This window comes from Cannabis sativa, chromosome 5 (assembly GCF_029168945.1).
Source record: "Cannabis sativa cultivar Pink pepper isolate KNU-18-1 chromosome 5, ASM2916894v1, whole genome shotgun sequence".
In the NCBI taxonomy this organism is placed as follows: Eukaryota; Viridiplantae; Streptophyta; class Magnoliopsida; order Rosales; family Cannabaceae; genus Cannabis; species Cannabis sativa.
Window position 1 is genome coordinate 74,336,679 of NC_083605.1, and position 144,179 is coordinate 74,480,857.

The 144,179-nt window shown below is 30.3% G+C and overlaps 15 protein-coding genes, 1 long non-coding RNA gene and 3 other non-coding genes across 20 annotated transcripts in view; 6 read left to right on the forward strand and 13 right to left on the reverse strand.

The window, feature by feature from the left end:
• LOC115716164 (uncharacterized) overlaps positions 1 to 681 on the forward strand; it is a 1,073-nt gene extending 392 nt beyond the window's left edge. The window contains exon 1 of the mRNA XM_030644910.2: positions 1 to 681. This exon is cut by the window's left edge and continues 392 nt beyond it. Coding sequence (XP_030500770.2) covers positions 1 to 499 — 499 coding nt within the window. The 3' untranslated portion in view covers positions 500 to 681.
• An 11,502-nt stretch (positions 682 to 12,183) lies between these two features.
• LOC115718116 (probable membrane-associated kinase regulator 2) lies at positions 12,184 to 14,611 on the reverse strand. Its single transcript, XM_030647077.2, has 2 exons — positions 12,824 to 14,611; positions 12,184 to 12,705 (listed from the first exon to the last, which is right to left on the reverse strand). The coding sequence occupies exons 1-2, from the start codon at positions 14,142 to 14,144 to the stop codon at positions 12,656 to 12,658; spliced, it is 1,371 nt and encodes a 456-aa protein (XP_030502937.2). The 5' UTR covers positions 14,145 to 14,611; the 3' UTR covers positions 12,184 to 12,655.
• A 19,941-nt stretch (positions 14,612 to 34,552) lies between these two features.
• On the forward strand, positions 34,553 to 36,563 carry LOC115716161 (reticulon-like protein B4). Its single transcript, XM_030644906.2, has 5 exons — positions 34,553 to 34,919; positions 35,391 to 35,571; positions 35,657 to 35,798; positions 35,889 to 35,958; positions 36,061 to 36,563. Exons 1-5 carry the CDS (start codon positions 34,709 to 34,711, stop codon positions 36,231 to 36,233), a joined length of 777 nt encoding a protein of 258 aa, XP_030500766.2. The 5' UTR covers positions 34,553 to 34,708; the 3' UTR covers positions 36,234 to 36,563.
• Positions 36,564 to 38,581: 2,018 nt separating this feature from the next.
• LOC115716140 (ribosome biogenesis ATPase RIX7) lies at positions 38,582 to 46,348 on the reverse strand. Of its 2 annotated transcripts, none has more exons than XM_061116094.1 (16): positions 45,529 to 46,348; positions 44,362 to 44,483; positions 44,195 to 44,283; positions 44,060 to 44,095; positions 43,883 to 43,976; positions 43,731 to 43,782; positions 42,886 to 42,983; positions 42,725 to 42,792; positions 42,146 to 42,642; positions 41,978 to 42,065; positions 41,321 to 41,470; positions 40,658 to 41,226; positions 39,677 to 39,815; positions 39,526 to 39,594; positions 39,080 to 39,220; positions 38,582 to 38,987 (listed from the first exon to the last, which is right to left on the reverse strand). In XM_061116094.1, the coding sequence occupies exons 1-16, from the start codon at positions 45,753 to 45,755 to the stop codon at positions 38,874 to 38,876; spliced, it is 2,553 nt and encodes an 850-aa protein (XP_060972077.1). In that variant the 5' UTR covers positions 45,756 to 46,348; the 3' UTR covers positions 38,582 to 38,873. The 2 variants fall into 2 exon arrangements, with proteins under 2 accessions (XP_060972077.1, XP_060972076.1); XM_061116093.1 differs by having other exon boundaries at positions 41,309 to 41,470; positions 45,529 to 46,338.
• Positions 46,349 to 51,716: 5,368 nt separating this feature from the next.
• On the forward strand, positions 51,717 to 51,800 carry TRNAL-CAA (transfer RNA leucine (anticodon CAA)). Its single transcript has one exon. It is a non-coding gene; the product is annotated as a tRNA-Leu (tRNA).
• An 861-nt stretch (positions 51,801 to 52,661) lies between these two features.
• Positions 52,662 to 56,254, reverse strand: LOC115716154 (uncharacterized). Its single transcript, XM_030644894.2, has 4 exons — positions 55,367 to 56,254; positions 54,933 to 55,124; positions 53,941 to 54,012; positions 52,662 to 53,759 (listed from the first exon to the last, which is right to left on the reverse strand). The coding sequence occupies exons 1-4, from the start codon at positions 55,517 to 55,519 to the stop codon at positions 53,091 to 53,093; spliced, it is 1,086 nt and encodes a 361-aa protein (XP_030500754.1). The 5' UTR covers positions 55,520 to 56,254; the 3' UTR covers positions 52,662 to 53,090.
• A 59-nt stretch (positions 56,255 to 56,313) lies between these two features.
• On the reverse strand, positions 56,314 to 61,562 carry LOC115716143 (potassium transporter 3). The gene is made up of 9 exons (XM_030644881.2): positions 61,394 to 61,562; positions 60,522 to 60,768; positions 60,184 to 60,423; positions 60,041 to 60,091; positions 59,379 to 59,639; positions 59,235 to 59,287; positions 58,314 to 58,428; positions 57,790 to 58,044; positions 56,314 to 57,708 (listed from the first exon to the last, which is right to left on the reverse strand). Exons 1-9 carry the CDS (start codon positions 61,394 to 61,396, stop codon positions 56,606 to 56,608), a joined length of 2,328 nt encoding a protein of 775 aa, XP_030500741.2. The 5' UTR covers positions 61,397 to 61,562; the 3' UTR covers positions 56,314 to 56,605.
• A 5,323-nt stretch (positions 61,563 to 66,885) lies between these two features.
• LOC133038512 (uncharacterized) lies at positions 66,886 to 67,905 on the reverse strand. The gene is made up of 3 exons (XM_061116682.1): positions 67,495 to 67,905; positions 67,099 to 67,394; positions 66,886 to 66,907 (listed from the first exon to the last, which is right to left on the reverse strand). The coding sequence occupies exons 1-3, from the start codon at positions 67,903 to 67,905 to the stop codon at positions 66,886 to 66,888; spliced, it is 729 nt and encodes a 242-aa protein (XP_060972665.1).
• Positions 67,906 to 69,142: 1,237 nt separating this feature from the next.
• On the reverse strand, positions 69,143 to 73,101 carry LOC115716149 (calcium-dependent protein kinase 1). Its single transcript, XM_030644889.2, has 8 exons — positions 72,194 to 73,101; positions 71,880 to 72,023; positions 71,489 to 71,641; positions 70,583 to 70,698; positions 70,335 to 70,502; positions 69,944 to 70,071; positions 69,663 to 69,762; positions 69,143 to 69,571 (listed from the first exon to the last, which is right to left on the reverse strand). The coding sequence occupies exons 1-8, from the start codon at positions 72,906 to 72,908 to the stop codon at positions 69,488 to 69,490; spliced, it is 1,608 nt and encodes a 535-aa protein (XP_030500749.1). The 5' UTR covers positions 72,909 to 73,101; the 3' UTR covers positions 69,143 to 69,487.
• A 4,381-nt stretch (positions 73,102 to 77,482) lies between these two features.
• TRNAG-UCC (transfer RNA glycine (anticodon UCC)) lies at positions 77,483 to 77,554 on the reverse strand. Its single transcript has one exon. It is a non-coding gene; the product is annotated as a tRNA-Gly (tRNA).
• Positions 77,555 to 91,537: 13,983 nt separating this feature from the next.
• LOC133038514 (uncharacterized) lies at positions 91,538 to 92,335 on the reverse strand (the record flags this gene model as incomplete). The annotated part of the gene is made up of 1 exon (XM_061116683.1): positions 91,538 to 92,335. A coding segment is annotated over exon 1 (798 nt), but the record flags the coding sequence as incomplete, so codon positions are not given.
• Positions 92,336 to 92,388: 53 nt separating this feature from the next.
• LOC133038515 (uncharacterized) lies at positions 92,389 to 96,422 on the reverse strand. The gene has a single exon (XM_061116684.1). It carries the CDS (start codon positions 93,991 to 93,993, stop codon positions 92,389 to 92,391), a length of 1,605 nt encoding a protein of 534 aa, XP_060972667.1. The 5' UTR covers positions 93,994 to 96,422.
• LOC133038626 (small nucleolar RNA R71) lies at positions 93,404 to 93,510 on the forward strand. The gene has a single exon (XR_009688126.1). It is a non-coding gene; the product is annotated as a small nucleolar RNA R71 (small nucleolar RNA).
• Positions 96,423 to 100,764: 4,342 nt separating the features above from the next.
• LOC115718118 (aluminum-activated malate transporter 5) lies at positions 100,765 to 105,702 on the forward strand. Its single transcript, XM_030647078.2, has 5 exons — positions 100,765 to 101,462; positions 102,035 to 102,445; positions 102,567 to 102,706; positions 103,540 to 103,686; positions 104,809 to 105,702. The coding sequence occupies exons 1-5, from the start codon at positions 101,108 to 101,110 to the stop codon at positions 105,469 to 105,471; spliced, it is 1,716 nt and encodes a 571-aa protein (XP_030502938.2). The 5' UTR covers positions 100,765 to 101,107; the 3' UTR covers positions 105,472 to 105,702.
• Positions 105,703 to 106,119: 417 nt separating this feature from the next.
• Positions 106,120 to 110,812, reverse strand: LOC115716147 (uncharacterized). The gene is made up of 2 exons (XM_030644886.2): positions 110,536 to 110,812; positions 106,120 to 108,773 (listed from the first exon to the last, which is right to left on the reverse strand). Exon 2 carries the CDS (start codon positions 108,500 to 108,502, stop codon positions 106,511 to 106,513), a length of 1,992 nt encoding a protein of 663 aa, XP_030500746.2. The 5' UTR covers positions 108,503 to 108,773; positions 110,536 to 110,812; the 3' UTR covers positions 106,120 to 106,510.
• Positions 110,813 to 124,928: 14,116 nt separating this feature from the next.
• On the forward strand, positions 124,929 to 129,691 carry LOC115716151 (uncharacterized). Its single transcript, XM_030644890.2, has 10 exons — positions 124,929 to 125,189; positions 126,316 to 126,421; positions 126,606 to 126,705; positions 127,299 to 127,442; positions 127,797 to 127,855; positions 127,954 to 128,021; positions 128,094 to 128,148; positions 128,312 to 128,479; positions 128,586 to 129,185; positions 129,282 to 129,691. Exons 1-10 carry the CDS (start codon positions 125,182 to 125,184, stop codon positions 129,495 to 129,497), a joined length of 1,524 nt encoding a protein of 507 aa, XP_030500750.2. The 5' UTR covers positions 124,929 to 125,181; the 3' UTR covers positions 129,498 to 129,691.
• Positions 129,692 to 131,694: 2,003 nt separating this feature from the next.
• LOC115716166 (disease resistance response protein 206) lies at positions 131,695 to 132,663 on the reverse strand. Its single transcript, XM_030644912.2, has one exon. The coding sequence runs from the start codon at positions 132,436 to 132,438 to the stop codon at positions 131,845 to 131,847; it is 594 nt and encodes a 197-aa protein (XP_030500772.1). The 5' UTR covers positions 132,439 to 132,663; the 3' UTR covers positions 131,695 to 131,844.
• Positions 132,664 to 134,819: 2,156 nt separating this feature from the next.
• Positions 134,820 to 138,929, reverse strand: LOC115718119 (uncharacterized). Its single transcript, XM_030647079.2, has one exon. It carries the CDS (start codon positions 138,927 to 138,929, stop codon positions 134,820 to 134,822), a length of 4,110 nt encoding a protein of 1,369 aa, XP_030502939.1.
• Positions 138,930 to 143,410: 4,481 nt separating this feature from the next.
• Positions 143,411 to 144,179, reverse strand: part of LOC115716180 (uncharacterized) — a 1,776-nt gene continuing 1,007 nt past the window's right edge. The window contains exon 2 of the long non-coding RNA XR_004011536.2: positions 143,411 to 144,179. This exon is cut by the window's right edge and continues 98 nt beyond it. This is a non-coding gene — a long non-coding RNA (uncharacterized LOC115716180).

Genomic DNA, 144,179 nt, shown 5'->3' on the forward strand with positions numbered 1-144,179 from the left:
GATCCTCGCTTTCACCGTATTCGACGTCAAAGGTCCGATCATCAAGATGATCTCCGTCACCGGCGATCCACGTCAGCTGGCGAATTTAGCTGCCGTAGTAGCCGGATCGTCGAATCTGACGTTAATCGCCGATATGTCGGTGAAAAACCCTAACGTTGCGTCGTTTAGGTTTGGGAATACGACAACGGCCGTCTATTACGGCGGCGCTGAGGTCGGGGAGGGGAGGAATCCTGGGGGAATCGCTAGGGCTAGACGGACGATGAGGATGAATCTGACGGTGGATGTTTCTCCGGCGAAACTTGTGGCGGCGCCGGGGTTTTTGGCGGAGTATGGAGAGAAATCGTTGACGATGAAAAGCTTTACTAAAATCGATGGGAGAGTTAAGATTTTGAATATGGTTAAGAAAAAAGTTGTGGTTAGATTGAATTGTACTGTAACGTACAACCTCTCAAGCAATGTGATTCAACGACAGAGTTGTATACGACGTGTTAATCTTTAAAACGACAACGTTTTAATTCCACTTCACTACTAAGTTGTAATTGTAAAAAATAGGGTAAATATACTGTTTTAGATTCTATGTTTTACCAAAATTATGGATCGGATTATCTGTTTTGTTAAATGATAAAATAGACTTTATATCTTCAAAAATAATAAAGTTAGGACCCCGAGATTAATTTTTGATAATTTTTTTTCTAAGTATAATTAATTTGAAGACAATTCTTAATACGAACCGATACAAAAAATTTAAATAATTTTTTCATATCAATTTTTGATCGGATTTATTTGGGTCATTTATTTATTTGTCTAAAACAATGTGTGCATTATTATTTCATTTGGGTCTAAAAAAATATGTGCATCATATTAAATATGTAAAAATTTAAAATGGGACATGTGTGTTTGAATTTTTTTAACAATTTAGGAATAAGTATTTTTTTAGAAGAAAACTCCCAAAATTCCACCTAAAGAGCAATAGTTCTTAAAAAAGAAAAAGAGAGATATCATTAAATTTCACGAGATCATTGTATTGTTTTCATAATTTACAAAAAGATCTCTAGCTTAAATAAAGTGCTAAAAAAAATAAACTTAAATGATGTAATACAAAACACTAATAATTAATGGGAAAATTTTCATAAATATATGATCCTTTTTCAAAAAAAAAAGAAGATATTTTATAGGGAATTTGAATTAAAAAAGGGAAAAGCTATATGGTTAACTTAAGAAGGTAACTGGTTACACGCTAAGGAGTAATTGGTTACTTTAAACTATTTTTCTAACTTTCTTTTGAATTATTCTGACAAAATAATTTGTTGAAAGGAAAAAAAAAATCATATTTTTTTACTCACATTGTATTCAAACTCATGAAATATGTAATTTTCAAGTAATTAATCTATGTTGGAGTTTTTTCAACATTTATAATTGATCACTACAAAAATGGCAAAATGTTGGCCATAACTTTGGGAGATGACTAAGATTTGCCACCAAATTTAAATATGAGATTTTTAAATGGGTATTTTTATTTATGACAAAGAAAGCACCATAAAGGGGCAAAAAAAAAAATATATTAAGGTGGCTTAATTTCAGTTAATAGTGTATTAAAAAGGTCTCACAAAGAGAGGCTAATATGGAATTGGATAGTCCAAAAGAGAATAAACTTTTTAGGTTTCTAATTATATGATTATCACCAGAAATTATGGGATATTTGTTGGTGATAAATATTGACTACTTTAATTGAGATTTGAAATGGATATGATTATATATTCATTATCACACTCTAAAGGAGTTCAGTAATTTGGTACTGTAATTTCTAACAATATCCAAAAGTAAATTATTCTAGAAATAATTACATAAGACACCATTTTTTGTAAAATAATTTTATTTTTACGTTTAAAAAATATTTTTTTTATATATTTTTATGGTTTTCTAAAAAATAATACGAAAACAACATAAAATCAACAAGAAAACTACATCAAAATAATAACAAAAAAATAACATACAGATAACAAAAAATCAATAACAAATTAACAAGATTGCAACATAAAAAGACCGTATTTTCTGTAAATAAAATCAAAAAAATCGTAAAAATGTTTAAAATTCTGCGAAACTATATTTTTGTAATTTTTTTGTTGTTTTTATATTTTTGTGAAATAATCCCATTATTCTAATATGTAAAACATCTTTTTTTCTTTTTGTTTTTTAAGGAGAAAATTCTTGCCACAAAAGATGGTTCCCTAATATAGTGAAACTCACACTCAAACAATAAGAACAAATTTCTTTACAAGTATAAATTTCATGAAGCCTAGCTTTGATCTTGTGGGATCCCAATATAAAAATGTGATAGTTTTATAAAATATAACATAAAATGGTATTTTTCAAAATTTGGAGACCTGTGCTCATAGAATAATTGATATTTTTGAAAGAAAGCAAAAAAATAGGTCTGACTTAGGGACTGACCTACTACTTAAAACTGGTCTCTATTTTAGGTTGTTTTCCATTGAATTGCTCCTAAAATATTCAATCTAATCAATCTGCACGATTCAATTTGATCTAATTCACAAAATGTGAATATCTGCACTTGTATAAATTAGATTGGACTGGAAAATAAAAAATATACACTTGTGTAGATTAAATGTAAGCGCTAACCCTATGAGAAATCCTGAAGACTGTAGTCGGAGTGAACATGATAGTCATTCGGGAATTCCCTTCCGGACTCAACTAGCATTCCACAAGACTCGGGATGAACAAGTTAGTTGTCTAGGAACAATATCCAGGAGACACCTAACTTTCCAAGAACAATTTTTAGATACCTTTTCATTTGGAGGAACTATATCACATATCCAAAATAAGAAATCTCCACTTAATACAAATCGGGTGTACTATGAGTAAAAAGTGTATGTTGGATTGGACGAGACCCCTAATTTTTCAATCAATAAACAAAAGTTATAGTTTTTGCTGGGTCTCCCTTTACTTATTATTGAACTTACTTGTTTTGTAATGGTATCTATATTTACTAAGAGATTCTTGACATTTCATAAGTTAGTATTAGGCTGTTTTTCCTTTCTTTAAAGAATTTGGCAAATTTGTTATCCAACTTTTTTGAGTCTCTGTAATTTGTGTTTATTTATTAATAAATTAAAGTGAAGGTAATAAAATAGAATGTAATAGAAAGTAAATAATTTTTATTTTATTTTTTTGTTTGGTTCATTTTAAAGTATTGAATTGTGATTCTAATGGAATGACTTTTCTATTATTTTAGTAGAATGATAATTTTATTTTAAAATAAAAAAAAAATCATTTCAATGCAAGATGAAAAAAATTTAATAATTTTTTTCTTAATTTTTAATTTACTTTAAATTTAATTTTATTCTATTTATATTCCTTTTCTCATTCATCACATTAAATTTTTATGTTTTTATTCATTTCTAACTGAACCCACTTAATTGTACATTGTTAAAACATAACATTCTCAAACAACACGTGTAAGTATCCTACATTATCATTTTGTTTTGAAATGGAACTATTTGGACTTGTAAAGTGGGCTCTCTCTCAATAATAGGTGCGGCCCAGGCCCATATTCAACATATATGCTCTCTATATGGCTGGAGAATTTTACTTCCACTTTTATTTTTTTGGATATACTATATATTGATTATTTATAATAAAGTAATTACTTGCTGCAACTAATAATAAATAAATAAATAATCATAATGTGCACATGAGTTCATTGAATCTAATTCTAACTTTATATTACATAATTGAGATTAGAGAACTTACCAAACAATATTATGAGTGTTTACAAATTATTTTATGCCTTAAAAATATATATTATTAATATCATTTTACAATTTTATTTGTTTCAGTATCAATAAGTTAATTAACATTTGACAAATCTTTAAAAAAAAAATTATCAAATATTGAATTACTAAACTAGGCTTATTTAATAACTTTTTAAAAATACTAGATACTTATTCTATTAAATTATGAATATTAAAAACTAATTTGACTAAAATAATGTTGAATAATGGTGTTTTTATATTAAATTGTCAAATACAAAATACTATTTTGGTTATATTAAAAGATAAATGAGAAAATAATAAAACACTATATAGGAAATCAATGATCTTATTATTCTATTGTATTCAACAATCAACATTAAAAAAAATTATAAATTAAAAAAATAAAACATTCATTATTTTAATGCACTATTATTTCTTTTCATTGAAAAATGTTCAACATACAACTATGACATTATTGTATAAATTAAAAACACACACATATATATATATACCATAACTGCACAACTAACTTAGAAATAATATTTTGGAAAGAAAAAATGGAATTAATTTATAGTTTTTCAATAAACAAAGAAGAAAAAGAAAAAGGAATAGTAAAAATATGACAAAACAGAAAAAAGAAAAACTAAATTTTCAATTAAAATCTATTCTTGTAATTGCTAGCCTATTTTCATTGGGCTTTCTTTAACAAAACCCAATGACCCGTGACTAAATTTTCTTCTCTTTTGAGAGACAACTTTAATTTAGTTTTTCTTTTTCTTTGTTATATATTCTTCTTTTTTTACACTTATAATAATGGGATTAAGGAGGAAACACAAAAGAAAAAAACAGCATCACTTTAGAAAAGTACAATGCAATCTACCCTCTTAATGCATATATATAATAATTCCATTAAAGTAATAGTAGACACTAATAATATTTATACACATATAAAAATCTATCAATTGCCTTAACTCAAGTATTGTTATTAAGTATATTAAAATGATATTTATAAATAATTAATAATTTTTCATAATAATTAATAAAAATATGTAAAATTTAATATTTAATTTTACCAATAATTAATAATATAACAACTTATAGTAGTGTTAAAGTACTACTAATTAATATCCATAATCTTAACTTTAATAATTGGTCAAATTGCTTCTAGGTCTAATCTACACAATACACACACTTTTCAAACAAAAAGAAAACTTAATTATTTAGTTTAATGGTAATACATAGTTACATTCTACATAATTACTATAAAAAAAAATTACTTTTAGTACAAAAATTTTATGACTAAAAGTAAAAAAAATTGTGACTAATTATAAATTATCATTTCGATATTATAATTAAAATATTTGTACTTAAATGTATTAGTCATAAAAATCACAATTTGTTGTGATTAAATATATTTTTAGTCACAATATTTGTTGTGACTAAAACTAAATTAGTGATAATTTGTATCTAAATATTATATTTTAGTAACAACTAACATTTTATTATAACTAAAAATCACATTTAATACCTAAAAATTTATATTGTAACTAAAAGATTCTCACTAAATATATATTTTTTTAGTATATACAGTGTAAATGTATACACAATTGATATAAATATATAAACATACATTATAATTTACAATATATATATATATATATATATATATATATATATATGACACATAAGTGTTTAGCAAAATCTTTCTCTTTGGCTTTCGTTTTTCAACATGTTGAAATTTTGCATTAGCTTGGGATTAATTCCTTTGGCAATAATTATAAACTTTATTGACTTGGTAATAGCCCTATATTTATATATAATAAGCTACTAAAAAAGATAAATATGCTATATATAAATATATTAATCATTAGTCAAAAGAAAAATTAATCATTGGGGCCACTTGTAGCATCTAGGATTATCCGAATATAATTTATATCATTGTTATCCTAATAATAATTAATAATTTATATAATACATATATATATATATGGATTGGACTCATAATAATTTCTTTAATTTAATTTCCATTCCAAAATTTTATTCACATATACATACATATACAAAAATTCAAATCAACCTTGGTTGTATATTAAGGATATGTAATTAATGATATTAATTATTAACTCAGTCCAATTTCTTTTGTATCATAATAATTGAGGTGCATGAACTATACTTTCTTTTTCTCTTAGGTTTTTGCTAAGAACCAATTTTCTCTTATTAAAAATTATATCTTTTCTCCAAACATACAGGTTTTTTTTTGGTTTTATTCTGTCACAATATGATTGGTTCAATTCAATAAATTATTATATATAAACAAAATTCAAAATATATATGAATATACATTTTATCATATATTTAACATATTTCCCACTATACATTTCTCAAAGATCTCATACTTTGGATTATATAATATAATTAAGTTAATAAGTCCAAAATTTTGGTGTATATATATATATATATATATATATATACATATATATGGGTGGTTTACAGAATCTTGGACTTATTAATGATCACTTTTTTACTCACACGTTGTCTCAGGTTTTTTAATTGGGATTAATTAATTTAGTTCATATGTCTTATCTCTCTAAATATTTATATTATATATATTTTTGCATATATTATATATTAATTAAGGATTATCTTCAATAGTGTATATAGACAGAACAATATCACATGCATTTCTGACCCAAATGACTACAAATAAATATATAATATATAGGTCGAATTCGTTCACACCAAATATGTATATATTTGATTTTTTTTTTTTCTTTTGAAAATGAATATAAATATCTAGAATTATTTAAGGTCTTTCTTAGTTGAACATTATAGTATTATACATACAATATGAAAGGACCAACACGAACTCGTAACTGATCAGTGTCATGTGCTATATATATATAATTAATTTAGTAACTAGTAATAAAAAATAATTAAGTATTTGTCAAAAAGATAATAAAAATAAATAAATAATAATAAAAACGTGAGAGGCATAAGAGAGAGGAGTGTATGTGTACATGTGGTGGTGGTTGACATATATAATAAGAGTTAAAGAGTGTTACTGCTACAAACTACAAACTCTACTGATCATTCACATGCATATATATAAATATCATATATATATATAACATTTTGACTTATATTATTAGGTATAGGTATCAGTTCTATGAAGCCCCACGTATCATGTATGAATATATATATATATATATATATTTATATATAACAGATGTAAGAATAGTGGTAGATTGGTGTGGGAAGTTTGTCTATTTGTCAATTTGTCATGATCATTATTTCACAAAATGATATGCAAAATTTGCATGTCATGATTTCACAATTATTTCATAAAATAATTGAAAGTATTTACTTACACAATCTCCAATCACAATTTGTGATTAATTAATATTTAATATTACACTAATTAATTTCAAAATATGTGATCTGAAATTTTATTTTTAACACTATAAATAATTTAATTTTTTTTGAAAATTTATAACAGTACTACAAAATGACGAATTACAAGTAATTAATAGTTTTATAGTAATTATTATTATTATTATCTGTGTTTCTAGATAGCAAATAATTAAGTAGGCCACAATGAAAACTCAGTACGGAAACAAAACACAAAACTCATTCAATGGGTTCGTAATAGGGGTGGGCATCCAATCCAATCCAACCTTTTTTTCCTCATCCGATCCAATCCAATTAGTAATTGGATTTGGAAAATCATCATCCGATCTAATCCAATTAGACCTAAAATCCAATCCAATCCAATCCAATTACTAATTGGATTGGATCGGTTTTTTAATTGGATATCCAATTACACACCTAAATTTCAATATTAACTTAAAAATATAAAAAAAAAAATACGTAAAAAAATAAGTATTACTTTTTATTTAAGTTTAATATTTCATAAATATACTATTCTTACAAGTGTATTGTAGCTAAAAGTTTTAAATAATTAAAACAATAACATTTCTAAGTAATAAAATAGAACAAAATATCATAAAAATAAATACACTAAACAATCAAGTGTTACAAATTTAACATACAAAAAAATCTAATAAAAATATAATAAATATTTATTGTATTTTTCAATATTTTTTATTATATAAATAATTTTTTAATATATATAAATGTAATTGGATTGGATCGGTTTTTAATTGGATTTTGAGATTGACATCCAATAACCGATCCAATCCAATTAGAATCCAACTTTTAACATCCAATCCAATCCAATTGTAATTGGATATCCAACTTTTTGTAATTGGATTGGATTGGATCGGTTCGGTTCAATTGGATTGGATTGGATGATGCCCACCCCTAGTTCGTAAGGATCAGTTACGCAGCTCCCCCATCAAAAATGGACAAATGCATATACATTAACAATATTAGAGAAATAATAAACAACACTAACATTGGAGAGAAATTAAAGAATATATTTTTTTTATACATTAACAATGTATATACACGCGGGGAAAAGTCATTTTTGTTAGCACTTTTTATTTTATGATGGCAAAAGTTCTAATACCAACATTGATTTATCAACTTTCTTTTGTCAACACATCACAAGTAAATTTTATTTTACTAGCGCAATACTAACTTTTTGTGCTGGCAAAAGTGACATTTCTCGTAGTGTGATCCATTTAAGTATTGGGTTACATATAGTTTGTAATAACTTTTAGAGAGTATCACTAGTCAATCGTAAAATGATATATTTAAAGTAGAGATATTAGACACCACAGGTACCTAGTTTAAATATTTATGTACTCTCATTTTTATTATGGCATATGCACACTTATTTGGTTTGCATTAATGCTATTAATCTTCTCTCATTAAATTCGTGATAATAAATTTACAAATCGATCAAAATTATTAGTTGTTATTTACCAAAGGTATTTAATTGACCACGAGCTAGAGCAAGAATGCATTGAATCAATGAAAAATAACACATCACCATGAGAGAGTTCTCATAAATAAGAGGATAATTACTATTCATATACCATTTTTTAATTTTTTTTTTCAAATTTATAATTTGGATTGTTCTAATAATTTTTATATAGGTTGATATATAAATTTTAGTCACAATTTAAATTATTCCGTTAATTGTTATATATATTTATGTAAAAATACAAAAAAAAATTATTTTAAAGTATAAAAATAAAAATAAAAACTCTTAAATGAAATAATGTGAAGAAGCATTTAATTAACCATATCTTACTTTAGGGTTAGGGTTAGGATATTGGGATATTTGCATAAGGCACTATTTTTTGTAAAAAAAATTACATTTTTACGTTTACATAATTTTTTTTTTTTTTACAATTTTTCATAAAAACAACAAGAAAATTATATGAAAATAATATCAAAACAACAATAAAAAATAATATATAAATAACAAAAAATCAACAACAAATTAATAAGAGTACAATATAAAAAGACTGTATTTAAATTTCTGTAAATAAAATCAAAACAATTGTAAAAATATTTAAAATTTTCATAAGTATGTTGTGGACATAAATTATTAATTAATAACCATCTAACATTCGTAAATTTTTGTTGTTTTTATATATTTATGAAATAATTCCTAGGATATTTACGTGAATGTATTTATAACTACACTCAATACGTTGAGGCATTAAAAGAAAGTAATTGATAACAACTACTACATACAAATTCCAAACAAAATGATCAATTGTACTCATATCAAAATGAATATTCTTATCCCACATTTTACTTTTCACATTTTTGCATATATATGTATAATACTATATGTAGGTATGTTGTGTTCTAAGATATAGATCGGTTAGTTTTCAAAGTTGTATGTTTTTAACTGATAACGCGTTATTTAATTATTTTTTTCAGTGAAAAAAATACTACTTAAAATAATATTTGTCACTCTGTTAAATTTTAGATGTTAACTGAACTAGTATGTGTCATTTCGTGATCGGTCAAGATCATAAATGAAAAATTAATTTCAAAATTGTGACTAGACTAATCACAAAATCACACATGCTCTTAGTAAACCCGAAGTTTACTAGTACTAGAGCTAATTAACAATTTATTATTATTGTTATTATTTTGTAATTGTTATCAACTGTTATAAATATAGAACATTAAAAGGTGATAATAATATAAATATTTTTTATTGAAATATTTTTACTAATAAATTATGTTCGACTAAGTGAATAATTTGTGTAAATTATAAATCGAGTTCAACTTAGCATGTTTTGTAACAAAATTGTAACATTTCCATCTCTAATATATCTATATTAAAATTCCATAGTTTAAAGAGAAGAGATAAGAGTTAAAAGTTTTTTGATATTTGACCAAAAAAGATAAGAAAGCGAGACATAGGCAGTCAGTCAGTATGACAGAAGAGACATAAGAACATCTCCAATATGTTATATATCTACACATCATCCAAATATATAATATTTTATTTTATTTTCTTCTACATTATTTTTGGCATCTTTACTTCTAAAACACTCTAATAGTATAATACTTTTTAAAAATGTTATAATTATAATCTCACACATTATTACATATATATAATTCTTTTTTCTTTATGAAATTATTATATAACATATATTGTACTTTTAATTTTTTATTGTATTAAAAAAACATTGCAGCAATGCCATTGTGTGACATTCTTTTATCTGTAATGGTGTAACATCCCTATATTTTGTCACATAAGTTTTCCACTTCATCAGGCATTCTCTAAAATATTACTATTGGAGATACTCTAAGGCTTATTTGGCTGAGTTTAGGCTTCCGCTTTTAGTTTCTCAAAAAACTGAAATTTTTTTTTGAAAAAATTATTAAAATTGACTCTCGTTAAAAGAACTTTTTAAAGTTAATAGAAAAAATTTACTAATTACAAAAAAGATATAAGATTTATTTAACTGAGTTTAGGATTCCGCTTTTAGTTTCTCCAAAAACTAAAAACTCTTTTCAAAAAAACTATTAAAGTTAGCTTTTGTTAAAAGAACTATTTAAAGTTAACAGATAAAATTTTCTAGTTATCCAATCAAATTATTTTTTAGGAAAAATGCTCCAGGACGTTCATAGTGGCAAGCACTCTTGTGAGGTGTAATATCGCTATTAGTATAATTCAATATCGAGACTCACTTATTTTACTTTAATAAATATAGACTTTTTTATTTTTACACTTCAAAACAATTTTTTTTTTTTTTGCATTTTTACAGAATTCTACATAGAAACTACTATTGCAACTAGCGCTACAACTTAAATTGTAAGAAACCCAAACCGTAAATTTAAAAAATAAAAAATAAAAAAATAGTATATGAGATAATTCCCCCAATAAATATTATAAAAAATTATTAATTAATTATAAAATGACACTTTATTATAATATTAAACACTGTAGTATCTTTTAGCAATGCTCATATTTTAGAGCTCATTAACACCAAAATAACTTAAAAAAGCAAAACCAAGCAGTCCATAAAGCAACAAGGGCTTTGTAGGAGTAAGCAGTAGCAGAAGGAGACAAACTAAATCTATTCTATTCTCAAATCAAACCCAATTTTTTGTTTTTACACTTAAAATAACAACAAGCATCAACATCAACCCAAACCCTAATAAACTTTCACCATTTCCAATTCCCCCCCACTCATTCTGAATTTTAGACCTATATATAAATCAAATAGAAACAAAACCCTGAAACAGAGAGAGATAATTAGAAATAAAAATATACATTTTAGACAAATTATACAAAGTATGATTCACCCATGTATCTTTTATTTGTGTCAATATTTAGAAAAAAAAAAATTACTCTAATTTTATGATCATTTACGTTATAGTTACTTAAAATATTTGATAAAATTTAAAAAAATTTAACATGCTAAAAATAAGATCCAAACAATTTTTCACATGCTTATAAAATAAAAATCTCGAGTTTAATAAATGGTTTGAACTCTATTTTCGATAGTTTAATTTTTTTGAATATCTTAAATAACTATAATGTAGATTACTAAAAAAAATTAGACTACAAAATTTTAAGAGTCTCCTTTTTTGAGGGAGTTCTTGTATAAACATTTTATAGTAAATTAGGGACACAATTTTACTATCTTTTTACTTATGTGTGTGTTTTTATTTTAGGCGTGCAAATATTCCCACTCTCTTCTCTAATCAGTCCCATTAACTTTACTTTGGTCTTTAACAAAAAAGAAAAACCCTTTTTTTACTGTTTAGGTCTCTCTTAACTTTTCCCACTTTCTCTGACCAAAACAAAAAATAAAGACTCAATTTTTAAAGCCCTCTATGTCTGATGACTCGGAGATCCATGAAACAAAAAACATTTAATTAATTATTCAATTAATCCAATGTAATTAATTACTAATTATAATCAAACCCACTTTGATGGGAAGCTTAACTTAAGAAAAAAAAAATACAATTTTTAATTAAAAGGAATAATCACATTACACAATGTAACAACAACATTTGATGAAACATTACAGTGGCATTTTGGTAATTTTAACTACTGATTACAAAGAAATTAGAGATCATAGGTACAAACAAAGATCTGATTTTTCTTTCACTTTCATGGAAAGTTCATCATCACTACAAAACCCCTCCACTTTTTATCTCTGAAATTTCATAACAAAAAAAAAACATTTACAGATGAAGATACTACCAACATACTAGAACTAATTCATACATATATATATTTATATCTCTTTATAGACTATATAAGAACTTATTGAACCCATTTTCCTCTCTAAGAACAAAAAGTAATTAAAGTAGCTTTGACTTGATTTGACCAACAAGAACAATTGAGAAAGCTTTGTTCTTAGTCCAAAACCAAAACTCCCGCCACTAAAAATGGCCTCTTTATAAGATTGAATCACAACCGTTGATTGAACTTTTCATTTAGATGGGTCACTAGCACACCGTGATAGAAGATTAGACTCTGAATCTAAAACATAATTTAAAAACAAAAAGAAAAAAAACATTAAATTATAGTGAAAAAACAAATCTTTGATTTTTAAAAATCTAATCTTTAATTAATTAAGAACACAATTCATAATTATTACCTCTTGCTGCATTGAATGATCTCTTGCAATGAAGAATAGCGCTTTGGATACCATCTTGCTGTTGAAGAAGAGAATCATCTCTTCTTTTAGCCGCCGCCGCCTGAGCCGCCGTACCGGAAGGAGCAACGGCGGCCGTCGAAGAAGCCGACCGACTTTTACCCAAATGCTTACAGACCACTCTAAGTCCGGCCGGAAAGTTCAGAGACTTGTTAACATTGTTCGCCGGGATTTCTGATGAAGCCGCCGATTCCGGCGGCGGCGGAGGTGGCGGTGGCTCCACCGTTTGAGTACTCTTCTTCTCAACAGTCTCTGTCGTGTTCGGCGGCGAAACGGGTTTAGCCACCGAACTATTCAGACTAACCTGACCGGAAAGTTTCAACCTTTCGCCGTATCGTTTCGAAACGCGAACGTAAAGTGGTTTCACCATTTTTAAATACTTCTGTACGACTTCTTTAGCGAAACGTTTCTCGTCTGTTGAAACAGAAGGCGTTTCGTTTTCGTTGCTCTGTTTTTGAGACTTGTTCGAAACTGATCTTGAGCTGAACAGAGATACAATAGGAACTTCTTCGACCTTTAATTTAACAGTGAAGAACTGATTCTTTTGGGATTTTTGTTGTTGTTGTTGTTGGGTTTTTTCCGGCGTTTCTTTTTCCTTCTGTGACGTTTCTTTTGTGATCTGCTCTGTTTTCTCAACCCCATTGTTGTTTGCTAAAGCATTTGATTTAGATTTTTTGAGACCCAACATAAAGACTCGAAATTTAGTTGCTGATTTAAGCAACGAAACTGGAAACTGAGCTTGTTGTTGTGTTGGCTTCATCAAGTTATTATTATTATCATTAGCCTTAGCTTCTTCTTCTGATGAAGAAGAAGAAGAAGAAGACTCAATGGGGACTAGCTTACCTTTAAAGAACAAATCATCAGAAGGTGAAAGAGCTAGATTAGTGTCCGTACGATCATTGCTCGAACCAGATGAGAGTGTGAACTTAAACTCTCTCTCTTCTTCATCATCATCGTCATCATCATTAATGGCTTCTTCTTCTTCTTCTCTGTTTTGGGTATTAATCTCTTCTTCTTCTTCTTCAGCTTCGTCTTCTTCGTTGACCGCGAACTCCAAGTCAAAGAAAGGACCATCATCATCACCACCACCACCACCAATGTCATCATCATCATCGTCATCGTCGCCGTCTATTTCCGCCGTGTTTTTACCGACGGCGGTAACAATCGTAGCAACTGTAGAAATGGGCCTGTTCTGAACAACATCACCGCCGTTACCACCGCCGCCGGCTCCTCTCCAATACTTAAGTAAACTGAAAGCTTCCATTGTTGGGAGAGCCAGTTATACAAAAATGGTGAAGAAATTTCAAACCTTTAAAAAGCCTTTCTTTTTTTAAAAAAAAATTAAAAATTAAAAGAAAAATAAAAAAACAAGTACAGAAAGAAAGAGAGAAAGAGAAAATAGATTAATAATAGATAACAGAACAGAAGGGTGTTCATTCAACAATGGTAGTAGTAGTAGTAGTAGTATTAGGTGATGAGAGAGAAGTAGGTAAAAAAGTAAAAATAAAGGTGAGAAGTTTAGGGAAGGTTAAATGGAGTGACAGAGTTGCAGAGAGGAAGGGGTTTGTCTGGTAATGGTAATGGGGTACGTGGGTTGCAGAGAGTCATGTGAAGAGACAGTCCTGTTGCGTCAGAACTTGGAAGACGATGACAGATTAATAAGAGAACCAAAGGAAAGAGAAGGAGTTAGAGAGAGAAAGTAGTGAAGAGAGAGAGAGAGAATAAGAAAGAATAATGCTTTTTACTTGTACGACCGCCGTGCACTTTGAAAAATGTTGGCCGGTCAGTTTCAACAATCTTCCTCTGTTTCCAACTTTATTTTGTTTACTCTGTTCCCTACCCTCCCCTTCCTCCACGTCTTCACTTGGATTTTTTCTTTTTAAAAAAATAAAAAAAGAAATGATATTTATTAGGGGTCTTTTCAATATTATACCTAAAATTAATTTTATTTATAAAAATACCTTTAAGAAAATTATTTGCACAAATACCGATTGCCACGTCAGCATAATTACCGAAATATAAAATAATTACCGAAAATTGAAAAAAAATAAAAAAATCTCGCTTCCAGAAATTTTAGTGTTTTGCAAATTTTAAAAAAAGCAACCTTTTGGTTGCTTTTGATGTAAATAATATATCAATTAGTTACTTTTTATTAGAAAAAAATTAATTCAAGATAATTTTTTTCTCATACACATTTGGTTGCTTATTTTGATCAGACAACTTTAAAATTAATATATATAATAATTTTCATATTGTAACTAATTCTATTATGTTTTAGATACTATTTGGTAACTTTATAAGTTTTTTTATTAACAGATTAAATTCTTTTTATTAAATAAATTTATTATTAGTATACTATATTTTAACTTTTAAATACAAAATAATAAAAGACTTTAAGTTAAGTTATGATGTTACTTGATATGTTAAAGTTTATTAAATTTTAAATTTTATTACTTTTTGTTACAAAATATAAAAAAGGAACAAAAAAGTTTCTTTTAACACATACTAAAATGTAAGAGAGATATCTAAATGTTAGAGGAAAAATAAAAAAAATTAAGAGAAATAATAAATTTAGAGAAAAAGAATAATAAAAAAAATAATAATAAATGAAGAAGATTTTTTCAAAAAAACAAATTAATAAATAAATGAAGAAGATAATAATGTCAGAAAAAGAAGAAGTAAACAAAAAGGAAAAAAAAGGGTAAAAAGATAAATATTGGAGGAGACTTATAATTTCTTGTTTAGATTTTAAATTATAGTGTGTTATTTTGTTGTTTAAGAAACCTTAGTCTAACTTTTAATTTTAGTCATTTTTTTTTGTAGCAGAAAAATATATGCTTCTAACATGTCAAAATGATCACTTTAAAAAATAGATTATAATAGTGTAATTTTTGTGTCCAAATAATAAATTGCGTGGCTGAAAAAACTTTTGAAATAAAAAAAAATAAAGAAAGTGAGAATAATAACAATTTGTGTCGTTTATTCACATAATTTTTTTTTTTAAAAAAAAAAATCTGATTGTATATCAACTAGGAGAGTCAATAAAATGTAAAAGAAAAACATATGGTTAATTTTTAATTTTAGTAGGCGTGTAGCGGTATTGAAAACAATAAAATGGTCTAAGAAAATTTCATAAATACAATTCACGTTGATACATATAATTATTTTTTTCTAAAACTACTAATTAGATTAAAAAACAAAAAAAATGTAAAATAATAAAAAAAAAAAAAGAATAGACTGTAAAAAAAAAAAATATTTGATCAACCTAGTTTACTGTTATTTTGAAAAAATAAGACTTTAATTAAAAAAAAAAAAAGCTACCGTCTAGAAAAAGAAAAAAAAAAAGCTAGCATGTAGGCAGAGTTTAAGAGAGAGAAGCAATAAATATACATTGGTATACCTATAAAAAAGAAATGCCTAAATTGTGAGTATTAAAATAGGTAAGGGTAAATTCTTAAATAATTTAATAATAATAGTTATTGGTGCAAATATTTCTATTTATTATTGGATGATTGTACAATATATTCCTTTAAAAGGGATGTACTGATGAACCCTTGAATTGTTTCGGCATCCAGAAGAATTTTTTAGCCTAATTTTTTTTTTCATATTCATATACGTTATAGCTATTGAAGATAACTTATAAAATTTTGAGAAATTCAGAATAATTTACAATATAGAAAATAATGTTCAAACTGTGTATTTTACACGCGTATAAAATAAAATAGTGTACGTGACCATGAAAAAAAATTGACTAACTATAATGTTTGAAAACAATGTTTGAACGTATTTTTCGGCATATTAAACTTTTCCAAATTTCTTAAAATTTTGCAGGATGTCTTAAATAACTATAATGTACGTGACCATGAAAAAAATTGACTAAAAAATTATTTCGGATATTAAAATAAATAAGTGTGCATCAATTTATCTATTTTAAGAGGGTGCATTGTATAATTTTCCTATATTTTTTTTTTATCAATTTTTGTATTTTGGAAAGTTTATAAATTCATTTTTTTAAGACCATACATTATGTAATTATTTAAAATTATTGTGAAGTTTTTTTTAAAAAAGCTCTAAATAAATAGTTTACATTGGTTAAAGTAAACTTGAACAAATATTGTTGAAAAGAAATGTCATCCTTCCTCTTTAGTATGACTCTGAGGTTGGCTGTAAAATGGCTTTCACTTGACTTGGCCTTACAATCAAATCTAAACTTTCAACAGTCACAATGATGATCATAATTTATATCAATAACAAATCTATGAATGTTGAAACAAGACACAAATTTGTGTAAGTTGCTATAGCTAGTACCTAGTGAAAATTCATAGTAGTAGAGTCTAGTTACTAGTGACTAGTGAGTAGTTAGGATAAAAAAGGCAAAGAAAAAACTATCAAAACTATGGTTAATTAAAGAAAGGTCCTTTAATTTCTAATCTATGATGGAGACTCTAACCCTCTAAAATTACCCTCATTTTCACTTTTGATTTTTGTACACAGATATGTCATATATTTTTTATTAAGAAAATTTTATTTACACTTCAAAATTTTTAAAAAATACTATATTTTAATCATTTTTATTTTATATAAAATTTATATCTATAATTGTATTATATTTTTTTAATTTTTTTCTTCCAATTCATATATTTTAAAAATATACCTATCAAATAAAAATAAATTATATTTTAAATATTATGACAAAAAAATTAAATGAAATTTTCTTATAAAAAAATAAAAAATATATACATGAGTTAGAAAAAATTATGAAAATAAAATTAAAATAAATATTGAAATTAACATAAAATAGTGTGAGGAAAAAATTTAAAAAAAAACTATTGAGAGTAACTTTTAAAAATTATTTAAGTTTATATTTTTTTTAATAATAAGGTGTAATTATAATTTTACAGGCTGCAAATAGGATTCTTCTTTTTATTATTTTTTTTTTTGAAGAATTTTTTTTATTATTATTATTATTAAAGAATTACTAAAATATATTATTAATGTCTAAAATATTTTTTAGTATCTTATCGATATTGATGTGATTAAATAACGAATCTTATATTATTTAAGAAAATATTTTTAAATAAAATCATTAATTAATTGTACTTTTATCATTAAATAAAATCATTATATTATTTAAATATTTTTAAATATTTGACATACCCAATAATTATACTTTTATTATTATTATTATTATTGAAACGTAGGCACTCTTTGAAAGATTTTTGTACACAAATTAAGAAGACAATTCTTCTTCCTTTTAAATACAATTTATTTCTTTTCTAAAAATAGTCTATATTTCTGATTTTATGTCACGTGGCGCACATGCAAGTTGGTTTTGGGTATCATAGAAAAAAGCTTTGACATTAAAATCTGATGAGAAATCTAAGCCGTTGATCATGATTTGTGGTCCTAGATTGAATTCGTGCCTTTTTTTCCGTTTTGGGACCGATTGGGAACTTAACATCTCAACTCCTCTCTTTGGATGGTTAACTATGAAAAAGAGAAGTAGTCTTGTTTCATCAAATTCAAATCATTTGTTTTGATAGCAACCGTCTGATCTGTGGACCATTTTAAGTGGTCAGTAATCATAAATTTTATTTAAAAAATGGTACTAGTATCTTAAAAATTAGACAAATTTTTTTTTTTTCAAATTCATGTACGTTATAACTATTTAAGGTAACCTACAAAATTTTAAGAAATTTCGAATAATTTCCAATATAGAAAACAATGTTCAAACAACATATTTTACACGCGTATAAAATAAAATAATCACGCGTGCAATACACTGTTTGAACGTAGTTTTCGTCGTGTTAAACTTTTCTAAATTTCTTAAAATTTTGCAGGATGTCTTAAATAACAATAACGTACATGACCATGAGAAAAATTTTGACTAAAAATTATTTCGGGTGCTAAAACAGTTAAGGGTGCATCAATGTATCCATTTTAAGGGGGTGCATTGTAGAATTTCCCTAAATTTTATATATTTTAATTTAATAATGCACCCCCTTAAAAGGGATGTATTGATGCACCCTCTACTTATTTCGGCATCTAAAAAAAATTTTAATCTAATTTTTTTTTTCATATCCATGTACGTTATAGCTATTTAAGATATCCTACAAAATTTTGAGAAATTCGGAATAATTTACAGTATAGAAAACAATGTTCAAACAGTCTATTTTACACGCGTATAAAATAAAATAGTCACGCGTGCAACACACTGCTTGAACGCAATTTTCAGCGTGTTAAACTTTGCCGAATTTCTTAAAATTTTACAGGATTTCTTAAATAACCATAATTTACATGACCATGAAAAGAATTTTGACTAAAAAATTATTTCAGATACTAAAACAGATAGAGATGTATCGATATACCCCTTTTAAGGGGGTACATTATAGAATTTCCCAATAATAATTATAAGAATGTATATCAGGTGAGTTTTATTGAATTTGGGATTTTGAGTTTGTGTGTATAGAATTAGTAATCCAAACTTGCTCGTTTGTGTGACCGAATTTTCGAGTTTCGGGTGCAGATGTTTGTCAGATTCAAGTTGAACTGAATCCAAGTTGGGCTGACCTTTTTTTTTTTAATATTATTTTTTATACATTTTTTCATAAAAAAACACAAAGAATGAATGAAAAGAAAGAAAATAAAAGAAGAAGAAAAGAAAAATGATATATCATTGTTTAGATATTTTTTTTAAGTTTATGTTTTTAGAACATGTATAATTTTGTTAAAGAATATATATACATATATACGTTTCGGGTGGTTTCGAGTATTCTATTTTTTTTTTATTTAGAAATAATGAAACTCGAACTCGGCCTAATAGTTAACCAAGTGTAACGTGAACCCGACTTTTAACTTTTGAAACTCGATTATTTTGGGTTTTTCGGGTTTCAAGTTGGGTGGGTGGGTTTTCGAGTCCAAATGTTCAGCCCTAAATAATTATATAAGACCATTAATCATTCGCGAAACACTAACTCGTGATGGTATTAGACTATTTATACAATCTGCAATCAGTGGTTTTAAACCTTAACTAATCTAAACTAAACCATTTGAAATCAAACTAAGTGAATTTAATGTTAATAGATGGTCAATTTGAACTGTTCATAAGTCTTTAGTTTGATCACAATTTTAGGATGTTTTTATAGTAGTTTATATGCATAATATGTTTTTTTATATATTGAATATTAATATTTGGTAAGAGTGTTAGGTATAGTATTATATATTTTAAATATCTTATTTTTATTGTTATTTATTTATTATTAAATTTAATGTGTAAAAGAATATAGTAAAACAAATCAAAATAATTACGAAATAAAAATTATAATTTTAAATTAAACTAATCTCTTTTTAAGTAGATTGGTTTGAATATTTAATTAGTCTAATTCGGTTTTAAATTTTAAAAAATTTGTATTACTTGCTTAGTAAAAAAAAATTAAAATTCGAATCAAACCAATTGATTATTAATTTTGACAAAAATTATCGTAATTGATCCTAAAATACTAACCTTAAATATAAATCTGTTTAATTACACGTAGGACCCTATATAGTGATTCAAGGTCAATAACTCACTGTGTATTAAGTATATTATATATTTCAATAAAAATAAAAATGTCAATGAGAATTGAAAACTAAAATATAATTTCTTTAGCTAATATTAGACCACCTAGGGCTCGTTTGGAACGCCGTATTAGGTCGTATTGTATTGTATTATATTGAATTGGATTATATATCATATTTTTGTATAATACTATGTTAAACTTTAATTTATACTAAAATATTATATATTTAGGTGTCCATAAAAGTTAATACCACATATAGTTTTAAATAAAAATATTGCATAAAATACAATTAAATATAATACAATACAATACAATACGACCTAATACGACGTTCCAAACGAGTCCCTAGAGTCTATAATAATTGATAATTGTGTTTCCATTGCAGGCCTGCCATGTATCCAAACTCACTCCATGTTTTATGGATTGAGCATTGTGGTGTTTTTCTAGCAATTCCTGTTGAAAATGCTCTTATGATTAGTTAGCCGAGCATTGTTTTAGGGTACTAAGGTGTCTAACACGACTATGAAGTGATGTTTTATAATTGATTAGCGGTTTTCTATTATTTTTATTAAAGTGAAATATGTAGGACCTGAATTGCACCAATAGACTCAAATAGAGACCCAATTGTCTCGGAGCGGGACTGGCCCATCGATTTGGGGCCCGATCCGATCCGCGAAAAAGCCCCAGTTTGTCATTCCTAAAAAGAGTGTTAGGCATTATAATTGTCCTCGAGTATTTCTCTTAGTTAGTGATATTCTTTATAAGAGTTATTGTCTTAAATTATGTGAGACTCGATACTTAATTACACTAACAATAATATGATACCAAAAAGAATACTGAACACGTGTGATTTCTTTTACCATTTTCTTATGATTTTGTTGATTTCTATTCTTCCATTTTTTTTAAAAAAGACAAACAAGAAACCCTAAAAAAAACCTTTTAATTATGTAAATGATTGGAGTTTAATTAAGGACGAATGACTCGTAGTAGCTACTAGCTAGAGTACAAGTACTAGTACTATGGTTTTCTTTCTTCCTAATTATTATTTGGCTTAAATACCAAAAGATATACTAGATCATCATCTTCAATATTTTTATCATATATATAGTGAATTTTTTGAATAATTTTTTCCTGAGAAAATTGATTTGTTTGCTTAAAACAATTAACATTTATTTGATGGATACAAATGTGAGAATTCTCTTAATTAACTCTATCAAATTGAGAGAGTTCGATAGAGTTTGGTTAACTCTATCGAATTGAAAAAAATAAGTACATCGAAGAGAAACTTAATCGATGTAAAAGCATCGTGATCAACAAGAATTTGGCATGCATTATTAGGCTATGATACACTATGCATATGACCACTTATCGCATAAATTTAATCATCAAAGTTATCATATAATAATCAATATAATTATTAATTTTTAATAAAGAAACAAAAATAATGAATTTGATAATTTTTTTTTTTTTTTTTGGAAATGAAATAATTCCATTAAGAGTCACAAAGCCAAAAAAAGTTGAGTACAAAAAAACTTAAAAAATTAAACAACTATATCCGTAAGAAGGCCCGACCACCAGACACGTGATTCATCTAGACCAAGAGTCCTTGGCTCTTAGCTAAAGAATGAGCAATAAGATTCTTACACCTTTTACAATGAGATAAAGAAATACTAGTAAAAGATTTCCAAACTTGAGCAATATCATTAAGTATAATACTAAACTTATTGAAATGAGTGTCATGACTATTAACTGCAAGAAACAAGCAATTCAAAAAAGTAGTGACAGACGTATAACCTAGTTGTAGGCAAAGGGAGAGACCGTGAGCAAAGCCTTGGCCTCCGCCACGTGAGGCTCAAGAGACCCCATACTCAAAAATACACTAGAGAAGAAAACATGCCCATTAGGACTAGACGCCACAACCTCCATCCCCACTTTGCAATCATCAATACGAATCCCAGCATTCACAAATAAGTTCACATCACTTAAAACTAGATCTGTTTTCGTGGGCATACCCATCGTCCCCTGCACAAAAATCATGAGACAAAAGTCGACCCACGTTAGCCTTCTGATATCTCCAAAGGTAATTATTTGCCCAAGAACTGATCATATCATTAGCAAGAAGTTTGTCGTCATGAACAAAAGTATTACGCTTTTGCCAAATTCTCCAACTAAGGGTAATGAACTCCTCCAATTCTTGTTTACTTAAAATATCCATACAACCAAGCAATAATTCATAAAAAGAAGAAGCATTCTTTATGGAGTTGAGCCCTTTTAGGGTCTACCCTAACCAAATAGACTTAAGCGAAGGAAAAAGCCAAAGAGTATGAATAGTAATTTAATTATCTTAGAAATGGATAGGGCAAACCTTAGACACTTTTATACTATGGCGAATCAAATTAGCATAAGCCGGTAGAAAATTCAGACTTACCTTGCTTCTAAACAAAATTTTTTATCTTTGCCGGAAGGTTAAGACGCCAAAGAATCTTCCACCAGCAAGACGTCCCCGTAGAGCTTACAAATTGACCCCACCCTAAACTCGAAACTGTGCTACAATAACCACTCTTCACCGAACAAATCTCGTTATTTGAAAAGTGCCAAATAAGCTTATCCTATCAAGGAATCACCGAACATGAAATAGACAGAATAACACTAGCTTCAACCGCATCAAACAACCCTTGAATTAAAAAGGCGTTCCAACATACAGCAGGATAAATATTTTACTATAGTATTGATGTAATTTTTTTGGATTATACTTGAGTTGGATTTGTTTGAGAACTCCAGTTCAACTTTTTGAGATCTGCATTTTATGGATCTGAAAATTGAAGCCAAGGCATTAGTTTTATGCAAATTAAACTGGATTTTCGGTTGAATTTTTGTTTCGTAGTAGTTTTTCTACACTTTTTTTTATGAATTCAAAACAACCACCGTTTTGATTGATTCTGGTCGTCTTCTGAGGTTAAGTCGTCGAAATTAATCGTGGTTCTCTTTCTGGTTAAATTTTCGTTTCGGTTGTGTTGGGTTGTTGCGTAGTTACGTGATGGTTGCCCATGAAGCATGGATCCTAGGTTGAAGGTGTGTGTAAGTGGTATTTGTGTAATTTTTTTTTATTTAGGCTGTATATTTGTTTATTTAGCCAACTGGAAGTATTTTTTAAATATTATTTTTTTTTTTGTTAAAACTTAAAAAAGCCCATTTATTTTTATCGTTAAATGATTAATAATTAGTTTAGTTTTTTTTATCCCAAAACTTTGACCTGCACAAAATTATGTCCATTTTTATTCAAACTTAAAATTTTCTTTTAATTCTAAAAAAATTGTTGAAAAATTAAATTAAAATATTTAAGATTCATTCTTTTTTTAAAAAATAAATTTACTTAATAAATCTAAATTTACAAACAAAAAAACAGATTCATAGTTCATCTGTTTTTCTTTTTTCACCTTTTAATATTATAATATATTTTATTTTATTAATTTTAAAAAATATCATTTTTTTTTAATAAGTGCTCAATTTTTTTTTCTTATGACTTATTATACTTCAGGGTGAGATATAAACCCATATATATATAAATATTAAAACAAAAATTAGTGATACATATAGAAGAAAAACTATTTGCTCTTTCTAGTTGAGAGAAGAATTCAAAAGTTATATTGAAAAATATCTTTTCCCATTATTAATTTGGACCAAGAAATTTTCCCATTATTAGTTTATTATATGTAACCTAACCTAACATGAAATATCTTTTTCTCTTTATTTTAATTATAAAAATCATACAAAAAGAAAATAAAAGGAAGCCCTTCTCAAGATTTTTGAAAGTATATAGAACAAGACAAAACTAGGTACTCCCCAAAAGGAGAAATCTCAAATTATAGTTGTGAATAAATAATATTAAGAATTCTATGGAGGAACACCACATATCTTTCACACTTTTTTTCTTATAATAAAATATCACTTTTTTTTCTTCAATAAAATATAGTGCAAGTTTGGTTTATTTTCCCATGTAGTTGTTACTTGCATATATGATTTGTCCTTTTATTAATTGATTATTATTAGTTGCAATATTTTGATGAGACCCAACAACATAACTCACACCCTCATGAAAATGGACTCCACAAAATTACAATATAAGTATTTATTTATATAATATTTAAAATATTGTCAAGAGAAAAATATCATGATGATAATCACAGCTTTGGCATTTTTTGACCAAATTTCTTTTTTCAAGGATAACCCATATAAAAGTTTTGGTCCCCAATCATTATTCTTGTTTATTTTAGATAACAAAATATGTAAGAGTCCCCATCTCATACATCTAAGTACTGATTGTGATCCAAAGTGTTTCACTAGAAGTTAATTTGGACCCAAAAGGAAAAGTTTTTCTTTATATACAAAATAATTACACATGATAATACTCATGAAATTTGTTTTGTTGGAACATATATTATAATATAATGAATGTTGAGGAGAGATCTATAGTACTATCTAAAAGTTGGTAAAGAGGAAGAACAGCCTTTGGCAATCCTATCCAAAGTTTATGATTTGAGATTATTAATGTCCCACTCACCACAAATAATTAGTGTGTGAGATATTATTTTTATCACAAACTAAGCTTAGGGGTCCCAATAAGTGACATGAAAAGGTTTTGTTTTCAGATCGGCCTAGCAATATTCAAGAGGTCTTTTCTTTTATCACACAAAAAAAAAAAAAAAACCAAAATGGGTTTCTATGGTGTATATGATTGATTAAGATTATTGCATTGCATTAGATGGAATTAATTTGGATTGAGATTGAGATAAATTTAATGTGTTAATTTATGTTTTGTATAGTATTGACTTTTATAAGGTGGAGGGGTAAAATTTTCAATTAGATTTTAGCCCAATTGAATAAGCCCATAATTTATTAGCTATTAAGAGAACAACAAATTTGATGTAACGATTTCGCTTCAAGTCAGCACGAGTCTTTTCACTATACTTTGTCTTCATTTGCACGCTTCCTGAGAAAATTTCTCCGAAGATTACCCATCCCAAGATTGCTCCAGACTAATCACGCTTAACTTTGAGTCCTTAAGTGATGAACTATCGAAAAGAATATGCATCTATGGGTAGTACCCATCAATTCATTTAAGCATTCTTTAACTGCGTAGACCTATACCTATACAGTTTTAAAATAATCACACACAACCTTCCTCAAATAATATAGAATTACACAGCTTACTGCTCTTTTCCTCTACAGATCACGAGATTCTGATTGTCACACTCAAAATAGATAATAATATTTGTTGTATGTACAACCAATCATACAAGCTTAATTAATTATGGGTTGTACAACCCGACCCACATCGCTTCCATTAGCCGTAAATTGACAAATAATAAGGCCCACAAGATGGTAAGCCCAAAAGGATGAGGGCTCATATTAACCCACGTGGTCAGCCAACGAAAAATAAGTTGGACAGCCCATCGGGACTAAGTCCAACCCCACAATGGTCACTGATTCACATACATGACCCGTGGAATACCATTTCAAGACTTGAGGATTAATCAGGGCCGGCTCTGGGAGTAGGCGAGCTAGGCGTGTGGCTTGGGTCCCCAACTGATCAAGCCCCGAATCATTAAAAAAATTATTAATATACAGATAAAATATTAAATAAGATGAAAATAAAACAAATATTATTTGATGTAGTGGTAAAAGGTATAACTTTAGGGAAACTTACAAAAATACTAGAATTTGAGTTAATTTTTACAAAAATACTGTCGCACGGAATTTTTTTTCAAAAATACTGTGTTTTTATAAAACACCAGTAAAACACAAAGCAGAACAACTCAAAACAACAGTAGAATACTAGTAAAACACCATTAGAACACCAGTGAAAACTTAACACAGTATACTGCAGTATGAAACTTATAAAAAATACAGTAAAAAAGTAAAAAAATACCGCCTGACAGTATTTTTGTAAAAGAATAGCAAAAGTTAGTATACCATGTAAATTTCCCAAACTTTAAGCTAAAAGGTCACGGATCAATCTCTAATCTCTATTTTTTTTGTTTTTTAATGTGTAGCTATGAAAGATTGAATTTTAATAATTTTTTAAAGCTTTACCATTATACTAAAGCATTAGAAATATCATTTTAATAATAATTCAATTACATATATAGAGATCTTGAAATTTGATTTTTTCTTAGGCCCTGTATACTTTAAGATCGGCGCTGGGATTAATATGTATTCAATTATATGTAAACTAGGGAAGTAAGCCGCGCTTCGCGCGGTGTTGCCTAACTTTTATAATTTTTATATATAAATATTGTATTTATATGAAGTGATATAATTTAAAATATAACATTTTAACGTGTATATTATAAACAAACTAATATAGTGTTGAACTAAAAATATAGTTTACTATTTTAAAATATATAGAAAAGTAAAAATTTTGTGACAAATATTATCGATTTATTTTGTGACAAAGGTTACCTCATTTTCTTTAGTGCTTTCTTTTATATTTATATATATAGATATAGATATTGATTTATTTGTTAAAAATTAATTTTTTTTTATTTTAAATATTTTGCAAAAATTGAAAAATGTAAAAATATGTGTAAATAAATAATATCTATCACTCACATATATTTGATGAAAAATATATATAACTTAAAAGTTTAACATTTACAATAGTCTCATATCGAGGTATATATAAAACATATATATTTAAAGTGTCTTATTATTCTAATAAATATTATATATTAATAAATCAATATAATTTTAATTATTGAAATAAAATTAAAATAAAGAATTATAAGAAAATATTTTTTAATATAAAAAATAATTAAATTAATTTTTTTTATAATCATTTTAAACTTGAAAAAGATTGAAAATACAAAAATGTATTTTTCATTCACTTTAAAAAAAATTGCAACTTATTGGGCAACATTAAGTTCATCAATCACCCATAAAAAAAAATTAGACAAAGAAAAGTAACGTAGTAAGAATATTATTTATAACCTTCAGATATTAAACCTAAACAATCTTTAAACAATGTGGGATTTTTAGTTTGCACATATGATTTGGTTTTCAAATAAAATAGACAAATGTTACCTCATTTTCTTTAGTGCTTTCTTTTATATTTATATCTATAGATATTGATTTATTTGTTAAAAACTAATTTTTTTTATTTTAAATATTTTGCAAAAATTGAAAAATGTAAAAATATGTGTAAATAAATAATATCTATCACTTACATATATTTGATGAAAAATATATATAACTTAAAAGTTTAACATTTACAATAGTCTCGTATAGAGGTATATATAAAAATATATATTTAAAGTGTCTTATTATTCTAATAAATATTATACATTAATAAATCAATATAGTTTTAATTATTGAAATAAAATTAAAATAAAGAATTATAAGAAAATAATTTTTAATATAAAAAATAATTAAATTAATTTTTTTATAATCATTTTAAACTTGAAAAAGATTAAAAAATACAAAAATGTATTTTGCATTCACTTTAAAAAAAAATTGTAACTTATTGGGCAACATTAAGTTCACCAATCACCCATAAAAAAAAATTTAGACAAAGAAAAGTAACGTAGTAAGAATATTATTTATAACCTGCAGATATTAAACCTAAACAATCTTTAAACAATGTGGGACTTTTAGTTTGCACATATGATTTGGTTTTCAAACAAAATAGGAAAATGTGTTAAGAAATGGAAAAAATGGAAAGAAAAAATTATAAGAGGACACATAATCTGATATGTATTTTGCATTCACTTTAAAAAAAAATTGCAACTTCTTGGGCAACATTAAGTTCATCAATCACCCATAAAAATTGGGCAACATTAAGTTCATCAATCACCCATAAAAAAAAAAAATTAGACAAAGGAAAGTAACGTAGTAAGAATATTATTTATAACATATAGATATTAAACCTAAATAATCTTTAAACAATGTGGGACTTTTAGTTTGCACATATGATTTGGTTTTCAAACAAAATAAGAAAATGTGTTAAAAAATAGGAAAAATGGAAAGAAAAAATTAAAAGAGGACACATAGACACTCTTTGTGCTTTCCTTTATATTAATATATTGATAGTGTAATAATAGGATAAGAACTGCCTCCTGAAATAGGTTTGGAGGCAAGAATGAGGTGAGGATTAATATGCACTCAAACTAACATGGTGAGATGAATCTTTTGTTGATGGAATACATTTTTGATTGACTCCTACCACCTTTTCTAAGCTCATTTCAAACCTCTTGTTGTGTCTATCTTCACATCTTCAACTTACTTTTTCTTTTGCAACGAAATGTAGTGCACAAGTTTAGGAATTGTTTCCCATATATCAAAACTAATCAGTTTGGGCTTAGAATCTAAAAATGTTGGACCACAATATAAATGTGTGTCCAATAATGTAGCAAAATAGTTAGTATAATTTGGGAATTACTTCTTTTTTTTATTATTATTATGCATTAATTAAATAAAATAATTTTAATTGATACTTTTTTTTTTTTTTTTTTTTTTATAATAAAGTACTACATATAAGCAAACATAAAACTTAAAATTATAGTCTTTAAGGCACATAATGGAGATATGACTTATAAAATTAAGTATAAATTAAAAAATATAAAAATTAAATAAAAAATAAAATAGTTTGTGATGTGTTAGAAACTTAGAATCACAATCATCATTATAGAGATTTCAATCTTGACTATTTCTCGTGATAGTATTCATTGTAGCAATATTAATTTTTTTAAAAGTTGTTTGAGAAATTTTAAATCCTAAAACCTAAATTCTAAACAACTGTTATTGTACATGTTTTTATATTTACGCGGAAATAAACAACGATTTTGAACTATGTTTTAAATTATATAAAACAACAAAATTTTAAATATTTTTATAATTTTTAAGATTTTATTTATAAAAAATATGTTCTATTGATGATTTCATGTTATTTTTATGTTATACTCTTGTTATTTTATTTTTTATCTTGTTGTTGGTTTTTCTTCATTTATAATATTATTTTTATATTGTTTTGATATTATTGTTTTGTTAGTTAATAAAACACCCTAAAATTATAAAGGGAGATTTATACCTTATACTGAGTTTTTCTATTTTATTTCTTTTTTATTGTTACACGACAATTATTATATTTTTACTGTGTATATTGTTTTTTTTTTCGATTTTGTTCAAACCTATTTAATTTAATGATTGATGACTTTTATGTCATTTTCATGTCAAGTTTTTTATTTAATTTACTGATTGTTTTTTATTTTATTTTTCTTAAATTTAAATTTTAAGTCCAACATGTGGTCCTATTTTTAAAAATTTATATGTGTTTAGGTGATTGATGACTTATCTCACTTTTTGACAATTTTTTTTTACTTAAATTTGAAAAAGTGAAATACTCACCCATGTGATCTCCATTAATTAGAAGGCTTTACATATGTTTTTTTAATTCTCTCTCTATCTCTTTTTGTGGGTTGGTGTCTATTAAATTTTTTTTGAGATTGGTGTCTTAAATAAAGAAAATTTCTTGAGATTAGTGTCTAAGATAAAGACCACCAACCAAGGACTTCTCCTCACTCTTCACTATTTCAAAAATTTACAAAGCTCACTCCTTTTATTCATTTTTTTTTTTACTTGGGTTTTGAGAGAGAAAATCAAAATATATATATAGAGAGAAAGTTTTTGTGGGTGTGCTTTAGAGAGAGAGAGAGAAAAAAAAAACTTGAAACAAGAGCAGGCTCATGAAGAAGTGTGGAGGCTCTCTTGGTGAAGAAAGTCCATCTCCTGAGAATATCTTCAAGAAGAACAATACAGAAGAAGAAGAAACAGCAGACGACTCAAACTTTCTAAGTAAAAAAATTCTCTTTTTTTATTTATTTATTTTTTCTTTTTTGGGGTTGTAGTTTAGCTCTGGTTTCGTAAGTGGTGTTGTTGTATCGTTTGATGACTCTCATGACTTATTTTGTTATTGATTTATTATTGTTTTAATGTTGTTTTACTGTTGTTTTCTTTCATTTTTTATCACATTTTCTAAATATTATTGTACTGGTCTATTTTTAATAGTAATAGGGAATAATGAAATTTGTATGTAAGTTATTTTCTTTAGTATCATATGCTCTAATATATGTTCAGTTTTTTTTCTGTTGTTCTACTGTTGTTTTTTAGTTGTTATGTTTTTTTTTTTCATTTTTGTTGTCTTCTCCTGTATGTTCTCTTGTTGTACCCCAACTCCTTACATTTGCTGCATTTGTTATGTTGTTTCTTTTCCCATCCAGCTTCAATCCTTTTTTTTTTGTCTTCTAGATTTCACAACTTTAATAGAAGGTAAGACTATTATTGTAATATTGTCCATGATTCTTTCATTTTGGTTACCTTAAATAAACATTCAGTGATTAGTTTAACTTGTTTAATATAAAACTAATATTTGTTAAACATACAAAACAATAGTAGAACAACCCAAAAACAACATTAAAAAACCATGACAACCCCAATATTAATGGTTTTAATATTTCTGCTTCATCTAAACAAATTAATGGTTGTTTTCTGCCTGTTCTGGTATTGTTGTAGTGGTTTTGTCTGCGGGTATGGAACATGGAGACCTCGTTTTTTATTTTTGATGTTTACAGTATAAAAGAAAAAAAAAACCTCAAGGGCAGTATAAAAGTTATTTTTACCGTGTGACAGTATTTTTGTAAAGATTTAGTCAAAATCCAGTATTTTTGTAAGTTTTCCAATTATAAAATATATATATTTGAATGTACTTAGGCTTATTAGCCTAAAATAGTATGGGCCAAAGGCCCACCTAAGCCCAATTTCTTTCTAGTCCATAATACTTAAGTATAGTATCTAACAACATGGTTTGGCATATTCTTGTAAATGTTCTGTTTTCCAAACAAGCATCAAGAGTCCAAAGGAATCTAATATTCCAAATGGACGGTCCGAAAAGCCATCCCCAAATCAAAATGACAAAATTGCCCCTCTAACATTACATGCAAAGCAAAGCACAATGACCCAGAAAAGTCTTCCTGGTTTGAAACCTCTGAGACAAAAGAAATAGCTAGAAGCCCACCTTTAATGGATTCTTCTTCACTTCAGCCACTTTTGTATCAAATGAGGTAAACAAGTCATTATTACATAATTAACTTACATTTTTCTTCTTGTTTTGCATGAAGTGTTATACTTATATTATATTTGTTTTAATGAGAAATTTTGTATTAAGAGTTTGGATATAATGGATATACTACAAAAATTCATATATGTATTTATCTAGGTAGAGAGATTAATGTATGGATCAAACTAACATTTTGTATATAAACCCAATAAATTTGAGGAATATAGATTAATTTCTACTGAAATTTACAATTTTCTTTAATTCCAATAAAAATCTCCTCACACCTATAATATGGATTATAGTAACTAAATAGTACTGCAAATTTTGATAGTACACTCGGATGTTTTGATAAATTACCTATTTGTTTCAGAATTCAAAAAAGTTTTTTAGTTCAATTTATTATACATATTTTGTACTATTTGTAATAGTTTATAGTGTTAAAAATAAAATTTAAATAGTTATTTACTACGCGTATAAAAATAAAACAGTCGCGTGTGAAATAAAATATTTAAACTTTATTTTTTGACATTTAAATTACTTAAAATTATAACATACAATCATTAAAAAAATTATAATATTTTTTTTAAATGGCGAAACAAATAAAAAATCTACCGAAATAAGGATGTAGTAGTATAGACATATTCAATAATACTCGACTCTTTTAAGTTTTAACTATTGAATGATTTAGTAAACTGTATTAAAGTAAATCTTAAGGAAAGTGATAATATAGAGCTTTACTACATTTCTTGTACTTTAATCTCAAGCCTAAACGGTCCAATCTCATCACTATTTTAAGGCCATATTTCTAAGCAATACCACACTAAATTTTTCATCATGATCAACACCAAATTTTTTTTTAAAAAAAAATTTATGTGATCAACAAACTTTGATGGGATTTATTTGATCTTCAAATCACAATTCCTTTCTCTTAAATATCACTGAAAATAAACCAAAATTCTCCATTTCTTAACATACCACCTTCATATATTAGAGTTCTTTCTTTATTTCATTTCTCAACTCCCACTTTTGTTGCATCATATATATATTTTAGTTTTACTCTTCTCTTCATCTATATTTCTTCAACTTTGATCAACCTAATAAGTAATAATTGATATTGATAACACTTTCATTTTTACAGTTTTTCCTTCAAATTATTATAGCTTGAGTAATTTAACTTGAAAAATAATGTTGTGTCATTGAAAAGAAAAAAGAAGTGATCTTTCTCCAATTTCAATGTTTTTTTTCCCTATACACTAGTTCATGTCTTTATAGTTAAAGACAACAAAGGTTCTTACTTAGCTTCTTACATATAATATGTTTTGGTCTATTGGTCCCTTCTTCTTTGGGGCTTTTCTCTTTGTTTTTTCACTTCACTTTATTCAACAGTCTCTGTTAAAGAAATTAATCAGTAGTTATGTAGGGTCTCTTTTGTCTATAACTATAATATAAACACATTATAATTAATCATTATAAATTTATAATTTTTTTTTTTTTTTGATTTAAGCGTTTATATATTACAACATGTTTTACCTGGGACTCGAACCCAGGACCTCCAACACTCACACACCCACCTATGGCCACTTGAGCTAGCCTCAAGTGGTTTCATTATAAATTTATAATTGATCTTGATGCCTTTTAACCTCAAGTTTTTTGTCTTCACAAATATGATTTTGTAGCTTTCTAATTTGAAGAACTTTAGGTAAAATATTCTCTTATAACTATATATTTATAAAATATTTTTTTTACACAAAAGTAAATGGAAAAGCTTTATTGTATTTTGTCATAATTTTAATATGATTTTACACATGCCCTACAATATTATCTTGTATTTTGAATTTTTTCCAAATTATTCATATTTTAAAAAATTATTGAATTTTAAAATATAATTTTTCTAGAAATTACAATCTTATTTTAAGTAAGATTTATTTATAATTTCATAAAAAACAAAAATTTTTGTATTTAAACTTTAGGGTAAGTCTAAAGTGCATTCTCTAAAGAAATATTTCAGTAGACCTCTATCTGTTTTGACATCTAAGAATGTTTTTTAGTCTATTTTTTTTTTTCATAATTGCATACCTTGTAGCTATTTAGGACCACCTATAAATTTTTAGAAAATTTTGAGTAGTTTACAATATCGAAAATAAGATTTACATATTTTCTTGCACATGCGACTATTTTTATTATATGCGTGATAATAACAGTTTAAACCTTATTTTTGACACTATAATTATTTAAAAATTTCTTAAAATTTACAAGTGGTTTTAAATATTTACCAAAACAAATAAAATCTACCAAAACAACAATCTAAGGATCTGACTACAAAAATTTCCTCAACTTTAATCTAATTGCCCACCAATGTTTTGTACTAAACAATAGTGCAGTGCTATACTTTTGTCTTTGTTGAGAATAATATTTTTTTAGTCCATTAATCTTAGATTAAAAAATCCGACTTTATGCTAAATTTTAGACTATCCTCTTACAAATCTATTAACTTAATCAAATTATTAAAAATAATAATTCAATTCAACAATTTTCTTAAGAGCTAAGATTTTCATTTTCTTCCTCAATTTAATATACAAAAGCCACGTCACCAAATACCGGTGGTCGTTTACCAGCCACTGAATGATATCATTCCCTCGTCCACGTGGCATTAAACGACACGCGTAATTATGTCACTCGTTCTCATTCTGCATGTTTTGGACCGCGACTTTTCTTCCGTCACCCGCCGTGGCATTTAAATAAAATCACCGACACTCCACCTCATCACGACACGTGGACAAACGTTAACATTATATAACGGAATATAATAGTCAAACATTGAAAAAGGTCGATAATTTAACGGCCGTTAATCTTTAAAACTGTGCACTGTCCATTCTTTCATACCCACCCAATCCCCGACATTTCCACCTGCTCTCTCATTTCGGGTTCGGGTTCGGGTTTCGGATCCGAACCTTCGATGAAATTTCAACGGCTGAGATTAAATCTAAAATTCCCCAACTATATATATAAATTCCAGAGAGAGACTTTAGTTTTTGAAAACAGAAAGAAAAAGGAGAGTGAGTGAGTTTCGAGAGACTTCGATTACGATTCGAATTTTGGATTTTGATTCTGATTTGGGGTTTTTGAATCGGTAAAGGCGAGTTTTTTCCGATTGTTGCGATGGGAGAAGGTGAACACCAGGAGGATCATCATCATCACGAGGAATCGTTGATGGAGAAGATAGCTGATAAGATCCACGGTCACGATTCGTCGTCTTCCTCCGATTCGGATAACGAGAAGAGCAATGATTCTTCATCGTCTTTGAAATCTAAGGTTTTCAGGCTATTTGGGAGAGAAAGGCCTGTTTACCATGTCTTCGGCGGTGGAAAACGTATGCGATCGATCTTTCATTTTTGTTTTATTTTCCATTTCTGGTGATAATTGTTATAATTTTGTTGGATTAAATTGCATTTGATTTTGGTTTTTATTTGAAATTTTAGATTTTGAATCGAGAACACAAAATCTATTATTTTGATAATTTTATGCATTTTGAATGTTTTGGTAAAGTTGGATCTGGATCTGGATCTGCCTGTTTCTTTCTAAATTCTTTTTGTTACTGTTTGGATTTGATTAGAGGTGATTCTTTTTTTTTTTTGGTTTGAGAATTGAGAATTAGATAATCCAGGAAGAGATAGCTTAATTGTGTGTGATTAAATAGTTACATTTAACTTGAGACTTCAACTCCAAGTACCGACACTTTTTATGTAACGAAAAAATGACCCCTTTATGCGATTTACTAAGAAAAATAGAAATTGCAGTTTTTGTGTATAAACTTAATTGTTCTTAATTTTTGGTTTTTCAGCGGCTGATGTTTTCTTGTGGAGGAACAAAAAGGTATCAGCAGGAGTGCTTGGAGTGGCCACAGCCATATGGGTTTTGTTTGAATTGATCGAATATCACCTACTCACTCTTGTTTGTCATGTGTTGATACTTGCTTTGGCCTTGTTGTTCTTGTGGTCAAACGCCTCCACCTTCATTCACAAGTAATATAATTTGCTTTAGATTTTGTTTATTACTTTCAGATACGTTCCCCTGTTCCTTTTTTGACACCAATTTTGTTCACTGCAGGACTTCACCCCACATTCCAAAGCTCAGCATTCCAGAGGAGCCAGTTCTTCAGGTTGTCAATGCTCTTAGAATCGAAATCAATGGAGGTCTTGCTGTTCTTCACAGTATCGCATCAGGGCGTGACCCGAAGAAGTTTCTTTCAGTATGTTTGATCATACTTTCTGTTTGTTCTCAACTCTTATGATGGTTTTGATTTGAGACATAACTTAATTGTTTATCTACGATCCTTTAGGTGATTGCTGGCTTGTGGGTTCTATCTATGTTGGGAAATTGTTGCAACTTCTTGACCTTGTTTTACATAGGTAATGAAATCTAAATCCAAAATAAATAGTCTTTTGCTAACTTATATGAACCATTCTCTAGTCCATATAGTAATGTGTTTTATGATTCTTTCTGAAACACAGCTTTTGTCTTGCTTCACACTGTTCCCGTACTCTATGAGAAATATGATGACAAAGTTGATTCATTTGCTGAGAAGGCATGTTTCGAGATCAAGAAGCAGTATGCAGTGTTTGATGCAAAGGTGTTGAGTAAGGTATTGAGTAAGATTCCTAGGGGGCCATTGAAGAGAGATTGAAGTGGAGCTTGAGAGGGTGAGTGGACTGGACTGGACTCTTTTCTGACATATAATATTTACTGGGTAGCTACAATATAATCTATATATATATTTTCCTAGTGCTGTGAAGAATTGTGTCCATGCTTGGCTAGAATCCTCTTTCTCTTTCTCCCCATCTTTTCTATTTTTATTTTTTTTACCATTTAGAGTCCTTGGGTTCTCAATGTGAATGGATTTTCTATGGTTTATTTTTTGTTATTATTACTATTTTCTATATACTTGTTTAAGATGGTATTTGCTGCAACTTGGTATAAATGGATGATAATCATAGAAATAACCTTTTTGGACCAATTTATAAGATTTATATTTCTTTATGTAGAGATGATATTTACTTTTGAGTAATTTTATGTCAAAGATGTTAGGTTCCATTGGACAGTACATGAGTTGTTGGGTGTGTTTGTAGTATCTAATGTGTCTTATTATATTGGGAAGCCCACAACGTTGTCATGTCATCCACGTGTCACTCCAAATCAAGGAGAATCTAGAAGATATTCAGAATCATGGTTAATGCAAAATTATTTATATTTTTCATAAATTAAGCACCAAAGTATGTGGAAGATATTGAATTGGACCATTAATAAACATGTTACCTTTAGTCAATTCTATTATTATTACACCATTTATATTTAGTGGGTCCTATATCACTCAGCATTTTCTGTATAGAGTTTTTAATTGACATTTTATGGTAGTTAATGGTTCAGTTCAAATAATAGTAATATAATGCCCACCAAACTATTTTACCAATTGGTCTTGGGTTAGTTGTGCTCTAGTCGAGCTAGTTAGGTAAGCACTTCCTATAGCATGTTATTCTTCTCTAACTTCATCAACTGCGTGGCTTGATGTTCGACGAGTAAGTCTCCGACGAGCAAGTTGGGATCTCGACAACGATGGGTACTGTACCAAGGTGGACGTTATGTTTCGGGTGTGGGGCGGGGCGGGGCGGGGTGTTTTAGGGGGGAAGGGGGTTGTTTTGTTTTAGCTAAAGTGGAGGGTTGTTGCTTTCTTAGGTTTTTGCTTGTGTTATGCTTTTATTTTTCTTCATATTTTTGGTGTGCTTTTGCACCCATGGCGTGACCATTTTGGACAAATCAATATTTTTTTTAGATTTGGGGCCCTTTATATTGAGAGTATTTATAAGTCTTTATTACTGTAGAGGTTGATAATTGTATGATAAATTTATATTTATATTGGTCATTTGGATTTATTTTATAATTAATTAAACTTGTTGTGCCTGTTTAATTCTTAGACCATTTAGTATATTTTTTTTTTTTACAACAATTCAATAATTTACATTAAATATCATACAAAAAATTTAAATTAAAAGATCTTGCATTTTATATTATTTATATTAAAGGTTCTAAATTACTAATTTATAATATAATTAATTATATCATAATTAATAGTAAGATTTAAAATTTTAAAATAATTTAGTAAAATAAAATATTTATTAAACTAATTAAATATTACAATTTTTTTTTTTAAAAAATTAAATAAAATTATACCTAATGTTTATTAAATTAGTATTTTACATAATGCTTATTTTTATTATTTTATATTTTTTAGTTTTATTATGTTATTTTTATTTTATTTAATATCAGTATTTTTATTTTTGTATTTTGTAATATGTTAGTATTTAAATTAATTATTACTTTGTAATGAATTTTAATTTGAGAATTAAAGTGTAAAATTAATTCTTAAACTAAATTAAAATAAGAACTAGAGAAATGCATTAGAAAAAGATTTACATCAAATTGGTGTAGACTTGAAATTTAATATGGTGTAAAATTTGGTGTGCTATTGAAATAAAATAAAATAAAATAGTAAGAAAATATATAATGTAAAAAGTATCAGTAGTGCTTAACATTCTTCTATGTGTTAATATTAATATTGGTCCAATTAATTATTCAATCTCATATATTTTAATATAATAGTTTTTAAGGAATACCGTTAGCCAATCACTAAGCGATACGTCTTAAGATTGCTAGGCACCAGTACTACTTAATAGCAATGCTCACTTATTTTTTACAAAGTGACTTCAATCATCTCATACTGGTACAGTTCCTCACCTACTCTATAAATCCCGTATTTTGTTTTTGTAATAATTTTTATTTTTATAGAATTTATACAAATACAACTACACTTTCTACCACCAACAACTATTAATTTATTAGTAGAGACATAATTTTGTTTGAAAAAATAATAATAAAAGAAAAATTGCAAAATAACTGTATAACAACAACTATACTTCAACCCTTCCAAAAAAAAAAAGCTATACATCAACAATTTAATTTTAATAATAATTCAAATGATGATAAATAAATAAATAAAATTCATTTTCTTATAAAAGTGCTTTGCTTCTCACTCTTATTTTCCCATATCTGAAAAATATATTATACATATAACATATACCTAAAGTAGTTTCACCTATAAAAACTATATTACAATATTATTACACAACAATATATAATTTTACTTACTATATATATCATCATTCCTTTCCTGGTATCAAAGTTAGAACTAATTCATCTCATAATTTGTTTTCTCTCCATGAACAAGTTTATTTTCAATACCAAAAAAAAGTTAACAAAGAAAAAAGCACATTCATAGAAAATAAGTTAACTGTTCTTTCTTTCTTGACCCTCCTTCCCCATATAGCTCATTCCATTGCTTCAACTCATTCATTACAGACCCCTCTGCTGCAAAACTTGCAGCCACCTAAAACCCGAAAATCGATTAGTTATTATAAAAAGCTCACTCAAAATTTTTTTATGATAAAAATACTAAGTAATTAACATGTTATATTATACCTGATTCTTTGCTACCCTGAAATCCTCCATGTTTAAAGGCCTTAAAATTATACCTGTTTCTTCTTTACCACTTTCGGGTTTTTCGATTTTTTCTGAACTACTAACAGTTTCTGATGATGCCAAAGGTTTCTGTTTTTTTTCCTACAAAAGAAAATAAAATGTTGTTTAAACAATGTAATTATGGAAAAAGAGCTTAAAATTGTTAGAGTCTTGGAAACTAAATACCATACATAAGATGTATGAGCTATAACTCCCATTACGAATTAGTTTTGAGATGGAACTCTATATTTTACAATTCTAACATGGTATATTAGAGCTAAACTATAACTCTAACAAGTATCTGATCGAAACTCAAAAACTGAACTAAAAAAAAACCGCTTGTGATTCGGAAATAGTGAGCCCTGCTACTTCTTACAATTATGAGAGAAATGGAATCATTCACTTACCAAATCTTTCAATCTTTCTTGTTGTATTAATTCCCTTACAGGCCTATATGCTGCTGTTGTGCACAAATTCTGTTTTGTAATAAAAAAGTCAACACCTTTTCATGAATTAAAACCAAACAAAAAAACATGAGAAAAAAAAACAAACAATAACCTTAAGATCACTTCCACTATAGCCTTCTGTCATGGTTGCAAGTTCCTTGTAGTTTAATCTTTCTTCTATTTTCTCTTTTGCAAGTAGAGTTTTTAAGATCATTTCTCTGTTATCCATTGATGGAAGCCCCACCAATATTCTGTATAATCAATATTATGTGCATTAAGATGTTTGAGATTTTATTTCAAAACTGATTGGTAATAAATATTAAAGGTATGTTTAGTTAAAATGAATGAAAACATAAAATAAGAATGATAACGAGAATAAGAATAAAAATGAGAATGAAATTAAATTTAATAAGCATATAAAAAAATTGATAAAAAATTATTAAATTTTTTCGTCATCTGTATTAGAATTGTTTTACCACTCATTTTGAAATGAAATAACCATTCAAACAAAATGATAGAAAACTCATTGGATTGGAATGATTTTATAATACATTAAGGTGATGTTTGGTTGGAGGTAATGAATTGGAATAGAATTGAAAGAAAATAATTTTTATTCTATTCTTTTGTTTAGTTGCATTTTAGAGTATCAGAATGTCATTCTAATGAAATGACTTTTTTATCATTTTAGTAGAATGACTATTCCATTTTGAAATGTAAAGAATGACTATTCTAATGCTAAGATAAGAAAAATTTTAATAATTTTTTTATACATTTTAAATTCCATTTTACTTCTATTTCCATTCTCATTCTCATTTATATTTTTATATTTTCATTCTTCTCTACCAAACGCCACATAAGGGCATGTTTGGTTGGCAGGAATGAAAATATAAACATAGGAATGAAAATTAATTTATTTACATACCATTTAATTTAATTTCATTTCATTACCTCCAACTGTTACTTAAAATATAACCAAATAGATGAATGAAATGAAATTTGATTATTTTCTATTCTATTACCAATTTACAACCTAAACTTTTACACATTATCAATGTAAGATTCTCTAACATCTTTCAAAACTAACTCGACATACCTTCTTTCGAAACGCCTGATAATAGCTTCATCAAGATCAAAAGGCCTATTAGTAGCAGCAAGAACAAGAATCCTTTCACCGGGTTTCGTCAATAACCCGTCCCAATGTGTCATAAACTCGTTCTTGATCTTCCGCATCGCTTCATGTTCCCCGGCTCTAGACCTCTGTCCAAGCATGCTATCAACCTCATCAACAAAGATAATAGTAGGCGAAACCTTGGCCGCCAAAGTGAAAAGAGCTCTAACATTCTTCTCATCCTCACCGAACCATTTCGATGTTATGGTAGACATGGAAACATTGATGAAACTTGCTCCAGCTTCTTTAGCTATGGCCTTTGCCATCATTGTCTTACCAGTTCCAGGTGGCCCAAATAGTAATATTCCTCTACAAGGCTTCAATAGTCCTCCATTGAAAAGGTCAGGTCTTCTTAGTGGAAGCATTACTAATTCTTGAAGTGATTCTTTGATCTCATCTAATGCACCAATATCAGAAAATGTCACACCAATTTCACTAGCTGGTATTACCTCTGGCCTTATTCTCTTCTCAAATTCATTGTCAGGTGCTACTTCCTGTTAAAAAAAACACACATTTTTCTTAATCATAATAAGCAAAAAATGGTGTCAAAATAACTAAAAAACAATAGATATTTACAGGAGTTTTTACTGGTGCTGGAATTGAATTATCAGCAGCATCTTTCTTTGTCGCGGAAATTGCTGCTGCTGATAACGTCTCTGCTCCTGATTTGTTTTCAGGAGCAGTGACTTCGGGTTTTGCTTCTGGCTTCTCTTTAACAGCCTTTTTCTTTTCTTCTTTCTGAAAATGAAAGCAAATTTAAGAACATATACTATTTCGATTTGCACATTTCAAAACCGTCAGCCTATATTTGGAAGTTGGATTTTGATAGGAAAAAAACTAAAGAACAAGGAAAATATAGTCAAGTTTGATATCAAATTTTTTGTTGAATCAATTTCTTTATCATACAAAAAAAAGAAACTTATGTGAGTGTTTTGTCCCATATCGCTCATGTATGAGTGATTTGTGAGATTTATATTACATACAAACATAATACACGCTTATGTGACAAGTTACTTTTCATAATTGAAACTCATCTTAAATAAGAATAGTTTTGAGTTTTGGTAGTTGAATAAATGTTATGGGTAAAATATAAATAAATCTATAAAAAAAAATTCCCATAATTATCTTTACAAAACCAAACATTAAAATTGATCTTTTATTTTCTTTTGCCTACATTTTTCTTACTTTTTTCGTCAAAATCTAACTTTCATACATAATCTAAGTAAAACAAACAAAGAAACAAACCTTAGATGAGTCAGCCTTAACTTCAAGTTTCATTGTGTCTTTACCATCAAATTTTCCTTCTTGGAATATACTCAATCCATGTGACAAACTGTTTGACAAAAAAACACACCCCCAAATTAATAAGTAACAAAAAAATTGTTAAAATGACAAAAACAAAAAGATTCTTACCTTTTGGAAGAAATAATGAGTTTTCCATTTCTATACTCAGGATTCTTGTTGTTCATCAAGTGATAAGAAATTGCAGACACAACAATCTCTTCAATATAATTACTCAAAACCATTGTGTCTTCAATACAAATTGAATCCAAATCATCACAATCAAGATCATTAGCTGAGAGAACTTCCATGATATGATTTCTGTTATCCTTAACTTGAATCATTCTCATATCTTCTTCCAATTTAGATTTCCAACTAACATTTTGGGATTCATCTTCAGGTGGTCTTATCTCAATTGTGTAAGTAAAAAGAGCAGAAATCTTCTCATCTAATTCTCTGTATTCATCTTTAGGATCATAAACTTGAGACCCAAGAATTAAAACTGATCCAGTGAGTTTGTTCAACATTTTCTGAAATAAGTTGTATATTCTTTGTGATCTGCATAAAAACTTCTCCACATCTCTAAGGTACAACACAATGGGACCGGTTTTCGAAACCGAAACCAAAACCTACAAAAAGAAAAATGAAATCTTTATGGCAAGATTAAAAAGCTTGATATGATTATGTTAGTAACATGACATTGTTACTTACTCTGTAGAGAGATTGAATAAGGAGCTTTTCGTCGAAGCACCAGCTGCTTTCGCGCCTAAGAGGGCCGACTTAAGAGTGAAACAGGTACAGAAGTGTAAGGAACACATGTTTAGATGGGAAGAAAAAGTTTGTATATTGTAAGAAAGAAAGAAAGAAAGAACCTTGATTTTGATTGGAGTGAGAACCAATGTTACTGATATTAGCAGCTGCAGAGGCATTTCTCCTAAGCTTGGGAAGAGTATTATTACCTTCTATTCCTCTGCAATTATAGAAGCTAAGATATCAATCAAAGCATAAATATATTATGAAACAAAACATGAAGACACTATTCTATGATATGATTGGTTGGGAGAAATAAAAATACAAGAATATGAATAAAAATGGGAGTAGGAATAGAAAGAATAAAATTTAAAGTTCATAAAAAAATTTGATTTTTCTTTTACCTTCTGTTTTATTCTCCCAACCAAACGCAGCCTAAAAATAATGCTACATAAGATCTCAATAAATGAGATGTGATTCCCGAGATTAATTATATATTTGAGTATAGGAGTGACAATTCATGTTCACGTGTTGTGTTGAGGTTTTAAATTTATTAAAAAATTGTTGACTCGAACAGAACTCGTGACACGAAAAATTTGTAAAATACGAACACGAACACGACTCGAATAAATTTTGTGTCATGTCAAACCCACAGAATCTCGTGTCGTGTTGATGGGTTGTAAGTTAAATTGTTGTTTTTAGTGTCATTGTGTTAGTGTTCGTGTCGTGTTAAGTTCTTAAATTTTTTGTATTGTGTTGAACACGTAAAATTTCAAGTTGTGTTCGTTTTAAAGTCGTGACCTGAATTTTAATCACACCAAACAGATCATTTAAGGTTAAGATTTGATAAACCCAACAAATCACCCTCACATGAACGATGTAAGAACTAACTAACAATTTTCAACGTTCGCTCATTGCTGTATTATTGAATAAGTAACAATTTTCAAATAATTAATCTCCAAAATACCTTGATCTTATTTCAACACCACTACTCTGCCTTCTTAATGTACCACCTGAAACTGAAACAGAGTTTTTTCCCAGTCAGAACAACTCTTATAATAACCGTTCGATCAATCCAACTAACTAATAACTCGAAATTGTGAGAGATGAACAGAATACATTGGGGTTCATCCCTTTGTTGAAGCCCAGAAAATGAACCAAATAAGCCTGACAATCGCTCTAAGGTTGACTCAGAAGTTGACCTTTTAAAACACTATAAACAAAACAACACAGTCAGTCTTAAAATACTTTTAATTACAAATATATATTATAACTAACTAAAATACTATGGCTTACTGATCCATTGTTTGAACCACCATACTTGCTCTGAATCTGTATAAATAAACAAACCACTTAATTATAAATATATAATCAATAGAAAACAAATTAAAGCTTTTAATTAATTAAAAACAAGATAACATTAATAATTACCTTTAATGAAAAATCTGTTACATCCAACAACAACAACTTGGCTTCAAAGTAATGAGCCAAAGCCTTGGCCAGCATTTGTTGGTAAAGTTCTTCAAAAATAAAAAATCAAAATTACTATACAAATCAAGATTGAATGTTTATAATGTTGGAATTAATTAAAATTATACCAGCAGGGCCAGAAAGCAAAATAGCTCGACTAGCAGGAGAAAGGTTTCGAGTGTACTTAGAAACCTCTGCGTGTTTGAGATGTACATATGCTGCACTTGTTAGTAGTACTCTTGTCTGTTCACTGTAATTAATTAATTAATAATCACATATTAATATTAATTACAGACAAATATTATTAATTAAATTATCTAAACTAATTGAACAGAACCATGCATGCATGCATGCAAAATCCTTCCTACGTGTTTTATAAAATTATCTTACAACTGAAACTGATGATCATAACAAACAATGACCAAGCCAGCCCAAAAATTAGCGGAAAACTAATACATATTAAAAAAAAAATAATTATTTTTATTTTTCTCATGTAATTTTTTTTTTTTTAAAAAAAAAAAATTGGCCCCTATCTTCGTCATTGATAACCAATCTTCAAACTTTATAAAAATTTGGAGTAAAAGAACAACAAAAAAAAAAGAAACAAGTAACAAAATCAATTTGACATTGTATGTAATCTTGACAATTTCAAATTACATAAGATAAATTTTACATAAGAAATTAAAGAATATCTACTTGAGAGAAAAAAAAATAATAAATAAATAAAAGAAATGTAAGAATCTTTATTCAAAAATAAATAAATAAATAAAACAAATAAGTAATGGGAATGTAAGAAACTTTATCCAAAAATTCAGCAATACAATGACACATTTTTGAAAAAAAAGAATAAAAATAAAAATATTTATGCAATGAAATAATAAAATGTGATAAGCTAGAGTATGGGCCACCATATTGCCATAACAAAAACACATTATGACACGTATCATATGAAATATATAATGTTTTTTTTAACATGAAGACATGTAATTACCAATTTGAATAATAATAATAAAAAAATATGTAATTATCAATAATATAAACATTAGCATATATTGTTGCAATAATTATATATGCAACATTGATAACATAAAAATATATAAAGTAACACAAACTAGAAAATCTTCAGTATTTTTTATACTTATCCACATTATTAATAATAATAATAATAATAATAATAATAATAATAATAATAATAATGAGAGAAGATATTGTTCTGTGTTGTGATTCAGGGATAATAGATAATAATAAATTAATAATATGATGATGAATACTGAATTTGAATCTGAGTGTGTGACCTGAGATAATATGGAAAATCATCAAAAGTGACTTGATCTTTAGTTTCTTCTGTGCCATGATGGATCATCATCCTCAACATCTCTTGTTCCATTTTTTCAATGGTTATAGCATTGGGCGGTAAATTCCCGGCCCATTTACTGACGCTCTGGCCCGATACAAGCCCAAGCCCAACTCCAACTCCTACCCCAACACTCAACGCCGATAACAAATAACCTTTCTGTTCCATTTTTCTCTCTCTCTTTAAAAAACAAAAAACAGAGTAAGAGAGAAACAGAGCAAAGCCTCTTCTTCTTCTTCTTCTTCGATTGATTTGAATGTAAACTAACAGAGAAAAAAGGAAAATAATAATAATAATAATAATAATATTTTCAGATAGAGAGAAAAATCTCCCGATCTATGCGGATTCTCTCTGATTATTTTTAGTAACTATATTTTTGGGGTGAGGCAAAAGAATCGGAAATGGTGTATTTGAAAGCCCTAATTACTCAACGGAGGAGAAGATATTGATATTGCCGGCGCCGGAGATGGTTCCCGCTTTTTCAGAGCTTTCTCTCTCTTTCTTTCTTTCTCGTTCTCTGTTTTTTGTTTTTCTTTTTAAAGAGAAAATATGTATTTTTGTTTTTATTTTTTACGTGTCGATATTTTGACGGTTATTTTTTCGGTTAAATATGTTGTGAGAAATATTTTTATGGGGCTAGAATGTAATTGAGTAGAAAAGGAGGGGCTGTTTAGCAAATTAAAAGGGTAGCGCCGACATGCGAAGCGGATAAGTTTGAGTGGGAGAGAATGTGATGTGATCTGAGCCGTCTAAGGTTTGGTGAGGACCCATAACTTTGGAGCCACGTGTGATGATGTCAATGGTTGAGATTTATACGCATGGAGTGTATTGTGGTATCTTTCGATAGAGAATTGCGCATCTATCTTTCTAAATAGTGCTAAATACTACTAATATACTAAGTATATAATAATAATCCTATTATTATAAGAATAACATATATATTAAGATGTAGTCAATTTTGGGTCTTATTCAAAATGGACCATATGCAGTTTCACATAATAAATTCTGAGACAATTACTTCACAAGTGGTCTATATTTCCCTTGAATAGAGTTGGTATATAATTAATAAATATGAATAAAAACATGCACCTAGATATGAATGATATCACTAGTGTTATATCTTATTGGCAAAAGTGGCAGGCAAAGCTTTTGGCTTAATTCAACTCCACTACCTAGACCTATGTGTAGTTGCATGTTAAATAAATAAACAAAATATTTTATATAATTTTGGTTGTTTCTTCAAATACCAATTTAGATTTGGTTAACAAATACAAAAGTTTGGCAATATAAGTGATGGTGGATATATTTTTTCTTCAAAATTTGTTGTGGTTGTCGATTTAGACACTTTAGCAATTATGTTTGATTTTGCTAAGAGATATTCTTTTTTTAGTGATTTATGATCATTGTTAAAGAATATAATAAGTATGTTATTCAATTTTTTAAGAGTTTTTTGATCCATATACATCGGTCGGTGAATGTAACTGTAAATAAATTAATCGTGGATGCTTTTTAAATAGATAAATAAGGTATTTAGCTAGATAATTGTCCATTATTTTATTTTTTTTTAATTTATAATTATTTATTCTGTATAATATTATTTAATTATCAATTATATTTGTCATTATTTATAAAAGAGAAACAATTACAACAATTTATGAGATGTTTGGTATAAAGTTTTTATTATTTAATTAATAGCTTTTTAATTGGGAGTCGAGGGGATGAGATTAATTAGAGAGAATCTCCAATTTGCACCTAAGAAAAATTTGACAAAATCTAAAAAGTAAACTAAAAATGAGACACACAAATATAAATCCCACTTTAAACGTTACACACCAAAATATGTGTTTGGTTTCACATAACAAACACACCTCTAATAATTTCGAGCACTATTTTTTTTTCCCTTTTCTCCTTTCTTCTCTTATGAATTTAGCCACGCCCTCATAAGAGAACAAAATTATCTGTATACCATTTTTATTCTTTACTTTTTTGTTATTTAAATTTGAGTTAAGAGTACTTTTTTTCCTACTAATTTATAAAACACAAAATTATGTTAAGAGTTTTAAGCCGTATAAAAGTTATATTGTATTAAATAATAAAGAATACTATATTCAGATAAAATTTTGTATTGTATTAAATATTACAAACTATAAATTTTAATAAAATATGAATTGTATTATATTCAATAAGTGATAAATGATTAATATTATAACTTGTATTATAATATTTACAAAGGGTTCGAGTTGTGGATCCGAACACAACTTGGGACCTTGATCCTGAGCCCAAATTTGGACCCAACCCTAAAGCTCTGACCCAAACTCGGGCCAGGACCCCAACCCCAAACCCTAGAACCCAAACCTTGCCCTCGGCCCAATACCCAGACTCGAACCCTAGACCCGGAGCTGGATCGACCTACATCCGAACCTACACCCGACCTCGAACCCTAAGCCGGCTTTAAACCCGAACCCGAACTTTTGACTTGGACCCCGATCTAAACCCGAACCCCAAATCCCGATCCCAGACCCTAACTCCAGACCCCGGACCCCGAAATCTGACCTCGTACAATGTACCCTAACCACGGACTCGAGGCCTAGTCGAGGTTTGTGGCCTGGGGTTGGAGATAGGATTCGGGTCCACGGTCGGGGTTTGTGGCCTAGGGCTGGAGATGGGATCTCGGTCCCAAGGCTGGAGTCGGGATTGGGGTCAAGTTTATGGTAAAGATAGTATAATTTTACGCAATCTCTTAATGCAAATCAATACCAAACAAATATAGAATTGTATTAAATAAACTAATACTATACAACACAATCTTACACAATATAATGCACCAGGATGTATCAAATGAGCCCTGATTATTTTAATTAACACAAAAGATCAAATATTATTAACTTTTGATTAAATATGAGTTGCATGTGACATACATGGATAGGAGGGAAGACCCAAGTTGGCAACATTTTGAGCAACTAGGACTTATAATAGCATGGGGATTATATTTAAATAAATACATTCACTTATTAATTTATCACTCGTCATAATCTACATTAAACCACCAAAAATCCATATATAGGGATTCTCTGCACAAAATGCAACTTGGGCTAGCTGTCCTTTAACAAACAAGCAAACCCTAGCCATTATTAACTCATTATATATTAATAATGGACATTAATCATTTATTAAGATTATTTCTCTTTTTCAATCCAAGTATATGAATCCATTAAATTACAAAAAATAATTTGTCCGTACAATATAAATGTAGTGGTTTTGTTGGTTTCTTAAAAAAGTACATATATATATAATAAGAAATGTAAGGGGAAAGGAGTTTGATATGCTTTTTAATTTATTTAAATATTGTAAGATAAGAGATTATGATTACAAGGCTACTGCATTATATAATGATATGTCTAATGTTTATAGGGTTTGTGAAGATCTGCAGTTGAAAATTTGTTACATTATTAGTTACTTATTAGACCACGTTCAATGTATTTGCCAAACATAATATTAAATTTGGTAAGAAGGCAAAACAACTTTTCGACACTATATATATTTTTGATATTATATTTTTATCCATAGTATTTAAAACTAGCTAAAAAATAAATAAATAAGTAAATTATAATCAATTAAAAAGTGGAGTCTATTCAGTTAAAAGAGGATATACTTAAGTAGTGTCTAATCTTTTTAATCTAAACTCGTCTTCTTCAATTCTTCTACTAAATAGTAGTATGCTTTGTGGTCTCTGAAAATTCTAAGGAAAGTAAAGATTTTCGCTTGGCGAGTATGTATGATCAAGTATCTTTTTCATTGGTATTGTGCTATTATCTCAACATGTTTCAATTTTCTGAAATGTTGCTTTTGTTGTGGCTCACACTATGATGATTTGATACATGCCTCTTATTCCTTTGCCCTCTTTCAATCTAAGTTTGGAAGCTTTCAGAATTTTGAAAACTAGTTAAACTAATAAGTTTGCCCTGGAATATTGTCTTTGTCTACACACCAATTTTACTTGTTTATCACTCTCATTTGGTGTATCTAGGGAGAAAGAAATAAAACAAAACATGACACCTTGTTCAAAGATGGACAAGTTAGTATTATGATAGTTAGTTTAAAGCCCAAAATCACACCCTCAAGCTACAAAGATCCCTCTTCAGCCCATAGTTGTTCATTGAATAACTCATTCTAATAGTTTGTTAAAGCTAAATGGGGATGGTGCTATGAATAGTGATAATGAGATTATTGGTATTCTTTGTGATTCTAACAATTTTGCCTTTGGGATTGTTTTGTAAGACCTATGCTTGCTAGTTTATATCCTAAAGAAGCTAATGTCTTGGCCCTATCTATTGCTCTGAAATGGTGCTTGTAGCTTGACTTCACTTTGTTCCTTTGTCGAGAGTGATTCTAAATAAGATGAATTTGATAGATCTAGCATGGATTTTAGAGTTGTAAGATACAATTGGTGAAAAATTTAAAGTTTTGGATGCTCAACACTCTCGTTTGTGATCAAAAATCAAGTCTGAAAATTCAAACCAATTTTTGATTATGATTCGTTCACTTTCAAGAAAAACTTTTTGAATAAAAGTTATAGATCTTTCTTTATCATCTTTTCAAAATATCTTGAATCGTGTAATTCTGAGATGTATCAAGATAGTTATGACCAAAATATAATCTATCATCGCGGTAGGAAATCATGTTAAACGATGATTCTGAAAAGTAAAAAAGTCACAAATCGTGACATGGGAAAGGCAAGTCGCGACCTACCTTCTTTAGTTTAGAAAAATAGGTTTAAAAAACTTTTTTTTTTTTTTTTTGAGAGAGAGAGAGAGAGAAAATGGGAGAACGATTTTGGGAAATCATTGAACCACCATTGGACTTTTCTACTAGTTTTGAAGAATTATTTTCTTCTCTTTATCAATCTCAATGTTTATCTTAAATTTTTTTTATGTTTAGAATGATAATTATGAACTAATTTTCTTCTTAGAATTGTTATGTGAATCACTAATTTTTTTTTTTTATGGATTAATGTAGTTATTCAATTTTTTTGTTCTTCTCTTATTTCAATTCCATGCTATTTGATTTAATTTTGTGATTATTTATTGGCCATCTATAATTACTATTTATGAATTCAAATCAAAATTCTGAAAAAGTGAGATTTGATTATGCTTTGGTTGTTTTGGATGCAATTTAATTTAGAACGAAAGTAACTAGGTTGATTGTATGATTTTTATGAGTTGCTATGTTCAATACTTTCTTTGTGATTTAACCGTAGAGGTGTTCGTCCAATCTAATTTGTATTATTTTGCTCATAGTACATCTGATCTGCACTAAGTGCGGATTTTATTTTTTTGGATCCAATCGAATCCGCACAATAATTCAAATCCAATCCAATCCAATTCGCAAAAGTACAGATTGGATCAATTATTTTAAATTTGTTACTTTTTAATATTAAATTATTTAATATTTATGATTTTTTTTATAACTAGCAACAAAATAAAATAAATTATAGTTATTTTATGTCTCTAACAACATATTAAAATAACAAATAACAAATTCAAAGGAAAAAAAAATGCATGTAAAAAGAAATGTTATTTTATTTTAAATTGTATGTAGAAAAAAAATATATATATATATTAAAATAGAATATACATTTGATTTATAAAATTTGAAAATATAATTGTATTATATGTATTAAAATTTTTAATTACTATTTTCTTTACATTAAAATATTATTTGTATATATAATTTTTTAATTTTTTTATAAATATGTATGAATTAGATTAGATCGGTTACTTTTACATGTCAATCAACACCCAATGCAAATTTTATTAGATTGAATTAGATTGAATCTTGCAAATTAAATTTGATCAACTATTTTATGAACACCCTTACTTAACCGCACTTTACAATATTAAAGATTTCATCAATTCACTGCCCAACTCACTCACCTAACTCTAACCTCATAAAATTTCCGCATGTTAGATATATTATTGAAAAACATAACTGTTAGGCCACAATGATTGCAAATATAATAATGAATGAATCTAATTAACATATCTAATAAAAAGAAGTAAATAGTATCATATAAAAAAGCTAAGATTTAAAATTGGGTAAATATAAAGTTATTGAACTCATAATCAACAAGTCAGGATTGCCGAGTGGTCTAAGGCGCCAGACTCAAGTTCTGGTCTTCGAAAGAGGGCGTGGGTTCAAATCCCACTTCTGACATTTTTTTTCTTTATTTTTTCTTTTCTTTGCACAATCTTCTCCTTTGTTATTTTATCAACTTAACATATATAATTTCTCTTTTACACATTATTGTACTATCATATGGAGTCACACCCCATATGTAAAGTGTATATACCTTTAAATTTTGTTAGCAACATGGTCAAAATGCAATTTCTTCACCATCTTCAATGCACTTGGTAAAAAAAATGTGTTAAATTTGGTATAAAAAATTGATAAATTCTATATTTGAAATTTTTTGCAAAAGCATAGTTATTGGACACTATTTTTAGAGGTGGTGTCTTACGATTAATTAACTATATTCTTTAAATGTTATCATATTACATTATGTGAGATCCGATATTTAATTGTACCAATAACAATATAACAACGAGAAGAGTACTAGACAGTAAGCACCTCTGATACCTTTTAGCATTTTACTTTTTACAATTATACTCTAATACATTATAGTCACTAATAATAATTAATAAATTAAATATGTTTTTTAAAAAAATAATAGCAATATTATAATTATAAAAGTGTATTAAAACAAATCATTAATACTAAATAATAAATGTAAATAAAAAAGTGCATTAATTATATGTTAAATTTAACACTATATCTAATTATATGTTAAATTTATATCTTGTACCTAATTCGGCCTAACTTTTAACACCTATCAAATTTGGCACAAACTTTAACATACCATTAGACAAATTTTTTTTACAAAAACATCAAAATATTATTTTTATTTATTCAGTTTTTCAGTGGCAAACACAACACAAGTCATGCATCTCTTGTTTTATTGATCATTTTAAGTTAATCTCTATGTTTTTGTGTACTATTTTCATAAGAGAATCTTAATTGAAAAGAAAAATAAATAATTAAACAAGGGGGAGGGACTTATGGAACAACAACTACAAGAGCTTTGTAATAATGGTGGCTTGAAAAGATAAGATCAACATGAAAATAATCATTTACAAAAACTATTCTATCCTTCTCTATCTCTGTCCCTTTCACTTGCTATGTTATATAATTTATCAAAGACATGAACATCAACACTGCCAACTGATTCTTCTGATGAAATACTGAGTTTCTTCATCAATTTTAATGCATTCAGTAAGTTATATACTTCATCCTTAGGATGTTTACCGATCAGATTGCAGCCGGGTTTATGAGGAGATCGTAAGGCTCGGGATACTGTGCAGGTTGTGCCACGAATCTGACCCGAAAATGGGCTCGACGATCACCGAAAAAATAAGGCAAGTAATATGTTCAGCAGTAGCAGCAGCTTTACTTCATTAGGTCTAGAAACACAAAGCTATTCCAAAGGCTATGCAAGAGCATTGATGGAAGTAGATTTCTTGAGCGAGCGAAGACAGCACCCATCACAACCCCGAGAAAGATAAGCGGGAGCATCTTTTGTACGTTGAAATGTGCCATGGCAAAGACTACTGAGCTCACCAGAATTGCACACCACACTGGCATGTACTTGGTCAAAGATGGGAGAAGAAAGCCCCTAAAGACGATCTCTTCCCATACAGGAGCGCAAACTGAGACTACTATTGCATACAGTGCCATTGCTACTCGATCGCATGCCACTACTGACTGTTCAACGCTTGATAGAGTGACGGGTGTGGATGGAAAAAGTGGCAAGAGTTTGAGATTGAAATGTGAGAGCCCGTTGACAAGGGGAAACATGAGGCATCCCAAAGCAACATCGATGTACCAGTTTCCTTTGAAGCTAAATCTAAACCAATCTGGTGGGAGGGGACGAAACCGAGACAAGCAGCGATGAAGAATCATGATTCCAGCAAGCCCTTCAGTTACATCAGTTAAGAGACTGAAAAATGCTTGCCCTCGAAGTGTTAGGGATTCCCTACTGAGACCTGCCATATGGGTCGCTATTGGAGCAACCGAAGATCCTATAAAACAGAATGCAGCAACCCAAAGAAGCATAACCTGCACCAACATTCAAATCGTTTTCATAAATCTAGGATTTTTTAGCTGTGTGGTATGACCACTGAAACAAATTGTTCTAATTTATTCTAAAAGCTCAAGTTTTCGATTTGAAAGCAGCAAGAACTTGTTTATGGAATTTCAAAATGATTTCTAAAATATAGTTAAGGTGGAAAGTACTTGCCTGCATTATGGTCTCTGCTGTCCACGGTACAGTCCATCGCTTCTCTATTGATTTGAAAACTACATTTGCAAGCTAAAATGCAATGAAGCGAGTCAGCGAAAGCAATTTAGCATAATGAAAATTCTTTAATTATTAATAATAACCATATCGACGACAACTTTGTTGCATAATCAAATTAATTTTCTTCTCCGAACTAGTGTTTTTGCTGACATTTCCAAAAATAGAAGAAGAGTACTATTATATCTAGCACTTCATAATCAATGAATTAATGTATCACTCACACCATGAGCTGGTTAATACACATTACTCCTATACAGAAAGAATTGAACAATTTATAATGGTCTGGAAACCTATTGAAAATGCATACTTACATATGATTAATAAGATCAATATTCATTACAAGTCTTTACATTACAGCATAACAAAACACAAGCTAATACTAAATGCACAGTGTTAACTTAGTTTACAACAATAAGATATTAAGCTAAGAAGCTCAATCAATATGTTTAAATTCGAGACTCTAATTTAGGTTGATGCTAGTAGCATTCAAACTTTGATAAGACGCTGCTGCCAAATTCTTTAAGCCATAGCAGAAATATCAGTGAAACAGTAGTCGAATAATGGAGTAGAATGTGGAAGTTGATATTGAATATACGAGAAAACCAATTACAAGCTATGGGAGCCCTTAGGCCCCTTTGATGCAAAGAGTTTTACTCAACACATAGCATACCCTTCTCTCCTCAATACACTTAATCACATCTCTCTTATTTGCTATACTCAACCTCACCATACTAATGTTGGGGTCTATCAAAATTCCTATCAGATATCAAAATAAGTGATAAGAATTGAAGAGACAACAGCAAATGCTTTGAGAGTCTGAACTAATAACTTGAATTTCATCAGCATTCATATGGCAGAAAATCTCATTACATATAAATAAAAGGCTAAAGACACTAACAGAAATTACTTGTAACATAAAACCGCCTTATTACCTCTCCAAGACTTAATGGAAAATCTCTTCTGACTGCATTTGAAGGTGGACAAGAGTGTTCAATATATTCAGATTTCTGGGTGGTCTCAGATTTAATGACTTCCTCAGGCGTAGTAGTGTGTTCAATGTATGCAGATTTCTGGGTTTCTGATGAAGAATCCTCTTGTCTAAAACATGAAATTCTTTTCCATTCCTGATAAGTAAAGATTCAATTTTTTTTTAGTGAAATTTACATAAGAACTAACGATTTCTTTCTACCTTTCTTTGGAAAATGAGAATCAAGTCCTACAAGTTGTATAATCAACACTCTAATCATATTAATCTTTTGGTTATGAATAAAACAGCATAAAGTATTGATTTTTATTTTTATTTTTCACAAGAATTTTGTTTAAACCAAAATTGAGCTTTAGCAACAATGAAACCTTAAATTATTACCTTCTTCAGAGGACTGAAATGGGGTTCAGAGATCCGAAAGCTCCGGGTAATTGGAAATCTATCTCTGGGTCGATTAGGAACCCTAGTAATTGGGGTTGAGGGAGGAAGAAAAGGGCGGCGGAGAAGGGCCTGAGAGCAAGAAGAACTCAACATACTGGAGCTCGATTAGGACCGAGTCAGTGACTCAGTAACCGATTCTTAAAGCTTCCGAGTTGGCTTTTACATCAACTAAGCAGCTCAGAAAAAGCGTTCCCACTTGGGTTGACGGCCGAGTCAAGTAAAAGCTGTTTGGGAAGAAAGAAAATAATGGGATATTTTCTGGGAGAGTTGTTGTTGGTGTGGTCTGAAAAATAAAAATGAGGTTTTTGGATTTTCTAGGATATATCGTTTTTCCACTTGTTCTGTAATTGGGCAATTGGGTTTTGATTTTTTTCCAATATATAATTACACATACATAAATGTATGAACTTTAGCTTTATTATATGTTTCATTATTGAATTATGTAATGATTGAAACTTAAAAATTGAATCTTTTTTGTTCTTTCTTTCACCAATCTTATTTTAAGAGCCTCTTTTCTCATTTGATTTTCTTTTTCTTAATTAAATTTTAGCTCTTGATTTAGGGCAGATTAAGTGGATGCATTTCTACTCAAATGAAATAAAAAGATTTTTTTTTTTGGTTGGTATAGATATAGAATAGAATAGAATGGAATAGAATATTACCACTTGGGTGTATTCCTTTCATAATTGTCATTTCAGTTTGCCAAGTTGTAAATATCCCTTCTCATGTAAAATTATTATGTCTAAAAATTGATATGTTGATCAAATATTTTGTTTTGTATGCCCTTTTTTAATGTTTTTAAATTAGATCTCTTGTTTAACTCAAGTATGTATGAGATTGGGAATAAATTCAACATTTTCACACTCACATATGCAGAAATTAAGGTATTGCAACTTAATTGGTACTTTAATTAACTTTTAATTTATTATTATTCTACAAACAAACCCAAAGAAAGAAAAGAAAAAAGGGTCAAAACTTCATTTCCAAGCGAGGGAATCACACCTAAATTTGAGAGTTATATGACAAAACAAAGATTCATGTCACAAAATAAAGAAGTGTCCTTGAAGCCTGGAGGTGATTGTTTGTGATTGGTGAGCTTGAGCACAGAGAATCTCTATGTGAAATCGGTCGGTCTGCCATGAAATTGTGGAGAAACTAGTAACCATTTGCAATAGAGTTCTAGACACAGTAGTTCATACCCACCTCAATTAGACAAATATGAGGAATATTTAAGGCCACAGCAGGGGATCTGCAGTTCTTTCTGAGGAAAGAGTAGGCTATATTAATCGCAAACTGGTGTAGAAACGATGAATTTGACCGTGCTTTTATATGCGAGTGGCCTATAACGTATGTTACCCCAGCACGCTTGGCTTCAACGAGTTCCAACAGCTCTTCTTTCACACGAGGATCCTTGTACTTAGTATTTAGTAACTCGAATCGTAACCCCCTCCTAAAGGTGAGCTGAGGTGAATATTCTTGCTCGTAACTAGCCTGCAATTTCTGTAGTGTAGGTGACTTGTAGCCACTTAAAATCACCGATGTTTGATTGATACTGTTGCTTACTCCAGGACTTGACGGTGTTGATACCACTAATCTTGTACCGAACTTTTCAGATGTCCGCACAACTGCCATACGACCATCCACTGAGCCATCCACTGCCCCAGTGCCCTCTGCCTCCATTTGGATGAACTCTGCTATGCTCATCACTAGTTCGCTTTCGAACTCTTCTTCATTTTTACATATGTCTTTATAACCATTTCGAATGATGCAGCGGTACAGCCTGTAGGATTTGGGACCAATCCGACCAATGAGAAACCTTTCTTTGTGGAATACATGAGATACAGGAACAGTTTTAATACAGACGAATACAACGACTTGGTAAAAAGCTGGTAAGGTGGTTAAGAAGTGAGTAAATGTTGCTGGGACTCCTGTGGCTAGTTCTGTGTAGATGAGACCGATTCCAGGAACTTTAATGATCCCGAGACTAGGACCTAGCGTGAGGATCCACCTCATGGAGAGCTTGTTATGAAGGTCTTGTGAATATTTCTTCCATGACCCATAATACCACACGTACATAATGAACAAGAATATTGCAGAGAACAGAAGAGGTACCCATCCACCTTTAGGGATTCTCATACAAGAAGACGAGAAGTAAATGATCTCAACTGATCCAAATAGCACACTGAATAAAAGTGAAAGCACCACAGACTTTTGCCAAGCAAGGTTAATGACAAGTGATGCCAAACACGTTGTCACGATTGTCATCGTCATGTATGCAATGCCTGAAATTACAACAGCAACACTCAGTCCAGGAACAAACAAAAATATGTACAAAATAGATTAACAAGGAAAGAAAAACTTACCATAAGCATTTCCTATATGATTTGTATTTCGAAAACCCAGTGTGACTAATAGACTGAGAACCATGAGGATCCAGTTTATCTCTGGAATGTATACTTGACCAGGAAGCCATCTCCTGGTATGAACAATCTTGATACGAGGGAAACATCCAAACGCGTCACACTCTTTGATAATCATTAATGTGGTGGAGATAACTGCCTGGCTAGCAACAATCCCAGCCAGAGTTGCCACACCAAAAATTGGCCAAAAGAAGGGATCTACAAACATGGCAAGAACATTCTGTAAACAAAATAATTATGCTTTTAGGGGAATTATCATAATGAAACAAAGACAAATGTCTGATATGTTTTTTTTCCATGACAGTGATTTTCTCTCTCAATCTTGTATGTACGTTGGCATAAAAGAAAAGAGAGCAAGCAATAAGAAAACACTATCAAAAGATAATCATGTAAAAAACTATCTGATAACATCTATGGTCTTCAAATAGAGCTGTTACTCAGAAAGTTTAGGCGGGTTGTATGCATACCAGGAATAGAAGCGTAAAAGCTCAGAGGTGCTGCCGATAAGTTTTTGGAAAGAAATGCAGCTTGCCCCATGTATTGAAGTACCAAACATGGATAAATAATACATGAAAATGCAACCTGCACAATATCAGCATGCTTTAGGGAATTATTCACAGCAATATATGACTTACAAAACAGACCTGAGAAAAAAAAAAATGGCAATGAAAAACCCGTCACAACTTCTAACTCAAAAGAACGGTCCAGACTCCTAAAAAGTATTTATCTATCGTGAAGCCGCTAGATATGATACTCAAGCTTGGGATTAAAAGAGAATTGGCCAATTGCAGATCTAGTCGATGATCACACTTCAAATCTCCAGCAGTATAATTTCCAAGTAAGATACCCAACTTTTCTCTTATCCGAAAAAAAAATATAAATAAGGGAATATGAAAACATAGCTCATTAACCAGTTTGCTTTTATGTTGAAGGCTTAAGCCACAGTCATAGAATAAGATGTAAATAACCAAGAGAAGAAAATTATAAGACTCTTGGGTATGATGGTGAAGTCTCGGATGCCATAGCAAAAATGCATGATTGATTCAATTCTTGACAGCAAACCTATACAAATAACCTCACAAATCTGACACAAAAGTGGAACTGAACAAGACGTGAGGGACAATTAATGCTAGCTTCTATATGTTTTAATGTCAACCTTGATAGATTGCCCTGATCTAGATGAACATACATTTTTTTAAATTAACAGAAAACATCATCTAGAGGTCAAAATTCAAACTTATCTGCCAACTAATTCAAAAAGTGATAATATTAAAAAAAAAAATAGAAGGCATTACTGGTTAAAGTCTTTCTTCACAGGTTCATCAAATTTTGTCCATATGATTAGAAAATAATGGAATTTCACTTTTGCAGCCATTGGTTATGCATACCCTGATTGATGTCGCGGAGAAATGACCAAGGTCTGTAAACATAGCTTCACTTCCTGCAGAGGACCAATAAAAGTGACGCGAACGAACTGGATTGAAAAAAGAGCAGCATGGAAACAGAAAAATTATTCCAGATTTCATATTTACCAGAAATACATAACATTATTCCTCCAAGAGAGATCCAACCATCTTTTCCTGTAACTTTAAAAAAATTGTAAACATAATATGGAGATAGAGCCTGGTATACTCTTGGATTCCATCTAAAAATATTGTAGATTCCAACAGCAGTGATGGACACCAACCACAGGATTATAATAGGAGTAAACAAGAATGCCACCTTGTGAAAGCCTCGGTGTTGTAAGAAAAAAAGGAGTACTAACAGAACGCAGGCAATAAGGACCACAGTATCTGCAATATTGAGAAATTCAGTAACTTGAAATCATTCAGTAAACAGAATAATGCTTGTACAATTACGGCGGTGGATGGACGATTCTTCAGATTTCACCCATCTTTTCACTTTCTACCTTGGTTCTGTGAAAGACTATATTGATCTTAACTCAGATGTACCCGTGCCACTGCTGGCCAATGGCCATTGTCCACTTAGTCTTAGTACTAACCTCACGAAATGCAATACAGTCGCAAATTAAGCACACGGGGATTGTGTTTATCAATAAATTTAGATGATACCCTCATAGTACCAACAATGAAAGACATATATACCAACAATAGATTCTTATTAATCATTACCAATAATGAAGTGACGAAAACGCAAACTTAACATACAGATACAATTATGAAGGGAAACTCACTATTATGTACATCCTTTGTTTGAAATTTCAGCCCTTCAATAGAGGAAAGAACTGCAACAAATCAAATGCTCAAAATCACTCAATGCTAATCTCTTTATTTATTTTTTAATTAATAGAGAGAGAGCTAAAGAAAGTGTAGTTACTTGAAATTGCAGGTGCAAAGATACCAATACTGATCACCATACAAGCTCCCAACAACACTAGAAGAAGTAAACAGTTTTTTGCTACTTTATGCTTTTCAATAATTCTTCTTAAAAAAGAAGGAGGCACATTTCTGTTTGAGCAGCCCGGGTTAGAAAGCTCTTCATCAGATGCTTGAAGATTAGGTAGCAAACAGAATTTTGTTTTTTGACAAAGAAGTGAGTACAATGCGATTATCCCTCCTGCAACAAAGCAAATTGATCACAAAAAAATCATCAATAAGAATAGAGAGAAAAAAAAAAGGTCTAAAGCATCATAACCAAAAAGTATCAAATCTTACCTTCACCATTATCATTTGCACTCAGCACAAAAACAACATACTTGAACAATGAAAGAAGAGAAAGAGTCCAAAATATCATAGAAAATGCACCAAACACTACATCTTCAGATTGGTAGTGCCGCAACTTTCCAGCAAATGTACTTTTATAAACATAAAGTGGCGAAATGCTCAAGTCGCCGAAAACCAAACCCAAACTCTGATATACCAAGACAAGAACTTTATCTTTACGTCTATCTCTTGTTTCAACCTGTTTGAACAAAAGATACATGAATATGAAGGTAAAAATCAATAACATGTCATTGCCAAAAGAGTACTTAATTCGATTAAAAGATGAAAATCAACCTAAGATCTCTTGAGGGTCGTTTAGGAACTGAATGAATTATATGCATTGTATATGTAACTAATTATACAAGAAATTTTGCAATGTATTATCACAAAAAGGGGGAAGAATCTTGTTCAAAATCACAAAATGGATAAATTTAATGATTAGAAAACCAAATAATCTTGCAAAAATGTATGCTTTAAAGCTCCAATGAATACCCTATTTTCATAATCAAATCTTCCAATATTCTAATAATCACACAAACCCCCACAAAATCAATCCAACGGTTTCCTATATCTTCATCAAACTCTACTAGCATATCACCAAAAACAGCTAAAAAACTACTAAGAAATTTCAATTACCATTAATAACATTAACAAGAACAAAACCAAACAAGCAATGATTGGTGCAAACAGGATCAATTAAATTCACAAACGCGATCATTCAGTTAAAAATTAAAAACAAAACAAAAGCATTGGTTTCGTTAAAACGCATTCTACTGGTAATTTTCTGAAGAACCAAACAAAAAAAGAGAGTTGAAAAGGGTTACCATAACTGGTTGTGAATGAGCTCCAATCCAACCTTCGTTTTACTGTTCAATCAATCAATCAATCGAAGAGGAAAACTTGAGATTATAGCAGAGAAAAGGAAGAGGAGAGATCGTGTTATGTGTAATCTAGTGCGGAGAGGTGTACTGTATTAAGGTAGAATTTACATTAATTAAATTAATTAATTTTTGGATAATAATAAAAAAAAAGGAAGGAGGGGAAAAATTGAATCGTCGAACGTTGTTGAAAATGAAATTAAAAAAAAAAAAAAAGATCCGAAATGTGGTGGGTCCTTACATTTCGGTTCGATCCAAATATTACTCTTCTTATTTGCATTTACCTCCCTCGAAATTTATCAAATTACTATTTTGCCTCTTTTCAGCGAAGTTTGACATTCTAGGTTCCCTATGGAAAAAAGAAAATTTAAAGTTACTTTAGCTTATACTAGTTGTTTTTTTTTGGGGAGCTTATAATAGAATATTTAAAGGGAAATTTCATTTTTAATGCTTAAAAAAATACCTTCTAATAAAATTTAGACTCATAATTAATTTATACAATTTAATGCTATTGTTTTCAATTTCTACCCAAAATACCCTCCTTTTCATTTTCCTTCTCTCTTTGTCTCTTTCTCTTCCTCACTCTCTTTCCCTCAAACTCAGGCACCGAGACCACCAACCACCACCACTGAACCTCTTCTCCTCCACCACCGAACCTCCTCATCTACCTAAAACTTAATCCAATAATCCCCAAATCTTTCTCTCTTCCTCCTCCTCGGCTTCTCTCAACCACCATCGCCATTCACCACCACCCACTTAACCCTCCCCCAACCAGAAGCTCATTGAATTCGTATTTGTTTGAGACATTAGATGGTGGTGGATGGTATGATTTTCTGGCCAAAATGGAATTATCAATGGATTATCGATAGTTTATCGATAGTTTTGTCTGCGCACTGCTTTTTTTGTGTGCAAACAGAAATCATCGATAACCTATCGATAACCTATCGACAACTTATCAATAAATGGCATCGATAAACTATCGATAACATATCGATAACCTATCGATAAATGTAATAAAAAAAAATCCAATAAAAAAAATAAACACGAAGATGAAGACGGAGACAGAGGTTCGAGGCCTCTGGGTTTTTCGATGCTTGAGTGCTATGGAGGTCCGACCGGTCTTGGGCCTCTGGGTTTCGTCTGGGTTTTTGGATAGATGAGGAGGTTCGTTGGTGGAGGAAAGGAGGTTTGGTAGTGGTGGTTGGGTGGTATTGGTGCTTGGGTTTGGTTGGTCTCGGTGGTGCAAGGAAGAAGAAGAGAGAGTGAGGAAGAGAAAGAGACAGAGACAGAGAGAAGGAAAATGAAAGGGAGGGTATTTTGGGTAAAAATTGAAAATAATAGCATTTAATTGTATAAATTAATTAGAAGTCTAAATTTTGTTAGAGGATATTTTTTTAAGCATTAAAAATAAAATTTCCCTATTTAAAAAATAAAAGAAAAGTTATTTTTATTTATTTATTTTTAATATAAATCATGCAATTTTATTAGTAGCAATCAGATAAGATAATAACATGCAATTTAATTGGGACATCTCCCTGTTAGTAGGGTCGGGCTTGGACTAAGGTGGACTAGACCCGCGCCTAAGGCCCACCTAGCTCAAGGGCTCGAAAAAAAATATTTTTCCTTTAAAAGTATATATATTTTTTTAGTAATTTTTAAAACTACTATATAATTTTTAAATAAAAAGCCTAATAATTTTTATTTTCTAAGGCTCACCAAATCTCAGGGTCGGCTTTGCCCGTTGGAGACACGACCAGGATTATTATTAGAAAAACAATTCAAATAATCACCCACCTAATTCTTAAATTTTGACAAAAAACTAAAAATAAAATAATATGAAAAAGATTGCAGCATCACACTTAATCTTAAGAACACCTATATTCAGTTCCGTCTACCGCTCAGAAGACAAAATAAATGGTTGCAGCAGGTTCATTCAACCTCGTAGCTTGAGCACTCAACTATTGAGCAAGGTAAGTAATTACACTACTAACAATCTTTTCAGTCGTAGAGAAATTGTTATTCCCAACCACACTAACAACAATTTGATAGCGAGTCATCGGAGAACAAAAGAAGAACCAACAACGAAACAAAACAAAACTAGGTCATTCAGATAAGACTAAAACACTCAAAACTATGTAATAGAGACAAGACTAAAACACCTATCATAGAGACAAGGCTAATCGTAATAATAAAAATCGAATCACAATAGTAAAATACAATCTTGACCAAGCTGCACCTATACTAGGAAAGGCTGGCAGGCCTGGTTGGAAAAAAAAAATAACCTCCTATAGCTATAAATTTAGAAAGGAGAAACCTTAATAAATTAGATATTATATTTGAACAAAAAAAAGTTAATTATGAAATTAAAAGATAAATGTTCTTACTAATGTTATTATATATTAACAGAAATATTTTAGAAAAGTTATGTGTAGGTTATAGAATTAAAAATAATATTTTTGAGGGTGTTTTGAATTAATTTTAATTAATGTTGAAATCTTACTCTATAATATTGTAATACATACACTTAAAGATAATTACTTTTAATAGATAAGACATAAATTATATTTTGGAATTTTAATTAAAATTTACTTATAAATATGCAATTTATTGCGTAAATTTATAAAAATTGGTGCAATAAAATTAAACTGCATTACTAAATTTAAATCCACAGAATTACACTGCGTGTCACACAGTTTGATAAAAAAATATAATTGTAAAGTTTCTGACTTAAACTATATGGAACAGCCTAAAGGTTTTGAAATTGAAGGGAAGAAAGAAATGGTCTGCAAGTTGGTTAAGTCCTTATATGGACTCAAACAAGCTCCCAGACAATAGAATAGAAAGTTTGATGCTTTTATGTTAAAGCATGAGTTCAACAGAAGCTACCATGACACTTGTCTATACTACAAAGGAAGCTCTATAAAAGATGTCATCTATCTATTACTATATGTAGATGACATGCTTATTATAAGCCAAGAAAGGTCTAGGGTTGATATGGTCAAGAATCTGCTCAAGACAAAATTTGAAATGAAAGATCTTGGAAATGCTACCAAGATCCTTGAGATTTCTATCCTAAGGGATATAGACAAGAGTAAACTAATTCTTAGACAAGAAGACTACATTGAGAAGATCATAGATAAATTTTCTATGAGAGATGCTAAGGTTGTTAAGCAACCAATTACTAGTCAGTACACACTTTCTAAGGAGCAAAGTCCTAAAACAGAAAAGGAGAGTGAAGCTACGAAGGATGTGCCCTATTCTAATGCTGTAGGGTCAGTCATGTATCTTATGGTAAGTACAATACCTGATTTAGGCTATGCTATGAGTGTACTTAGCAAATACATGGCAAATCCACGAAAAGTTCACTAGTTGGCCATGAAATGGGTGTTCAAATACCAACTTGGGACAACTAAGGTTGGATTAGTCTACAAGAAATAGAATGCTAATACTATAATTGAAGGCTACAATGATTCTGATTATGCTGGGGATAGAGATAATAGGAGATCTACATCTGCCTATTTCTTTATGATTTGAGGGAATTGTGTTAGCTGGAAAGTTCAGCTCCAACCTGTTGTGGCACTATCAACAACAGAGGCTGAATATGTTGCCACAACTAAAGCTATAAAGGAAGCTATTTGGCTAAAAGGACTAATGAATGAGCTAAAATTACTTAAGGGTGTGCCTACATGGTGTATTCAGACAGTCATAGTTGCATATTTCTATGTAAAAATCCTATGTTCCATGACAGAACAAAGCACATAGAAATCAAGTATCACTTTATACGAGATAAAGTGACTCAAGGTGAAATAGATATTGAAAAGGTGTCTACTGAAGACAACCCAGCAGACATGGGTACTAAAATTGTAACTCTTAACAAGTTCACACATTGTATGAACTTGTTAAGAATCGACTCAGGTGACTAAAAGTAGGACCTATCAAGCTAAGACTCTCAGAGATAAACAAACAGATATCAGAACTGGTTATAAGAGGAATTCAGGTGGAAATTGTTGAGTAAATTCCACTTATAACCAGTCCCTTTACACAGATATCTACATCAGCAACTTAACAATAGAAATAAACAAATTGGACTCAATCCTATGTGGCTTCGCCTTTACTGGATCAAGAAATAGGAGTTAGTTACAACTGTTATTGTAACTAACTCCTAGATCTTTGATCAACCAACTTTGACACAAATATAAAAGTAGTAAATCAAAACAAATACAAGTAGAGAACACAGATCAAGAGAGAGAGAGAGAGAGAGAGAGAGAGAGAGAGAGAGAGAGAGAGAGAGAGAGAGAGAGAGAGAGAGAGAGAGAGAATGAGTAAACCCTAGTGTTGAAGACCTCACCTCCAAGATCCAGAGACGAGAATGGAGTTCTCGTGGTGAGGAATCAGAGGGAAGGAAGTACATGCACAACAAACAGAAACTGAGTTAGATCGAGAACAAATTAGAAAGAAAACAAAAGCAAAAATTGTACAAAATAGAGAATCGAGTTTACCTGGTCGTTCTTATGTGACAGGAAGCTCTAAACTTGTAAATCGACATTGTTGATAGTGGATATCAAGCTAGATCTCTGAGATGAGCTTGACAGAGACGTAGCCCAGTTTTGGGTGAACTCTGAAACAAATTTCTTGGTGTTTTCTCTCCCTTACTTTGTTTTTCATTTTGCTAAACCTATATATGTGTGTGTGTGGGTATGATTCTGGGTTTTGTGCTTTGAATCGAGCAAGTTCTTGAAGAGAACTTGCTCTGCTAGGGTTTCGAGTTGTGAGGCTGAGAGTGCATTGTGTTTGAGTGTTAGGGTTTCTAAACTCTTCTTGGAGAGTCTTTAACCCAGGGATCCAAACGACACAAGAATTGGTGTCGTCTTGGTTAAACGCTGCCGTTTTTGTCTAGACTTTAATTAGACAAGGAAATGTCGATTTTGACCTTGATACTAATATTAAAAATGTTTTGTTGGTGTAAGTTAAAAGGGTAAAAATCCTACAATGATAATGAGATCAGATCAGATCACCATGGATGAATCGATAGACTTGAAATTAGAGAATGTATATATATTATTGAGTAATACTTAATATTGTGAACCACACAATCTATTATTTTATTTTATGTTTGGGAAAGTAAAGACAAAAGATATAAATTCAAATAAAGTTGGCAGTTGGGTTTATTGTTTTGGGAGTAAATAATATTTTAGGAGTGTTAATATTAAAGTGTGGCTATCCACACAGTGCAGATTGGATTGGATTGAAAAATTTAAAATCCACACTTATGCGGATTGGATATTGATTGATATGTAAAAGTAACCGATCCAATCTAATATCCACACATCTTTATAAAAAAATTATATATTCAAATAATTTTTTTTTTGAATAAAAATCATAAAATTTATTAATTAATAAATTCGTTCAAAATAATAGAAAGCACTTCAGAATAACAGTCATCCAGCTGAAGCACCCAACCTGTAGAGAAATAAGAGTCTCTTACCAAGCAATGAGTTAACTTATTTGCAGATCGTTTTACAAAACACAACTCAACAAAAGATAAAACCAGAAGCAAATTTCGAACATCTTGAACAATAAGACCAAACTGTGAACGTATAAAAATACCGCTCTAAATCGCTTGGACACACACTAAACTATATGTTTCTAACATGACTCTATCCCACGAATGAGTTGCAATCCAACTCAAAGCTTCTTTAATGCCTATTATCTCAGCAATTTCGGGTTGAACACAACCAATCTTCTCCTTCTGGAATGCTTCTACCATAACATCATGATGATTTCGAGATACACAACCCATGCCAAAACGCCCCTCTTGTTCAAATAAAGCCCCATCAACATTAATTTTGATCTTGTTTAACTCAGGTGCATTCCAACGCTCAAGATTTCGCCTCCCATCATGCAGCGGAGACAACGAAAGACCCTTCCTTCCTTGAGCAAATTTATACTGATCAAGCATGTTTCTAGCTGATGCAACAATATTTAATGCAGACCAACTCTTCTTTTGCCAAACAAATTCATTCCGCGCACCAAATAGCCCAACTCACCATAGCCACTTCCTCCATTTCACCTTCGTGCCCCCTGCCGAAGATCCCCAACAGCCAGCTGCTGAATGTTGCAGCCCCAACCCCGACGTCGACCATGCTGCGATTCCAAGTAGCTTTAGCAAACTCACACTCCACCAACGCATGTTGAACGGTTTCTACATGAGCGTTACACAACGGACAGTCAGCATTGACGGGAACATGACGTTTTTGGAGTTGAAAACAAGTTGGGAGCACACCCGAAGCAGCCCTCCATAAGAAGTTACTGATCTTAGCAGGTATTTGTAACGACCAGACGCTTTCAAAAATTATTATTGGCATCACGGCACCAAGCACCTTTAGATTCTTGCAAGAATTTATAAACACTTTTAACCGAATAATTCCCACAAGTCTCAAGTCTCCAATTCCAACCATCATTTACGGCTGAATCACTAAGCTGAATGGACAAAATAAGGTCCTGATCACGTGAAACAAACAAGTCTCGGACAACATCCTGATCCCAAGCGCGAGTGCCAACTTGAAAGAGGCCAGGCAGCTGACTGATTTGTTCACAAGAGCAGGGTGCCTTGTAACGACATAGTTGTTAGAACTAAGTGGAAGCCAATGATATGCAAGAATGGATACATTTTCCCCATTAGCAATTGTTCTTTGAGCATAGGAATGTACTAGATCTTTAGCTTCAAGAATACTCACCAGATGAAACTAGGATTATCTCCCAACTCAGGAGAAAACAAGTTGCCATGAGCATAATATTTTGCCTTCAAATAATATTTTAATGTAAAGAAAATAGTAATTTAAAAGTCTGATACATATAATACAATTATATTTCAAAACTTAATATATCAAATGTATTTTTTATTCTTATATATAATTTTTTTTTCTGCATACAAATTAAAATAAAATTAAACATTTCTTAATACATACAATTTTTTTTCTTTCTTTGAATTTGTAATCTGTTATTTTATATATTTTAATGTGTTGTTGAAGACATAAATAACTATAATCTATTTTATTTTGTTGCTAGTTATGTAAAAAAAAAAAAAAAATTTATAAATATTAAATAATGTAATATTAAAAAATAACCAATCCAAAATAATCGATTCAATCTGCACTTTTACGGATTGGATTGGATTTGAATTATCATGCGGATTAAATTAGATTCCAAAAATTAGCTCCGCACTGATATAATATGAACAAAATAGTACGAATTAAATTGGATGAACACCCTACATATATCAATGGGATAAAATCACATCTCACGAATTTCTTTTCTGATATTAAAGGTTAATATTGCTGCTCATGAATTAACTTAACATGCTCTTATAACAGACAATAAACTTTTCTGAATGGAAGGAATCTCATCTAATTTGCCTTTTGATTTTTTTTTTAACCTTAAAAAAAACTCATTTTAAAATTGATATTTAATTATAGTTATTTTTAAAAAATTGCCAAGTAATACATATTGAGAAATAATCCATATATATTTTAAAAGAAAATATAATATAGTTAAATACAAATGAATACCACTAAAAAAAAAACAATATAGTTTTAATAGAATACAAGGTATCTACGATTTCTATTTTTATCATAAAAAAACAACTCTAGATGGTTAATTAACAAACAAGAAACCTGAAAAAGTGAAACATGTGAATGAAAAGGTCAAGCTTGTTTTTTTTTTTTTCATAATTCTATTGCTTTGTTGATAATAAGATGAGCTTAAAAACAAAAGACAAAATGAGATCAAATTAGAATGGCCGAGTACAATCACAAAACTCTTATTTTCTTGCTCTTAATAGGAAGAGAAAGAGGATGAGTTGGTCTCGAAATTTCGTATCCCTCAAACACTTGAAACCGATCGAAAACTAGTCCCTCCAAAGGCGGATGAGCAAGAATAGAGTAGTAAGCGAATAATTAAAGCAATTGAATGGCGAAAAATATTTTATGAACAACAAAGCTGAAGAAAGATTTAGCGAAAAACAAGGAACTATGTTTACACCTATTTGCGCCGTCTGTTTACCACCATATCTGGATTGCCTTTCCTCATCATTGCTACAAATTCTTCATAGTTTATTCTACCATCCTGTAAAAAAACAATTGGGGTCTCTAGCTTTAAACACAAGGTTTACTCGAAAAAAGGAATAGTATGGAGACTGTTAAGAGATAGAACTTACATTGTCTGTGTCAACTTCTGCAATGATTTCCTTTATTGTTTTCTCATCTCCCATGTTATACTTTTTAAGGGCTTGCTCCAATTCTTCCATTGTAATGTACCTAATATCGAAGAAACAACAAACGATTTAACCTCACCTAGATGTACATAAACATAACAATCATCCGAACGATTGTGGGCTGACCGAAGTTCATCCAAAATTTGGTATGTTACAGATCATTAGATAAAAAATCAACAGAAAAGGAATCATATTTTGCTAATAATGGCTTTCGAGGAGCTTACCCGCTCTTGTCCTTGTCAAAATATTCAAAAGCAGTGAATAAGTGTTCCTCTCTTTCCATTCTATTCAAGTGCATGGTAGCTGTTATAAACTCAATATAATCAATTGTACCATTTCCATCAACATCAGCCTGAAAATGACATGACAAAGATTAGAGGAGAATAGTTGCATAAATCATCCAACCACACAAAATAAAAGGTACAAAAAATGACCACAAATAAGTTATAATACAAAATATCACAAGGTTCTCTAATCTATTCAAGTGTAAAGAAGATAACATGAGAAATATCAGCTTTGGTTCTTCAATTGTGGAACAGATTCAAAACCCACAACAAAGAAGAATAAAGTCAACTCAGTGTCATAAGATAGATTCCGAAAGACCAGAGACATTACCGCTTCCATCAACTGCCTCACTTCAGACTCAGAAAGCTTGGTACCAAGTTTTGGCAAACCGGCTTTCAACTCTTCGTATGTAATAGTTCCACTATTATCTGTGTCCATGGATTTAAACATTTCCTTCAATCCCATGATTTCCTCTTCAGAAAGATTTTCAGCAATTACCTAAAGCAAGAAGAATGGGGAAAAAAATCAAAATTAAAAGTTTAAAACCGTAATGATATGATTAGAGAAACTCGTCTCACCTTCAAAGCTACTTTTTTGAGTTTATTCATTGCTCTGAACTGTTTCATTCTAGTCAAGACAGCAATATCAAGAGGTTTATCAGATGCAACACCATCTTCTCTCATCCATGGATGGTCTGCATTGCATTAAATTGTATTTTCAGTAAGTGGACTAAATTTCTAAATTAAGCCAAAGAATAAAACTTTAGTACATTCAATAAAAAATAAGTGAGTGATAAAAAATATGGGAGGGGGAGAATAATAAGACAGCTGAAAAAAGTATGTTTATTCCGTCAACCTTAAAGACTGCTAAAAGAATCTAGCCTAGCCACTTGCCGTTACAAATTGGCTATTCAAATGGGAACCAGAAATAGAATGAACAACGTGACCACATTATAATAGCTTTTCTATTGCTCTCAGATAACTTCATGATATACCGATTTTCTAGCTCATTAAGATGATACTATTAGATATTTTTTTCTTTTCATATCTGGTGTCACTACGAGTACATTATGTAGCCATAGAACACATCTCAATTAAGGCAAAACTAAAGAATAATGAATTTTGTGGTTCACATAAAGAGAAGTGCAGAAAAGATTTACAATAACAAAAAGCAGCTGAATTTGTCATCTATTCTTTCATTAACTTAAAAACAAAATTGAACCAGTGGGTTAGAATGTACTTAATCTCTGAATGAACAAAAAAACCGAAAACAGAATAAAAGCAGTAACATTTCAGTTCCAAAAAGCAAATGATCACCTACATAACATGCCCGTTTGACATTCAAGTTTATAGGTATATTCATGTTAGAATAAGAAGCAAAAATTAAGAATACCTATCAAGCAAAATTTATCATAAAAATCTTTCTTCAGTGTGGAACCTAATTCTATGTTATCTATTCCATAATGAAATAGTTTTGAAACTTACTTAGGACGTCAAATGCTGATAGCCGTTCTTTAGGATCAGAACAAAGCATTTTCTTCACAAGATCTTTAGCACTACTAGAGATGGAAGGCCACGGATCAGATGAGAAATCCATATGTCCTCGAAGAACAGCATCAAAGATACTTTGTTCATTCTCTGCATCCACAATAAAAGGTGAAAATAACAAATGTTATGAATATGACTACAGCAAACACCAACACATATCCTAACAGTAATAACCTCAAACCAGACTAATCTCAGTTCTTAACACAGCTTAAAACATGTAACTCGAAATTTCGATCCTTACACTTCTGAATCAGACTAATTATATACTAGAACAAGAACATGTTGAAAAAAAAAACAAACTCCAGTTCTGAAACAAAAACAAAAATACCTCCCCAGAATGGTGGAACACCACTAAGAAGAATGTACAATATAACACCAGCACTCCAAATATCTGCCTCAGCACCATAATTCCGGCGCAAAACTTCAGGGGCAACATAGTATGCACTTCCAACAAGATCCTTAAACACATCTCCTGCAATCATAGCACAAAATTCAACAACATTGTTACAGCCAAAAAAAGAAACTTTCAATCTATAAATGCATGAATCCTAAAATTAAAAATCTAATCTTTAATAGAATAAGAACTAAACAAAGCTAAAAAGCCAAATTAGAATATAACCCACATTCCCAAAAAACACTCACCAGGCTTGAAAAACACAGAAAGCCCAAAATCAGTAGCCTTAAGAGGCGAGTCCTCATCTTTACTAAGAAGCAAAAAATTCTCAGGCTTCAAATCCCTATGCATAACCCCCATCGTATGACAATTATGAACCACAGTCACGATCTGACGGCAGAGATTAGCAGCAGCTCGTTCAGAGTAATGACCCTTAGCAATGATCCGATCAAAGAGCTCACCTCCAGCACAAAGCTCCATAACCAAATTAACAGAGTGTCGATCCTCATAAGCACCTTTAAGCTCAACAATATTCCGATGACCAGTCATATGATGCATAATCTGAACCTCACGCCGTACATCTTCGATATCATCGCGATTGATTAGCTTCCTTGCTGCAATGGATTTACAAGCGAATTGTTGCTTAGTCTCCTTATGGGTCACAAGATAAGTAATCCCAAACTGACCCCGACCTAGTTCGCGGCCAAACACGTAGGTTGACCGGACATCCTCCATCGGCCGGCCCAACACGCGGCCGACTCCGGTACCAGCTGGACCAGAAGAAGAAGAAGTAGATGAGACTGGTTTTGGGTTTGGTAAATGAGGTCTTTGTCTCGGAGGTGAAGGTCTAGCATCGGGTGGGAGGATCTGAACGCCGCCGCCATTGGCGCCGGAAGGGCGTTGGTTGTGACCTGGGTTAGCTGATCCGCCGGAGGATTGACCTGAACTGCATGAGTTGCCCATGGGTGTGGTCAACGGAGGTCAAAGGAGAGAGGTTTGATAAGAGTTGGGGCTGTTTGGGTTTGTCAACGGTGGTCGGAGATGGGAATATAAAAGCGGGTTTTGTCTGAAAAGGATTGACCTTGACTTTATTTGAAATTACTAAAATGGGCCTGTGTAATATGGATCCCGGATTTGGTTCTTTTATTTTATTTTCATCTGTATCTAATCTAATTAATAATTAAATTTAGAAAATAATAATTAGTATTTTTATCTTCTTAATTTTTGGCACTATTTAATTTCATTTCCTAAAATATACGATTTATTAAAAATTTCCCCTAAAATATAATAGTTATATAATGAGTAAATACTATTTTGGACCCTGTGTTTTACAAAAGTTACCAATTAGACCTGCTATTTTGTTAAATGATAAAATGGACACTGTATTTTCTAAAATGGTATAAATAGGACCCTTAATTTAATTTTGACAACATTTTTTTTTAATATAACCAACTTGAAAATACAAACAGATTTAGAATATGTAAACAGTTTTGTCATAACACTTTTAGATAGAATTGTTATTAAATTCTATTTTGACAAAAAGTGAGTTCAGGGTCCTAATTTTACCATTTTGGAAAATACAGGCTCCATTTTGTCATTTAACAATACAGAGAGTCCAATCGGTAATTTTTATAAAACACGTGGTCCAAAATAGTATTTACTCTTATATAATTATACCATTTCTATTAGGTTTTGTTTCTTTTACCGTTAAATATTAGCATTTTTACCCCTTGAATTTTGACCAATATAAAATTTTACTCTCTTTTATTAAAAATATAATTTTAAAATTGTAATGTTTTTATTTTTTGAAAAACAATTATAATATTCAAACTTTACTGAAAAAATAATAAAAATTATTGAAAAACCAAATAAAAAATAAATAAATTAAAAAATATTAATTTTACTTAAAAAACTTAAATTATTCGTAAAAAAATATTTTCAAACTTTATTTTATGGGTAAATACCATTTTAGACCCTGTGTTTTGCAAAAGTTACAGATTGGACCCTGTGTTTTGTTAAATGACAAAATAGACCCTGTATTTTTTAAAATAGTAAAAATAGGACCATGAGCTTAATTTTTGACAACTTTTTTTTTTAATACAACCAACTTGAAGACAATGCTTAATACGAATAGATACAAAAAATATAAACAGTTTTGTCATAGCACTTTTAGATCGGATTATAATTAAACTTTATTTTGACAAAAAATCAATTCAGGGTCCTATTTGTACTATTTTAAAAAATACAGGGTCCATTTTGTCATTTAACAAAACACAGGGTCCAATTGGTAACTTTTGTAAAACAGAAGGTCCAAAATGGTATTTACCCTTATTTTATTTGTAGACACGTATTTTAAAAATTCAAACCAAAATTATTAAGACTCTAATAAATAATTTAAATAATGAATTAGATTAGATTGATTTTTAATTGGATTTTGAGATTGACATCTACTAACCGGTCCAATCTAATTAGAATCCAACTTTTAGTATCAAATCCAATCTAATTGTAATTGAATATCTATTTTTTTTTGTAATTGGATTGGATTGGATCGGTTCGGTTCAATTGGATTGGATCGGTTCGGTTCAATTGGATTGAATTGGATGTTGCCCACCCCTAAATGCACCCCTTTAACAAAATAATAATAATTGGAGAACAAAAATGTAGTAATTTTCTTTTGTAAAAAGAAAAGTACAATTTTCCTTAATTATTATTATTAACTATATCATATAAGAGCAGCTTCAAGGAGACTGCAATTTGATAGTTTAGTGTCTATAATTGATCCAAAGAGGCACTAAATTGAGCAGCAAATTGTAGGATTCTCTACAGTGCACGGCATATATGCCGTGCACTGTAGACACGGCATGTTATGTTTTTTTTTTTTTTTAAGTTTTTTTAATAATTTAATTAATATTTATATATATTTATATTATTATATTTGTAAAATTAAGAATTATTTTTTGGGAAATTTTTTAATACACATTTTTAAAAGTGATGTACGAATTTACTCCTATTTATTTCGGCACCCGACAAATTTTTTTAGTCTATTTTTTTTATATAGTAGTGTATATTATAATTATTTAAGACATCCTCTAAAATTTAAAAAAAATTAGAAAAATTTAATACGCCGAAAATAATGCACTTCTTTAAAAGTGGTGCACTGATTTACTCCTACCTGTTTCGGCATTCGGGAGACTTGTTTAGTTTTTTTTTTTTTTTATGGTCGTGTACATTATAGTTATCTAAAACATCCTGCAAAATTTAAAAAAATTTAAAAAAATTTAACATGCCGAAAATAAAATTCAAACTTTCTGTTGCGTGACTCTTTTATTTAGAAGAATACATTGTAAAAGCACCTTATAACATTTTTTTGTATAAATTTAAATGTGAATATCATAAATTATTTTTTCTTTTAATTATAATTTAAGTAAAAATTTATTATATTTTTTTATTTTTTTTTAAATTAAATAATAAAAATAATTTTTAAAATTAAACACATATTATTTTTGTTAATTAATATGATATTATTTTTTTATTTTATTAAAAAATTAATATAATAATAATGAATATTTTTTTAGTGTAATTTTTGGTGTTGTGGTTGGAGTAGAAATAATTTTTGACACTAAATTTGGTGATAGTGTAACACCAAATTTAGTGTCTCCTTAAAGATGCTCTAAAAAGAGGCTTGGGTTGGTCAAGAGGCAATAAGAGGTCAAGTGAATTTCTAAAATTTTTAAATTGAGTAGTTATAATAGTTACACATCATTGTTCATTACTCATTAGGATAAATTATATGAAAATTTAGATATTGACTTTTGGGAAAAAAAATAAACATTTTTGGTAGGAATTCTTCTTGCTCATTTTAATTCAATTTACTAAATATAAGTTGAATTTAATATTTTTATTCTCATCCATTAAGTCTAACCTACCGAACGCCCCATTAGACATTAAGTTTTAAATAATAATAATTTTTTTATATAATAATTCATATTTTCATTTTTAATTTTCTAATCATTAATGTAAAAATAATTAATGGTATTTAAATTATATCCATTTATCAATTAATATTATCTACTAACTCACTCATTTCAGTTAAGTAAAATTTGATAGAATGACCACATTATTATAAAATTATATTTTGAGAGGTATTATTAACAAGTCCTATGTCATATGGAGTAAAACTTGGTAAAGTTAAAAGGGTGAAAATGCTATGGACATCTACATTATTGTGTATATTTTTTAGCCCATTAAATATACTCTTACTCCTCATGTGGAAAGTGATGGTTGATTGTGTACCAACTTATGGCAGACTACGATTCCTTAATCTCAATGACAGAACTTGTGTTTTCTGCAAGGAAGAGACAGATGACACGCTGCACCTAATTGCAAAATGCAACGTTACGCGTGGAATTTGGTTCAAGAGTAAATGGGGTATTCAGATAGACCAAGTGGGTTGGAACAACATTATGTAGTTCGAGAAATGGTGGGTGAAGCTTGAGGATCCAGAGTTGCGTTTGTTAAGGTTGCTATTGAGTCGGACTGTGTGCGGCAACTTATGGATTGCAGACTGGAAACTTTCCAATTGGATGGGGCAGTTATCTTGTTTTTTACGGAATGTGTAGCTAAGATTAAAGAATTTGAGTCAGTTGTTTTTACTTGTATTAATCATTCTTTTAATTTCTTTGCGGATCTCCTTGCCCGTAGGGCCCGTGTTGGGAGAATCCATGTTGTCGGTTATGTTAGGGAAGTAGCACCCCTTTGTGGCTACTAATGCGTGTTTGTTTTTGTTTTAATATATGAATCTTAATTAGCAAAAAAATATAAAAATATATGGTTCATAAACTATTCACAATATTGTAAATTAATCATTTTGTTAAATTTTGTCACACGTAACAAACAAAATAATGACATGACTGCTTAACTAGTTGTTACGTCAGTGTCATGTAAACACTACATTTGTAATTAATTTGAAAAAATAATTTAATTTTACGTAATTTTCTTAATTATTAATTGATTTTTATATTAATAATTTTTTTAAAATGCATAATTTTTATTTTTTTAATGTTAAATTATACACTTACTGCTAATGTGACAATTTACTAAGTAATTATGTCATCATTTTATTTATCATGTGTGACAAAATTTGACTGAATGAACAATTTATAATACTGTAAATAGTTCAGAATCTATTTGTAATAGACTAAAAAATTCAAGTGTCAAAATAATACATATATCAATGAGTAAAAATTCTAAATAGCCAATCTAATATAATATAGGTGCCTTCATTTGAATTTTATTATTTATGGTTTCATTTTAATTTTAATTAAATTATTTCTTTATTTGATAGGCATAATTAATTTAGATTCATAATATAACTATCCAAATTGAGCTTAAAATATTAAATCCACCATTTTAAAAAATCCTTTCCAAACTTTTCCATCTTTAGTTTTTATTAGTATCTCATAAATTAATTAATGAAATTGCATTTACTTCAATAATAAAATCAATTTCTCAAAATAATTATTATATTAAAAAAAGATTGCGTCTGCCGGGAGTCGAACCCGGGTCTATTGCTTGGAAGGCAATTATCCTAACCGTTGGACTACAAACGCTACTTGAGATAAACATTGTAAATACTTTAAAATACTTTATTAAAACGACAATAATCATGTAAACGACACTTTTATTGTAAAACGACAAAAGTCTTGTAACCCCTGGACTAACGAGAACAATCATCATAAACGACACATTCTTGAAATTTCTTTTAAAAACGACAAATATACTTCTATTTATTTTGATATTTTGGATAATTTTTTTTTATAATGGTGTGCGTTGTAGTTATTTAAAAAATATACCTTAAATAATTATAACGCATACAATTATAAAAAAAAAAAAATTAAAAAATTCTTTTAAATGCCAAAACAAATAAAAAGTACATCAACATCAGTATACTCTTTGAAGTGTGTAAATCTTTTCAAAATAATAATAATAATAATAGTGGAATTTTTATAAATGAAGATAATCAAACACATGTGTTTTTATATTAATCGGATATCATGACTTGAGTGAAAAAATTTCATGAGAATTGTAATTTTTTCTTTTACATGCATTATTATTTTTAATTTTTGTGGGATTTTTATAAATCGGTCCTAAATTAAAGCGGATTGGGTCCGTACTGAAAGAAAAATTATTTTAAAAAATACACATATTTCATTAATAATTTTTAAAATGCTATCTATTCTTATAATAAAGGCTAAAAAAAAATTTCTAACGTCAAACTGAAACATTCTATTGGTGTATGGTATTTTTTTTAAAAAAAATAATAATAAGAAGAAGAAGTATTAGAATTGAAGGTTGAAACACATGATCTTGAATAATAAAATGTTAATATATATTATATAGTAATTTGAAGCGAAATTTTTTTTGTTTTAATTTTTATACACTTTATTCTCTTATTTTTTTTTGTGGCAAAATTTCCTTCAATTTATTTTTTTTTTACAAATTTGGCACGCTAGTTAATTATCCACTAAATGACTACGGTATACATATGTGTGTATGTAACATTAAAACCTCGAAGTCAATACAGCAGTAATCCAGTTAGTATTTAAGGTAACATCTAACTGAAACTTTAAATTTGCAAAAGATTTTGTCACTAAAAAAATAATAAAAATATTAAGTGTATAAAAATTAAAATATAAAGAGATTTTGCTATAAATTTTTATATTATATATATAAACATCATCAGCAAAGTAGTATATATGCATGGAATTTAGTGTAGAGTTTATAATAAACTATATGTCAAGACCAGCAAGATTCTAATCACATGACTACTTAATATATCTAGAAATTATATAATGAGCGGTCATTATATTTATTTATATATATAGGATATTTATTTATTATTTCAAGAAAAAATAAAAATCTCTATGTATTAATTAATATTTTCTTCAATTTATAATTATGACGTCACCTTATATGCTTCGTATATGTTCGGCATCTATGATATATTATATATAGCACAACTGAAGTGAATAATTTGTTAAGTTGTATATTATATATAAATAAATATATAATTATTTTTTTCTCTTTTTAATTGCAACCACAAAATAAAGATTTTAAATCGAAAATATAGAATTGAATTTGTAGTATATTATATATAGGTAGGACAAATAATTTGAGGTGTAACTTCCTTTAGTTTTATGAACATTTGAATTAATGTATAAATATTCTTCATATATATCAATTTTAAGGAATAACAATAATTAGGTGCTAAACGCACATATGATATCACTAAATTATAATTGTTTATTATTTAATTAAAAAAAGACCAAATATGCTATTATGAATAGAATAATGAATACACAGTTCAAAATATAAAAGTGGAATATATATCATCAAACTAAGTAATAATCTCGTACGTATTTATCTATAATATACATTATTATTATTATTTAGAGAAAATAAAAATATCTATTGATGAATAATAGGTAAATTTGACAAAATTTATTACATGAAAATATAATTAAAAGAACAAAAACATGAAGAAAAAAAACACTAACAACAGCTTAAAGATTCAATAAGCCACAAGTTGTCGAGCATCAAAGAGGTGTGAAGTATATATTAGGCTTCCAAACCAAATGAGCATCTAACAGAATCCACCTACTAATGACAATCATCAATCAATGATCTTCCAATAAAAATTAGGACATATATAGTAATCTCATTATTTAAATCATAAATAAGAGAAATAACACGACCAACCATGTTATTAGGGCTAGCTCTAAGTTGAAATAGACTATAAACAAAAAAAAAAAATTGAGCCCTTACTTTAAAAATAAATAGTATTTTTAAAAATTATTAAAAAAAATATGTATAATTTTTAAAAAGTATTTTTTTTTATTTGGGCCCATAAAATCAGTAGGGCCTAAACGCAGACCTAGTCCACCTATGCCTAAGACCAACCCTGCGTGTTATAATACTCATTCCAGAAAGCATAGAACACATAATAAAGGGTCAATAAAGATCTGTAAACAACTTATACAGTTGGTAGTGGCGTCAAATAGTCCAAGTGAAAGAAGAAAGTTTCTCTAGTTTATGGTGTTCAACTACTCTACTCTCCTTTCACCATCTTATGAATGCAATAGCTGGCATGGAGAAGTTTGGGGGAGATTTCTAATTCCAAAGCATCGATTTTTCATGTAGACTAGTTACAAACTAAGGACAGATTGATGTGATTCAATATTATATCAGATGTTAAATGTTTTCTATGTAATCAAGCAGATGAAAGCATATCCTATTTATTTTTTTTTATTGTGGCTTTAGCAGAACCAAAGCCCTAGAAACACCACAACCTTGACGATTCCAACGGCTTGAGAAGAAGATCGCCAAGGAGAGGAAACCAAAAGCACATCTCGTTGTTGAGCAAAACAGTAGTGCAAGGGAAAGAACCCATCTGTGTATATCAGTAACCCCGACTAGAGTCACTCCCAAACTCTGAGAATGGTCGTCGAACCCTAATCGAGGTGAATGGAGACTATTGGACAATATTATCCTACATGGATCAAATATAAAAATATTGAATCATATATAAGAACATGGACTACTTCACTCTAGTTTTATCAATTAATTTTGAGATAAAATTTCACAAAAACTAACCACGCGACAAAAGAATATTATAAAATATAAAAATATTATATCACACCCTTCGAAACTTAACATTGCATTGTTGTGTAATAATTATATATATGTGATTAATTATGAGAAGAAAAAAGTTAATAAAAAGGCATATAATAATATTATTATGCTTTAATCATTGAGATGAGAATATAGAGAGAAGACCTATATATAAATGTATGCATGCGCATTAATAATACAAAAACAGAAAATTCTATATCTTATTATTTGATGATATTGTATATTATTAATTATTTGACAAGTGTACATACACATTTTTTATATCATTATATGGCTTCCAATATGCTACAGTACAGTCTTAGTCAAAGATAATATTCTTATGAATGGACTATATATATATGGATTATAATTTATAAGGGTAATTAAAATTCAATTATATACTTATATATAAATTGATTTGATGAGGCTTTTCTACGTACGTAGCATCTTAAATATTGTTCCTTAAGTAATAATTATATACACTTTATTTACGTATGTTATTATAAGGATATATATAGAAACCGCGTCTGATGATATTGATAATATAAATTCGAATTTTAATTCAGTTTCATATATGAACTTGAACCATAACAAAAACTCTTTAATTATATTATTATATGTATATATATCATCTTATATATTATGCATATATCCACTACACATGCAACATCATGCATATATGTATCAATATATATATAACATGCATGCCTCATATATAAATTGGAGTGCAATCTATAAAATATCAAAATATGATTTTAACTTATTAATTAACTTCTCATACAAAGATAACTTTTATTGTATATTATGCGCTCCATACATTTGGCAAAATAAATTTTCCATAAAGAGATAATCAAAGGCTATCATAATTTTATAATTTTGTAACTAATTAATGGTGCTAATTCAAATCAGCTAGTCTGGGTCCATCATGAGTTTTCTTGGGCCCTAGAAAAAATAGAATTTTTTTGGGGGTATATTGAAAAATACCTCTTTTATTTATCAATTAACCAAATCTACCTCTAATTTTATATTTAATTAAAACATACCTCTTTTTATATGTATTGTACTCAAAATACCCTGACACAAGGGAGTCACATAGAAAGTACATTGAGGTGATAGGGATAAAATAGGTAAAGTGTTTAAAAAAAGAGGTAAATATGATAGGCTTTAAAAAAGAGGGTAAAAATAAAAGAGAACAATATAAAAAGGATATAGAATCTAATTTCCTCAATTTTTTGGACCCCTGAGTTTGGTTGGGTCCTACTGGCGCGGTCTCGCCTGCCTTACCCTAAGACTGGACTTGCTTGTGTGAAAAATGCAAGTCATTTTATAGTCATGTTATCATGTTTGACATGAATTATACTGCTCATTTTAAGAATGGTTATTATAAAATTAAGCCACCAGAAACTTTTATAAGTAATTTATTGTTTCAATATTCTTTTTTTCATTTTTTTTTCAAATTACGTTGATTCTTTTAATTAAGGGTGCATTGGAAAGCCAAAATGAAATTGAATTTGAGTATAATTGAAGGTAATATTTAAATAATTTATCACGTTTGTCTGATCGGATAATCAGTAAGTAGCCAATAATTGAGGGATCCAATTACACTTTTCAATTTTTATGTCTCCCCTTATAATTGGGTTTAATTACACTTAGGTACGTGGCGTTTGGTTGGGAGAAATGTAAATATATGAATGGCAATGAGAATGGATTTGAGAATAGGAATAAAATGATATAAAATTTAGGGGTATTGGCGGCTAAGCCACCTGAACTTTACGTACAGTTTGTAACACAAACCACAAAAACCGAATTTTTGGCAGCTAAACTACCTAAATCCTGGTTCCGTTTTGCTCTGCACACCTCCGTCCAAAAATCACAGTTAAGTGTCACGGTGGACTGTCCACATGTACACCGTTGTACACATGGCAAATTTTTACTGGTCTACGTAATATTAGTTTTAAAAAATAATTATAAATATTTTAAAAAAATAATAAATAATTAGAAATTTTTTTTAATAATTTATATATTAAAAAAATTGTTTAAAATATTTAAAAAATAAAGAAAAAAAAATAATTAAAGTCGCAGCTCATCGACAAGCCAAAGCAGCACCTTCACACACAATAAGAAGAGGTCTGATGACTTCGCGCACACCGGAGCGGGGCACCGCGGCGAGGACGACTAGGGGGTTTGATTTCTCCGTCTCTCCTCTGCAAACGTCGACACCGTCATCATGAGAGAGCTTCAAGCTTAGTCAACCCAGATCTGATTTCTGGGTTTTCCCCCTTTTTGGGGGGTTTGATTTCTGGAAAAAAAAAACGAACAAGAAGAGGAAGAAGAAGAGCGGACGATTGGGGTTGGACAGTCGGGGATGGACGGTTGGGCTTCGATTTTCGGGGGGTTTGCTTTTTGGAAAAAAAAAAGCAGAAGAAAGATGAATAAGAAAAAGAAAGAAAAAAAATAAGAAGAAGAAAAAAAAATTAATTATTTTTTTAATTATTTTTTTTCTTCTATTTTTTAAATATTTTAAACTATTTTTTTAATATATAAATTTTTAAAAAAAACTTCTAATTTTTTAATTTTTTTTTAAATATTTATAATTATTTTTTAAATATTTATAATTATTTTTTAAAACTAATATTACGTGGACCACTAAAAATTTGCCACATGTACAACGGTGTACATGTGGACAGCCCACCGTTGCACTTAACTGTGATTTTTGGACGAAGGTGTGCAGAGCAAAACAGAACCAGGATTTAGGTAGTTTAGCTGCCAAAAATTCAGTTTTTGTGGTTAAGTGTTACAAACCGTACAGTTTAGGTAGTTTAGCCGCCAATATTCTTAAAATTTATAATGCATAAAAAAATTGATAAAAAAAATCATTAAATTTTTTCTCATGTTATTGGAATGGCCTTTCATTCCATTTCAAAATAAAATAGTTATTTTACCAAAATAGTAGAAATGACATTCCATTAGAATGAATATATTCCAATACTTTAAAATGCAACCAAACAAATGAATGGAATGAAAATTGTTTTATTTTAACTCCATTCTATTTTATTACCTCCAACCAAATGCCACCTTAGGGTGTTCATTGGACCACATGCAATGTTTTTAGGCCTATCTAGATGCGATTTAATTATATATTATATTAGATGTTAGATTTTAATATTCGATCAGATCTAATTAATTTCAGTCATTCAATCGATCCAACATTCAGTGGTTGTTGGATTGAATTGATTATGTTCATTGGATGTATTTCATGTATATCTATTAGTTTAATTTGGGCTTCTCCAATATTTTGGACCTAATATTTATCGGATCGGATCAAATTCATCTAATCTTTTAAATCCAGTATCTATTGGATTCAATTGGATCTATCCAATCCCAAAAAAAAATGTAAATTTTAATGTTAATTTAAAAAACAAAAAAATACAAAAAAGGAAAAAAAATTACAAAAATACTTTGGGCCGGCCCATTAAACATTTATACAGTCCACATACAAATATTTACAAAAATACCACATGCACTAAGCCTTCAGCTGTACAGAGCGAACCATGAAGATGAAAATACGCGCTCGTTTCAAAACCGCAAAACAACCAAAATGAAACCAAAACGAGAAAAATACAACTATTAATTCTGGCAAAATCAACTGGAAAAGAATACCTGCAATGATCTAAACTGAAAATGACGAAAAAAAAATCAGAAAAACTGTGAAGAAACTGAAATTACACATTTGTTTTCTGTTTTATTCGATCAAAACAACTCCCCTAATATCGAAATCCAGATTCATGAAATGTAGATCTGTAACAAACAGATCTGGACCTCCCACCAAATTCAAATCAATGTATGATGTGAAAATTTTTAAAAAAACCTCATGAATAATGTAACGTCCCCGCTTCAAGCCTCCATTGGGCCCTTACACCCACGGACTAATGGCTCTTATACACGAGTTCGTCACTTTGGTTGCTTTCTGGATTGATGACTGACCCTACAGATCAACACAAGTGTTTTCAGCGTGCTTTGTCCTCACTCACACGCATCCTAGGTAAACTTCCCAGGAGGTCACCCATCCTTGAAATTGCTCCAGGCCAAGCACGCTTAACTGTGGAGTTTTTTCGAGATGGGCTACCGAAAAACAAGATGCACCTTGTTGATATAGGTAGTACCAATCAATCCATTTAAGCTCTCTTCAACTATGTAGTCTCATACCTACACAGTCTCAGAATCATCCCACTTGACCTTCCCCAGGCGGTGTGGGATTGCACAGCTTACCCGGTATTTCCCCTTACGGATCACGGGACTACTGACTGTCACAATCACCCCCCCTTACGGGGTCCGACGTCCTCGTCGACCACACTTCCGACTGGGTCAAGGCTCTGATACCATTTGTAACGTCCCTGCTTCAAGCCTCCATTGGGCCCTTACACCCACGAAATGAATGGCTCTTATACACGAGTACGTCAGTCTGGCTGCTTCATGGACTAACGACTGACCCTACAGACCAACACGAGTGTTTCCAGCGTGCTTTGTCCTCACTCGCACGCTTCCTGGGAAAACTTCCCAGGAGGTCACCCATCCTAAAATTGCTCCCAAGTCAAGCACGCAGTACCAATCAATCCATTTAAGCTCTCTTCAACTGTGTAGTCCCATACCTACACAGTCTCAGAATCATCCCACTTGACCTTCCCCAGGCGGTGTGGGATTGCACAGCTTACCCGGTGTTTCCCCTTACGGATCACGGGACTACTGACTGTCACAATCACCCCCCCTTACAGGGTCCGACGTCCTCGTCGACCACACTTCCGGCTGGGTCAAGGCTCTGATACCATTTGTAACGTCCCCGCTTCAAGCCTCCATTGGGCCCTTACACCCACGGAATGAATGGCTCTTATACACGAGTTCGTCACTTTGGTTGCTTTCTGGATTGATGACTGACCCTACAGATCAACACAAGTGTTTTCAGCGTGCTTTGTCCTCACTCACACGCATCCTAGGTAAACTTCCCAGGAGGTCACTGTTTAACGCCCAAATGTGACTTCCACTAGCGGTGGTTGTAGTATAGATCGGGCGGTCGATTCCACAGGGAGGTGATTATGGACAAAAGCGTTAGTAGAAAAATAAAAACAAAAGGTTAATAATAAGTGATAATAGTAACAAATGATTTTGTGATTTTTGTTTTGGTAATAAATATTAAAGGAAAGCAAATAAAGGTGTAATCAATAATAAAAGAGAGAAAGGCTTCAAGAATCATCCATATGCTTGTTTAGTTATTTTGTACCTTTGATTCACTAAGTTGACACAAATGATGTAACATTAAAGTTCATTATATTTTGAGTATACAAGTTCTTAAAAATAAAAGAAATAATTTAATCTTATGTAGAACCTAGAAATGACATTATACATCAAGCAATAATGCAATAAAAGATTAAATATAAAACTAAACATCAATATTATTTTTACTAAATAGTAACACATAGAAAGAGCATGACTAATCCTATATATTTTTAGTAAAAATAATGACAAAGAGATAGAGATGGAGATGGATGTGATAGTGAAGGAAATGAACACTAATATTACTTTTATTAATTTTTAGACACATAGGGAGAGCATGACTAAACCTATATATCATTTAACTAAAAGTAAATAAAAATGAACATAAAAGATAGAAATGAGCAATACTATCATTACTATAATCACTAAATAAAAATATATAGAAAGAGCATGACTAAGTCTATATATATATTTGGTATAATAGCATAGATAGTATAGATGGAAGAAGAACATAAAAATAAAAGTGGAATATGAACTTGCATTACTCAAATAAACATTACAACAAAAAGTGAATCAAAGATACAAAATAACCTCACTTTGCATATGGAATCATCCCTAACCTTCCAAGGAAGATTAGACCATTATGCTAATCATTCTCATAAAATTTCTAAAGAGAAAAGATGAGAAGAAAAGTTGAGAGAATTTTGCTATAGTTTTTCTACACTAAAAATTACACTCTCCAAATTACTAAAATGAGCTCCTATTTATAGAGCCATAAAAGGACTAAAAATAAATAAATAAAAATTTGGGATTATAAAATAAATATTAAGATTAAATTTGACATTTCAAATCAAAAATAAAATTAATATTATTTTTGTTATCATTGTGATTTTGACTTCTACTCTTTGGATGAAGGTTGAGTGTGGAAGAGGAAAATAGGGTTGATGATGACCTAGACTTATCATCATTGCATCACATGCTTTGGAAGAGACAAAATTGATGATGAGCTTCATGGGCTAGGCTTAACCTTTTTGGGTTGGGTTGCTTTGGACTTCAACAAAAATGCCATTTTTTTCTTCATTTCTTTTCAACTTTGCTCCTTCCTCTTTCTTTCAACAAAAATACACTTTAATTCCTACAAGAAAGACATAAATTGAATCAAAATCAAATATTTTCATTTATAAAATATATTACAATAATTTCATGAAAATATCAATTAAAACTCAATTTATTTTATCATTTAAAATAAATAAAAGTGTATTTTTAACCACTAATCACAACCCCCAACTAGCTTATTGCTAGTCCCTAGCAATTCAAGCGGAGAAAAAGAATAATCGAATTGAATAAACAAGTCAAATCACGCAAAAATATCCAAGCATTTTCAAAATATTAGTAGAGAGTTAAAGATTGCTATCAGTGTTATTTCAGTTGTAACAACAGAGTTGTGTGTGTGTGCACCAAACTGTATTTATTTTATTTCAAGTCTTAACACAAATAGTATCGAAAAATCTCAAAAGTGTAAAGGTCTCAACTCCAATTTTTTTTCACGGGTATTGAAAGTATTTATATTGGAAGGGTGACACTCTTTGGAGTTGGAAATGTAACAATTAACGCACAAATGAGAGAGGATAAACTTTTTAGGATAAGCAATTTGAACAAATATTGATCACAAGATAGACATATCAAACCAATAGAATTCAAATGACAAACAACCTTTGGGATTTACATGAAAAACTCACAAAATAAAGAGCCAACTAACTAACTAATAAATAAAGAAATATAATAACAATTTTTTTTTTCTTTAGAGAGACATGTGATGCTTCACTTTCTTTTTTTTTTTTTAATTAAAATAAACTAACATGAAACTTTTTTTTTAGATATGGAAAGAACAGAGGAAAATAGAAATAAAATGATATTACTTTTCTTTTTTTTTATTTATTTTTTTTCTCAAAAAAAAAAGATGGAGACTACTTGAAAATCAAAATAAAATGATGTTGCTCTTGTTCTTTTTTTTTTTTTCATTATATATATTTTTTTGATGATTTTTTTTTTTTACTTTTTTTTTTTTCTTCTTCTCTTTTTTTTTTTTTTGACAAGAGACAACATATAAAAATAAAGATATAAAGAAATACAATAAAATTACAAAGAAATAAACACAAAGGCTCTTTTGACAATAAATTAATCCCTCTAGTAAATGTCATGTTTGAAATTCCAAAAGTTTAACTTTACCAACTCAAATGATCAATAAAAGTTCAAAAAGTTATTTTCTCAACTCTCACAACTCACAAAAATTGAAAAACTTTACACTCAAAATTTTTCTTAACTATATGTGTTTACAACCATTTTACCACATGTTTGGAAAGTGCACAAAAGAACTCTGAAAATCACAACTTGGTAACAAAATATAGCAAATATTGACTCAAACTGTAATTTTACTATCATGCTTGGATAATTTTGAAAAAATTTGACTTAAAAAATTCAACAAGACAATTATAATTCTCTAAATGAACGCTCACCAGAGCTCACCACCCCCAACTCAAAATTAGACAGTGTCCTCAATGTCACAAAAAATATAAAATGAAAAAGATAGGGAAAAGAGTACACCTGATCGACGATAAGATGCACGGGGTGAGAGTGGAGATAACCTGATAACAGTAACCCAAAACAAACATAGAAAATACAAAAATACAAAAACACAAAACAAAAATAAAAATAAAATAAAATACTATAATATATAGATAGGGAAAATAAACATTTTAGAGTGTATAATCTGGGTCCTCAAGAAGGACCTCTTCAACAAGGCTCACACTCTCAATGTAATGTTTCAGTCTCTGGCCATTGACTCGAAAAATTCTCCCATCGGTTGGGTCCTTGACTTCAACAGAACCGTTGGGGAATACTTGTTTAACCACATATGGACCAGTCCACCTCGATCTCAACTTACCGGGGTGGAGATGCAAACGAGAATCGTACAAATGTACTTTTTGATTCGGCTCAAAATGTTTTCTTAGGATCTGTTTATCGTGAGCAACTTTCAGCTTTGCTTTGTAGATCCTAGAATTATCGTAAGCATCATTTCTCAACTCCTCAATTTCAGACAATTGAAGTTTTCGGTTCATACCTGCCGCACTTAGATCGAAGTTCAGGGCCTTAATAGCCCAATAAGCTTTGTGCTCAAGTTCGACAGGTAAATGACATGCTTTCCCATAGACAAGCCGATAGGGAGACATCCCAAGAGGGGACTTGTAAGCAGTGCGATATGCCCAAAGTGCATCTTGAAGACGTGTTGACCAATCTTTGCGGTCGGGATTTACCGTCTTTTCAAGAATGTTTTTGATCTCCCTATTAGCTAGCTCAGCTTGACCATTGGTTTGTGGATGATAGGCATTGGCAACTTTGTGAAGTACACCGTACTTTCGCATAAGAGCCTCAAAAGATCGGTTGCAAAAATGAGTGCCTTGATCACTAATGATAGCGCGAGGGGTACCAAACCTCGATAACACATTTTCTTTTAAGAATTTCACAACAGTTGCGTTATCATTATTTCGACAAGGTACTGCCTCGACCCATTTTGAAACATAATCCACAGCAAGAAGGATGTAAAGGTAACCAAAAGAAGGGGGAAATGGTCCCATAAAGTCTATCCCCCAACAATCAAATACTTCAATGACAAGAATTGGGTTCAAGGGCATCATGTGCCGACGGGACAAGGAGCCTAACTTTTGGCACCTTACACAAGAGCGACAAAAATCATTGGTGTCTTTGAACAAAGTGGGCCAGTAAAGACCGCATTGTAAGATTTTTGCAGCGGTTTTCTTCACAGAAAAGTGACCACCACAAGCATCATTGTGGCAAAAATTTAGCACACTAGACACCTCTTCATCGGGAATGCATTTTCGCATAATCTGGTCGGGACAATACTTGAATAAGTATGGATCATCCCAAAAGAAATTTCGCACCTCAACCAAGAATTTGCGTTTGTCTTGTGAACTCCACTCAGAAGGGAGCTCACCAGTTACTAAGTAGTTAACAATGTGCGCATACCACGGTAACTTAGTAACAACGAATAATTGTTCATCGGGGAAATCATCATGAATAGGTGGGCCATCAGCGGGATCACTAAATTCAAGTCGGGACAAGTGATCCGCGACTACATTTTCAACACCTTTCTTGTCTTTGATTGTTATGTCAAATTCTTGCAAGAGAAGGATCCACCTTATTAAGCGTGCCTTAGCATCCTTTTTGGAAAGGAGGTACTTAAGGGCAGAGTGATCGGTGAAGATCGTAATAGGTGATCCAATCAGGTAAGCTCGAAATTTGTCAAGAGCAAAGACAACGGCAAGCAACTCTTTTTCAGTTGTGGAATAGTTCATTTGAGCACTATTAAGAGTTCTACTTGCATAGTAGACAACAAAAGGTTTCCCCTCCCTTCGTTGTCCAAGAACAGCTCCAACAGCAAAATTACTGGCATCACACATGATTTCAAAAGGAAGACTCCAATCGGGTGATTGAATAATGGGAGCAGAAGTGAGTGAATTCACAAGTGTTTGGAAGGACTCCTCACACTTTGGGGTCCACTCAAAAGTAGCATCTTTGGCTAGGAGGTTGCATAATGGACGAGAAATCATTGAAAAATTCTTTATGAACCTCCTATAAAAACCAGCATGGCCAAGAAATGACCGAATGTCTTTGACAGTCTTAGGGGTAGGAAGTTTAGAGATGAGGTCAATTTTAGATTGATCAACTTCGATCCCTTTTTCAGAAACAATGTGGCCTAAGACAATTCCAGAAGATACCATAAAATGACACTTTTCCCAATTAAGCACAAGACCTTTCTCGATGCAACGTTTTAAAACAGCCTCAAGATTGAGAAGGCATGCGTCAAAAGATTTTCCAAAGACGGTTAAGTCATCCATATAAACTTCCATGGTGTTTTCAATCATGTCACTGAAAATACTCATCATGCATCTTTGGAAAGTAGCTGGTGCATTACACAGTCCAAATGGCATACGCCGGAAAGCATATGTTCCAAAAGGACAAGTGAAAGTGGTCTTCTCTTGGTCCTCTAATGCAATCTCAATTTGATAGTAACCTGAATAACCATCGAGAAAGCAGTAGAAAGGATGACCAGCTACGCGCTCAAGAATTTGATCAATGAATGGGAGTGGGAAATGATCTTTACGGGAGGCGGCATTCAATTTTCGATAATCAATGCACATGCGCCAACCCGTCACAGTTTTGGTGGGAACAAGGGCCCCTTTTTCATTTTGGACAACAGTAACACCTGATTTCTTAGGTACTACCGAGGCGGATCGACCCATTTGCTATCGGCCACCGGGTAAATGATAGCAGCATCAAGAAGTTTTAACACTTCATTTTTCACCACTTCTTTCATTGGTGGGTTCAGTCTTCTTTGAGGGTCCCTTCGTGGGATAGCTTCTTCTTCCAGATTAATTCGGTGGGTGCAAATTCGAGGGCTAATACCTTTGATATCAGCAAACGTCCAACCTATCGCATGTTTGTATTTTCGCAGTAGCTCGAGTAACTGCAATTCTTGAGAAAGTTGAAGGTCGGACGAGATGATAACTGGAAAGGTTTGGCCATCTCCCAGAAAAACATGTTTCAAACCCTTTGGAAGTTGGTTCGGATTGAACATTGGGAGGTTCTTCGGCAGAAGCTTTTAGCGTTTCCCTCTCACGAGGTAATGCTTCAAAGTGTGGCTTCCAAAATTTCTTCCCTCTGTTTTGTGTGTCCAATTGATCAACGGTAGCAAGAGCGGACTCAACAAAACTGGGATTTTCATTTTCAAGGCGTGAGAGGAGTTCATCAAGATTAACGAAATTTCTTTGCAATTGAATCTCTTCAGAAACAAGATTGTCAATCATGAATGTTTGATGACATTCTTCATCCTCTTGAAGTTGTTTCCCAATGTGAAAAATGTTGACCTCAAGTGTCATATTTCCAAATGATATTTTCATTAGACCATTACGACAATTGATCAAAGCATTTGCAGTGGCAAGGAATGGTCTTCCAAGGATGATGGGAATCTTGGATTCCATGTTGACCACAGATTGAGTATCCAGAACAAGGAAGTCCACGGGATAATAGAATTTCTCAATTTGAACAAGAACATCCTCAACAATACCCCGAGGCTTTTTGATAGAGCGGTCGGCCAAGAAGTCAAAGACAACAGATGTTGGCTTCATTTCTCCAAGACCAAGTTGCGAGTACACAGAGTAAGGCATGAGATTCACACTCGCGCCAAGGTCAAGCAAAGCTTGGCTGACTTCATGAGTCCCAATTTGGCATGAAATGGTGGGACAACCAGGATCTTTGTATTTTGGCGGTGTCTTTTGTTCGATCACCGCACTCACTTGTTCGATCAAGAAAGCGATCTTCTTGACATGGTGCTTTCTCTTAGCGATTGCACAAGTCCTTGATGATTTTGGCATAAGTGGCACTTGTTTTATGATGTGAAGCAAAGGAAGATTAATCTTCACGTGTGTCAAGTGCTCAAGGAGTTCGGCTCGGTTTTCGGGAATTTTCCCAATGTGTCTAAGAGCACAGGAAATGGTACTTTTGCTTGAGCATTTATTGGTGCACTGTCAGGGGCAACTTTTGAATTTGAAGTAGTGGTTTTGATGGATTGATCTTCCAAAGTTTTACCACTTCTTGTTGTGATGGCATTAACCCCTTTAACGATGGGATCATTAGAGGTGGAGGTTTCAGCCATATGTTGCCCTTGTGCATTGAATTGAGGTTGGGAAGGAAGTCTGCCTTTCTCAGAAATAGCCAAGGATGCGGTCAATTTTGAAAATTGACTTTTTATTTCTTGGACATCTTCCTTTAATTGGCGATTGATTTTAGCTTGTTCCTCAATGAATGCATGAATAGTGCTTTCAAGGGAGTTCCCTTGTTGTTGAGCATTGTATTGAGGCGTAGGATATGCCTTTGGAGGTTGAGCTTGATGCTCATTTCTCCATTGTCCTCCAGATGTTTGAGCTTGGTTAGAGTTATCTCTCCAACTGAAATTCGGGTGGTTTCTCCAACCAGGGTTGTACGTATGGGAGAATGGCTTGTTATATTGCCCTAAGGCATTGCATTGCTCCTCATGAACCCCCTTCATTTCTTTGTAAACTAAGCAGTCCTTAGCTAAATGCCCATTTTCTCCACAAACGAAACAAGGTTCGAGTGGTCTGGATTGTGCTTGGGCAACCATGCACCCTTTTTGGCCATCTTTAGTCGTAAGGATTTCAATTTGCTTTTTTAAAGATTCGACTTGGGCCTTTAAGCTGTCCTCTTCCCGAAGTTGGTAAATCCCAGCTGGTCGATTTCTGTTGGTGCTTTCAGCAGCACTTGGACCAGTCCATGTGTGAGATTTTTCAGCAAGCTCAATGAGAAACTCAAGAGCTTCTTCGGGTTCCTTTTGAAGGAACTCACCGTTGCACATCATTTCTACGAACTGGCGCTCACGACTTGTGAGGCCTTCATAGAAGTAGCTGACGATGCGCCAACTCTCGTACCCGTGGTGTGGACACTGACTTAAGAGATCTTTAAATCTCTCCCAGACTTGATAGAACGTTTCATTGTCTTTTTGGGAAAATGTTGAGATTTGTCTTTTCAAACTGTTGGTCTTATGGACAGGGAAATATTTAACAAAAAATGTTTTGGTCATTTCTTCCCATGTTCCGATAGACCTAGATCTCAAAGAATACAACCAACTTTTAGCTTTATCCTTCAAGGAGAAGGGAAAAAACTTTAAGCGTGCAGCATCATTGATGGTTGCTCGGTCATAAAAAGTGTCAACAACTTCCTCAAATTCCCTAATATGCACATATGGATTTTCATTTTCTATTCCATGAAAAGTTGGCAAAAGTTGAATAATGCCGGGTTTGACACCAAGACTTGGCATATTAGGTGGAAATATGAAGCATGATGGTATGGAAGTTTGGGTGGGGTGAAGGTAATCATTAAGTGTTCTCTGTTGTATTTCATTATTATTATTCATTGCGAAGGGATTACCGATTATCGTGTGAATGGGAGAAGGAGTAGTGGATGGATTGGACGAAGTTTCACTAGAAGTGGTTTCGTCAGAAGAAGAGTTACTCATCCACTCTTGTTTGCTTTTTTTTTTTTTTTAAATATATTTAATTTTTTTGTTCAACTTGTTCCCAGGTTACTTTGGAGGTTTTTAGAATGGTCCTTCACAACTTACTAGAACTCCCCGGGGTTTACTAGGTAAGTGTGAAGGGTTCACTAACCTTTTCGACCAAAGACCTTTCTAAGCAAAAATGAGTTGCTTATTTTTGATAAAACAAGGTTGTTTTTGTTATAGTAAATAGCACAAAAATGTAATATTACAATGATTAACACAAAAATGTTCCCAGGCCAATTGGAAAGGTTGCCAAGGTACCGCTTCGTCCCAACCTTGCCTAGACAGAACCGAGGTTCCCAGGTAAGGTGGAGGGTACACTAACACAAACCTTATTTAAAAACCAATCTTTCTAGACAGAACAATCTTGGTTTGTGTCATATACAATATTACACCGTTGTACCAAATACTAAGCGTTTTATGAAGAAGTTTTTATAACTTACTTTTTTTTTTTTGTATTTTATGATTTTTTTAGAGGACTTAAATGCTATGAGTACTAAGAAAAAGACAAATAAAACACTAATGAAAAAAAAGAAACAATAACTAAAAGATAGTATAAACAATCACACTAAACAAAAATTAAAGTAAAAAAATAAAAAAAAATAAAGGGAATAGACTTTTTTTTTTTCAAGAAATCATTTCTGATAAGGAAGATCGGATAAAACCGCAACCTTAGAGCATACTTTGAATTCTTGGTATTTTTTTTTACAAATATTTACACAACATAAGACAATATTCACAAGAAAATAAAATGTAACAAAAAAAAAAAGTTACTAACCTCTTGATTGTAGATTTCACTAGCTTTCGAAAAATTACCTCCCCGGCAACGGCGCCAAAATTTGTTTAACGCCCAAATGTGACTTCCACTAGCGGTGGTTGTAGTATAGATCGGGCGGTCGATTCCACAGGGAGGTGATTATGGACAAAAGCGTTAGTAGAAAAATAAAAACAAAAGGTTAATAATAAGTGATAATAGTAACAAATGATTTTGTGATTTTTGTTTTGGTAATAAATATTAAAGGAAAGCAAATAAAGGTGTAATCAATAATAAAAGAGAGAAAGGCTTCAAGAATCATCCATATGCTTGTTTAGTTATTTTGTACCTTTGATTCACTAAGTTGACACAAATGATGTAACATTAAAGTTCATTATATTTTGAGTATACAAGTTCTTAAAAATAAAAGAAATAATTTAATCTTATGTAGAACCTAGAAATGACATTATACATCAAGCAATAATGCAATAAAAGATTAAATATAAAACTAAACATCAATATTATTTTTACTAAATAGTAACACATAGAAAGAGCATGACTAATCCTATATATTTTTAGTAAAAATAATGACAAAGAGATAGAGATGGAGATGGATGTGATAGTGAAGGAAATGAACACTAATATTACTTTTATTAATTTTTAGACACATAGGGAGAGCATGACTAAACCTATATATCATTTAACTAAAAGTAAATAAAAATGAACATAAAAGATAGAAATGAGCAATACTATCATTACTATAATCACTAAATAAAAATATATAGAAAGAGCATGACTAAGTCTATATATATATTTGGTATAATAGCATAGATAGTATAGATGGAAGAAGAACATAAAAATAAAAGTGGAATATGAACTTGCATTACTCAAATAAACATTACAACAAAAAGTGAATCAAAGATACAAAATAACCTCACTTTGCATATGGAATCATCCCTAACCTTCCAAGGAAGATTAGACCATTATGCTAATCATTCTCATAAAATTTCTAAAGAGAAAAGATGAGAAGAAAAGTTGAGAGAATTTTGCTATAGTTTTTCTACACTAAAAATTACACTCTCCAAATTACTAAAATGAGCTCCTATTTATAGAGCCATAAAAGGACTAAAAATAAATAAATAAAAATTTGGGATTATAAAATAAATATTAAGATTAAATTTGACATTTCAAATCAAAAATAAAATTAATATTATTTTTGTTATCATTGTGATTTTGACTTCTACTCTTTGGATGAAGGTTGAGTGTGGAAGAGGAAAATAGGGTTGATGATGACCTAGACTTATCATCATTGCATCACATGCTTTGGAAGAGACAAAATTGATGATGAGCTTCATGGGCTAGGCTTAACCTTTTTGGGTTGGGTTGCTTTGGACTTCAACAAAAATGCCATTTTTTTCTTCATTTCTTTTCAACTTTGCTCCTTCCTCTTTCTTTCAACAAAAATACACTTTAATTCCTACAAGAAAGACATAAATTGAATCAAAATCAAATATTTTCATTTATAAAATATATTACAATAATTTCATGAAAATATCAATTAAAACTCAATTTATTTTATCATTTAAAATAAATAAAAGTGTATTTTTAACCACTAATCAGTCACCCATCCTTGAAATTGCTCCAGGCCAAGCACGCTTAACTGTGGAGTTTTTTCGAGATGGGCTACCGAAAAACAAGATGCACCTTGTTGATATAGGTAGTACCAATCAATCCATTTAAGCTCTCTTCAACGTCTCATACCTACACAGTCTCAGAATCATCCCACTTGACCTTCCCCAGGCGGTGTGGGATTGCACAGCTTACCCGGTATTTCCCCTTACGGATCACGGGACTACTGACTGTCACAAATAATACATCTACGTTATATACAGTTACATTTTGATTTATTTTTTATTTTGGTTGCCTTATAGTTGCATTATCGTTTTATGATAGTTTATATATTATGCAAGAATTTAATTTGATGGGGACTAAGAAATAGTAGTTATACATAGTAAGTTTTGTGCAAATAGTTGCATATTAATTTTATAGTGAAATAACATATGCAAGTAGCAAAACTATAATAAAACTTCTAAACAACTGTATGCAAGTGCAAATAGTTACCTTATAGTTGCATTATCGTTTCATGATAGTTTATATATTATGCAAGAATTTAATTTGATGGGGACTAAGAAATAGTAGTTATACATAGTAAGTTTTGTGCAAATAGTTGCATATTAATTTTATAGTGAAATAACATATGCAAGTAGCAAAACTATAATAAAACTTCTAAACAACTGTATGCAAGTGCAAATAGTTGTCTTATAGTTGCATTATCGTTTTATGATAGTTTATATATTATGCAAGAATTTAATTTGATGGGGACTAAGAAATAGTAGTTGTACATAGTAAGTTTTGTGCAAATAGTTGCATATTAATTTTATAGTGAAATAACATATGCAAGTAGCAAAACTATAATAAAACTACAAAACAACTGTATACAAACTAAAATACAGGAAAAACTCTTTGAACATCAACATCCATGATAAATCTCATTGTTACCCATTGATGATATAAAAATGGACAGTAAACAACTAGATAAAAAACATATTAAAAAAATACATACAGAAGGTGTAAAATTTCAAATATGGAAGAAAACCAAAAAGAAACCGAAAACAAACCTCGGTTCGAACATCAGTACCAACATTAGCTTTTTTCCCAGAAACGTTGACAATGAAATCTCTGCATTATTTGTTGAGCAAACATACATAAGAAGCACAATGATTTCCTAAGATTGTGCCTAAAACCAGTGAAAATATTTTTCATTTCTCAGAACACTTTCCTTGACTTCGACTATTCTTTATTATTTGATTTTGTCTTCAGGTATTAGCTTTTGTTGTCTATACTCTTTCTGGCTTTATTCTCTACACAGTCGCTCCATATGTTATCAAGGTCCGTTTCTTCGTAAGAATATATAAGAAACTAGCTTTACAATTAAAAATTAAAAATAAACAGAAAAGAAGAATTGTTATGTAAAAAAATTAAAAATTAAAAACTGAAATAAAATTAAAAATTAAAAATTAAAAACTGAAATAAAATTAAAAATAAAAAGAAAAGAAGGAAAAAAGAGAGTGAAATGATGGATTGATTGATAGAAGTCAATCCTAGACCTAAGCAACAATATATAAGAAACTAGGTTTACAATTAAAAATTAAAAATAAAAATAAAAAAAGAATTGTTATGGAAAAAAAATTAAAAATTAAAAACTGAAAATAAAATTAAAAATTAAAAATTAAAAACTGAAATAAAATTAGAAATAAAAAATTAAAAACTGAAATAAAATTAAAAATAAAAAGAAAAGAAGAAAAAAAAAGAGTGAAATGATGGATTGATTGATAGAAAATGAAAAAAGAGAGGGAAGAGAGTAGGATTTGATTGATGATGGATGGAATGATGACTAAGTGGTATTTGTGTAATAAAACCAACATTGTAAGTAAAAAAGTTGATATGGGCGTGTAGGAATATTTTGGTAATAAATTGTGCAAAAGTGATTTTTCATGTAAAAATTTCTATATTTTTATGTATAACAATAAAATCTAATTACTCATTCAAATTAAATGAAAATATTAATTAATTTGATTGGATGATAGATGTATTGGATTTTAGGACACCCCATCCAACATCTGATCCTATCCAATTGAATATTCAAAGATAACATCCAATTTGATCCGATCATAATTGGAAATTCAATGTTTGACGATCGATTGTAATTAGATTGGTCAGTTATTATTAGATTTGATCGATTTATGCACACCTCTAATTACACTACGTAATTACTAAAAACTTTCAATTTTAAGTATTAACCACTAACAAATATTATTTTTATGTGTAATAACTAACTATTTTATCAAATAAGATATTATCAATTTATATATAATAATTATCATCTCATGTCTAAACACTCTGGTATTTTAAATATTGTGTAATTACTAGACTATTACTGCACCCTAATAATTACACAATAACTTTTCAAACACACTCTAAAATTTTAAAATAATAAATCTTTCAAAATAGAAAGAAAATCTTTCAAATTTTGTAAACTTATATTTGGCTCAATCAAAATGATTTTGTGCACACACAAAACAATTCAGAAGAAATAAAAAAGAGAGATTTTTATTAATAGAATAATTAGTATTTTTACTCATTGAACTTTTTACACTGTTAAGTTGTGCCCCTTATAATGTATAACTTGTTAATAATACCCATTGAAATATATTTTACAGTTACGTAACCCTTCTATTATATATTCTATGTAATTTTATTGTAAAATGAGTGAAGCAGTGGATGATCGTTGATAAATAAACGCAAATTAAATACCTTTAACCGTTTTTATGTTAATAAATAATAGAATAAAAGACTTTTTATATAATAATTTATATTGATATTTATATTTATAGTATTTTAATCATTAAAGTAAAAAGGATAAAAAAAAAAGTATTTAATGTGCATCTATTTATAACTACCATCCACCACGTCACTCATTTCACCATAAAATTGAATAGAATATGATAAAAGGATCATGTTACTGTAATGGTTATATTTTAAGAGGTATTATTCATGAGTAGTATACTATAACACTACTAAAAAATACGGAATTCGTGACAGTTTTACACCCGGTAAAGAATTCCTGACGGTCGAGAATATATGGTAGAATAGGTGACGGTAAAAAAATTAGGGAAAAGAATTTCCGACAATTTTATAGTTGATACTATAGGCCACGATTTTAAAACGTAACCTATAGTATAACCAATGGTTTTAAACTGTGGCTTATAGTGGATTTCCCCCTCAAAAAACAAAGTCATCGTCTTCATCCTCTTCGGAACCACTTCTCGCATATGTCGGAGCCGCTCGAAAACCTTTACAAGCTTCATCCTCATCCACTGTCGCTTTCCTCCTCCTCAAAACTTTCTTTTACAAGCTTCAGATTGCTTTTCACTTGACTATTCTCGAAACTTTCTTCGGATTGCAAGCTTTAATTTTTTTTGCACACACATAGATCAAGATCAACAAATTAAATCATAGCTAATAAAAATTTATACAGTAAATAAGAGAATGTTGTGCTTACCTTTGTGTTGCTATGAGAGAGCGGAGGAGAAGGACGAAGTGAGAGAGAGTGGAGGAGAGGGATGGCGTGACTCGTGGTCGCGGAGGAGAGAGAGCTGAGAAATAAAATAAAATTTACAAATAACTTTGAAAAAATAAGATCTTTTTTTTTTTTTTTTTGGGGGGGGGGGGGGGGAGTTATAGCTTAAGAGGCAGGAAATGAAATTTAAGATGTGAGAAATAAAATTTTAGATTTGAAACGCGTTAAATTCAAGCATGGAAAATCCGTAAGCAATTCCCATTTAAAAATACATAGAATTTTTTAAAGCACGTTTAAAAATTGTCGCCTATACCTCCCGGCCGTTTAAAACAATTAGGAATGTTTTATTTTTTCGACGGTTTTAAATATTCGCTTAATTTATTTTTATAGCGGTAATTTTTTTAAAAAAAATTGTTTTTAACACCGTCGCGAGTACTTACTGGCATTATTAGCTTAATTGTAGATTAATGATTTAATTTGTTCAATATTGGTGCACTTATATATATAGTTATATATATAGGGTGTAATATGGAAACAATAATTTTCAGATTCTTTATCACATATATATATTTTTTTTAATTTTAATCATAGATCCTGAATTAATCTACATCACAAATAGAAATAATGTGTGTTTATTATATTGTATATATATGTATATGCATGATGAATGGTAAATGAAAATGACATTTTAATAATTAAGAAGAGGAGAGCAATATATAGCAAAGATATATTTATATATATTCATACATGGAGTGAAGAAAGAAGAATAGCATTATTAATTGCCATGCAAATTTGAGATATTCTAATTCTCTCTTCCATGCAACATTATTGAAATTAAGCATCTTCTTATCCTCAGTTTCATATAGCAACCTCCATTTTATTTAATTTTATTTTTCTTTCCCATATTATTATTATTATTATATCTTATTTTATTCTTTTATTTTTCCTCCTAATGACTTATCTCCCAAACTAGTTGCATGCATATATTATTAAAGCAACCCTTATACTACTATTCCTCTTTAAATTAACTTTCTCATCACTCATTTCCCACACACCCTCAAATTTTATGTACCATATAATAGAGTAGTATTCTCATTATAATCTCATTCCATTTGTGAACCAACCAAAAGAAAAAAACTATATTGTGACAAAACAAGAAATATAACATTGTTTGGAGAATGAATGGAAAAAAGGGTAGTATTGAGATTGACATTCCTTCATCAGCTGCCAAAGCTAGTATCACTTGTAATAGTAATAAGCAGCACGAGGGGACGGGGGCGGTGGCGGTGGTGGTGGGGGCGGCCGGCAAGAGGTCTAGTGGTGGTGGGATCTTGAATTCATGTGAAGGTTGGATTAAGAGGGTGTGGGAATTTGCTAAAGAAGACACTAATAGAGTAATATTTGCACTTAAAGTTGGGCTTGCAGTGTTGCTTGTGTCTTTGCTTATTCTATTCAGAGCACCTTATGAAGTCTTTGGTACCAACATCATTTGGTCCATTCTCACTGTTGCCATTATGTTCGAATACACAGTTGGTATGTATACATATACATATATATATATTTATAATAATGTATTTCACTATAACTTTTTATTAATTGCAACAATACACATTCTTTTTAATATAAACATTAAAAAAAATCTTAATTTTAGTGAAAAAATAATTTATAAAGAACAAATTTCTACCCATGTCTCGTTAATTTTCTAAAATATTTAAGACTCATTTAGAACGTCGTGTTGTATTATATTGAATTGGATTATATATCATATTTTTTATATAATACTATATTAAACTTTAATTTATACTACAATATTTTATATTTAAGTGTACATAAAAATTAATACCACATATAATTTTACATAAAAATATCGCATAAAATACAATTCAATATAATATTATACAATACGGTGTAATACGACGTACCAAACGAACCCTTTAATCACAAAAATCACAATTTCTTTTGTCTGTAATATTTTATTGGTACAAAAGAAAAATACTACTGAAAATTTTTCACTTAATTTAGTTTTGCAGTAAAATATTATGTGTGTTTTGTTGTTATCAATATCAAGAAGTATGATTATTTGTTTTTAATTTTTAATTGTATAGGAGCAACATTTAACAGAGGATTCAATAGAGCTCTTGGGAGTTTACTAGCTGGAATCTTGGCCATTGGTGTAGCTCAGCTAGCCCTTTGTGCTGGTCGAGTAGCTGAGCCTATCATCATTGGCATTAGCATTTTTTTAGTTGGCACTATAACTTCATTCATGAAATTATGGCCATCTTTAGTCCCATATGAGTATGGATTCAGGGTCATACTCTTCACCTACTGTTTGATCATAGTTTCCGGTTACCGAATGGGAAATCCAATGCGGACTTCCATGGATCGGCTCTACTCGATCGCCATTGGAGGAGTTGTGGCTGTACTAGTGAATGTTCTGGTTTGTCCAATCTGGGCTGGAGAGCAATTGCATAAGGAGATAGTTAAGAATTTCAACTCGGTCGCTGACTCGCTCGAAGGTACATAATTAATAATTAGAAGTGTGTTTGGTAGATTGTACTTAGATAATACAATTCAATTCAATATAATACTATATACAAAGCAATGATATGCGTGTTTTGTGTTGAAAATCAAATATAGAATGTGTGAGAAAGTACTTATCAGAAGATGGATCAGAACATGCTGAGTTCTTCAAGACTGTCATGGATGAGTTCCCAGATGAGCCTGCTTACAAGAAATGCAAAACCACATTGAACTCCTCAGCTAAACTTGAGAATTTGGTAATACTTAAACTACTTTTCTCAAATGTTTATAGTAAATATAATAATGAATGACATGTAAAAGTAGTACTACTCATTAGGCCATGTTTGATTTGGCCTAATTGTAATCGTAATGAAATCACCATTACAATTCCATTATTAATTTGGTTTGGTTTTGAAGCATTTACAATATAATCAACATTATACCATTTATATGAATAAGTATTAAAGCTCCACACTGTGTAATCACTATTACACCATTTATATATATATGGCTAAAGGCTAGTTAGGATTTTTGCCTCTAAATTTTGACATGTACTAAATCATGTTTTCTAAACATTTTTAGTCGTTAAAATTCTTCTTAAACTTTTGAGATTGTTAAATTTAAAGACTTTTATCCAATTTCAGTCTATTTAACTAATTTAGTATTGTTTATGTACTAAATCATGTTACTAAGACTTTAATATTTACCAAATCATGTTTGGACAAAAATCTTTAAATTCAACCATCTCAATACTTCAGGAAAAAAATTTAATGAGCTTAAAAGTTCAGAGGCATGATTTAATACATGTGAAATTGTAAAAATTCTAAATAGCTTATATAAAAGTAAAATTACCCTTATACCCTTACTTTATACCCTTCTATTGCCCAAAAAAATATCGTAAGGATATTTGTGTCAATTACACCACTCATTCCCATAACCATTACAAATAAACCAAACTTCTCAATACTATACTAATATTATCATTATTACTACTATTAAACCAAATGTCACCGAATAGTGTTGTGATGCTGTGTTTTTACTTAAGAAGATTTTATGTCTGATTTTGGTGTTGATTTGATGACACAATTAGGCTAATTCTGCGAAGTGGGAGCCACCACATGGTAGGTTCAGACATTTCTTCTATCCATGGTGTGAGTATGTCAAAGTTGGAGCTGTTTTGAGATATTGTGCCTATGAAGTTATGGCACTTCATGGTGTTTTACACTCTGAAATCCAGGTATCTTTTCTTTTAATTGTTCTCTCATATAAGCACATATTCTATTTGGAACTCTCACTCTCATATAACTTTAATAATTAGAGAAGGGATATTCACAACCCACTTGAAAGGAATCAGAAACCAAGATGCTGAAAAAACTAAGGAATCTGAGATTTTTTTTAGTAAAAAATAAAATTAACAATAATCCCAAAAAGAAGAACAAAGAAAAGACTTTCTTTGCTGGTTTAGATTTCTCATGACAAGGGAGAGAATATTAGAGAAGGGAATTATGCTCTTTTTTATTCTCAAATTGGAGAGGTCTTATGGTGGGGTGTTTGAAGAAGGAATATAAGTATAGTTTAATAGGTAAATAAAAATCTCTGACCAGACCAGACATATCCATGTTCTGTTTGTTCTCTGTCCCAACTCCTAACATGAGTTTTTTTTACTTTTAAAACAGAATAACACCTGTGGAACAATGTTTCACTATAGGTTGTGTTAAACAAAAGATCATTATTCAGTTTAGTTAGCTAATTAATTAATCAAGAAAGAAAAAAATAAAACAAATGAAAGGTACCTATGTTTTATTATCATATGTTAGCCAAAAAATATTAATAATATAAAATGATCAGACTGTGAGACAATGAAGGAAAACAAAAGTTTCAAACTTTGAAGCCAAGGGTGAATGAGAAATTACTAGTGTTTTTTAGAGCTCAGATCCTTTGTCACCAAGCTTTTGTCTTTTGACAAATATATATATAAATATATGTATATATATACATATATAAATTTATATCTGAGGTTTTCAGGTTCTGAGAGTCATAGCAATACTCACATGGGAAAACTGCATAGCTAGCTTTCTATATTCTCTCACCTTTTCAAGGTATGCAAAACTTGAAAGTTATTGTGTGCATCATATCCCTTCTCCTTTCCGGTACCTTTTTGAAGATGCACTCTACTTGAATCATCATCACAAGCAAGCAACATCAGTAGAGTATTAAATCCCGAAAGAGAATCGAAAACTTAGAACTAACAAAAGTTAAAATGACCGGAAATTCATCACTCAATTTATTTGTTTATTTATTTCGGTTTCATACTCTTAACTGTAACACACTCACATTGACATCATAATCATCCTAACAGGCACCGTACAATCTCCGAATTGCATTCCAGTCCGAAATTCAGGATGCAACAAACCAGGCTGCAGAATTAATCAGAGTATTAGGCAAAGACATATGCAACATGAATCGAAGCATCAAAACTTCCTTACTCAAGAAAGTACACAGCTCGGCCGTGACACTGCAGCGTGCAGTAGACTTGCACTCGTATCTCCTCACATCCCCCTCCTGCTCTGGTGTCCTTCCTTCAGTATCTGACAACGCTTCAAAGCCGCTCCCCAAGCTCTCTCCCACCATGTCGTCCACTCTCGTCGACATAAACCAGTTACTGGCCTGTAGTGAATTTGATAGCAACAACAACAACAATGAAATGAACTCAAATAATCAGATGCTGCAGACACAAAACTCAACAGTAGTTCAGGCTGAATCTTACCACGAGCTGATGAGAAAGCAATCGAGAAGGCTGCATTCCTGGCCTTCGAGACAATTAGATACTTTTTATGAAGAAGACGGGGCCTTGAATACAGACTTTTTACCAAGAATGAAAGCTTTAGAGAGCACTGCATCACTGTCACTGGTGAACTTCACTTCTTTGCTTATTGAGTTTGTGGCAAGGCTTGACCACTTAGTTGAAGCAGTTGATGAGCTTTCTAAGTTAGCTAAGTTCAAACATGACGGATTACACTAACAAATTTTTTCCTTATTTAAAACATGAAAAATCATGTATTAATTATGATCAAGATAGAAAAGAAAAGAAGACAAAACAATAAAATGTAAAATTACTAAAGCAAGGTTTTTGCCTCTTGTTGATGTTGGTTGGTTCTTTTTCTTATTCTACATAATATTTCTATACATATATACACGTGTCACAATTGGTAGTCACCAAACTTATTGTTCTCATAATCAGTGGTGGACATAATTATTAGTGTTATACATCCCAAAAAGTCAAGATTGTAAGTTCTTATTGATGACTTCAAAATGCAGCAGCACAGTATATTCAGTTTTTTGCAGACTTTTAACAATTATATAACAACCACTAAATTATATTTTATATTTTCATTTTATTTAATTTAATTTTCTTTTCAAACCTAAGGATCTATTCCATCAACACTACTAGTGTATAAGGTAAAAAAAGCTCATCATTCCTGCAGTAGAAATTTAGAATTTCATTTTTTTTTCAACTCTTTCAAATAGTAATTTCTAGTTGGTATCAAACTTGAATACGACTCTCATTATCACCCAACCAAGAAATATAGGCAAAGAATTATGACACTTCTTTTTTAACAAAATAAGATTACCATTAAGTAATAATCATATTAGCAGAATAGAAAGAGAATTATAGCACCGAAAGATAGGCTTTATTATTAATATAACCAGAATGTCTGACAAACTGACCGACCTTACAGGTGAGGATGCAACAACCTGTATTCACAACAAACTTGACTGTGGATTTCTTTTTTATAAATATTTACAAGAAAGAAGGAAATCCAAAGACCCAACCAACTACCTTTTGATTTTATTCACTGTCACTCTAGACTGTGAAAGCATAAATGGTTCTGCCCACTACGAACCAATGAATTGACAACTTAGAAGAACTTTAACTAATATACGAAGACGCCAGGCTGACTAAAAAGAAAATGACACGGACATGCCAGGAAACCACCCTGTCATACATACTATGGCAAAACCTAACAGAATAAAGATGAGAGAAGGAGCAGAGATTTACATTACATCCAATTCTGAGGAATAATGTATGATTTCATTGGCTCGACGGAAGCGTCCTTGACACCTACGTTGCTGCTGCTGCTGCTAGCTCCGAGAACAGAACTCACCTTGATGAAGTGACTTCCGCCATGCACTCTACCTTCCCCGACTGGGAAATTACTTGGACCACCAAACTGATTCAAGCCAAAACCTGTGCTGTCTGCTGAAGTCAGCTTTGAAACATCTATGTTCATGTCCTCTGGGACAACCTCTTTCACCTTGTCGAGTTTGGTTTCTTGAACTAAAGATCCTATGGTTGCACCTCCATGAACTCTCTTGTCCTGTACCAGGCCGCTGTGGAGTGCACATAGGCCTGTTTTTCCCCTTGCAAATGAGTTGCAAGGACTAGCACAGCTGCCGAATTCTGATCCTGGATGACCCCAAGAGCATCGCTTTCCTCCACCATGAGCCTTGCAATAATCAGTGCTGCCTTGTGCACTCTTGCCACACCCATCAAACTTGCATCGCTTACCCCCTCCATGGCGAACACAGAAGTCAGTCCGTCCCCTAGCACTTTTAGTGCACTCAGGCATGGCACACCTTTTACCTCCTCCATGTGCCACACAGAAATTAGTACCCCCATGGACACTCTTTGTACAAACCCCGCCACCTTGAAAAGCACATCTTTTGCCCCCACCATGGCCCTTGCAAAAAGGAGTGCTTCCTTCAGCTCCTTTGGTGCATCCTGCAGCAGTGCACCTTTTTCCTCCACCATGAGCCTTACAATACATGGTGCTTCCTTGTGCTCCTTTTGTGCATCCTGTAGCTTGGCAGCGTCGGCCACCTCCATGTGAGATGCAAAGGCCCGATAAGCCTTCTGCACTCTTTGTGCAGTTTTCTTTTTGACATCTTTTGCCACCACCGTGCCTAATACACAGTCCCGATTTGCCTCTGGCAGCTCGAGTGCAACCACCCTCATAACTGCATCTCCGACCACCACCATGAGCAATACAATAATCTGTACGTCCCTCTGCACTCTTTGTGCAACCAAGAAATTCACACCGCCGACCACCCCCATGGGCCTTGCAGTACACAGTCCTGCCCTCAGCACCCTTGTGACAACCTTGTTTCTGACACCTACGACCTCCACCATGAGATATACAGCGGCCAGAAGCACCTCTGGCTCCCTTTCCACATCCCTCAATCTGACATGTCTTCGAACTAGTGCTGCGATGTTGAGATAATTGCTGCTGTATTGTTGACCCGGAAGTACAGGTGACTGAGCTTTTTGGGGTGCTTAATACACTTGATGAGAGGTCCAGAACAATGGGAGTTGGATCAACTTTTTGGGGAACCTGTTTAAATAAGATGGCATCCCCTGCAATGGAAGATGTTGGCAATGGTGGCACAATAATCCCTTCTTTCCAATGACATGATGTTGATCCTTCATCTGCACTATTACCCATGAAAGCTGATAGTGGTATCTCTACTCCAGACTGAAGTGAACTGGAACTCGGATGAACACTAGTGATTTCAGATTCACAGAAACCAGTAGAGAGACTTAACTCCAAGTCAACTTTGGGCTGCACCTCCACTGCTTTCAAAATTGAACTAGCATGTTTCTTTGGGCTGGGCAACTTTTCATTGCCAAGATGTAGAGAAAAGTCCAATTCAAGATCCATTGAGGATTCCTCATCAGTTTCCTTAGCTGAAGACATTGTAGTGCAAGCAGTTCCTGAACTTCCCTTGCTGTCCGAGGAACTTGGAGAACGGCCAAGCCCAAGAGACAGTGACGAGCCAACTTGCTGGCAGGCAGATGGATCAATCGAACTCCACTTCCGTTTAGTTCCCTTTGAGTTTGACATAAAAGGAATGGAGCCAGGGGAATTAAGACACAAGATAGTATCTGCATGAGACTCGGCTCCAACTACCCTAAATTGCTTAGAACCCAAAATCCCAAATGCATTTGAAGAATAATTAGCAGCAAACCCCATGTTCTGGAACCTATCATCCATTTTTATAACTTAAATTCAATATTACACTAACCTAAAATTAATTGCAACAGAACAGTCTACCTGACTTCCGGGCTAGAAAAATAATATTTACAAAACTAGAGTTAGATTGTCTCTAAAAGAGTACATCCCACCCCCGCTAACAAATCCTGAGGTATCCCGACGATCCATTTTCTGTAATAAAATCCCAAACCAGACTTTCACGGATTATTAGCGAGTGCACATAAATTCAATGTAACTTGATGTCTTCACAGCAAGAAGGCAGACAAACATCCTGTTACACCCAAAAAAAAAAGCACATTATCAGAGATAAACTAAAGAAAATGATGAAAACATAATGGAAGAAAATCACGGTAAAAAAAAAATCTTCTTTTAACGACAACAAAAGGAGAGCTCAGCTGCTCAACAAAAGGAGAAAGTGGAAGCATTATTCACATCAATAAACTAAAAAAATTGCTTTGCAAGAAAACGCAAAATTGGCTTTAATTAAACTGATTACGCTGCGAAAGCTAAATGTCACACATTCTTCCCTATCTCATTTGCTCACACATGACACAAAATTAATTGGTTTACGATCTCAACAGCCCCAATTAATTATCACAGTTAAGAAACAAATATTAAGAGATTGTCCTCAAAACAAGTGAAAAGTGAACTAAGGTGGGAAGATTATTTCAACCTCCATCCCCTTCCAAAAAAACTAATTTAGTCCATAAAACAGCATACAGTCTTTAAATGTCCTCACTTTCTCTTTCTCCTTTATTTATGACGGCCACCAACAACTGAAAAAGGACCATGTACATCTAAACACAAAAGACATAGCAAGCACACATCCATATGTATAAATATATTAACAGATGTAGTCAGAAATAAAGAAGCAAATTAATACATCTTTAGAGAGAGAGAGAGAGAGAGAAAAGGTATCCGTCTAAAATTAAAATTATAAATTATAAAACATACGAAAATGTGTTGGTTGCTGGAATTAATTCAGTCTAGAACCACTTTTTTTTTTAACCACTATTGACACAAAAATTCAAACAATGAATTCCGACCCAACAAAATATAGATTCGTACTTTAAATCATCAAATCATATCGTCCAAACTGGGTCCATACTAGTTCAGGACAATTACATCGTTTGAACTGACTACATGTCTTAGAAACCAAAATAAGACAAAGCATACTACGTTTTAAAGTAACTATTGACGCACAAGATAACAAATCTCTGGTTACAGAAGCAAAATTGTATAGATACTTCCGTCAAATGATGTGGATGTAAAAATATGTGACTAAAGTTTGACAAAAATTATCAAAAGCTCTAGAAACACAATTAAAAACAATTTCTAAGAATCAATATGGTAAAATAAGTACAAAAAGGTTTCTTCTTTCTTCTTAATCCTCAATTTTCACGGAAATCAAAGAAAGTAAAAGACTTGAAATTTGACGGAATTTCCAATAAAAAAAAGTTCAATACACTGCATTTTGTTCGAAGATATGACAAACTGTAACATCTATACATTTGTTTTGGGAAGAAAATAATTGCAAACAATGAAATTCAAAATAAAAAATAACTAAAATCGTTTAAGAAAAGTGAATTCAAAGGATTCAGATGCGAAACCAGAGCTAAAAAAAGTGAAAAATATATATAAAAAAAAGCATAATTTAGCATAAAAGAAGCTCTGCAATGCTTGTTAATAAGCAAAAACCAAAAAACAGAAGAAAAACTCAATAAAGAGCGCTTAGCTTCATACTTCACTCATCAAAACTCAACAATTTCAGCTCAACTGAGCCTCAAACTTTAAAAAATATATATACAAAATTAAAAAAAAAAAAAAAAAATCGACAATCAAACTTCCTTTACTCCGTTTCAGAGCAACAAAACAGATCTGGATTAATAAAACTCATAAATCAATCAATCAACCAAAACGGCGATAACACCAGAGTTCAAAATTGAGCCAAGACCAAATAAAACAGGGATTCGATACATAATAAAAACATACATACACATATATAATTAAGAAGGAAAATTCAATAAAAATACCTGAAAATTTAGAGACTATTGTGGCGGTGTTTAGGTGGGTGGCGAGGTCATGATTAGGGTTTTAAGACCGGCGGTAAGGAAGGAGAGAAGAGAAGAAGAAATGGAAGGTGGAGGCGGCGAAGAGAGAACGAGAGAGAGAGGGAAAGAGATAGGAAAGAGAGAAATGATATGAGACACGAGCGAGCGAGGCCTCTTCTCTCCTCTCTGCGCGTCTTATTAAATATTAAATAATAATAATATAATATAATAACGGCTCCCGGTTTTTTTTTTTTTTTTTACCTACAGATGTTAAAACTTTTTGGAAATTCTAGGGGCCGTTTCGAAGTAAGTGTAGCTCCATGCTATGTTAGGGTATTTTGAGTATAATACATATCGAAAGAGGTATGTTTCAATTAAATATAAAATTAGAGGTAAATTTGATTAATTGATTAATAAAAATAGTATTTTTCAACTTACTCGTATGAGTCTGATATAGTTTAATATAATAATTTTTAAAGAGTATTACTGGTTAATCACAAAGCGACTTGTTTAGAAGTATTAAATTTTATTAGTGCCTAAGAGCAATGCTCTTTTGAAAAGTATGTAATAATATAGGTCGTAATGAACCAATTTATAAAGAGATGTGTTTTGTCGTGTTTTGTTAATATTTTAAGGAATAAAGAGTAACCCTGATACGACCCGTAAGCTATTTTTGTGTCGTGCTTTATTCGGACTTACTTATTTTTTTATAAATAGATTAGTTTGTTTTCTTATATAGGCTCAAATTTGGGCTCTACATTTTTTTTTAAAAAAAAAAAAGGATATTGAGTTAATTGCTGAATTATGTATATTTTTTTTTTATAATTTCAATTATTTTTATATAATTTTTCAACAATATTTTACACGTAATCAAATTAGAAATTAATTAGAATGATTAAAATTTAAATATTTATTAGTAAATGCATATATAATTTCTTATTAATATCAAATTCTTATAAGGATTTTACGTTTTGTGCTTTTAGAGTCTATTCGTGCTTATGTTTCGTGTGGCTTATCCTTCCGTGTCATGTTTAAGTTTATTTTTTTCGTGTTGTACCATACCAATTTGCAGCATCGTGTCGTATCGTCTCCAAGCTCATATTTTTCATGCTAGGTCGTGCTCGTGCCTCTCGGGCTCATGTCAGTTTCGTGACGTGTCAAAAAATTTGTTCTGTATTTAGAGCTCTAAAAGTAACTATGTAATAACTAGGTAGTGTAATTACTAATGTTTAAAATACAAGGTGCTTTTAGATATAATGCGGTAATTATATATGAATTTATAATATTTTGTTTGACAAAATAATTAATATTTACACATTAATATAATATTTTTTAGTAGTTAGTATTAAAATAGAAAGTTTTTAATAACTACACTCAATTCTCGCATGTGAATTGGAGAGAGTAATTGGAACCAATCAATTACTTACACAGTTACAATACAATGTAATTATATGGTCATACAAATATGTTAAATTGTGTAATTACCACCAATTACACATAAATTCAATTACATTATGACTTTCTAAACGTGCATCTATTGTTCGGATGTATTGATACGCCACTATCTCTATTTTAGTATTTAGTCTATTTTATTTATGATAGTGTATATTATAATTATTTAAGAAATCTTATAAATTATCATTCCCAAGAATCTAACACAAGATGGTAGTTGTACATTATCATTCCCAAAAATTAAAATTTACATATTGAATGTCTTCTGTAAAATAAATTATTTAAACACTATTTTCTATTTTTATATTGTAAATTATTTTAAATAAATTTTATTAAATATCTTAAATAATTAGAAGATATACAATTATAAAAAAAAAAACTAAATATTTGTCCTCAATGTTCAAAGTGTATCAATGCAATCTTATTATATCTTTAGATAATTTTTTTTTGGTAAAACTTAACGGCTGCTTTTCTTTATTTTTGTTGAAAAAAAATCTGATTTTATTCTAATTGAGAGGAGATTCGAGTTTATAAACTTTCCTTAATATGAAAATGGTTTTATTTATTTATTTATTTATTTTTGTTTCCTTAGTGGAATGGTTCATTGGATGTATGTAGTCGTTTTCTCAACCTTCCATATATCTTTGTAATTAAAATTAAGTTTTTTTAAAAAATAAATAAAAATTGATTTGTTATTAATTACTTATTGTATTTTTCAATGTGAAAACGAAATTGTGGTGGTGGTATACTTCTCATTTGTCAATGACAAGTCAGAACATTTTTATTTCCTTTTCTAGGAGAAGTCATCACCATTAATTTTTTTTTTAAATAGACATCACCATTAATAAGTATACTCACTTATTCTATTTTGGATATATATAGAGCGAGTAAATTGCGGGATAAATACATAATGTTTTAGATTTTATACACTTAAATATTTAATTTTTATTTTTAGTGGCAAAAATATCTAATGTTACAATTTTCTTACACCGTTACTACCACTTCCGTTATTAACTCATAAATATAGACACGTAGAGGGCCCAAATGTATTATATTTTTTTATTTTATTTTAAAATTTAATATTTTTAATATCAAAAACTAAATACTACTTGTTTTTTTTAATAAATAAAAGAGATGCAATACTAAATTACCATAGCTGAGTGAACCAGTGTAGTATATGGAACATGATTATCGAATTGAAGTGTTAATATCATGTAAAAATTGTTATGAGAACAATTTTTTTTTAAAACAAGTAGCATTTAGTTTCTGATATTAAGAATATTAAGTTTTAAAATAAAATAAAAATAAATGTAATGCATTTGAACCCTCCATGAGTTCATATTTATGAGTTAATGGAAGTGGTAGTAACGGTGTAAGAGAATTGTAACGTTAGGTATTTTTGCCTCAAAAAATAAACAATAGGTATTTAAGTGTATAAAATCTAAAACATTAAGTATTCATGCCGCAATTTACGATATAGAGAGCTAACACTTATTACACATATGGAATATGTGTGTGCAATTTAGAGGAGAGGAGTGGCTCATGTTAATTTTTTATTATAATCTCTTAATTAATTTTTGTATTCGAAAACACATGTTAAAATATTTTTTTTTCAAAGGTATTCGTTATGTTTACAATATCAATCCTGTAAATTTTTAAAAATTTTCGAATAGTTTATAGTGTCGAAAATATGTTTGAAATTTTTTGAACGTAATATCAGAAATTCTGTTTTAGTATTGTAAACTATTCGAAATTTTTTAAAAATTTACAGGAGTGATATTGTAACTATAACGAATACTGCTATGAAAAAAATTAAAAAAAAATTATTCTAACATGTGATTTTGAATGTAGATGTTAATTAAGAGATTATAATTAGCGCTCCTGTTAAGAGAATGACTTGACAAACAGTTTATATATGTGTGTGGATTTATGCATGTACATATTATAAAACATGAGTAATATCTAACACATTTAAATGTCATACTTTATAATTGATTAACAATATTTTATAATAATTATTGAATTAAATTATGTGGAATTCAATAATTAAACAAGTTATTAAGTAATTATATAGTACCTTCCAACACACTATTAATGTATAATTATAAATTACAATATTATATATATTTATATATTACAATACATGTCATATATCTCATATTACATTAACATATAAACATATAGACACATGCTGATTAATTATGATTATTTGAAATAGTATATATCATAAAATTAAAATAATCATGTTCACCTGTAATCTCTTACTTTTACTAGATATAGTTCTCATAATCTTACGTTTATTATATAGTTTTCATAATCTCGATTATTTTTCCTTCATGGATAGTATTCTTTAATTGTATGATGCTTAGAAAAAATTTAAAATTATCAAGAATTTACTCAATAAAAAAAATTACAACCAAAATCTTAAAATACAAATAATTGTTACATCTCATCCAAAAATTAAGATTCATTTTTTATTGTAAAATATTTACTTATAACATACCATATCTCAATAAAATTATAATAATTTTTCGACCACATGTACATTATAACTTGAGAAAAAGAAAAAGATATACATATAAGAGACAACTATATGTCATTTTCATAATTTAATTCTCATTCTCAACTTTTATTATATTTTCCCTCTATATAAGATTCAGACAAATTCAATATAATGTTCATATAAATGTTAGAGGGTATCGTATACTTAACATTCTTAATAGTATATAATATTATTATTAGTGTAATTTATAACATTAAGTCTTATTTATTTTGCTTTAACAAAAATTATAAAAGAATTATTAATTAATAATAGGGCATCATCTTATAATAGTGCTAGATAATCTATAGCAATACTCTAATATTTATTATAAACTCCTTGGTCACTTCCACCCAAAAAAAATCTTCCAGAGTTTATATTCAATAATTTAATTCAATAAATATTATTTTCATATAAACTATTTGAAAAAATGGGTATAGGCGTTTGATTATAAACTAACATTTATATTTTTACTATCGGTTCTTAAAACCCACAATTAATATACCATTGACACAAATTTGGGTCTCAGGTCTTAATAGCTAGCGTTGGTTACAAACAGAGAATATTGAATATTATTGTCGATCAAGAAACGACAGTAAAGAGGGAGGGATTTCCCGTTAGTTCTGGCATAATCCTACCACCATTTTCGTGTACTCATTCTAGATCGACACCTATGGTAGGCCATTGAATTGAAACAAACGCTATTAAGTCTCAATAGCATCAATTGCAGTTTGATGTTGTTTTGTATGATTGGAAAAATACAATCTAAATTTGGCAGTATAAACTATTCACAATAATTTTTTGAAAATTTTCATGAGTTTTACTATAATGAACTCTGTCATAAAAAATAATCAGGATTAAAATGCTTAAATTGTGTCAATTTAAGGGCATCTTGTATTGATACAAAATTGTGATGTAACATAAACGCACACAAAAAATTGAGGGGGTCAATTCATGACCCCTACCCCTACATAAGTCTGCCTATGGTGTATATTAAGGAACTGTGCATTGACATTTTCACACTCTCGTACAAAATCGCAACATTCACTCGTGCGATTGACCTTTCTATACGAGGGATAACATTGATTGGTTTTGCGCTATTTTATTAGGCTCATTAGGGAAGCGGCTCCAACCCCAACCAACCCTACGTCGCAAACTGCACTGTGTTGCAATCCTCGTAGGCACTCGCCTTGACTCAAAGCCTCCTTCCATATAGCACACTCCATGTAGCGGAATAAAGCGTATGTGTAATTTGTATAATTTATCTTTTTATCTTATTGTTAGGAGCCTTTTCATTTTAGTACTTAAGACAAATTATAAATTATTTAATTTTTCATATTGATATACATTATATAAGACATCATCACACTATTTTTTTTAAAAAAAATTATGAATAATTTATTATGTTGAAAAATAATTCCAAAACAATTTATATCACCTCTATGCAAATAAAATTTAAAGTAACTTGTGTTTAATTTGAAAATAAATAAATAAATAATAATAGTGGTAGACTTGAGTGTCGACTAGAGACTGCGCACCTGGTTTTGTAAATTTATTTATTTATTTTCTTATTAGAAAATATTATTTATTTATTTTCATATTTGGAAAATAAATACAGACCAAAGTCAAAATATCAAGAACAAAAAGAACCGATTCTCTTCTCTTATTATTAAGCTTTTGGTCTTCTGATATCTCCATGAGTCACTATATTCGGCCACGTAAGAGTCCAAGATTAAATCCCCACCGTTGGATCATTTCTTTTTCTATTTCCACATACAAAGTGGTCCCCTACAAAGGTTTTGAGATCATTATCTAACTTTATAAGCTTTTGATCATGTGGAAAAAAAGAAAGAAATAAAAACGTCACTGTTGTTACGTATTTTTTTTTTAAAAAAAAATAATTGAGAAAAGAAATTAATGTCCTTTATTCATGATCCACCGTTGGATTGGAAAGCTGTGAACAAATGTGTGGTGAAGATCTAAGGAGAATCTACTCTCTTAAACAGGAAATATGACCTGTTTTGTTATAAGCCAAATTAATATAAACAAATGAAATAATAATAATAATATGTATAATAAAGTTATATGAAGAAATATTGGAATGTGGGTGGACAGGTCGATGTGGGGTTCATTAGATTTTTTTTATTAATATTAAAATTTTAATTTATATTAATTAACAGCAAAAGAATATGCCAATTAATATTCTTTGGCTACGGCGCACGTGCAATGTTTCATGCACGAGTAATTTCACGTGACAACCAACTAATCCCAAATCAATAATAACATATTATAATAATTAAAAAAAATTAAATTTATAATATTTATAATTTTTTAATATTTTATTTTTTATTTTATAATTTTATTTAATTTTAAAATAATTTTTGAAATAATAATATTAGATTGTTTCAAAAAAAAAATAATAATAATATTAGATGTATTAACATAAACGTATCATGTATATAAAAGTGTATACATAAGCAGTCCATGGTAACAGTTAACTGCAGAAAATAGATAACACTTTAAATTTATTAACAGTTTAATAGTTTAAAAGGTTTTACCACTAAGATTAGAACTTTGAGGGTTAAGTACAAGTGAAACAATAGTTAAGAAAATTTAACCGCAAAAAACTCTACTTTTTTTCTCTACATTTTTCTTACTTTTTATTTTCCCACCAAAATCCAACTTTCAAATATAATTTAAAATATTTGAATAAGAATCAAAGTAAAACAATGCTACATTATTATATGTTCTAAACTACGTACTTCATTTTAAAGCTTATTTAAAATATATAATATTCACTACTTTAAATAAATTTTATTAATTATTTTAGGTTTTAATGTATATAATATTAATATTAATATATTTTAAATATATAAAATATTCTAAAATGTTAAGTAAAGTATATATTTCAAGTATAAAATATTTTAAATATATAAAATATATTAAAATTGTTAAAGAAAATAATATTTCTGTAATGTATTTTGAAGAAACTAATGTATAATATAATAAAAAACTTAAAATAAAATACAAAATGAAATTGGTAGTGATACATTTTGAATAATAAAGTAGGAAAGCTAATATAATATTGAGCAATGTATTTTAGTATGTTTGTAATTTATATGTTTGTTTTTTTAAAAAAAAAACTTTTAACTTTTTATGATTATATTAATAATATCTTATTATTGTTATTATAAGATAAGGTTTGTCTTTATGTATCAAAGTATTAAGGAAATAAATCACAATTTTACTTTAGAGCATATGCGATATGCCAAGTGGTCCCACAAGATCTTACCTTTGGAACTTAATTACTCACATTTAATTATAGGACGTATAATAATAATAATAATAATAATAATAATAATAGCATTGTAAGTGTTGTACTTAGTATCTTTTAGATGTGTCATCTTGTAATTGGCTAATAATATTTTCTAAAAGTTATTATGGAACCTGATATTTAATTGCACTAACAATAATATTTGAAACGTAGTAAGGTATTAGGCACCATTAGTACCTTTTAGTATTTATCTAATAATAATAATAATATTTATATGAAAAAGAGAACTGTTTATATTATATGTACATTTTTTTTAATTTTTAATTTTGTTAATTTATTGTGAACTTTAGGAATGGGCATGGGGACATTTCATTTCAAATATGGCCAATCCTCATATCTAAGTGGCACCCTCCAAAATCTTCTAAAACGCCCTCTGGTTTTCATTTTTATTTAAAAAAATATATATTTTGTTTGTGTTTGTGGGCTCTAAAATAATTATTAATTATAAATATTAAAATAACGGGTATCTAAACCCTTTTATATTTGTTTTTTTATATACTTAATCTTTTTATTTAGAGCCCCCACAAATATAAATTTGAGGTGCCAATAAAATATAACTGTTAAATACTAATTGGATGATCTTTTTGCACATTTGTGTATACGTAATAGTAAAGCCTCGAAATCAATATAATAATAATTCAGTTGATATTTAACGGTGATAACTAACTGATATCTTAAATATGCAAAAAAAAAAAAATAATAAAATAAGCATAAGGTGGTTTTGTTAAAAAAAAAATAAAAGAATTAAGTGTATAAAATCAAAATATAAAAATATTTCGCTACTAATTATCCTAAAATAATAAAAATTAAAATTATATAATAAATTTATTTACATAAAATGAAATAAGAAACTAATTCATACCCTACGTAGCAATTAGCAAATATATACCAAAATAAAATAGTAGTATTTATACATATAAAAATACTCTCTAGAGACTAAGAGCATGTTTGGTATTGTTTTCTGTTTTTTGTTTTAAAAAATTGTTTTTAGAAATGAGAACAAAAAATAGTTTTTGAAGTTTTTAAAACACAAGTCACGTCTGGTTAGTGATTTTTAAAAACAATATTGACCAAAAGTGAATTGATTTTTAAAATAGAAAACAACATTGTTGTTTTTAAAATTCTTGTTTTTTGTAACTTTGTTTTCTGAAAACTGTTTTTAAAAAACAAGGTCAAACAAGCCAAATTGTTTTTAAAAATAATTTTCTGTTTTTAAAAAACAAAAATAATTTTTTAGTTATGATGTCAAACATGCTCTAGACTAATTGGATTCTTATTCCACGAGTTTGTTTTGATAATTATATACACCAAGGCCTGTTTAAGGGTGAGGCACGTCCAACACCCTCACCTACATCCAAAAAAATCTTTAATAAAAGGCCTAATATTTAATTTTTTTTTTTAAAAAAAATAATATCTTTTATATTTTTATTATTATTTATTAAAAAATATAATTATATGTATTTTATTTTTTTTTAGATTCTTGTTTTGATATTTAATTAAAAAAAAAAACTCAATTATACTTTCAAAATACTATATTTTAGTGTTTTATTGCTATATATACAAATATATATATATATAATTTTTTTCATATGAAAAAAACCTAATTAGATCTTTTGACCAAAGATCCCTAATTGGCTTGAGACGGGCTAATATATACATGCAATATAAATTGTTTGAATCATAATTTTAGAGTGTGTTTGGTAATACTTTTTCAATCAGTTTTTTATTTTTAAAATTAGAAAAATAAAAATATTTTCCAAAATTATATTCTAAAAAACTGTTTTTATTTTTTAATTTTTTAATTAAGAATCTATTTTTTTAAAAAAAAAAAAAATTACTTTCAAATTTTATTTAAAGAATGTTTTTTTCTAATTAATATTTTGAACTTCGACTCCAACTTAGACTTTGGAAACTGAACGCGGACCAACCCCATACTTGGACTCGCCCTCGGTCCCGACCTCGAACCCGACTTAAATAAAATCAACAAATGAAAATAAAATGAAATTCACATAACACACTTTCGTTGTTTGTTTTTAAAATTGAAAAACAAAAGTGATTATAGAACACATTTTTATTTTTTGAAAACAAAATTTTAAAAACAAAAATTTTACTTTTATTTTTGTGATTAAAAAATTTAAAAAATAAAAGTGTTACCTAACTAATTTCATTAATAGTAATTAGCTAATTAAATAACATCATGCAGCTCAAGCGGGAAATATTTTCGTTAGAAACACGATTAAGATTAAAAATTTTAGTAGTGACTAAAAACAATCCGTACTATGCAATGATATATATTGGAAAATCATAAAATATAAGTGCATATTTGGCATCATAATAAAAAAACTGTTTTTTATTTTTAAAAACAGAAAATTATTTTCAAAAAATAATTTGGCTTGTTTGGTCTTGTTTTTTGAAACAATTTTCAGAAAACAAAGTTACAAAAAACAAGAATTTTGAAAACAACAAAATGTTATTTTCTGTTTTAAAAACTAATTCACTTTTAGTCAATATTGTTTTTAAAAAACATTAACCAAACATGACTTGTTTTTAAAAACTTCAAAAACTATTTTCTGTTCTCATTTCTAAAAACAATTTTTTGAAAACAAAAAACAAAAAATAATACCAAATATGCTCTAAGTTTCCACCTTAATTACCATTTGCTTTAGAAAATTAAAACCATGCCTCTTATTCTTTTTCTTCTTAATTTTCTTTGTGTCAAACTACTATTGTTCAGTACAAAAATAATATAATATATATGTAAACACAAAATTTCTTAAGTAGGGTGATTATTTATGTTCTTACTGCAAGACACTACAAAAAAAAATATATTTTTAGTCACAATAAAACTTATGACTAAAAATAAAAAAAATTATGACTAATTATAAATTTTTATTCTATGTTGTGACTAAAAATTTCGTGACTAAAAGTATTAGTCACAAAAGTTATAATTTATTGTGACTAAAATTAAATTAGTGACAACTTATATGTAAATATTATGTTTAATCACTAGCAACTTTTTATTATAATTAAAAGTCACATTTAATCACAAAAAATTTATATTGTGACTAAAAAGTTATCACTAAAAGCAATTTTTTTTTTTTTTTTTGTAGTGGGAATATATTTATTTTTCATACTTTAAGAAATTGTATACTCATTTTTTGATATAACGTGTATATTGTAGTTATAAAGTATCTTGTCCGTTTTGCATGCTTGTAAAATAAAACAAACATGTGTACAACTGAATATTTAAATCTTATTTTTCGACATTATAAATTATTAAAAAAAAAATTGAAACTAAATAAATACCTAGTATATGACTATAATATTGAGTACACCATCATATAAAAAAAATTAGTTTATAATATCTGAGTAAATAAAAAATTGATGCTTTCACCAACAAATTTTCCTAGTGCTAAAATGTACTTACATATATAATTAATAATTCATTAATATGTGGTTTAGTATTGGTAGGTTAATTAACATCATGTCATCATGTATGTAACATAACATATAGATATTATTGTAACATTTTCTCATTTTTCAAGTGTTTTTTTTCTTCTTCTTTTTCTATGGAGTTGAATTAAAATAGAGAAGAAGAAGAAGAAGAAGAAGAAGAAGAAGAAGAAGAAGAAGAAGAAGAAGAAGAAGAAGAAGAAGAAGAAGAAGAAGAAGAAGAGATTTATTAGTGAGTGTGTAGAGGTGACAAAATATTAAATAATAGGAAAAAGTGAATGTGAAGTGGGGTTTGTGTGCCTCCACAATCATTCTTTTTCATATTTTTTTTTGATTTATTTTTTTTTTGATTTATTTATTTTGCCTAGAAAAGATTTTATATATGGATGGATGGGCTAAGTCTTGCCACGTTCTCTCCCTCTCTTTCATTCTTCATCACTTTTTTTTTTCCTTTAAAAATATTATCATTTTTTACCACAAAAAATCATACGAACAAAGCATATTCTTGTATAAACTTCCTTCACTTTATTTTGTTGGAGTAAATTTTTTAGTAGCAAAAACTTTTATATTGTTTATTTGGTCGCATTTAAATACTTATGTAAATTTTTATCAACAATTTTTTTTACGTAATTTTTAGCAACAAAAATCAGTATATCATATATGATTATGTTGTTACAATAATATTAATTTCTTTATTATTATTATTATCAATTCAACGATTAATGTTGCATTAAATTTATAATGATTGAAATTTTTACTGTCAAAAAAGTTTTTTTTTTTTTTTTTAAATGAAGAAAAAAAGAAATTTAATGCAACGAAATAAATAAATTTACATTATAATAAGGATTTTTGCCGATTTTTTTTCAAAATATATGTATAATAATATTTTGTACTCATTGGTGTATAATCAATGATATAGAATTGATATGATGGTATACCATTGTTTATTATTACAAATCTAAATAAAATTAACTAAAATTCCATTAAGAGTACTACATTAATTAAATCTTAATTATCTAAGTATATAAAATAAAAGTGAAGCACAAAATTTCATTGCCAATATATATGTGAATGGTAGTGTTTACTTTTCTTTTCTTTTTATTACTCATAGCATAAATGTATCTAGTTATAATGAGTTGCAATTGTGGAAAATTTGAACATTTAATTATTATTCTCATTCTCTCAATATTTATTATAATTTCCTTTTTAATAAAAGATAAAAAAAAAATATATTGTTTGGTCAAGGATAAGAAGAAAAAAAAAATTATTGTTTTTTTCTTTCAAAATTAGTATTTTTGTCATAGTTATTTAACTTCTTTTTTTTTTTAAAAAAAAAAAACATTATCACATTATATCACGAGGAAGACACGTGAGATTTGGGAGTGAGTTCGTAGGTAGGTGTAGGGAGATAAATAAAGAAAAATTAAATTATAATTAAAGGCTAATCCATAAATAATTAATATATTTTATTTATTATTTTTTAATTTTTTTTTAAAAAAAGTGTGGGAGAATAATAGACAAAAATATGACTGTAGATCCACTCTTTTTTATTTTATGTCCCTATTGAGAACAACCATATTCACTAAGTAAATAAAGACAAGTCTTGATATGTTTGTTTATTAATTTGTTTCTATATATATAAATATTATTATTATTATTAGAAGATCATACTCAGTACTCACTACACAATGACAGCCAATACACTTGAAAAATAAGAAGAAAAAAAAAATAAATCTAATAAAAATTTAAATTTAATTTTTACTTTCAAATAAATATTTAAATTTAATTTTTAAAGGTAATAATATTTAAGTTATATTTTTGAAAATTTCGTACGAATCTAACTGTGTCAAGTCATTATCCACGTGTTATTTTTTTATTAGTATATTTAATTTAGTTTTTAAGTAAAAAATAAAAATTTAATGACTTAGACCAATCAAGGACTGTTACGTGACTATTAACTTACACTTACCGACTAGATACCTACGATAGTTTCAAAAATATAACTTAAGTATTATTATCGTGAAAAGTTTAAACTTAAATATTTATAATTAATTTTAGAGTAATTTACGACATAAATATATTATAACCCGACCAAATTAATTGATATACAAGAAATTGATCAATAGAATTTTAGTTCAATATCTAAATTAATGTTATAGGTACCTGCAAAGACTAGAAGAAGAATAGAATAAAGTTATATTTTTCTTTTATTTATTTAATTTTTAAAAGAATTATTAATTAAACAAACAAACAATAGCAAGACTTTACTTGGTCCATTTCAAAAAGTTATGGAATCAAAAGGGTTTAAGTCTTAGTAAAATTCTAACCTAAAAAAGTGTACTATGCAAATAAATAAATAATAATAAAATGTAGAACATGTTATGCTTCTAGTGCCAACTCATTTATATTTTCTATGTTTCGATTTTGAGATTAGTTTGTTTCAAAAATTGTGTAATTTTGAATGTTTTTTAGTATTTTCTAGGAAAATTGGAAAGAGAAAATGTTGATGTTGGAATTTTGAACAAAGAAAAAAAAGTCTTAAAGAGTTGAAGGTCAAATGCTTGAATTGAGTCATATTATATACCTTCTTTGATAGGATAAGTGATAAGAATGAACCCAATAATGAACTTTCCAAAAAAGAGCAATCTTCACCCCACATATTTTATTATTATTATTATTATTATTATTATTATTATTATTATTATTATTATTATTATTATTATTATAAAGAGAATTAATGTACAATACTAACCATAACATAATAAAATGTATAATATTACATGAGTGAGAAAGTAAAAAATCATTAGATAATCTCACATTGAGAATATGTGAAAATTTAACATTATAATCAAGAGAATTAATGTACAATAGTCTTCCCTCATTTGTTATTGAAATTTTATGTGAAAACCCCATACATCTTAACTTACACCTCATCTTATCATCAACCACACTTTTATATTCTCAACAAAAATACCTTTAACAATTTTATTGTTCTTTTTTTTTTCTTGAAAAGGGAACAAATTTATTATTATACTAATTATATTTTCTTAGACTACTTATAATTGAAGATATAAAAATTATGTTATATTTCACATAATTTTTTTTTAATAATATATATGCATTAATTTATAGCATGTATTAATTATGTTATCATTAATTTTAAAGTAATTTGCATCATAAACACTTAAGTTTAATTGTCGGTTGTAAATGAATTCTTAAATTTAATTTTTAACAATAATAATACTTAAGTTATATTTTTAGAATTTTTGTAAGTACCTAACCGTTAAGTGTTAAGTAATTATCCACGTGTCATTTTCTTATTTTTTTTTTTTAAAAAATCATGTCATTTTTTTTATTGATATATTTAAATTAATTTTTAAATAAAAATAAAAATTTAATGACATATACCAATCAAGAACTATTACGTAGTTAATGACTTAACACTTAACGACAAGGTACACATGAAAGTTTTAGAGATATAACTTATATATTTTACCGTAAAAAATTAAACTTAAGTTATCTACAATCGAAAATTATCTACAAATTACTCTAAAAATACATAAATTTGTTATGCTTGCCATTTTAGAAAATTACACTCGAGAAATTGCATTTTGTAACTTCATTCCAAATAAACCAAAACTAAGCAAAGATAAGCTTTAGCAATTAAAATTGATAGAAAATGGGTATTGATGAGGGTCGGGTCGGAAAGCCCAAACCAGGCCCATAGTTCTGAGCAGTGAGCCCAGCCCATAATTTAGTCTTCTTCCATCTTCAGCACAAATTTCTCGTCAGCGGGAAAAACCCCAGTTCAGACTGAGCTACAGAACAAGGTCACCGGAAAACAAGAACAATGAACAGGTTAGTGCTTTCAATTTTTCAATTACGTTTAATTTTATGGATCTTTATTTGAGGTGGTTAATCAATTAAAGATTTTGATTGGAGAAAGTTTGGAAATTAGGAATTTTGTTAGAGGTTTTGAGATAAAATATGTTTCAATTCCATTTGCATGTGAGATGTGCCTTTTAGATGTTTGTTAGAATGTTCATACGAGATTGTGACTAGTAATCATATGCAAGGTCCTTGATTTATGCATTTTAGTGTTGTTCGTAATTTACTAAAGTATTGTGTTGAATTTCTAAGGTCTGAATGTTATCTCACACAGAACCAATCAAATTTTGCACCAACTGAGCCTTTATTTTCCATGTTTAGCTGAGTGATAATGGAGGTTTGCTAATGTTGATGACAGCTAGGATATAATTGTGTTTAAGTTATTGTATCCTGTATATTAGGAAATGTTTGGATTTAAGCTTCATTTTCTAAGTAAATTTCTAGCATATTAAATTTATGTTTTGACACAAATTGCTGCTATTATCTTTCAATACTGTTATATATATATGTGTACACAATTTTTTTTTTTATATAATTTAATCATGATTTAAAAATGTTAACTTTTTCTTTTCTTCACAGTCCAATCCCATTTAGTCATATCCCAAACACAAAATTGTTTATCCAGTGTTTATTCTAGCAGTTTACCAAACATACTATTGGATACAGCATAATCCTATCCTTACCAGTCCAATTTTGTTCATATGTACCAAACGGGCCCGTAGGATGTAGTGTTTATGGTATTTTGGGTCTATTCAATTCAAGATTTTACTCTGATTACATTGGACCAACACTTCTTTTTTCTTTTTTTGCTGTTATGTTTTTTCCTCTACCTCAATTCATATTTTCTCTGTGCAAATTTGAAACCCAGTTTTGGAGATAAATTTCGTGACATTAACATGCTCATAAATGTTTTCCAAGGTTTAATACTTCCAACTGTAACCAAACATTTTTTTCCTAGAGTGATTGGGGGCAAGCAATGCAAACTGCAAAGTTCTTATCTCCAATCATTTAGCCTTTGGGTGTTAATTTTTTTTTTATTTAGGATAAAAAAAAGTTTTTCTTTTTTGGTCTAATGGGCTAATTTTTATGTTAACAGGTTGATCACGAGAAAAGTCGTCGAAAATGTTCACAGGTTGAGAACTCCGCAAATGAGTTTCTGTACAGATGCAGGTGCTAAATTATCCAGTTCCAATGTTGGCCAGGTTAGCTATGGGACTGTCTTGATCTGATCTATTATAAAACTCTCCAATTTTTGTGCTTTGTTCTGTTTTCACCATTTTGTAGTCGTTTTTCTATGTGTAATGAATAATGGTATCTTTATTAGTCTTGAAATTGCAATGAACATAATGTGAAGTTGGGCTTTATTGATTTGCTTGAAAATACCAGGAGCATCTGAAGACGCAGGGTGTTTCAAATAAAATTCAAGAACATGATGTTGCCATTGTTGGAGGAGGAATGGTTGGGTTGGCCCTTGCTTGTTCCTTGGGTGAGTAGTCTTTCATGTAGATTTTAGTTATAGCTTCATCGGGATAATTGATGTGTACTTCCTTTTTTGTTTGGGATAAATCTAGCTTGAGTTACAATTTTTTTATATGATATATGGCTACTTTCTCATTGATAGCTTAGGCATATTAGTTTTCTCAATCATTTGTTTGTTCAACCAATGGTTTAAGTGTTCCAAGTAGGTTGTCAAGACAGTTAGGCCACCCAACCTGATTTTTTTGTGGATTAACTTTGATCTCATGATGGTGCCCCCCTTGCAATTCAAAGAGATGACTTTTGGATGAAATGCAATAGCTTCTATACAGAATATGCATTCATGTGTTTTAATATTATCTAGATTCCATTTGGTTTGATCAGCATTGGAAGAATTTTGTGATATTGTTCTTTCATTCAATTTGTAAATGAATCTGAATATGTTTAGCCTAATAAATTATTGTGTGGGATTATGAGATAATAGCCAGATTAGTTTTGCTAATATTATTTCTTTTCATAGTAAACTTCATAACCTGTTCTAAAAACATTAAAAAAAAGACACCTTTGTAACATGCTAATTTGCTAATTTTTCATTTTCTCTAGCAAGCATGCCGTTGACGAAGCATTTGAATGTTGCCATTATTGATAGCAACCCTGCATTACTGAGTGGACTCCGTGTCAAGAAAGAGGACCCTCCTGATCCAAGGGTCAGTACAGTTACACCTGCAACTATGTCATTCTTCAAAGGTATTTACTATTAAGTATGCCATATTTATATTCTTCAGAATATCCTCAACTCCTCTCTATCCACTTAAATATCACACGACGTGGTTTGATTAACATAGTTTTAGTGGAGCTTAGTTCACATTATAATCTAGTAACATCATCACAAAAATTTGAAAGGTAATTGGTAATAAATATTAAGTGGTTTATTTTTTTGACATTACAATGTTATTTGATGTTTGGCTTGAACAAACAGGGTGAGCCTGAAGTTGTTTCGTTTTACCATTTTTCATGCAGTCATTTTCCAACCATTTTTGTTGTATTATGGAATTGGGTCTTCTAGTTTTGGACTTTAAAGAATATTTGTCTACTTTGCAGAGATTGGTGCTTGGAAATATGTTGAGCAGCATCGACATGCATATTTTGATAAGATGCAGGTGATTGTATTATAAATTTAACCTTTTTAATATTCTTTCTTGCTTGTGAAGAATGTTAAAAAGTATTGAGACCTTTTCATCTTTGCAACCTTTTCTAGGTATGGGACTATACTGGGTTAGGATATACAAAGTACAATGCCCGAGATGCAGATAAAGAATTTCTAGGGTAAGCTCAAAACAAAAGTAGAAAAATGTCATGCTCAATTGAGAAGGATGCTAATTTTGACTTCTGATACAGCTGTGTGGTGGAAAATAAAGTGCTACAGAGTTCCTTGCTGTCATGTATACAAGAGGTATTCACAACAATCTTTCCCTGTTAGCTTGTGGGATTTGATATTTACAATGTCAACTTATCAAAATATTACCTTTTTCAGCTGTAATGTTTAATATGGCATTATTTTTTACTTGATGCGACTTTTTAACGTTTTTAGAGCTAACAAGATTAAGCTTTAACAGAGAACAGATTTCCAGAAGACTATCTATCCATCCAGACTAACGACTTTACATCGAAACTCTTCGTCCGTGGGGGTGGGAAGCACATCGTCTGCTTTGCCAACACACGAGTGGAAGAATCCAGTGAAGCTAGATCTAACTGATGGCAGCAGCCTACGTGCGAAGTTGGTGGTAATTTCAATATATGTTCTTGAATTGCTCTTTATTCCTTCAATAGCATAATTTCTTATAGTATTATTTGTCATATGAGTTTATTCAAGTCATGAGACTGTGTTAGGTTGGGGCTGATGGGGCCAAGTCAAATGTTAGAGAGTTGGCTGGATTTACAACCACTGGATGGAATTACTCACAGAATGCAGTCATCTGTACAGTAGAACATGATATCGAAAATCAATGTGCATGGCAACGATTTCTACCTTCTGGACCAATTGCCCTATTGCCTATAGGTGATAACTATAGTAATATAGTTTGGACTATGAACCCCAAAGAGGCAGCTGACCGCAAAGAAATGCCCGAGAGCGAATTTTTGAAAGATGTAAATTATGCTCTGGATTATGGATTCGGCCCTCATCCTAGTTCGACTAGGTTTGGAAACGGAGGCATTTTTTCTTGGCTTAAACCGGATGTGACATCTTCTATTACCGAGTCCTTTGAGGTTCCACCGAAAGTAATGAAGTTGGCATCGGGAAGGATGGTGTTTCCTTTATCTTTGCGTCATGCCAATAACTATGCATCGAAGAATGTGGTTCTTATAGGTGATGCAGCACATACTGTTCACCCTTTGGCGGGTCAAGGAGTTAACATGGGTTTCGGAGACGCTCTTGCTCTTTCAAAAGTCATTGCTGAGGGAGTTGCTGTAGGAACTGACATTGGGGAGGTACATGTTCTTCTGAGCATTTTTTCTTATCCTCTCTGCTTTCGCTTTTGCAAGATCATATCTTGTTTACATACATATATACATATTCTTTTACAGGTTTCACTGTTAAAGAAATTTGAAGGAGAGAGGAAGCTAGAAAACATTGCAATGATGGGAATCTTGGATGGTATTCAAAAGGCTTATTCAGTTGATTTTGGACCTCTTAATGTACTGCGAGCCGCGGCATTTCATGGAGCAAACTATATTTCTCCTCTTAAGAAGAACATCATTTCATATGCCTCTGGTGAGCACAGACTCCCTATTTTCTCTTGAGAGATACAATGTAATTATTCAATATGAAATTGAAAAAGAAAACAAAGAAAAAGAAAAAGAAAAAGAAACAAAGAATAGGAAATGAGTGAGTAATTTCCAATCTTGCATAACAGTTGTTCTTTTGTATATGTTTTTTCACTAAACATGCCAACTATTTGAATAAAAAAGACTAGAGTACTTTAATAGTGTTAAAATATTGTAGTACTATATTTAAGCATGTTTCTAAAATGTGTTATATTTTAAGTAGTTTAATAATGCAGTCTGTGTTATTGAGGATTGTCAAAAATTACTTCATTCGATGAGCAGTGTCTCTTTGGCTTTTGTTTATCGTCTTGCTAACAAGACAGTTCATAGTTTTATTAGAGCTTCTTGTTTTTCTCTAGATCGTTTTTTCAGGAGTAATGATTCTGCTGAGTGTTGTTATGTTGTTCTTAATAAAGTCATAAGTTTTTCCAAAAATTTCAAAACAACTTCTTAGGCTGATGTGAATGTGCAATGTATGTACTGCACACACATGAAAATGGGTACCTTTAATTTGTCTCATCTGTCTCGCCCTTGTGTTCTTGTGCCCTTCTCGCCTCACGCTCGCTCTTTCTCATCCTTTGCTGTCGCCGATTTGCCTTCTCATCTTCTCTTTGACGCCTTCACTCTTATCTCTCCATCGCTTCTTCTCGTACTCCTGCTCTTGCTCGTTCATTTAGTCTCACCCACTCGTCCTCGCTTTAATTATAACTAAAATTGAATATTAAAAAAAAGAAAAAGAAAAATACATTGTACTCTTTACCATCCATTTTGTCTCTTATAATGGTAGTTAATATATACGCATCTTTATGCAACAGCTGAATAAGAAGTATAGCCCTCTTCACCCTCCATATCTCAATTTTGCTCAAAAACCACATACCTACTTTAACGATTTCAAAATTCATTCATGAAGGAAATTATAACAATGTGGATGTTCGTTAAGTTTGCTGGAGTTGTTTTTTTTTTTTGGCTAATTAAGTCTTTTGTTCTCTGAATTTTGACATGTACTAAATCATGTTTTCTGAACTTTTAAGGTCGTTAAAAATGCCCTCTGAACTATTGAGATTGTTGGATTTAAGGACTTTTGTCCAATTTTAGTAAAAAAGCCTAACATGGATAAAAGTTTAGGGGGTATGATTTAGTATTTGTCTAAGTTCGAGAGACATGATTTGGTAGATATCAAAGTCCGGGGAGCATTGTTTAGTGCATAAACAATCACTGAAATAGTAAAAATGAATGAAATTAGACAAAAGTCCTTAAATCCAACAATCTCAATAGTTCAAGAGGTACTTTTAACGATTTTAAAAATTTAGGAGCATGATTTGGTACATATTAAAATTCAGGAGATAAAAATCCTAATAAACAAAATTTCTATTAATAAGTAAACTAGACATTTAATAATAATAGACTAACTAAACAATTTACAATAACTAAGAAAAATAATTATAATATCATTAACTAAATGACCTATAAGCAGTTTGTTGGAGCTCTTAGTATTTTAATTTTTTTTTGTGTGTACAACAATTATTTTTTTTTTTGGCACAATTATTTCATTTTATAAATAATTATTTGCTTCTCTTATTATTTTATAATAGCTTTAGCATATGAAGACAAAATGTACGAAACAAAAGATTTATGTTCCTAATAATTAAATATACTTGGTTGGTACATTCAAAAAAAAAAAAAAAAAAAAAAATACTTGGTTGATAGTTTCTGAAAGTCAAATAATATGTGAAGTTGTTAGCTCTAAGAATTGACGTTTTTAACTAATATACAAATATTGATTATATTAAAAAAAAAAAACTAGAATAATTTTAGATATAAAAAATATAAAAATTAAGTTGAAATTGACACTTAGACTTAAGTATGAACTAAAGTTCTAAATATATAATTTAAATATAATTATCATTAGAAGTTAAATTTAAATATTTATGCCACAAATTACTAAAAATATTTGTACAAATATTGGTGCAAACATTAATTAATATTAAAAGCTTTTGTTCTTTCGTTGGAATAATCAAAGTTATTAAATTTTTTTTTGAAAGCATCTGAACAAATAAATCTTAATAAATAATGATCACACTTTCTAACACTAGAAATTATTTTCAGCACACGATGATTAGAAATCTTAATCATCAAAAAGTAAAAAACAAACGACCAATTAACACCAAACCCAAAAAGAAAAATGACAAAAAAAAGTAAAATAATAACAAATCATCATAATTAAATGTAACAAATTATTAATAACTTGATGATCACATTAATTTATTTTTATGTGATGATCATCATCGTAAAACATTAATAAATTGATCAATCATGATCATGATCACAACCAACACTCGTAGAGTTTAATATGAACCCTAAGTCTAAAATAAACTTCACCTTCAAAAGCATCAGTCATCAAAGTAGCAATCCCTCTTGACATGAAAAAATCTCCAGTCCCACCAACAACCGAAACATCCCTAGTTTTGTTCATAAGAGGATCAGCTCCAGCGAAGTTAAGGCTACCCTTGTGCTCAGTCGAGTTGAACACAAAGGAAAACCCTAACCAAGCTGTGAACACATCTTTCTTGTCGTACAAGTAAAACCCTTGAGCTCGGCCAACTGGGGCCGAGTGAAGATTGTTGTCGAGTGTAATGGGGTCATCGAATACTACCAAGTCCCCAAAATGGTTTTTCCCAGCTAATAGGGTTTTGTTACCCCAAGCTGGAGCTCCAACAATGGCTGAGGTTGCATTCTTGGCATTTTCTCCATTGTATATAATGTCATGGAAATAAAACACTAGACTTTTACATGGCTTAATAAGCTTATTATTTTTCATCATTGATGATGATTGGGGTAGGGCATTGTTAAAATCATTGATGAATATGATGATGAAGAAGAGGATTAGACTCAAAAATATTGGCTTGGAAGACTTCATTTAGTATATGTTTTGGATATTTAATATAGGGAAGGAAAAATATATGCAAGCTAGGGTTTTTAATTGCATGGGGTATATATATAAGGTTTTGCAAGCTCATAACTTCAGATTATATATTATTATATTTGACCATTTAATTAATTATTTATTTTATGGTAATGGATAATCGATTCATATATATATATAACATATATATACATATATTTCCTACTATATATATAGCTATAGCTTAATTTCGACTTCTTCTTTTTCTTTTACTACCTTCCCATATATCTCATCATTATTAATATTTTGTAGTGGTGCTTGACTGCATGTGGGGAAGTTTGGTTGTCGTTATTATATATAGATATATATTTATTTATATAGATATGGCCCATATATTTTTAAGGATACGATTTTGTCCTGTAATGTACTTTCATAGAATGTAATTCGTGGTATATTAGATGGGTCTCAGGGTACATTAGATGAGTGCCAGGGTACGTTACTATTTTATAACCTTAATTACCCCTAGATCAATTTCAGTCCTCAGATCAAATAACTCCCTCATCTAACGGCTGCCGTATATCACGGAATACATTTTGTGAAAGTACAATCACGGGACAAAATCATGTCCCTATATTTGTAAGGATGCAATATGCATTATTGTACTTAGATACAAATTATCACTAATTTAATAATCACAATAAGTAGTATTATAATTAAAAACACATTTAGTTACAACAAAATGTAATTTTTGTGACTAATACTTTTAGACACAAACTTTTTAGTCACAACATAAGTATACTGATTTATAATTAATCATAATTTTTATACTTTTAGTCATAAATTTTATTGTGACTAGTAAAATTTTTTATAGTGTATATTATACATTGTTATGTGAAGTTACATATTTTGAAGGAAATTATTAAGTTTGGTATATTTGTGTTAGGGTTCGGAGGTTGTCTTTTTCCTCTGTCCAGGGCATGTCACCTTTATTTGGGTTTCGGTGTGATTTGGTTAGGGTTTGTGATTTTGCTACTACGATTAGTGTCTCTGTGACATGATTTAATTTGAGTGTTTTAGTCTTATCCCTGTGATATAGTTTTGTTTTATTTGTTGGTTCGTCTTCTTTGTTTTTTGATGACTCGCTATCAAATCACTGTTGAAAATAATAAGTGACCTCTACGACTAAATGGTGAGATTGTAAGTGTGGTGCAGTTACGTACTTTGCACGATAGTCAAGTGCTTAAACTACGAGATTGAATGAGCCTAGTGCAATAATGTCTTCTAAGCGGTGGATGAAACTAAATATATAAATGTTTTTAAGGTTTAACTGTAATGTTGCAATCTTTTCTATCTGGTTTAATTTTAATTTTTTTTGTCAAACAATCTGGAAATTAGATGGCCAATCGATTAATTGATTTTTTTTTTTTTAATTCTAATCACACAATCATGTTTCCAACATGATATATGTTTCGCTTGAATTACATGTTATTATTTTAACCGATTGCTATTAATAAAATTGTATCTTTAATTTCTTTAAAAAAATATATTTTGAACAATTATAATTTTTTTTATTAATGTTGTCTTAAATATAATTAAGTATATATAATTTACCTATATTATATATATATATTTGTCTTAATTAGTATATATTATATTATTATTGATGTATAATGGGGTAAATATTATTTTAGATTCCGTATTTTGTAAAAATTATTGATTGGATCTTATGTTTTGTTAAATAATAAATTAAACATTGTATTTTTTAAAACACATGAACTAATTTTTTGTCAAAATAAAAATTAATAATAAGTTCTAAAGTTGTTATGCTTCTATACTTACGCTAGAAATTATTTTCAAGTTGATTATATTAAAAATAAAAGTTATCGAAAATTCAATTTATTATTTTATAAAATAGATAGTTGAATCAATAACTTTTATAAAGTCTAATTATATTAACCCTATATAATAGGGTAAATACTATTTTGGACCCTCTGTTTTGTAAAAGTTACCAATTGGACCCTGTGTTTTGTTAAATGATAAAATAGACCCTGTATTTTCTAAAATAGTACAAATAGGACCCTGAATTGATTTTTTATCAAAATAAAGTTTAATTATAATCCGATCTAAAAGTGTTATGACAAAACTGTTTACATTTTTTGTATCTTTTCGTATTAAGCATTGTCTTCAAGTTGGTTGTATTAAAAAAAAGTTGTCAAAAATTAAGCTCAGGGTCTTATTTTTACTATTTTAGAAAATACAGTGTCTATTTTGTCATTTAACAAAAGACAGGGTCCAATCTGTAACTTTTGCAAAACACAAGGTCCAAAATAGTATTTACGCTATATAATATAGTGATCTTGCTTTCTTTTTTTTTTTTTGAAAGAACACACAGTTCATTAAGCGAGAAAAGTGATGGGAATCACAGGGGGATTACCCTCCCCTTGATACAAAACGACCAGATCGCTAGCAACTCTAGCTTTCTTGGCTAAACCATCCGCAACCGAATTAAAACTACGACAAATATAACAGAAATTACAAACAGTTAAGAGTTTAGACATGTTAATTATAGAATAGAACACATTAGATAACTGCCAATCAGGACATAGACCTGAGGAAGAAAGGGCATGAACTGCCACCTTGCAATCTGAGAGAATAAGAACCTCACTCCAGCCTTGATCAATTGCCCATGAAAGAGCTAGGAAAATAGCTCTAAATTCACCTTCAAGGGCTGAATTAACCTGTTGCTTCTGGTGTCTAACAAACCAGCAGCCGTTTGCAGTGTCAACAGATACTGCTGCAATGCCCGCTTCACCTTCCACCCACGAAGCATCCGTGAAGAAAACATGCCTTACCAAACTGCTAGAAGGGAAGGTGACCCCTGCACCTGCCGAACCTCCAGAGATCTGAATATCTGCATTATGAGTACTCTTGCTGAGGCGAGGCAACGTCTGTAATTCCATAAAATCAGATTCTACCCTTGCTAACGCCACTAGGGGATTGACTGGAACATTGTTGATGTAGAAGGCATTTCGTTGATGCCATATAACCGATAGAACGCATCCCACATAGTTGAGAAGATCAGCTCTGCTTGCATCTGAATGGGACTTTGTGAAAGAAGGCACCAAATTTTCTAACACACTTTGGATAGAATCACCATGGAACTCCCCTATCCTAATTGATTTACTTCCACCGAACCAAATGGACTTTGAGAAGCTACACTTACTGAACAAATGCATAGAATCTTCGGTAACTCCTTCACACAGATCACACCCTTTATCTGGCAAAAAAACCAACCTGCTCTTTGTAGGGAGAGCATCATTTAAGAACCTCCAAAGCAAAACTGAAATCTTGGGATGTATACCAGCATCCCATATCCACTTCCAGACATCTTCAATCGGATCAAACCTCCAAGATTGATCCACTTTATAGGCTGCTTTAACAGAAAATTGACCATTTGGAGAATCTTTCCAATAAACCTGATCTTGAAAGGGAAAGGGGATCCTTGGTATAGAGAGAATACGGTGTCCCAACCCATTTCCAAACACTTGCAAAACCAGTTCTTCATTCCATTCATTACCTGATGAAATATCTGCTACAGTTTTGATTGTAAATCCATTATTCCTCAAGCTACTCATAAGGTCCAAAAATTCAGGAGCTTCCATCCAGGGAATCCACGGCTGTTGCCATATATTTATAGTATCACCAGAAGCAGCAACAGAAATGGATCCCTTGAGGATTGTTGGTCGAGTATCCAGGATGCACTTCCAAAGATAAGAATCATTACTCTTGCCTTTAACTGCCCAAAAGTTCTCATAATTGCAATACTTTTTCAGCATACAGGAGACCCAAGGCTTCTTTTCTTTGGTTGCCAAACTCCACGCTAACTTAGTTAATAATGCTTTGTTGATATCTTCACATCTTCTTAAGCCCAAGCCTCCAGAATCCTTTGGTTGACATATCTTATCCCAAGCCTTTAGAGCAAGATAACGGTCCTTATCCACCTTTCCTGTCCACCAAAACTTCCTCATCAAAGCATCTAGATCTCGACAATTAGCTAAAGGAATTTTAGCAGTGGACATTGCATAGATTGGCATAGCCGAAGTTACTGATTTTATCAAGGTTAATCGGCCAGCATAAGAAATGAGTTTCATCTTCCAACCTTCCAATTTTTTCAGCATACTTTCTCTAAGCCTCTGATAATCTTCCTTTTTCCTTCTTTTGAACACAAATGGGTTACCAAGATGCCTCTCATCACCATTAACTTGATTAATGTTGAGAATACCGAGAATATCGCTCTTCCTTTCAATAGACATGTTCTTAGAAAAGAGAACTCCAGACTTGGATTTGCTGCAAGATTGCCCAGACCAAGATTCATAGGTGGAGAGGCAAGCCATCAACTTGTTAGCTTCATTTGAATTTGCACGAGCAAACAGAATGGTATCATCTGCGAACATCAAGTGAGAAATCGGGGTCGCTGAGTGCGCAATTTTGATGCCATGAACCTCATTCTGAGCTTCGGCTTTGGAGATGAGCTTTGAAAGAACTTCTTGGCAAAGTAAAAATAAAAAGGGGGAAAGAGGATCTCCTTGACGAAGTCCTCGTTGCGGAATCAATTTCTTAAGCGGACATCCATTAAGAAGAACCGCATAGGAAACACTAGTGACACAAGCCATCAAAAGCTTTCGACATTTCTCAGAGAATCCATTAGCCACAAGAACTTTTTCTAAGAATTTCCATTCCATTTTGTCGTAAGCTTTGTGCATATCAAGCTTTAAGGCCATAAGCCCCCCTTTACCTTTCTTATGACGAATCTTGTGAATGATTTCTTGAGTGAGAATAGAAGACTCAGCGATCCAACGCCCTGGGATAAACGCTGACTGAAGGGGAGAAATTAGATCACACATGAAAGGTCTTAGCCTATTAGATAGAATCTTGGCTATGACTTTGTAGGAGAAATTGCAAAGGCTAATTGGACGAAATTGGTCTACACCCAGAGGAAAATCCACTTTCGGAATAAGGCAAATAAAAGTCTTGTTAAGATTAGGATCCATTTCTCCCGACAAGAAAAACTCTCTGACTGTAGCACACAAATTTGGACCAACCACTTCCCAGTATTTGCGGAAGAAACAACCCGAAAACCCATCCGGACCTGGGGCCTTGAGAGGATGAAGGCAGAAAACCACCTCCTTAATTTCCACATCTGTAGGCACTCTAGCAATGATGTCATTTGCATTATCATCAATCCTATTGGCAAACAGATTAATAAATAATTCCTCCTCAATGCACGGCTGAGAGGAAGTATACAGCTCATGGAAATAATTATTAATGATGCCCCCTATGATCCTCTTCTCTTTCCAAATTCTCCCTTCTTTGTCTTTAATTGCCCAAATACTATTTCGCCTTTTTCTGATAACAGTTGCAGCATGAAAATACCTTGTATTTCTATCCCCCAAGGAGAGCCAAGTTTCTCTTGATCGTTGTCTCCACATACTTTCAAGTTTAGCCCAAGCAACCAGGATTTGAGAATGAATACTAGCTTCTTCTCTTTTCAAAGCATCAGTAATTGGCTGATTTTGAGTCCACTCCAATCTCCTCTCCAACTTGTTAATATCACACTCTTTGACCAAATGGCCATTCTTCTTCCACACCTGAAGAGCATTCTTGACTTTGTTGATATTATGAATGAAGGCAGCAGTAGCATTGCTACCAGAAAAATTCCATACTCTAGATATCTCATTTTTACATGAAGGCTCCCAGGACCAAGATTCAAAAAACCGAAAAGGTATATAACCTCTCGGAGCAAATAAATGAGTATCGAGAACAATGGGAGCGTGATCTGAAATAGAGATTGGCATATTACGAATACCAGCAAACTCATAATCCAAAAGCCATTCTGGAGAACACACTGCTCGATCAAGCCTTTCCCTGATAAGACCACCATTAAACCGTTTGTTTTGCCAAGTGAATTTATTCCCTATAAATTGGAGATCAACACAGCCAGTATTAAGCATGAAGTTCTTCAAAAATTGAGTATCAGCATAAGAAACTAACCGACCCCCTGACTTCTCTTCTTGACTATAAATACAATTCAAATCTCCAAGAATAATCCATGGCAGGGAACATTGAGAACATTCCTCTTCCAAGGATCTCCAAAAAACCTCCTTGACACTTGCATAAGGCGTACCATATACTGCGAACAATTTCCAGTGAAGTTGAGATTGAAAATCCCAAATCGTAGCCTCAAAGAACCCATCAACAAAGTAATTAACCACCAAATCCATGTTACAATTCCACATTAAACAAGAACCTCCTGACAAACCAGAGGCATCTGCACAAGCAATTTTCGAAAAACCCAAATAACGAGCCACAGCCTCCATCTTATTTCTATTAGTTTTAGTTTCCATCAAAAAGATACAGTCCACCTTGTACTTCTTCACCCAAGCCGCAAGAGCTTGGGATGTCGGGTCTCTGGCAAGGCCCCGACAATTCCATGAAAGACACTTCATGGGGCTGTAGGGGGCTTGATAAGGGCCGCCTCCTCGCCCATAGGAAAATTTTGACAGCTATTGACTTGAACTTCAACCAAATTTAGAGAGTCAAGTAGATTTTTTTGGACATCTTTGTCTTCACTCACCACCAGAACAGAATTCTTATCCTGCTTAGAGACTGATAACTTAGAACGGGAACCCTTCCTTCTACGTTTATCATTCTTCAAAGATGAAGTCGAGGCACCTGCTCCCATTTTAAAAGAAGACTCGGGTGAGGGGGAAAAGGCAGGGAGCTCAGGGACATCAATGGAAAAGTCCCCAGAATTCTCGGCTGTATGTTGCACATAAGGTATCAATGTTAGGCTGGCTTTTCGTTTTCTGGGTTGTGGACAATGATGTACAAGCTCAGACACATCTATGGGATCATGGAAAAGGGTAGGAGTGGGCTCATACTTATCAATTGGGGCAGGCCCCATAAGCTCCTCAGCTAGCCCAATTTCCTCTGCGTAGATGGGCCAAGGAAAGTGAGTGGGCTCAGGGTGTTTATGGGGTTGCCTAGATTGACATAATTCAACGTGGGGCTTTTCCACCATTTGGTCATAAGTGGGCCCAATGTTGGCCATCATAGTTGTGAGAATCCCATTATCAGCCTCATTGGGAGGAGGCCTAGAAGAAAAATTATTAATAATATCAATTTCTGAGATCGTACTATTATTACCTTGTTGGTGTCTACGCATTGCTCTAGGAGAAACAGATCTGGCTAATCTTCCTCTTTCAAACTTCCTTGATTCCCGTGGTAAAGGGTTCAACCCCCCAAGTTTTTTATCCAGCGGACTAGACACATTCTTCTCAACAATTTTCAAATTTCTACCAAAAATGGCACCTGGATCTTTGTTGTTAATCCTGATAGCTTTCCTCACAGGTTTGCTGCAAGCTGGACTTTGCAGGTTCTGCTCTCTGTGATTATCTTGGACAGGTCTCTTTCCACTGCTTTTGGATCTCGATGCATCTACCGGAGGAACTTTTGCCGGTGAAGGGTTCCGGCCTACCCCTTCTCTGAAATATTCCAGCTGATTCCTGGTATTGAAACAACTATATACTGCCATTTCAGCCTTCATCCAAGGCCCATACGCTGGAACCGCCGCACCAGATGGAGGAAAAGCAAAGGCTGTCGATCTAAAACAAGATTTCTTGTCATGACCAAGATAGCCACAATTATAGCAGAGTTTAGGTAACTTAAAATAACGGAATTGGATCCATTCTTTCCTCCCCCTCTTAATATCAAGAAAAAAGCCAGATACTAATTGAAGGGAGGTGTCAATTTCGACTTGAAACTTCAGAAATCCCCTTCGGACGACTGTTCTATTGTCTGCAAGATCACTCCGAACAAATCTGCCCGCCTTTGCAGCCAAAGTGCGTGAATTAACACCATTGAGGTATGGAGTTGGTAACCCAGACACCATGACCCAGAAAACAGCTTTCCTCATATCAGCATTAAACCAGTCACCATCCTCTGGCCACTCTTTAATTATGAGCATCTTCCCATTGATAATCCATGGTCTTCTTCGGAGAACATCCTCACGATCTTCTGTTTTGTCGAAAAAAATGCCCCAAACCCCAGGCTTCAGAGTCTTAAACCTCCAATAACCCTTGAGCTTCCAAATCTGGCTAAGGATATCTTTAAGCCTGGTTCTTGAAACTCCCTTACCATCAAAAAAACTGGCTAGTACACCAGTACTAACTACTTCAGCTGTTAATTCAAAAGATGGCTCCAGATCGATGGTCATAGACTGTAGGAAGTTATTACGTAGTCTCTCGAGTTCCTCATTGGACTTATCAGTAATACCGTTAGGCACTTCAACCCCCCCTTCCTCTACACCAGCTACATTTATACCTCCCACCTCAGCATCATTAATTCCCCCAGCATCAGCTTCCTTAACTCCTCCACTGTTAACATGAGATAGTTGTTGGGGCGAATCAATGCTCATAATGACTTCAGGGACCTCTTGTGAAGGGACAGGATTTTCATTTGCAAGAGCACGTGAACCCTCATTATTGTCCCCCATTGACACACCAGGAAAAGACAAACGGAACTTGAGAGAAAGCAGAAAGAAACTCACAGGAAAGGAATAAACAGTTGACCAAAGCAAGAAGAGAAGCTAAAAGCCAAACTGAACTAAGGAAAAAAGGAACAAAGTTGATGCACTGTTAAAACCTTAAAAGCAAGGTAAAGGTTAAACTATGAAAAGACAAGAACAAAGTTGATACACTGTTATAACCTCAAAAAACAGGTAAAAGGTTAAACTGTGGATAAGACATTGATCGTCAAGTTGGAATTCCAACACTCTCAACCGAGAGAAAAACTGTGCAAATTGTCTGTTCTCTCCAATGCTCACTCAATTTTGACACTATTTAAAATCACTTCCTTTTAGCCAATTTAATTACTCGTACAAATTTTATCCCATTTTCAAAATCTAGTTGATAATAACATTACACCGTCTCTACTCTACTAATAGAGTTTCCCTTATTATATTTTCCATGTGATCTTGCTTTCTATTATTGTTAATTGTCCAAATTTAAAGGAAACTAATAGTAAATCGTTCGATTGGACAACTCATAACCGAAACGAGTGCTTATTATTCTTTCATATGAATTTGTTCGATCATGTGTCACATAATTTATTTATTTTTAGCTTAATTAATTATGTAACACATTATAACTGACAAAATTTGGTGGGTATTTTTTCACCAAACCTAGATTTATTTGTTTTCTTTTTTGAAACATAGTTAAGTTATTATAGTTCTTCTAACTAGTTCTGAAAATGAAATTTTGGGTCCACAATAATGAATATTATTTTTAAAGCAACAATATATATGACCAACTTTCTGAATTTGGAAAAGAATATTGATAAAGATTAGAAATATCACCTATAAATGAGGTTAAATAATATTAATATGTAATTACATCATCATTAGATGTTTTATTGTTTAATTAAGCATTACCTTGATCATCATAATTCTTTATAGTAACGTAGAGAGAGATCTTGGACTTTACTAATATTAATTAATATAGAGTGAATTATTGTATGATGAACTTTTCTTAATTTGGTCCCAAGATTTTAAATTAACAAATACACTACTCTCTCTCTCTCTCTCTCTCTCTCTCTCTCTCTCTCTCTCTCTCAATATATATATATATATATCACTCTCTCTCGTTGGTAAAGAAAAGAGTATTGTTATTAGGCACTAATACTGTCTAATATTTTTAGATATGTCGTCTTGCAATTGACTAACGATAGTCCCTAAAAATTATTATATTAAACAATATGGAAGCCGATACTTACTTAGAGCAATAGCGATATTGATGCCTTTTAGAGCATCTCCAATGGTAGCATTCTTTAAAGATGTTCTATATCTCCACATCATTCAAAATATAATATTTTATTTTATTTTTCTTTCACATCATTTTTGACACATTTACTTTTAAAAACACTCCAATGGTATAATACCTTTTTAAAATGCTATAATTATAATATCACACATTATTATTATATATATAATTTTTTTTCTTTATTAAACTATTATATATATATTACACTTTTAATTTTTTATTGTATAAAAAAATATAGCATCAATGCCATTATGTGGCATCAATGTAAATTTCAACAATATCATTCTTTTATCTCTAATAGTATAGAATCCCTATATTTTGCCACATAAGCTTTCTACCTCATCAAGTATTTTTCAAAATATTACCATTAGAGATCCTCTTAGCATTTCTCTAAAGGAAATTCAAATTTAAGACACTTCAACTTCCCAAAAAATATATATATATATATAATTTAAAAGTATTGCTATTGAGTATCAGTGTAGTGTCTAATCTTGTATAAGTAGTGCTCCACGATTGGTTAATAATGCTTAACTACATTAATAATAATATAACCCTCAGTAAAATACTAAACACTAATAATAACTTTTACCAATTCACATAATTGAATTGAAGAAAAAATACGGTTAGTATATAGCTAAGAAATTACATAGGACAAAAGACGAAGATTGAAAAGAAAGCAAGCAAGCTATATGATCATATTCATCAATAACATTTATATATAAATGGATGTTATTTGAATCAAAAAAAATGGATGTTATTTGAATCAAACAAAGTGAAACAACTTGTCCTTATCGTTTGTGGGTTTTTTTTTTTTTTTTTTTTTTTTTTTTTTTTTAAATATATATACTATTTTGTACTTATTAGTGGTAGGTGTTTAATACCATGCCGATGTAATACTTAATAATTAGGTAGTAATTATTTTTTGTCTTTTGTGTTTTATTTTTTTATAAATAATTTTTGTACTATTTTTTAAAAAATAATTTTTTGTACTATTATTGTTATGTGACATCTTAAGGTGCTCAATACTATACTAATTCACATACACAATAATTGATTATCAATTTTCTAATTTTTTTTATATACGATTTGGTACTAGGGCCGGCCTTGAATTGAAAAAGGTAATAGGCAAAAATATTTTTTTGGGTCCTTACTATAAAGATAAATGATATTTTTAAAAATTGTTAAAAAAATATGTATATTTTTAAAATGTAATTTTTTTATTTAGGCCCCTTAAATGAGTGGGCCCTAGGCGTGGGCCTAGCTTGCCTATGCCTAGCGCCGACCCTGATTGGTACTTGTTATTGGCACTTAAAGTGATCAATGTCATACCGATGTGGTACCTAATAATCAGTTAGTAATTTTTTTTTGTCGTTTGTGTTTTATATTTTATAAATGATCTTTGTACTAATTTTTTTTAAATATATATTTTTTTAAAATCAAACCCTTAGATAATCTCTCCAAACCCCATGAAGTTATTAAGGTCAGATCGATCCCACATACCCAGATTCCGTACAACTCTTTCTACCATGAATATAGTTTTTAAGGCATGTATTTGAACCCAAGAATGCAGCCGATTAAGGACTACACTACGAGGATTATCTCCATCTTTAAGTCTTTCAAAGATTAGAGGCACCCTATCGAAAGTCCAAGGGCTACTCTCCATTACCCTTTCATTGTCTACTTCATGGTAAAACTGAAACAAAACACGATTGGGCTCTAGTTCTTTCACAGACAACCCTCTACTGAGTCTCCATAACTATGTCATCTTGTGTTTCATTGCTTAAAAATCAATAGACTGATCTGTGAGAAATTGACCCACAAGATATCAACGAGTATCAATCTCTGATAAATCTTCAACACCTTCATCATAGAATGTAA

Excerpts from the sequence above, each read along its gene's own strand:
- LOC133038512 (XM_061116682.1), bottom strand. The coding sequence starts at position 67,905 with ATGGTTGGAATTGGAGACTTGAGACTTGTGGGAATTATTCGGTTAAAA. Across the intron at positions 67,395-67,494 it reads AAATGGAGGAAGTGGCTATG|TATAAATTTGCTCAAGGAAG; the intron begins GTGAGTTGGGCT and ends ATGCTTGATCAG. Across the intron at positions 66,908-67,098 it reads CATTCGTGGGATAGAGTCAT|GTTGGGTGCTTCAGCTGGAT; the intron begins GTTAGAAACATA and ends ATTTCTCTACAG.
- LOC115716151 (XM_030644890.2), top strand. Across the intron at positions 126,422-126,605 it reads CCAGTTCCAATGTTGGCCAG|GAGCATCTGAAGACGCAGGG; the intron begins GTTAGCTATGGG and ends TGAAAATACCAG. Across the intron at positions 129,186-129,281 it reads TAGGAACTGACATTGGGGAG|GTTTCACTGTTAAAGAAATT; the intron begins GTACATGTTCTT and ends ATTCTTTTACAG.
- LOC115718119 (XM_030647079.2), bottom strand. The coding sequence starts at position 138,929 with ATGAAGTGTCTTTCATGGAATTGTCGGGGCCTTGCCAGAGACCCGACA.
- LOC115716154 (XM_030644894.2), bottom strand. The coding sequence starts at position 55,519 with ATGTTGAGTTCTTCTTGCTCTCAGGCCCTTCTCCGCCGCCCTTTTCTT. Across the intron at positions 55,125-55,366 it reads ATTTCAGTCCTCTGAAGAAG|GAATGGAAAAGAATTTCATG; the intron begins GTAATAATTTAA and ends TTTACTTATCAG. Across the intron at positions 54,013-54,932 it reads TTCCATTAAGTCTTGGAGAG|CTTGCAAATGTAGTTTTCAA; the intron begins GTAATAAGGCGG and ends ATTGCATTTTAG.
- LOC115718118 (XM_030647078.2), top strand. The coding sequence starts at position 101,108 with ATGAATGGAAAAAAGGGTAGTATTGAGATTGACATTCCTTCATCAGCT. Across the intron at positions 102,707-103,539 it reads CAGCTAAACTTGAGAATTTG|GCTAATTCTGCGAAGTGGGA; the intron begins GTAATACTTAAA and ends TGACACAATTAG. Across the intron at positions 103,687-104,808 it reads TTTTACACTCTGAAATCCAG|GCACCGTACAATCTCCGAAT; the intron begins GTATCTTTTCTT and ends TCATCCTAACAG.
- LOC133038515 (XM_061116684.1), bottom strand. The coding sequence starts at position 93,993 with ATGAGTAACTCTTCTTCTGACGAAACCACTTCTAGTGAAACTTCGTCC.
- LOC115716147 (XM_030644886.2), bottom strand. The coding sequence starts at position 108,502 with ATGGATGATAGGTTCCAGAACATGGGGTTTGCTGCTAATTATTCTTCA.
- LOC115718116 (XM_030647077.2), bottom strand. The coding sequence starts at position 14,144 with ATGGAAGCTTTCAGTTTACTTAAGTATTGGAGAGGAGCCGGCGGCGGT. Across the intron at positions 12,706-12,823 it reads ATCATTCAATGCAGCAAGAG|ATTCAGAGTCTAATCTTCTA; the intron begins GTAATAATTATG and ends ATTATGTTTTAG.
- LOC115716166 (XM_030644912.2), bottom strand. The coding sequence starts at position 132,438 with ATGAAGTCTTCCAAGCCAATATTTTTGAGTCTAATCCTCTTCTTCATC.
- LOC115716149 (XM_030644889.2), bottom strand. The coding sequence starts at position 72,908 with ATGGGCAACTCATGCAGTTCAGGTCAATCCTCCGGCGGATCAGCTAAC. Across the intron at positions 71,642-71,879 it reads TGTTCCACCATTCTGGGGAG|AGAATGAACAAAGTATCTTT; the intron begins GTATTTTTGTTT and ends TTGTGGATGCAG. Across the intron at positions 70,503-70,582 it reads TCAAAAAAGTAGCTTTGAAG|GTAATTGCTGAAAATCTTTC; the intron begins GTGAGACGAGTT and ends TTCTTGCTTTAG.
- LOC115716161 (XM_030644906.2), top strand. The coding sequence starts at position 34,709 with ATGGGAGAAGGTGAACACCAGGAGGATCATCATCATCACGAGGAATCG. Across the intron at positions 35,572-35,656 it reads GCCTCCACCTTCATTCACAA|GACTTCACCCCACATTCCAA; the intron begins GTAATATAATTT and ends TGTTCACTGCAG. Across the intron at positions 35,959-36,060 it reads CTTGACCTTGTTTTACATAG|CTTTTGTCTTGCTTCACACT; the intron begins GTAATGAAATCT and ends TCTGAAACACAG.
- LOC115716143 (XM_030644881.2), bottom strand. Across the intron at positions 59,288-59,378 it reads AATAATGTTATGTATTTCTG|GAAGTGAAGCTATGTTTACA; the intron begins GTAAATATGAAA and ends GGTCCTCTGCAG. Across the intron at positions 57,709-57,789 it reads TCATATAGGAAATGCTTATG|GCATTGCATACATGACGATG; the intron begins GTAAGTTTTTCT and ends TTGTAATTTCAG.
- LOC115716140 (XM_061116093.1), bottom strand. The coding sequence starts at position 45,755 with ATGGAACAGAAAGGTTATTTGTTATCGGCGTTGAGTGTTGGGGTAGGA. Across the intron at positions 42,066-42,145 it reads CTCATTATTTCTTCCAAAAG|TTTGTCACATGGATTGAGTA; the intron begins GTAAGAATCTTT and ends TTTGTCAAACAG. Across the intron at positions 41,471-41,977 it reads TTAAGGCTGACTCATCTAAG|AAAGAAGAAAAGAAAAAGGC; the intron begins GTTTGTTTCTTT and ends TTTCATTTTCAG.